The sequence below is a fragment of the Larimichthys crocea genome, chromosome XXII, assembly GCF_000972845.2.
Source record: "Larimichthys crocea isolate SSNF chromosome XXII, L_crocea_2.0, whole genome shotgun sequence".
Lineage (NCBI taxonomy): Eukaryota > Metazoa > Chordata > Actinopteri > Sciaenidae > Larimichthys > Larimichthys crocea.
Genome location: NC_040032.1, coordinates 15109127 through 15253305, shown reverse-complemented (window position 1 = coordinate 15253305; position 144179 = coordinate 15109127). Strand labels below are relative to the sequence as shown.

At 41.4% G+C, this 144179-nt stretch overlaps 8 protein-coding genes across 15 annotated transcripts in view; 6 read left to right on the top strand and 2 right to left on the bottom strand.

The window, feature by feature from the left end:
• The window catches only part of gabra3 (gamma-aminobutyric acid type A receptor subunit alpha3), an 86158-nt gene extending 73473 nt beyond the window's left edge, over positions 1-12685 (top strand). Inside the window, exons 8-11 of one of the 2 annotated variants that reach the window (XM_019259580.2) lie at positions 1906-2058; positions 4674-4879; positions 10474-10512; positions 10655-12685. In XM_019259580.2, the coding sequence (XP_019115125.1) occupies positions 1906-2058; positions 4674-4879; positions 10474-10512; positions 10655-10978 (722 nt within the window). In that variant the 3' untranslated portion in view covers positions 10979-12685. The remainder of the gene's footprint in view (positions 1-1905; positions 2059-4673; positions 4880-10473; positions 10513-10654) is intronic. The other variant, XM_010732182.3, reaches the window with a different exon arrangement.
• The window catches only part of gabrb4 (gamma-aminobutyric acid type A receptor subunit beta4), a 190779-nt gene extending 171004 nt beyond the window's left edge, over positions 1-19775 (bottom strand). The window contains exon 1 of the mRNA XM_027273251.1: positions 19665-19775. The gene's annotated coding sequence lies outside the window, so the exon portion shown is untranslated. The remainder of the gene's footprint in view (positions 1-19664) is intronic.
• A 9169-nt stretch (positions 19776-28944) lies between these two features.
• tmem164 (transmembrane protein 164) lies at positions 28945-47189 on the top strand. Its single transcript, XM_010732155.3, has 6 exons — positions 28945-29827; positions 38887-38936; positions 41531-41597; positions 42815-42893; positions 44011-44111; positions 45599-47189. Exons 1-6 carry the CDS (start codon positions 29390-29392, stop codon positions 45803-45805), a joined length of 942 nt encoding a protein of 313 aa, XP_010730457.3. The 5' UTR covers positions 28945-29389; the 3' UTR covers positions 45806-47189.
• Positions 47190-52134: 4945 nt separating this feature from the next.
• Positions 52135-67999, bottom strand: ammecr1 (AMMECR nuclear protein 1). Of its 2 annotated transcripts, XM_010732154.3 has the most exons (6): positions 66277-67994; positions 60885-60995; positions 59162-59276; positions 58970-59060; positions 58768-58864; positions 52135-57578 (listed from the first exon to the last, which is right to left on the bottom strand). In XM_010732154.3, the coding sequence occupies exons 1-6, from the start codon at positions 66786-66788 to the stop codon at positions 57464-57466; spliced, it is 1041 nt and encodes a 346-aa protein (XP_010730456.2). In that variant the 5' UTR covers positions 66789-67994; the 3' UTR covers positions 52135-57463. The 2 variants fall into 2 exon arrangements, with proteins under 2 accessions (XP_010730456.2, XP_019115107.1); XM_019259562.2 differs by lacking the exon at positions 60885-60995 and having other exon boundaries at positions 66277-67999.
• Positions 68000-73959: 5960 nt separating this feature from the next.
• Positions 73960-84635, top strand: kif4 (kinesin family member 4). Its single transcript, XM_010740148.3, has 31 exons — positions 73960-74195; positions 75863-76003; positions 76113-76227; positions 76418-76608; positions 76743-76832; positions 76917-77083; positions 77521-77615; positions 77766-77885; positions 78073-78248; positions 78359-78420; positions 78540-78672; positions 78822-78880; positions 79010-79115; positions 79270-79377; positions 79495-79677; positions 79770-79873; positions 79974-80118; positions 80267-80377; positions 80491-80574; positions 80740-80853; positions 80997-81152; positions 81267-81364; positions 81517-81646; positions 81740-81910; positions 81997-82116; positions 82220-82297; positions 82378-82479; positions 82870-83037; positions 83123-83248; positions 83631-83747; positions 83825-84635. Exons 2-31 carry the CDS (start codon positions 75881-75883, stop codon positions 84026-84028), a joined length of 3756 nt encoding a protein of 1251 aa, XP_010738450.3. The 5' UTR covers positions 73960-74195; positions 75863-75880; the 3' UTR covers positions 84029-84635.
• An 11916-nt stretch (positions 84636-96551) lies between these two features.
• On the top strand, positions 96552-106810 carry adssl (adenylosuccinate synthase, like). Of its 2 annotated transcripts, XM_010740149.3 has the most exons (13): positions 96552-96835; positions 97749-97851; positions 99063-99131; positions 99527-99577; positions 99674-99740; positions 99821-99928; positions 101400-101481; positions 102466-102592; positions 102679-102833; positions 103992-104116; positions 104230-104327; positions 105667-105816; positions 105932-106810. In XM_010740149.3, the coding sequence occupies exons 1-13, from the start codon at positions 96590-96592 to the stop codon at positions 105982-105984; spliced, it is 1434 nt and encodes a 477-aa protein (XP_010738451.3). In that variant the 5' UTR covers positions 96552-96589; the 3' UTR covers positions 105985-106810. The 2 variants fall into 2 exon arrangements, with proteins under 2 accessions (XP_010738451.3, XP_027129590.1); XM_027273789.1 differs by lacking the exons at positions 96552-96835; positions 97749-97851; positions 99063-99131; ... (1 more) ...; positions 99674-99740; positions 99821-99928 and adding exons at positions 100391-100544; positions 100646-100759.
• Positions 106811-115637: 8827 nt separating this feature from the next.
• kcnk4b (potassium channel, subfamily K, member 4b) lies at positions 115638-128577 on the top strand. 2 transcript variants are annotated; one of them, XM_010740170.3, is made up of 8 exons: positions 115638-116084; positions 117186-117315; positions 117586-117862; positions 124045-124159; positions 124263-124423; positions 124526-124712; positions 126391-126533; positions 126627-128577. In XM_010740170.3, the coding sequence occupies exons 3-8, from the start codon at positions 117674-117676 to the stop codon at positions 127233-127235; spliced, it is 1404 nt and encodes a 467-aa protein (XP_010738472.1). In that variant the 5' UTR covers positions 115638-116084; positions 117186-117315; positions 117586-117673; the 3' UTR covers positions 127236-128577. The 2 variants fall into 2 exon arrangements, with proteins under 2 accessions (XP_010738472.1, XP_019115079.1); XM_019259534.2 differs by lacking the exon at positions 115638-116084 and adding an exon at positions 116086-116156.
• A 3814-nt stretch (positions 128578-132391) lies between these two features.
• esrra (estrogen-related receptor alpha) overlaps positions 132392-144179 on the top strand; it is a 15888-nt gene continuing 4100 nt past the window's right edge. The window contains exons 1-8 of one of the 4 annotated variants that reach the window (XM_019259567.2): positions 132392-132722; positions 134193-134296; positions 138345-138430; positions 139996-140379; positions 141473-141589; positions 141701-141814; positions 143131-143298; positions 143507-143776. In XM_019259567.2, the coding sequence (XP_019115112.1) occupies positions 140001-140379; positions 141473-141589; positions 141701-141814; positions 143131-143298; positions 143507-143776 (1048 nt within the window). In that variant the 5' untranslated portion in view covers positions 132392-132722; positions 134193-134296; positions 138345-138430; positions 139996-140000. Of the gene's footprint in view, positions 132723-133730; positions 133999-134192; positions 134297-135301; positions 135448-138344; positions 138431-139995; positions 140380-141472; positions 141590-141700; positions 141815-143130; positions 143299-143506; positions 143777-144179 lie in introns of those variants that run through there. The other 3 variants (XM_010740150.3, XM_019259566.2, XM_010740151.3) reach the window with 3 other exon arrangements.

Here is a 144179-nt window from a genome sequence, read left to right as displayed (position 1 = left end):
AATAATAGAACTTGTGTAACTCTACAGAGGACACTTTCCTTGAGCCCTTCTTTATTGTTGTGCTGTTTAGTGGTTTAAAGTGAAGTCAAGTAAATTGCAGGGGGTATTTTGAAGGAACAAGATCTAACTAAAGTCTGGCTATAAAAGCACCAAAATCCAAAAGGTGGAATCGACGTGATTTCTTTCATAAACAGGTTCAAGGCTTCTGGATGTGAAAATCTAATTTCGTTCAACTTAAAACCTAATGGGTCTACACACCGAGCTGAGGGAATGCGAAGATTTGAGCCAGTTCGGCTGTGGTTAGAAAAAAAACACCTCGGGGAATGAGATGCTGTTTTTCTCATATCTTTGCAACACAGATTACAGACATGGCAATGAGAACTGGTGCTTAGGGGAACTGTGAAGTTGTCCATTTACTGCCGTCTGTGACAAAATCCAAGCTGAAGGAAATGTTCAATATCGAGGGGGTTAGAATGATGCAGGCGGACATCTACAGGAAAACGTGGCTGTTTATTTAAAAAGGTATACGGCACTGAAAGTCTAGATTTTGACAATCAAAGTTTTGGCAAGGATCAAACTTTACAGTCCAGCGTCTTTGGTGGCCCATTCCTTTAATATTGATCAAACAACTGAAGTGACGAGGGAAGTTTGTTGCTCAGCTCAAAACGATATTTTATAGATTTTACCCACAATTGACTGTCAATACTGTGTGATCTACACTAGCTCTTGCTTTTTGACAATGTCAGTTAGTCTACAAGTTTCATACCTTCATAGTTTGGTCCCCGAGTTCATACACCCACAGGATGAATTGAATAATTTACTGATCCTGTAACTTTACTAAAAAACGTGTCAAATTAACCTCCCATCAACCTCACTTGTACCACTGACAGTATAAAGAATGGACAGCGTATGCATGACCCTGCCTCTTCCGCCTCTCAACTAAACCAAAATTGGGCAAAGACATGGATCATTGGTCGAGCTGAGGCCTGGGTGCTCGAACATACCATCTGTAATAGCACCCACCTGTCATTTAAAGCAGCCATGCTGTCAATTTTGCATAACTCTAAGCCTTAATATAATTTGAACAGGTTAATTATGTAAAAATTCACCCTCAGTACAGTTGTCATGAACGGTGAAATTAGCTATAGAGACCAAAACAGTTTTTTGTACCAGGCTGTAAACATGTTTATTTCTGCTGTGAAGTTGGACATTTTAACATGGGGACTTATGGAGACTGACTTGTTCTGTAGCCAGCCTCAAGTGGACATTTGAGGAACTGCAGTTTTTGGCATTTCTGCATTAACTTCACTTCACAGTCACTGAGATTACCTAATTACCCAATTTCTCTAAACTGTAATAATGTCCAAAGAGATTTATTGACATTTTTTAAGAGAAGGAGAGACTTTTTCAGACCTCCGGTGCCTTTTTTCTATTAACATTTGTGCTTCAGCTCAAGGTTTTCCTCTGACACGTAATTATCCTCGGTTCTTCTAGTACATGAACGATAGTGCAGGTGCTGCTTTTTGCCATGACCCTGTAACTCCTTTCACAGAAAGGACAATTGGATCATCGACTCTGCACCAAAACATTTGTGTCAGAGATGTCATCTGTCATTTTGTTTGTTTCTGTGACTGTAGTGGAAACAGAATTGAGGTCATTTTTGCCAATATTTCTAAGCACACGACATCTTAGAACTGACATTTTCCATCTTTTCATTTGGCCCGCTCGTCTAAAAAGGAAGTGAAGACAATCCTATGAGCTGCTTTGATGATACAAGCCACCATGTTGTTATGTTAATAAATCGTACTTTGAATATTTCAGCTTATGTTGCTCCTAACTGGCTGTATTAATAATGATGCTCCTGTGTGTGTGTCTCTCTTTCTATGTTTCTCTCCTCTCCCTCAGGAGAATATGTAGTGATGACAACATATTTCCATTTGAAAAGGAAAATTGGCTATTTTGTGATTCAAACCTACCTCCCGTGCATCATGACTGTCATACTGTCTCAAGTCTCCTTCTGGCTAAACAGAGAATCGGTTCCTGCTCGCACTGTATTTGGTGAGTGCCATCTTGTGTTTTTTTTCTAATTGCTTTTTGAGGTATGAGGTAAGAGGAGCTAAACTTAATGTTTCAGAGCTGCATTTGTTCACGTCGACGGATGATTCAGCAAAACAAAAAAAAGAAGCAAAAAAAAGCAAAAAAGGTTCCCCTTGAAAAGTTCAAATTAACATAACGATGTACAAAACATAGCTTGGTGCATTTTAGGTTCACGTGGGCAGGAGTAATTTATTTTTCCCAAAGCTTTTATCACAGTATTGACTTTGTCCCCTACCTCTGTACACTTAAACGCTAATTAATCAAAGAGAAGTCACAGTTGTGAAGTATAAAATTGGGAGCAGTGTGGCAGGTGATGGACGAGGTGTTGCAGCTCTTGAAGAGGATGTTCGGCTGATTTGTCAACTGTATAAAAAGCCAGTCTGGTTTGAAGTGTTATTACTCACTGAGCTTAAGGTAATTTAAAAAAGAACCAGACGGAGATAATCCCACCGAAGCTGTCATGGACTCCTTTCTGAAGCCTGCAAAGTTTGCATGTGGGCTCTCTCTGGTTTCCTCCCACAGTCTAAAGACATGCACTTAATAGATTAATTGGTGACTCTAAATTGCGTGTAGGTACCCATTTGTCTCTATGTGCCCTGTGATGAGCTGCCTACTTATCTTACTTACTTAGGTTATAACCCACCTTCAATTTAAGTCGGCTGGGATAGGCTCCAGCCCTCCCGTGACCCTGATGAGGATAAGCGGGTACAGAAAATGGAAGAATGGAAGGTGTTAATGCATAATATTTAAAAAGATCTAAGCTTGCATACGCTTGGTCGTGTTATTCTCCCTTTGTGCTGTGAATAATAATAATAGATTCAATTTGTGCGTCTAGTGCTACCCATGTTAAGAACATTGTGTCCGCTTAGATCACGCCATACTCTAAAGATGAGCTGTAATGTGTCCTTCCTATTCTTCTTCCTCTTTGAGTTGTTGTTGTTGCCGTCATGCATAATCCATCAAAATGCCCCTTAACCTCTGTTTGTTTAATCATTTGTGTTTTGATTTGGAAATGAGCCACACGCGTCGTAGAATAGATGTTGAACAGTATGCAGAGCAAAGCGAGGGGGGGGCAGTTTTCATCATGTTGGCGAGAAAATAAAAGAGCTACCTATTCCCATGCATTCCCCTGAATAATCACAGGTCCTGCGGTTACACACAAACACACACAAACGCACAATCCTTGAGCGGGCATCTGAAAATCTTTTACAGTCGCACGAGGAATTCAATTTTTAAAGAACAATTTCCTTCACGCGAGGAGAGGAGGAATGATTGAAACATTTACTGTGAAGGACACGGTTCTCCAGCAGCGTTCACATCTTTCTATTTTCCACGCAGTCACATTGATCACCTGAAATAAGCATCGTTATGACAGTCATCAGCGACTGAACTGATTCATCAGGGTTTGTAGGCATTATTAAATTAAGTTTTAGAGCGTCACATCTAGATTTAATGTCCTCAAAATGTCCTTGTTAGTATGTCCTAAAATTGTCCAACAACTATTTATCAGCAACTTTGTGAGGAGTTATAAACTAATTAAATAGGAAAAACAGTTAAAACGTTGGAATATAGTCAAGTTATGCAAAACACAGAACCAGAAAATAAATCAGCCTCCGTCCTTAAATAAAGTCAGTCGTTACCTATCAATCTTTCTGTCACAAATTGTAATTTCTCAGCCGTGACTCGCTGAAATGATTTGACCTCGGCGTTCTGCGGCACAGTACTCATTTTTAGAGCCCACTGTGTATCTATTTCTCATCAGATCGGACAGCTTGGAAGAGATGAAGGGATTGCTTTTACGTGGTCGGATGGGCGACCATTATCCAACACACATTACGTTCCCTTCGCCAGCGCTGATATTATTTGTGAAGAAGGTTATACATTTGACGGATTAAATCAATCTTAGCAGATGGAGATGGCCTGTTTTTGCTTTCACGTGTGTTCGGTGCAGCCGACCTTTTGCTTATAATGGTGCGCCTGAGATTGCAAACATGTACGAAGAACAATGACATGTTTCTGTGTCTACACAAGGAAGGGCTTTTTTTTTTTTTTTTTTACAGTTTGGGTCGTATTGACAAGGTTTTTTATTTTTGGAACTTTCATAACAATCAGAAACATATTTACAAGGGCATCTATTGATGCCGCAAAAGACATACGTCAGACCGGTTTGAACATCTTTTATAATGACTCACTGCAAAGAGGAACTAGTTTCTTCTAGTTTGAACCTGCAGAACTGACCAAGAGTACTTATAAAGTTCATGCACCATTGGGATTTTCTTAGTGTTATGCATCTCTACTTTCTGATGTCACGCATATAGAGCTCTGCACCATCAAGTTTTAGCTTAAGACCAGATAATCAAGCTAAATTAGACAAGTTAAACGTGTAGCTTCTCTTACGTCACCCTAACAGAGTTATAAAGCGGCACGTGTCTTCCCGGTTTCTAAAATTCGTGAGCGGGCCTGAAAATCTACATATAATCTGACCCAGAGTGTAAAAAATTTTTTTTTTAAATGAACTTTTCTTTAACATTTTGCTCAAAAGGATCCATTTACTGATGTTTTCGTTTTATCCTCAGGGGTCACCACTGTCCTAACCATGACCACCTTGAGCATCAGTGCTAGAAACTCCCTTCCTAAGGTGGCCTATGCCACCGCCATGGACTGGTTCATGGCTGTGTGCTATGCCTTTGTCTTCTCTGCCTTGATTGAGTTTGCGACAGTCAACTACTTCACCAAGCGCAGCTGGGCATGGGATGGGAAAAAAGAGGGCATGGAAATAAGGGTGAGTGGTTCTTTTATTTATTTACTTTTTAAATAATGGATTTGATACACGCGCACCAACATTAACAATCACACAAATGCAACACAAACTTTTTTTTTTTCCTGCCAATTAAAATCCAGACCGACTGTTCCCCATCTTTTGATTTGACCCATGTTGCTCAGTGATTTTACGCTGGAGGAGCGACGAGAGCAAACTGCACTCTGGAAACACTGACAGAAAGTTCCCTCCTTAAAGCAGCCCGGAGTACTCCATAAAGACTATAAAGAGAGATTTTATTTATTCATTAACAGCCAAATGGAACAGGAACGGCAGGGCGGAACGGTGAGAGCAGAAGCCGAGGTAAACTCCCAGAGACGGTAGCCCTGATTTATGAAGGCAGCATATGTTTAAGTCTCATCTTGAAGTCAGTGTAGGCTCATCCTCCCTGGAAAAGATGACATCTTTACTCCGAGTCTGTACGTTATAGACACGCTGATTAAAAAGTGAGTGTTGTTGTTTAAAATAAATCACCCGAGGCTGACATTTTTATTTAAAAAAGCATGAAATCTAATAAATCACAGCTTACAGATTTTTAATTTGTCAATAGACCAGGCTGTTGTTTATGAGAATATAAGACGGGGAGGGGGGGTATTTGTACCTAGGTAGGAGAGTTCAAACACAGATTACTACTTTGGCACTTTGTTGATGCTTTTCACTGACGTTACGACGAAGTCACATGAATAAAACCTGTCAGGTTCCTCCTGATAACCTCAGGGCTTAAATTAACCATAATTTCTATGATGTTTTATAACTGATCACATCAAATGAAATGAAATTAGAGGCATGAGACGGTGTCAGAGCGGGCAGTGTTTCTCTTCGACGAGGCTCGTTCACTTCCAGTAATGAAAGGACCCATTGTGCTGAGAAGTAGGCTATAGAATATATGTTTGCCATCACTGTCAACGTATACATTTACACCTATGAATTAATAACAAACGCCTTTGCCCAGATGTGTTTCAGTCAAATCAGCAGATCCTTGCACCGTGTTGAGAATGTGTCAAAGAATTCAGTCTGCAGAGCCACACATGGGGTTTACAAAGTCAGTGCTGACGGCGGGGAAAAGAAACACCACCGTATATTTGCATCTCAGATGTTAGGGCAAGAAAACCTGGTTGAGATGGCGGCACAAAAACGTAGTAAAACTACATTAAAGCATGGACGTCTGGGTGTTTGTAACATTTCAAAACATGATTACTATCCTGTGGGTGAACAGTGGCTGTGAGTAAAAGTTGTTGTTATGTTGCAGCCAGTGCATAAATTGCAGGAATCCTATCAGCAACAGACACAGGAAACAGGACGAACCATATTTCTTCTGCTGCGACAGACAGTGCCAACAATTTTCTGCTACCCGTGTACAAACTGTTTGACACAATCAGTAGTGAGTGATTGACAGAAATGCATATTGCTGCCACAGAACTTTTCCGTCGGTGGGGATAATTTGCAACGTTACGTTGCGGCAGAGCGGAGTGAAGTGGAGGGCGAGGTGGTTTCTTCTCTCCGTCTCTCTCTCTCTCTCTCTCTCTCTCTCTCTTTTGATGCCTTGTCTTAATGGCAACAGCCTGGGCTGCGTTCTCGGGGGCCGTGCTGAGCATGCAGTTGTCATGATAGATAAAAAAGAATGGGGTCACAGAGGGAGACAATGAGCTCCCGTCATCACTCTACCCGCTAGGATGAGCTACTGGAAAGCAAAGGGATCAGTCTACATGTGCTTTTTTTTTAACATATTAATGTAAAATAAAACAAAAGGGGAACCTATAGGAAGGGACCCTATAAGGACGGAGTGTCTTTCAGGAGTTTGAGCTCAGTGAGTCCTTTTGAAAAACGCCGTCTCCAGTCATCAGAGGCGGAGCTCTTACCGAAACCGAACGATGACTCCATCGCCCCGAGGCTCCTTCTTTTTTAGGACTGAAATGGTGAGCCGTGGACGGTGGTTATGGAGCTTCTGAGCCATTTTCTGACTCTTTTTTTTGTGGCCTGACACTCTGTTTGACAAGCGATCTACCTAATTAGCTCTCCACTCGCCAGCTGAAGGTGTGCTTATTACAGGAATTAGCCGGTGGGGGAGTTTGGAGTTTGGAATTGAAGCCGACGTATTCTCGATACACCACAATGCGTGAATGGACACTCCGGTGTTAGATATTATGTGCTGGTTTCATCAGCGGGAAGCTGACAGTCTGACACGATAGTTTGTTAGACAAAGGCCTGTCATCAACACGACTTCTCACTTTACTGCACAACAGGGAGGTTGTGCCACAAAACTAAACTTTTCTTTGTAGCCAAGCTATGAATGCAAATACGGTGCGCTCGGATGGAAAAAACCTGAGCTGCCATTTCTAGAGGCATCTTTTTTATTACACTTTTTTGATGAGAAGTTTGTTGTTCGAGCCGGAGGTGTGGTTATGCATGATAATTTGCCTCTTGGCGAGCTTCCTCTCACTGCTCTGACGAGAAATAACCTTTGTATTACAGCAAGATGGAGTGGTTATATCTGACTAACCATCCTAAACTATGTTTGTATTGCACATTAGCAGCATCAACCCTGGATGCAGAGACTTTTAAAAAAGGGTAACTGGTATTTTTCCAACCTTATTTTCTCAGATTTTTGTGTGAAGGGATGAAAGGGGGACAGGAAGTTTTGGATTTGGTTCAACATAATCCTTGTGGGCACCTTCAAAATACATCCGCTAAAAGTGTTTTTGCCACTGACCGGCTCAGACTGTTTTAACATCTTCTGTTCCTTTAGCTTCATCCGCTGTGTCTCGCTCAAGCCGAAATCTCCGGAGAGGTGAGGTGACTTGTTGAATAAAGTCAACAGCAGAATCATGAGAGCAGTAATGCACCGTCTCAGCGAGTTTGTTGAAGTACGGGCTGAAGATGTAGTCGATTTCACCAATGTGGATGAAGCCCTTGAATCTGATAGCCGCCTTTATTTATGAGAGGAGTATACAGATAAGACTATGAATTAAAGAACGGATGATGATACAGAGGAGATTTCACAGACCAGATGCAGCGAAAGGTACAGAAATCTGTACAATCTGAGCCTGTCCGTGGCAAAAACAAGCACTTTTAATGGATGTATTTGGTGCAAGGCCCACAAGGATGACGTAGCCCGTTCACGGCTGCAAGCTGCTGCGTTCTCACTTAAAACTGGACCAAATAAAAAAAAAACATAGAAAATAAAAGGTTATTTTTTGAAGCATACCGAATGTGTTTTTTGATGTCTGGTGGAAAGCAGACAGGTTTGTTTTGTTGCCTGTTTTAGGAAGTGAGGCTGAGCGGGATAATAAGAAAATTTTAGACAAGACAAGTAAAAAGGAAAGACGATGTGTTCGGAGGAGCCGAGCATTTGCTTTGATTCGGGATTACAAAGAGTGTTTGATTAACGGTTCTCACAGGTAACCTGTAATACAACCTGCAGAGATGAGATCAAACTCAGGCCACATCTACGAGTACCGGGTTGACAGAAAAATTAGGAGCGCAAGTGCCACTAAAACTTGCACACATACATACACACACCCACAAACGGGGACATTGTGGCTCCCTAAACGGACTCTGCACCCACATGCTCTGATACTTGAGGCTATTAAATATGCCAACACCATCATCTCCAATCTTAGACAGGGACAGACTGTCACAAGGTTCGGTTACACGCTCACATGCACACGCTGAGCTCCGAAAACAGCGGGACGCAGCGGGGCTAAATTGCCCGCGGGATAGTTAATCACGCTCGTAAAAGAAATTCTGATGCAACAATTTGCAGAAGTTACAAAGACAAGGTCAACAGACGCATTGTATTCAGGGGGGTGTTTGTGCCTGCAGCTCGCCCAAATGACTTTGAGTGGTGCGTAAGAACCTTTGCCCGTAAGTAAATTATGTGCTGTGTCACATTAGGTTTACAAAAACATGCACACACACTCTATGCCACATGTGGTTTCCCCTCCAATAATTACACTATATAAATTACTGCAGAGGACAGCTCAGCTAAGCTAAGCAGCAACAGAAAATGACTTTGCTCGCCTCGCTTGTCAGGTTACCGGCCAAAGAACATCCTTAATGCCAAGGACTGAAGAGTTTAGGCCGCTATGATTAAGGTCATATGACACGTTACAGTAGTCATTGGCTTTTCCTGCTGATGTAAGCCATAGCTGTGATAGAAGAGGCTCGCGGTGGTGCTAGATGTGGAGGAATCGATATCCTTGGAAAGGATCTGATGATCCGGAGGCTATCAGTGCGACTCTTTCTCTCCCTGTACTAATTGACTTGAGATAGAGCCCTTCAGGCAGCGGCTCACCATTTCTCTGTTAAATGCAATCAACTGTCTGCGAGCTTTGTTAGCTCTCCGCGACCCTTAATGTTTTTGCCGAGGAGATTGAAGGATCATCCTCCTGCTGCTGTCCCGCTCACTCGAGGAGGAGACACTGATCACGCAGCTCTTCAATCCGGCTGCCTCGGACAGATACTCTGAAGCTTATCACGGACTTAATAACATCCTCACGATACCTACTGATGTTATTCCTCTGCTCGTCACATTTGACATTAAAAAGTGGCCTTGCTGTGCATAATAGTGACACGACGCCACCTTCCTTTTTCACATGCAAAACCTCCGTTTGAGAGCGTTTTTAGAGGAGGTGAAAGAGGGGATATTAGTTATGCTAATTAAAAATATAGAAAAGAAAATTAAATGAAGCTGGAAAAAAAAAGGAGCAAAATTAAAGCTGGGCTCTAATCAAACAGGGAACATTGTGAAACATAACACACTTTAGCTGTTCTGTAGATCTTAAAGTGGCCACAGCAGGGGATGAAAGAAAAGAAGAAAATGACCCCAGCACAGACACACACTGCACGCCACACAGGAAACTAAAACTCTGCCCGGTGATCAATCTTGGTGCCCTACTTGTTCTCTCACATTTACCGTGTGCAGAGCACTGTACTCTTTCAGCCCTGACAGGATCCTCTGGTGATGCAAGTTTAGTGCATCAATTTAGCTAAATAAAATTCGGCCTCCCCTCCGTGCGACTTCGATATGAAAGACAGCGTAATGACGAGCAGTACGAGGAAGGCGCTTTCTGCAGCCGGCTTTATCACACGCAGACTTTTTTTTTTTTGTCGTGTTTGTTTTATCGCACGCTGTTTGCCTGAAGAGGCCTGGCTGTTTTTATTGATACAGTATGTCAGGCATGTTTTCAGGCACAGTTATGTTTTGTTTGTTTTGTTTTTTTTATGCTTTGTTTCTAATCCTGCTCTGTGCTGCTACTAATAGCAGTATCAGACGCCAGGCCAGCCTGGTTCTGCAATGATGCAAACGTAGAGTTGTTCCTATATCCGCATTTTTATTAATCATTGTCGTCATGAATTTTTATCATGACTTTTTTTTTCTTCTTCTTTTTCTTCTTCTTCTGCAATCCAGATTTGTATGATGCAGATTTGAATTGACAATATTAATAGTGTTAAATGTTCAAAAGTACTTCCAGCTAGATACTGATGAATAGAGTATGTAAGTTGGGTAATTTTAATATAATTGGTAAACTTTTTTTCTTTTCTACTTTTCTTTTCAGGAACCGTTTCAGGCTAACATGGCCAGGATTAAAGATATGGTTAGGCTTTTGTTTTGTTCTTGTGTGTGTCGTGTCTCGTGGTGTTGCTTCTATTTCCTCTTTATGAGTTCAAATGGAAGTATTGTTGAGTCTGGTGCTTCGCCCCTGACGACCTTTACTTTACTGCCTTCTTCCTTTTCAGAGAAGAGAGTCCGCGACTTTGTCCAAAAAGGCTAACAACACCTTCAACATAGTCGGGACCACCTACGCCATCAACGTAGCTAAAGACCAAGGTTTAACGACCATTTCCAAGAGCGCCGCCGGAGCGTCGGCCAAACACTCCTCCTATCTCCACAGAATGGATGACCCCTACACGGAGGCCAAGAAGTCCTACAACCGTGTCAGCAAAGTGGACAAGATCTCGCGCATCATTTTCCCAGTTCTGTTCTTCATCTTCAACTTAGGCTACTGGGCCACGTATGTCAACAGAAAGCCCGCTATTATGAAGGCAAACAACCTAAACTGAATTTGACCAAATGTTAGGCTTGATCTGGTTCGTTTCGAAAAGGGTAGACAGGTTTGCAGGAGGCCAAGTCCATTACATCTTATCGAGTGTGTGTGTGCGCGCGTCTGTGTGTGTCTGTTTTTGATATTTTGCACGTCTGTATAGATGGAAGGCAAATCTTAAACATTTCAGTAGATTCACGTGTAATAGCGAAGCTTGGGAGGGAGCACATCATCATATCAGACTGTGTTTGTGTAGCATTTATTTTCTCCCCCAGTCCACACTTAGCTCTGGCCCTGATACCCCGTCCCCACGATCCCACCCCGTCCCCCCCTCTCATCGTCGTGAGTAACCAAGTGTTCCTCTGCTGTATCTTGACTTGCTTGCCGTTTCGTAGCGTAGTCAAAATTGTGTTTTCACTATGTTTTGACATGTTTGCGCTTTGCTTCTAATAAGTTAGAGCGAACATGCCTTTTGAAGTTTTCATCGTAGCTCATTATCGACGATAAGGTTGTGACACATCCATTGAGTTGACCCACATGCACGCACACGGACACACTGATGCATTTCAGAGGTAAAAAATAAAAATAAAAACATGCCATAGGAGCCATTTGTCGGTTGCTTTCCTGTGTACTCCGTTAGCTGGAGGGCGGGCAGCCTGCATAGTTCCATAGGAACATCATTAATAATCGTCACTGTCTGGCCTTCAGCTCGTGCTGAATCTCAACAGACCCAATGTAGTATCATCTGGAATTGCTTTCGCGTCCCACGGGGGCTGCCTGTACATTTTCTAGTTCAGTGGCTCTCATTGTTTTAACTGGCTGAGTATGTTCAATGATAGAGAAGCTATGTGCCTTGGTGAATACAAAAAGAAATAAAAAAAAAAAACGCGCTCACACATTTACAGCACACGTATGCACAACGATCTGTGTGTTAGTACCACATGCAAACTGGTGTCCGCGAGCGCCGTGCCCTGTGCGGCAGGCAGCCAGTGTAAAATTGGCCCATTAGCGTGGAAGGTTAACAGACCTCTGCCTCTGAAAAAAAAAAAAAAAGATGATTAAAAGGATCCAGGCGTAGTCCCGAACAATTATGCGTGTGCGTTTATGGTTTGGCTCATGAGCCGAGCAGTCAAAACAGACTACCACCATTACCTCAGACTGAAGTCGAAATCCTGAATTGCAGTTTATTATACCTTCTATCCATGCAAATGCAAATGACGCCACACGTTTTATACATTCACGTCATACCAGACACTCTTTATTTGTCGTGTTTCAGCTGGTTTTGGCTCCGTTATGATTTATCTGTAAGATTTTGATTCATGTTGTACTATTGCCCTACTTAATTGTGTAAAATATATTGGTGTCGATTTGATTGTCTACATATGCTGTACTGTTTTTGTGTTTTGAAGTAGACAACAAAAAGGCCAATATGTCACAGTCATACTGTACTTCTGTGCTAATTTTGGAGACCCTGACGCCGCTGGAGATGGCTGTGCTGCCAAATTAGTTAAAAAAGACCACTAGATTTCTTCAGCAATAAAATAAAATTGAATTATTGTGATCAAAATGAAGAGAAAACCTCTGTCAAAGTTGAAAATTAGATTTGTCTCCAGCTGTGGTGACTGTCTCCAATTTCTTTTCTTTCCGTTTGTTAAGCGACATCTGTATCTTTGTCGTGTGCTGAACTTGGTACGTGTTTATACAGATGTTTCTTTTATTTGCTGGATGCACTCTGGATATTTTTGCATTATTTTAAGTAGAGATAACCGCTGTACTTTAGACCCCGACATGCAGCAGATGTTGTCAAACTGTATCTTCAACGGTAAGCATAGGAGAATGGAGTGAACTGTGTTGTGGTGGCCTCTTTTAAAAAGGTGTGTTAATAACACGAAACATGTACAATGTATCAGTCATAGGTTAATGCATGACAATCTGTACACGTGTATGTCTGCAACCTCCGATAATGGTGTTTGTCACACTGAAATAGGGCTTAGTATCAATGTTTCTGTAGTTCATCCCAGTTACTCATCAATTACCTACTCATAACCTCGGCAACATCTGCATAAATGCACTTAAACTCCAATTATTTGTGCATATTGATGTGATGCTAATAACTTACGGCTGGCACAGAGTTCTGAAAGTGTTTTTACCCTCATTTGCTAGCACACAGATTTTAGCTTTAATTAAGTGTACCAACACACACGGTGAGGTGGCACTACATACAAGTATGGAGGTGCACGAGCACACAAACTGCAGTTCATTATCCAGGGTTGGGTCGTGTTAGCAGCAGGTCTAGCAGGGTGTTCCAGACATCCCTCTCCTCAGTAATGTATTCCTCCTAGGCGATCCCGAGGCACCCCCCCAGGCGAGATAGGCTATGTAGTCCCTGTAGGTTCTGGGTCTGCCGCAGGGTTTTCTACCAGTTGGTGGTACCTCCAAAGGAAAGTGCCCAGGAGGCATTTTAAATCAGATGCACATGCCACCTCAGCTGGCTCCTTTCCACACAAAAAGGAGTAGCAACTCTAACTCACTCCGAATGTCCGAGCTCCTTACCCTATCTCTAAAGGCTAAACTCTACCGGGACGCAGCCGATAGAGCTAATTACGGCCGTTCTAGTCGAGGTTTTAAACCCCATCGGAAGAGGGGCAAGTTAACAAAGTCTGGTGGGCGAAACGCTCCATTTCTGATGCTCCTGGTGCAGTATGGAGCCCAGCCCCCCGACCGAGGAAGCTCATTTCGGTCACTCGTGTCCTGCGGTCTCATTCTTTCAGTCACTGCCCAAGACCATAGGTGAGGGTTGGAACGTAGATGGACTTAGGAAGAGGAAAAGGGAGCTGAGCAGGGGGGGAAATGCTCTCTCAACTGTCAGTGATGTAGTTTCCACCTTGGAAAACAAATTCAAGTGACATTTTGAACTAGAGAATTGCAGGTTAAGCTTAGATTTAAGAAACTAGAGGACAATCCTGTCCTATCCTGTTTTGGATTCAAACAATAGATCGGACATTTATTATGCATTTCATTATGACATTGTTTTTCAAACTATTTGACATTGTAGAGGAAATTAAATTCATGTCTAGAGGACATATTGGTCACTTCAGCCTGAATGAATATCTCCTGGTAAACCTTTTTCATATTCGAAACAATACAGCGTTTTTTAAGACTTCCTCGTATTTTTCAGCACAACACAAACAACGACCAGACGGTCGGACTTCTGATGCTTCTTGAATCAAACATATTTCACTACTGAGGACTGCAGCGAGGCGCCGTGTCTCTTTTTCAGACGTGATTCTTATCATTTTGTCTCAAACTAACTGATTTATGATACACATCAGCTGAGGGTGTTTAAAGCCTGCTGGCTGCTGCTAATTCAGGATCTGATGACACAGAGCGCCGTAATGTTTATGCATGATTCCTCTGTGTAATGCGATCGAGGTACCGGAGGTAAGTACTTATGAGAAGCAGCAGCAGCAGCATTTGAACCGTCTTTGTGAAATAACTTGCCTCAAAGACAGTCGTCCTCTGAGTGACACCTCAGTCATAAATATCACGATGTGCTCGAGCGCCTTTGGCTAGACGACCAAAGAGACATTCACATTCGTACTTTCAGGACTGTTTACTTGTGTAAAAGATTTTAATCCCATTCTCATTTATAAAAAGGAGTTTTGTGGGTGACTCGTGAAAAATATCAATACTTATAAAATTCTTAACAGGAGAGCAATGTGCCCCTTAAATGTTAAATGACCAATATATTTATAAAGAGCTCCTTCTTTCAGATGGAGGGCATTTCTTTCACTCTTTCATCCCTGAGATCGAAAATGGTTTACCAGGAGATTTGTTGGCTGGTTTTACTCTAGCACTAACCTCCGTGAGCCAATGCAGTGGTGCCAAAAATTGCATTTTCTCAAACGGCCACTTGAAGCTGGCTCCAGAAGTGAGTCAGCCTCCATAAGACATGTTTACAGCCTGGTACAAAAAACAAGCAGATCCGCCAATGATCCACGTCTCACCCAGGAGACGAAAGAGGGCAGGACTGCCAGCTTGGCGACGGCGGCGGCCAGCACCACAGATTTTAAGCTTTAAAACAGCTCTTCGGAAACCTGTTGGTGACGTCACATATACGCCGTCCATTCTTTATACTGCCAGTGGCTTCATTCTTGAATGTAATGTATACATCGCTACACTGCATATTAATATTTAAGTCTTTGTTTTACCAGACACATCCCAGACAGGAAAGCACAGAAATGGAAAGGACATAGCACACAGGAAAAGGGCCACAGGCTGGAGCTGAACCTGGGTCACTGCAGCAAAGACTAAGGGGGTGTGCAACCACCAAGGCGCCCTCCTGATTGGTCATTTATTAGCACCTTTTTTTTTTTTATTATTCACATATCTTGTGTGTTGCAAAAGAAAAATGGGTAAAAAACACTTCCAGAGTGACAGAAGCACGAAACTCTGCAGCTGAACTTGCAGTAGAATCTGTGTCATCCAAACCGCTCAGACTGACAGACTTGAAACAAAACATGAAACGGTGAGATGATTGATCACCTTTAAAAAAAAATAAATGAATTAATTTTTAAAAAAGAGGAAGAAACTGTAATGAAACAGTAGTTTGAAGACTTAAGCATGGAGCATGTTCATGTACTGGCACCAGAGTTTGTTGCTGAGGGGATTTGATGAACACGACTCTACTGTATTGTTGCCATTTAGCTTTGGTTATGATCGTGTGCTTCATGTGGCTAATGTTTTTCCCCCTCACAGGGCCAGAGTTAACGTCAGCAGAAACATGTCATCCTATAAGATACAGTATATTAAGAGTATATTACTATAGGAATATATTTATGCTATTCAGTACAGCATTAAATAGTATATGTTTTATACGACATAACCTCTGCAGCATTGATGCAAATCTCTTGATGGGTAGAAAAGCCGTAGACAAATAGAGAAACTGAAGAAATTATTATAAACTAAATGGCAACAATTCTAAATGCTCAGAATAATGTTACCAAGTTGTGAATTTGTAGATATTGTGAAATCAATTCCAATAGTTTTTGTGAATATTGATATGTCACGTCATTTATTTTTACATCCGATTAAGTACCGCTGTCTTACAATGAGCTCTGTAACACTACGTGTTATGGCATTTTAAAAAGACGTACAGTACAGTAGAGGTAATATTCATCGAGCTACTTACAAGATCAGTACCTTGTGTGCACTTTTCTCAAACCTAACTGTGAATTAGCAGCTGTCTGCAAGCAGAGTTGTACACACTGTGTTCTCTCTCCAGCAATTTCACTGCATGTCCCTACGCATTGAGAGAGATCAAAGACTTCCCCCACAAAGTCAGGCTCCAGGAACATGGTGGACTTTGTGTTTTTGTTGGGGGAAGTTTGCTCTCCACCGTATATGCTCAGTGACTGGACTCTGTATGTTGCCCTGTCTCGTTCATGTTCTAACTGTATGAGATGTAGCGAATGGAAATGGGGATTAAAAAGGACGTTGTATTTTGTCTCGGAGTTATAAAAAAAAAAAAAAAAAGTTTTTCTTGGTCACATTCAAGCCTCAAAAAAAAAAAACTTTCAAAGTGGACCGATGTTCCTTCAGAGGCTCGTCTGAAGAAGTGTTTTTGTCTGATTCTTTGTGTCACTGCCGAGGCTGTGGTCTTTGTTTGCGGTGTTTACGCTGATTTGTTCGGGATAAAAATCAGGCAGGATAGGGTGAGGACATCCTGCGGAGGGAACAAAAACACTCAATAATATTGCTGTGAATATCTGGAAGTATCCCAGATCAGAAATGTTTATCCCTCAAGTATTTTAGGGGTCAGGATGTAAACGTTTTACTATGAAAGATGCTGTTGTTCAGTGCCCAACAGGGAGCAAATACCTGTGCTCCCACCTGAAAGCTGCTGTGGAAACATCATATAAAAAAGGTGCAAGTTAGTCAGAGAGAACATATAAACCTATTGCTGGCCAGAAGGTGCTGCAACAATTCACCCATTTGACTTCATAAATGATTTAGCAAGTAAAATGTGCAAATCCTCAAAGCTCTTCTCTATGAGAAACCTGACAAATATCCCCAGCAAGGTTTTTGCTGCATCAGTAATATCCACAATATCACCATCTAATCCTGAGATTTCTACAGCGCAACAGAGATCTAAAAATGAAGTCTGCACAGAGCAGTGAACAAAGCAGAGGGGTTTCAACGTGAACATTACGTGAGCATTTTCAACAAACAAGGTCGAGATGTCGTCAACAGAGTCTGAAGGTTGCCGCCTGGCCGTGGTCCAATCGCCACTGCCCTGTAGGTGCCTTCAGCTGCACAGGAATGGTTTTATGTCTCGAGCTAAAACGCCTCTTTTCTCAGCATGCCAGGGGATAATTAGCTCTCTAAAACCCCCTACGTGGACATATAGGGATGTTTGCTCGCTTATTGTTGCTATGATAAATGAAACAATCCATTGTACGTTCACGAGCTGTTGTTCATACAAGCTCCATGGACATATAGTGCTTTGTTTATCGGAGCTGCACCACATCTGTTCAGACAGCAGAATAAAGCCTCTGCATATTCACCATTAGTCAGTAGTTTGAGGTTATCTTCTACGGGGATAATAGCTCTGTTTGAATAACATGCAAGGTAGAAAGAGAGTACTGACAAACACATAGAAGATGGAAACATATGCATAACATAACAGGAGTAAAGAACAATATGAGGGAGAGTGTCACAAAAATAATGAGCAAAGTCAAAGAATCAGTAATAAAATGCCTGAGATCCACACAAATATGTTTTTCACAGGATGACTGCTTTCAAATGCCAGGTTTAGATTTATACAAGTCACTGTGATGTGAAGTCAGTGTTTTCTTCTAGTATAAGAAAAGAAATCCACGCGTTTACACTGACCCTCTCATTGATGTGCAAACCAAGACGAGAGGGAAGCTGATATCGGATCTCTACTTAATCCTGACAGACATGACAGATGCTTCCCCTCGGTTTTTAACCTCTCGTTAAAAGTATCCACCTTTTTTTTTTTACTACTGAGGTTTATTTGTGGGGCTGCTGACAAATTGTTTCCATCCTCTTTTGTTGCTCTTTGCAGTGAATAAAGATGCAGTCATGTGTCTGTCAGAGTTCATTAAAAAAAACATAAAGAATACCACAACCCAAAGGCGACATGTCCATGGTGTACCCCGCCTCTTGCCCAGTGCCAGCTGGGATACGCTCCAGCCCCCTGCAACCCTGATAAGGAGAAGCGTTTACAGGAAATGGCTGGGTGGATGCATGGATGGATTGCAGCCCAAAGAAGTCCCCAGTTATCATCCGGCCCACCCAAAAATCCACTCGGGGGAGTCTTCAGTCTTACAGACGTGCAGTTCTGGACGCTGCAGCCAAAAGGTGCAGAAATATATCTTAACGTTTCAGTCAGCCGACAGATTAATATGAAAGCAAAACGCAAAACGTACGAGGTTGATTCGCAGCAAGGCCCAACGCGCGGCGTCACTCTGCAGAGACAGAGTGGCAGTAATAAACTCCACCACACCAAAAATCACATTACACAACCTGATGCCAGATTATGGAGAATCCACTTAGTGCCGACGCCAGTTGTCATGTGGCCTTTACCCAACAAAGCACTTCTAAACACTGCAGAGAATAAATGGATGAACTGAGATGAATCTTAGCCAAACAACAGGCAAATGGCATCTGTGCAGTAAATAATTAAACTCACGAAAAAAAAAAATGTTGGGCAGCAGATGACCATAAGTGTGTGCGTGTGTGAGTTTAAGTTGACTTTAAGTGCAGCTGCATTATGAACTATAGAACAGAGGCTCAGCACTTTAGATGTAATTGCTGAAATTAGTAAAACATAGCCGTCACATTAAGCCATTACTTTGAAATATTCCTCTAGCGCTGAGCTGAATATGAGGAAAATGTGAACGGCCTACGCTGGGAGCCAAAAAAAAAGAGTTTCCAATGAAGGTGAGAATGATGTGAGTGAACAACGGACACATCTACATCCTGAATGCCAAAAGACGTACAGTGAGACATGTGCCAAAAGCAAAAAACGACAACAAGGTGACAGGAAAATAGCAGCAAAACAAACACAGCTCTTAACATTTGAGTATATAAATGACATGAAAGCATCATAATATATGTCATATGCCAACCAAGAGAAAGAAACACCACTAGAACTTCATTCGTGGTTAAAATTAAACGGTTTTACAGCAGAAATGACAAGAAAGCGACCACAAACAACTCTGCAGAGCAAACCACCGGAAGTCTCGGCAGCCATTTTGTAAAACATGTAAACAGACTGAAGAGGTCATAGATTCACAAACACTGTGTCTTTATTTGCATACTTCCATTCTTACACTTGCTTTTTTTTTGAGTACACGCCTAAGTTCACACTGTCAATTATGGCAAAATAAGTGTAATGTGAGTAGATTGATGGTGCAATCATAACACTGAAAATGGAGAAGCTGCTGGAGCTGAAACGGCTGCAGTGAATGCAGCAATATAACATATATGAGTTGTACATATGTTTTATATTCATATTTCAGTAGACAAATGTCGTCGCCCGGTTACAATTTGGCAGTCAGATGATGTGACTGTCATCTCAGGTGAGAGCACAACAGCCATAGAAGTACACAGTGTACTACATAGAAGTGTACGAACAGAAGTATTCAAGTAGAAACACGGTAGAAAAGTTTACCTACCTTGCTGAAGTGGAGCAGCTCCCTGCCAGACTCCCTGTGGTCCCAAACTCCAGACAATCTCCAGACAGCAGGACACACACACACAAAAAAAAAACCTTCACCTCCAGGACAACAGGTGACAGGTGCACAAAGTCACTGGTTGCAGGTGAGCTTGATGATTAATGTCTATATGATGAACAGGTAAGTGTTTGTTGCATTAACAGGACTCCAGCCAAGCATGAGGTGTTGAAAGCTCAAACAGACCGCCATTTTTTCAAAGGGTGCGTTTGATTTATTCAGCAGCAAAATAGAGTGTGTCACATGTAGCTGCTATGAGGGGTTCACTTCACATGATCCTTTTTCACTGAGGACATTTTAACTCGTCAGAGTAAAACAACACATAACAACACTGTCTTTGTTCTGTCCCAGTAAGACATGACACCTTGTATTTACCTGAGTATATCTATTTATTATTTATATTTATTTATCTTTGTTGTAACTCTCCTCCCTCCTCATGTATGACCGGTCTCACCTGTCCTTTATTAGTTCACTTGTGTCTCATCAGCTTGCCTTCACTTGTGTTTTGTTCCTTGGCTTCATTTGCCGGGTCATCACTTGTGTCTCCCAGTCCTGTTTTGTTCAGGCTTTGTGCTTCTCCCCATGTTTCTGCTCTTAGTGTATTTTTCTTTGTTGGACTTTTCTTGAATTGATAGAACCAGTTTGTTTTTGCCTGGACTTTCTTAGCCACCTTTTGTGTTCCTCATGCTGATCTGTAAGTTATTAAAGTTACTTTTTGTTCACTCACCTTCACCGTCTGCATTTGGGTTCACTTCTTAAACAAAACTGTGACACTAGATGATAAGTTTTATTTTTTTCTAAAGTATTTTTGCTGCATTTATTTGATAAAATAACTGAAGATAAACAGAGCAGCAAATAGAGAGAAGTAATACTATTAATACTCAAACTCTCCTGCATATTGACTTACTAAATACCATGTACAATGCCCTAACTACTAAAACATCATCATCAGGTCAGTGTATAAGTTATTATAAAGTTTTCTGTGATTTTATTATGTCCAACATACAAACTAATGTCTCAAGTAAAACTAGACTACAACAGCATTGTTTACTCTCACTTCTCCTCCCTCTAGGGCCTCTCCATTTTGATGACACCTTGTAATATTGGCACTTTCCAGAACCTCGGCTCAGCTCGGCGGTTCACACTGAACAAGATAGCGTGGCCCCCCCGGTGTATGCTTCTTCTTTCAGCGATTAGTTCAGGAGCTGGAGCCCTGCGGTCTGCAGGCAGACACTTTGCCTGGAGAGCTTTCTGGGGAAGGTTTTTGTAGCTTTGTTGTTAATTAGGTTGCTTGTTTTGAGTACATGTGAGAATAAAATTTGAATCCAATCATTTTAAATATTCAAATACTCTCGTTCCACAGAAATACAGAAGTGTAAAAGTGTTTGTATTTACTGGAAAAGTCATAAATATTAATCACATTGCCTTATAGGTTCACTCAACAGCAACACAAACTATTAGTGTGCTGTGCCCTCTAGTGCCTTAAGTGGTGCACAATGCATAATTAAGTACACGAGTTTGACCCATTTAGTACTCCTGCACTGACAGGGTATATACCTTGATTTGGACCTTACGGCACTACAATGTGCTTGCCAGTGTAAAAATGTAATTAAGGTTGAGATAGTTTATGTATCTTAACTGCAGTACTGTGTGTCTTCTTCATGCTGGCTTCTACAGCTGCCGCTAGATCTTACTAATGAGTCAAATGCACCTTTCATGGCTGTGATTTTTATTTGCTGCATGTCATTGCCACATCTGCACACTTCACATAAGCTGCCAAAATATATAAAAGAGCAACCATTTGTGGGCAGTTGACTGTGTCATTTTATCTTCCCGGGAAGAGATCGCTTCATAAGCGTTGATGATTCCTCGAGCGTACGAGAGCAGACTGGCTGGTCTAAACATTACGACGAGGCTATTCATCTGCCTTTCAGATGTGACGCTGCACTCTGCTGCTGGGACAAGCAAAGACCCCCGTGGCTTCAGACAGACTATGGATGACTAACAAATGGATTTGGAAATAAATAATGTTATGACTGGTAGAAAACATGGAGAAAAGTTAGGAGGAGACATGAGGCTCAATAAAACTGTACCAACATACATAGACAGACGTAAGTCTAGGAAATGCAGCTTGACTCTCCTGAAACCTCTGCAATTATTTAACATTTCTTCAACAAACGTATGAGTATCATTGACTTCTAACAGTGACTTCTACAGTGAGTACTTTTAGCTGAATATAGATTGGGTTACAAAAATCTGCCTCCTCTCAGCATGCCTGCATCTCCAGGAGTTTGGAGTCATTTCAAATTCCACCCATGATTTTCAACTTCCGCTACGCCATCGATTGGCAAATTAATATGGACTGTGTTGGCACGTTCCCGTGGCCTGTTAGCACACTTGACACTCGTGGTACATTAGATTAGCCGTGGAGTGAAATGCTGAGATGCCCTGGAGTCAGTATGGGGTACCCTCATGGAGGAAACAACTCGACAGCTGTACTTGTCCTTAGGAAGATAACCCAGTACGAGTAAGAAGGGAAAAAAGCAGAGCAGACATTTTATAGCAGTGATGAGAGAAAATGAAATGCAGCATATTGTAGGTAATGAGAAAATGGACTGATGTTGAATTTTAATAAATCCAGCCACTTGTCTGGCTTATTCGAATGGCTGCAGGATTAGATAGTAGTAAGATGAATCACATTAACGCACAGGACGAGATATGTATTGTTCTTCCCTGGTCACTGTCTGACGTTGTTGTAATGTGGTTCAGCGAGATATGCATGACTGTGCCAACTACTTCGGTTTGTTTTGTATTGCCTAAATCCTTTGTGTGCCTAAAGTCAGCCCACATCACCATCTCCAGATAGATGATACCATGACATACTTACCCATTCAACTCACTTCCTTAAAGCCCCCCCGCCCCCCTTGCATCCCCAAGGAGATGCATGGATGAGCAAGCTTATTCTCCTCGTGGGGTGTTCCCCATGCATGACTGATGTTTAGATTAATATCCTTGACTGATTCCTGCTCTGCAGCAAAGAGAGCGGCAGGCCTATCACAGCACAGCCGCCCCCTCAGGAGTCTATTGATTTTCACACCATTCTGACAAACATAAACCTCCTGGACCCACAAAATAGTTTATTTGTTGCCCATTTAGATGCCGTTTCCTCAAGCCCAGATGTCCAGATCAGCTTTATCGTTACCTCATCCACTTAGGAATTTAAATATATTCAGTGCATTTGTGCACAGCGTATCGCTTCAAACGTTTGTTTATGTGTGTGGACTCTCCGGTAGCAGCTCTAATCTTCCTGCAGTCCAAGCAGAGAGAAGATGAAATCAATATTTCATAAGCAAAACTATATAACTTTACACATCACCATGAATAAAACTCAAATCAAAGCCATAATAAGAAGCATCATGAAATAAATAGAAACAAAATCAAACCAAACAGAATTAGCACCAACGTTTCTGTTGAACTCTAATAACTATGTATTGATTAATGTATAATGTGGTCTGGCAACTGCACAGTGTTGGCTCCTAAACTCTTGTATTTGCATTGTGAAAGTGATGCCATGACAACAAAGTGCTGTTTGCAATCCTGAAATATTACTGCATGGTAAAAAGCTTAAAGAGCTTGAATCATATAGACAACTGGATTGTATTTAAGAAAGGTCTGATTTGCAAATTTAAAGCTTTGTGTGGAATGAATGCTGAAATCCACACAAGGAGAGAAAACATAGGGGATAACATCGCCCCCTGGTGACACTACCAGTACTGAGAAAAGGCTTTTAAAACAAAGCTGTATTGCAGTATGATTCAAATTCAACATGAAAACTCATTTTGCAAAGATAGTGATATTGTATGTTTGGTGTTAGGTTTCATTCCAAGTCTAGTCGAGCTTACTGTGTGCAGAACATCAAGGTACAAGTGTGATACAGGATTTTGTGCATCTCTCCTCGTCTCTGTGTGTGTGTTTGTGTCAGACATAATCCATTTTATATTTGAACAGGAGGTTGATTCAGTTGTGACAACACTCGGCTCATAATTTTTGCAGTATGGAGAGATGGAGAGTCAAACCAGCTTTGAATCCTAATGCTTTCGGGGGGTTGATTCGGAGCTTAAAATCCCGACGTGCAGCTCAAAAACTGACAATTTGCTTAAGGGCCATTTGTCTTTATTACGGATAATAACAAATCTATCGACGGTAAATGAACCAACCCAAATAATATTACAACATCGAAAGAGATGTGACACGTAGAGGCTGTAATCAAGGGTCGTCGTTGCAAAAGTGTGACAAACCACAAAAATAAAGTTAAATATTAACATATGCCTGTAAATGTGGGAGGAATATCATTTGCATAGTGTAGCACAATCAAATAAAAGTGTTTCTGACATATGTGAAAATGTTCAAAATAACAGCTTCTAGGTGGGAAGAGCTGTCAGAAACACTCATATTCATATTTCTCCACTGGCAGCGATCTGTTTCCTGACAAAAAAAACCCCACAGCCTTTAACCTTTATGAACAAACTGAATGAAGCTGTGGTGCTGTTTTTCCTCCCTGCCCAGCTGTTCTTTCTCCACCATCTTCAGCTAATTGGCCTTTTTTCCCCCCCTGCACCACCAGACCTAAAGGGTCTTGATATCACTAAGTTGCTCCTATCTGACAGTTTTTCTACTTCAAGAGTTCAGCATCTAGAGCCAGGAGACCGGCTCGCTTTTATATCCCTCAGGATCAAGTGCTGTGAGGCCAGCTGATCTTTAGCCCTCTCTCCTCTCCACATCTTGAAGCGAGTCCTGGATTTTATAGCCCGCATCGGCCTGTGAACTGACTCAGACTATTTTCCCCTACGGGATTGAGAGAACATACTGTATTACCCTTTTAAAAATGTTGAAAATTGGGTCCATTTTTATTTTCTGGGGCTGCAAGTGATGGGGAACAAGTGTGCTGAAGAGACAGTTTTCTTATCAAGTGACAGCGGGCCCTCTAGCTCCTAAATGGAGGCCGGAATCACCTCAGTAACCTTTCCCGGTTAACTATATGAATGTTTTACATCATGTCTTAAGAAATGCAATGAAAGGGGGTCACTTTTGATCCGTTAGATCAAGTCACAGCACCCAGGACTATGGTAATACATGTCCATAGAGGTAATATGAGTCATATGAGCCTAGCAGAGATAAGACTCCAATAATTAGTCATGGAGCATTTGATGTATATACGGTATATAAAGCTGTTTCATGGTGCTCTGATTGTTCATTCTGCTTTTTCAACATGTTAACTGTTTCCAGTAAGAACAAGCTCACACACCATACCTCCAAAATCATTAGTCCCCCCTCCTCCCCCAACCTCTCAGACCTCAACAGTAAAGCCATTACACGCAGAGCACAAGCAAACCCCTCGAATCATCCTTCATACCACTCCCACCCGCTCTCAGATGCAGGTCTGTAAACGGTCGCACTATGGCAGGAGTTTTGACCCTTGGGAGAAAGAATAGAACACTACATTTACTGATGACCTGTGGGACAAGGTTATCACTGAAAGGGTAAAGTCCTCTACTTCATAGGATCCTCTACACACCAAAGCACAAAATACCCAAATGTATCTAGCAGTTGTGACTGGTGTAGCCATGCCTATGTTGACCTAAGCCACATATTTTCTTCTTCATTTATTATCTGACATTCTAAAAATAGATCTTCACCAGTGTCTCTGCATTGCCATCCTCGGGGTACCTGTTGAGATCCCAAACCTAGACCCAGACATCATTGCTTTCTCTTCCCTCCTGGCACGTAGGAGGACATTATTATCGTGGAAGTCATCCGACCCTCCATTAGCATCCTCCTGGCTTAGGGACTTAATGTTTTTTCCTCAAACTTAAGAAAATAATATTCACACTAAGGTTTGGAAGAGAATTTTTTTTTGTCAGGAAGCAACCCATAATCACATATTTTGAAATTTTAAAAAGGCTTCTTCTTACTTGGTACAGTGTCCCGGGGTTTACTTTTCATGGCAAGCCTTTATTTACTTATTAATTTGTTTTATTTATATTCATTTATTTATGAATTACTTCGTCCCTTTCCAGTCTTTGTCACTGAATGTGCCTGAAAGAGCACACTATATATTATTCACCGTGCTTATTATAATTCTTACACCCTTTATTTTCGGCATGCTACTCCTCCAGCAGTTTTTGTCGCACATACACAAAAAAGGTATCAAAACGACCGGCTCGGCTATTATTTTGAACAGTCCCTTCAAAATAATAGCCCATTAAAAAAGGCAATGATGACACAGCTTGTTGTATTAATACTGAATTTGCTGAGCAGTGTCAATAATAATGTATAGGGGGCGACAAGGGAGTCAGGCACACTTTAAAATTTCTTTAGAAATGTTTCTAGTTGTGTCTTATTCTTTGTGCAACACCCCGTAACTACCATGTGCTGAGAGCTTTATGTATGGGATACGAGTGGAAAAAACATGGTTACGGTGTGGTGTTTGATGTATATGTATCTATGTATTTATGTGAGGCTGTGGCAACAAATTTTCTTGTAAGGACAATAAAGTATCTATCTATTCCATTCCCGCTCATGCTTGTGATTTATTTATGTATATATTTATTTTTAACTCATATGTTTTCCTCCTCTGTGCACTTATCAGCGTTAAGAAATCATCTTTTGATGTAAAACTTCATCATTTTCAAGGCTGCAGTCACTGATTACACACCCAGGCTAAAACCAGAATGCCATGTATTCCCTCTGTGTGCATATGAAAGCACTTCTGTCCACAATTGCAACATTTCAACACAGAGTCATTTGCACTCAGAAATGCTGGACCTGCCTTCAAACAGACCATACACCATGCTGAGTGCCACACACAACCCCAACACTAATGGAGTCATGAATCCCAATTAGTGCGGAGAGCGCATACGTCACTACCTCCTACTACTATGGAAACACAATGCCAAATGAGCGTGAGCTTACAAATTAGTTCTCTGTGGACTTTGATATTGGCAAGGATGTTTGTTGTAGTTCACTTCAATCAGAATTTGCTGCTTTTTTTCTCACACATGAAGTGATTTCAAAGGAAATATTTAGGTCCCATCAGAGTCTAAATCACACAGTCTCACTATTACTGTGGTGCTTGATCATATACATGTGATAACCAACAGTTATTTTTGGGTGTCATGCATTTGTAAGGACAAAAGACTAAACAACAAAGCGACATGTGAACCAGCTTCCACAGTTAGCAGTGTGTTTTTTTTATTACCTATTGCTCAGGTACAGGTGCTTTTGCAAAAATCACCATGGCTAATCATTAACAGCAAAATAACTAGTGATCCATTACTTTCACTTAAACATTTTTTTTTTTTACAATAACTACAATAAAACGGACAAACTTTGTCCTGCTGGCAGCTCTATGAATCAGACCAAAGATTCAGAAAATACTGCATGTTTGTGGCTAATGTTTCAGCAGATACAATAGTATAAAAGTTTAAAATCTGGCCTTGAACCTCGTACTTGAAGAAAGGCCAAAGGGTTATAAAAATTAACCAAAATTTCCTGGGCTGGAGAATAAATGCGCAGAAATCAGACATCAAAGGTCCAGTGTGTAAGATTTAAGGGCTTTATAGAATAAGTTAGAAATGTAATATAATATTCAGAACTATATTTTTAGTAGTGTATAAGCACCAGAATAAGATTTGTTTCTGTTCCCTTAGAATGAGTTTTTTTTATATCTACAGATGCTATATTTTTATATCTACCACTAGATGCCACTAAATTCTACACACCAGCCCTTTAATTTTCAAACAAACTGACAAAAACAATGATACTGCTTCAGTGGTGGTGCCAATTAAAACTGTTTCTGTGTGGAGTTTGCATGTTCTCTGGCTTTCTCCCAGTCCTACTTGGAGACTCTTGCCCGTCGGTGTGAACGTGAGTGTGAACTCTGTGATAAACTGGTGACTTGTCCAGGGTGTACTCCGCCTCTTGTCCATTGCCAGCTGGGATAGACTGACAAGACTACCACACAGCCACAGAGCTTTTTAGATACTGTACAGTAGGTTTAAGTGTGCCAACTTAATATGTGTCCTGTGTGAAGATGCATGGAGGTTTATTTCACTGTGCTCTTAGCGTGTCGTGGCAACATCAGTGGTCTGAAATAAGTGCAACTGACTGAAATACAGTATGGAAAACATTACAACGAATTCCTCTTGCTGATTATGTCCAAATTAACAGCAGATGGTATAATCCCGATCACATCACAACCAAAGAACAGCTCTGTAGCCCGGATGTTGACCTGCTAGTCGTTGGACTCCGACAATACTATCTGCTGAGAGAGATCCTGCATGTCATCATCATTGTCCTGTACATCCCTCCCTCTGCAAACCAACATCTGCCTGCAGCACCATACACACCCTCATCTTCACCCAACATGCTAACTTTTTAAAGTTGTTGCACATTATTTAACTGTAAATTTGATCTTTTATATACCTTTAATATATTGTTCTTAATAGATGGTTACTTGTTTACATATGTTTGTTTTTGTTTGTTTATATACTGAAGTATTGTAACAAAAATAATTTCCCCCTGGGTCTCTACAACTCCTCCCTCAAAATATCAAACACTCCAAGTCAAGTCCAGTAGCTATTGAACTGGCTTGTGCAATATCACAAGTGAAATCTGCCACACATGCATACTGCACTTTAACAATCAGTGTCTATTCTCTGTCCAGTCTCTCAAAGACTAAATTCTTTATAAGGTTTTTAGATTTACATACTGCATATCTCACTGTTACTTGGTTTTTATTTTACTGTCACTGGTTCTATTTAACTGTTATTTATACATGTGTATATAGCGTTTAAAATAGGATATTGTATAGGTGTATAGGGTTAAAGTTTTGTTTTCTTGCTATTGTTTTCTTACTATCTTACTTACCGTTTGGGAGCTGCAGTAACAAAAACTGCGGGGATTAATAAAGTATTTCTGATTCTGATTCTGATATATATATATATATATATATATATATATATATATATATATATATGATGAAGCTGATGCTGCGTTCACTGTCAATTTACAATTTTAAAAAAAGCCGTGCTGTCCGTGAACGCACCATCCCTGAGCATCACGTGTGGTGGGTGTCGTCCTTGTTTCAGCCTTTGGGTTACTTTATGCCCTCTGCGTTGCCTCTCAGGCAGCAAACCAAACGCTAAAAAACACGTACTACCAAGTTGTATTTATACATTCAATACAAGCGAACACCATCTATTGTTACTCTACAGTATTATATAATATATTCTTGTAGTTATTGCCACCACGCTTGCCTATGGTTGCCTGAATGCGGCGCCAATGAGATTTGAGCTCCGCCTGCGAGGCTTGGCTCGGGGGTAAATTTAGCAGCGGCTCGGTGGAGCTAGCCGCCGCTGCTCTCCGGTGTCTGTTACCCCGCGTCCTGTAACCGCTGCCCGGCCTCGGTGTGATTAAGCTGCGGGGGGACGATGCCGGTGCCAGCTTGAAATGCCCACGCTTGGTTTCCTGTGAGAGGGGTCGTGGTGAGAGTCTTGGCTGGTGGATGAGGAAGCTTGTTATTATTTTTATGTTTTTTAAAAAGGCTGGTGGATACATGTCTACCTCTCAACCGCGAGACCAACGACGAAAGGGAAAGCTCGCAGTTCATGTTTCGCCAAGAAGTCAGTGTGACGTCTTTTATTCCATCTTGTTCGTATCTTTTCCAACACGAGAAGAGGAATATGTCCAGATATAACATATACAGCCTGTTGGACTGGATCTACGGCGGGGTGGACCCGAAGTTCGAGGGCAACGGGGGCCCCGAGTGCGCCGCGTTCATCGCGCCCCAGCAGCGCATCAGCGAGAGCCTCATCATCGTGCTCGTCTCCCTGGTGGAGATCGGCGTGGCGCTGAGGAGGATCAACCTCTGCAAGGAGCTCAGGGGGGTCGGGAAAGAATGCAACAGGGCGAAGGAGGACAGTCTGGGCAAGAACCTGTTGCTGGTCGCCCTTTGCATGACTTTTGGGGTGGAGGTGGGCTTCAAGTTCGCCACCAAGACTGTGATATATCTGCTGAACCCCTGCCATGTCATAACCATGGTTCAGGTAAGGGACCGACCACACTGCACCGTTTGCACCCATGGAGACATGCCTGTGTTCATCCATGCACTGTGCAACTTTTAAAATTTCCATCCAGCTACTCACACATGTGCATGTGCTTCTTATTTGAGCTGAAATAGTACATAAACATATAAGTTATGTGTCCCAGCCCATCATAACATGCATATTAATTCAATCATAACAGAAGTTATCTCACTTTACTTTTTATCCCCTTTACCATCTCCAGGAACATGCAGGAGACAGGTTTATTTATATAGATAGATAGATAGATAGATAGATAGATAGATAGATAGATAGATAGACTTTATTTATCCCAAGCTGGGAAATTATAGTGCAGCAGCATTACACAAAGTGACAAGTGACAACATAAGAATAAAAATATACTATAAAGCAAAATATACATAATAAAATATCAAAAAAGCAATAGTAAATACGATAAAATAAGAGGTGTTGAATCCTGAACAAAACCAAAGCTGCTTGGGTGGACAAGAAGTTCTCCTGACATTTGCACATGAGCCATTCGTTTGACCTCCGTTTACTGTCTTCACATCACATTTTTTAAGCTCATAACTAATCACGGATGTATGCACGCTTACAACTCGAACGTGACTACAGGGCCAGACTGATGTGGCAACAAAATGTTACAAAACTTCTGCAATCAAATCAAGTATTTTTAAAACTTTCCTCAAGAGGCAGAAACTCTGAGCAGAACCCAGATCATGTTGAGTTCATAGAGGAAGAGAGAGACTATATATATCTATACATTTAAAATAGAGATATGACTTATAGTAGTAATAACATTGTTTTTAATGGACGTCGACCAATCCCTGATCTGGGCGTAGCCGCGATCGACGAGAACCCGCAAGCACAAAAACTCAGAGGAAGCTGGAAGAAGTTGGTAACATGCAGGATGGGACATGTCTTCAGAGAGAGAGAGAGAGCAGCGTGTCAGGAGATGTATGCATTTCATTTATATATAGCTCAAAGAGTTTGGGGGTCTAATTTTGTGTTGAAGGTGCCTCCCAGCTTTTTTTTCTCTTCAAGGTGTCCCTTCTCTATCATTGAATAAACTCCCAACCTCTGAATGAGTAACATATTTCTCTTTAATGTTTCACATTAGGGGCGCCCTCGTAGCTCACCTGGTGGAGTTGAGCGTCCCATGTACGAAGGCTCAGCCCGGGCAGCAGCGAGCCAGAGTTCGATCCTGACCTTTTGTCCTTTGCTGCATGCCGTCCCCCCTTACTCTCTCTCTTCTTTCCTCCACACTTTCCTGTCACTCTTCAGCCGCTACTATGAAATAAAGGTTCAAAAGCAGCCCCAAAATAACAATAATAGATATTTCATATTATATTTAGTGCCTAAGAATAACAGAACAACCCATAAACACAAGAACCGCAGGAAGTTTGAGATTTATTTGAACTTTTCATGCGGTTTTGTCTGTGAAATGTGAATTTTTAAGAATTATTCATACTTAATAGGCTTCTCTTTTTGAGAAATTCATTGTTTTCTGACCTCTTTGGTTGTTTAACTGTGGCTGAAGACTCTGTAAATCTGTATCTGTCAGATTTATATCTTAAATAATAATCCAAGTCTTACTCTTACACCCCCTTTTTTAAAATCAAGAAGCCCTCGCGACCCCCTTGATAGTGACCCATAGTCTGGGTTGGGACCCCCTGACTGGGAAAGTGCTGCCATCATGAAATAAGACCTGTATGCAACAGGAGCTGGGTGTCATCTGATTTGAACCCGTATACTTATGAACAGCTTTAAAGCCGCTGAGGGACCTTAATGTAGCTGAGATCGACGTAACATGATGAATAAAATGATGTGTTTGTACTTTAAGTCTGAATCGGAGGCCACCACTAGAATACACAGCGCCTGCATGTCTTCCTTTTCACGCTGACCTTCACGGTACATGATTGCACACCGCGAGGTCACGGTAAAGGGTCACCGCCTAATGCATTTTAATGTATTTGTCATACACATGAACTACGGAGAACAAGTTATATTGATGCATTGTGATTAGATTAAACGGCGGTAGCCGGACGTTGACGAATGACTCGCTGCGGCGAGGAAGCGAGCGATGATGGCCAAACGTCCTTGATGTATCGAGACCAAGGTAAAAATGATGCAGGGCACGTATCGATCCTGCCTGTTGACATGTGTGTGTGATCACGAGAGGAAAGTAAACACAGTTTCTTTATAAAAAAAAAAAAAAAAAGGAAGGAAATTTGTTGTAACGTCTCTATTGACTGTTGGAACAGGAAAGAGCAGTTTTCTCTGAGCAGGACGGCTCTGCAGGGTTTTGTTTGTTTACAGGGAACTGTCATGACATGAGGTAAATGTGTCTTAGCTCGACTGTATAAAGGCACTTTTATTAACTCCGCGTTATGATCCGAGTCATTAAAGTCGGTGGATTTGAAGCATACGGGCGCGGCACATCTTTAATCCCTGCTTTTTTTTTGTCTATGATCATCAAAACACCTCGTAAGGATTGCAAATATCCTCAGCTGGCCCTTCTTTTTTTTTTACTTGTTTATCAGCATAAAAAACATCTGGAAGTCCAGATTCATGAGTGGCTTGAATATATATAGGCTGCTGTAAAGGTGCACATTGAGATGAGCTGAGTTGATGTCACAACAGTCCTTGAGTAATCGGCACAGGTATCTACTTGGCCGGAGTGTTATTAAAAAGGATATAACCACTTGACTGTGTTGCATGGTGCAACACGTCGCTCGCCCTGCAGTCTGTTTGCTAAGTTCCAACGGATAGAGTGTGTCAATATTGTTACCGCATACTCACACAGGATACTGCTGCTTACTCCACAAGCTGTTTTGCATACTACAAACTGATATAATATCGAATGTAAAGACATTTTCTGAGCTCAGTCTAGTCCACAGCGGCGGTGTCAGTTGCAGACTTCACACACGTATCAAAACCACGGTGCAAGGTTGAAAGAGCCCCACATGAAGGTGAAGAGTTCAGCGTCTGATGACTGATGAGATGATTCTCCACATCTGACAGCGCAGACATCTGTTAGGGTTTTTTTTTTTTCTTCCATCCACATGGAACACGAGCAGTCACATTTCCACACTGACTGATCGCCGACTGATCAATTTACTGTCAGGCAGTTTCAATCGAGGTCTGAGGGATGTGACCAGGGCATGAAGGATAGATGTGATGGACACATTTAGATAAGATAAGATAAATATTGATCCAACAAACTTGTTACACCGGCTCAAAATACATAAGGTGGATACGAAAAACTAAAAGCGGGATCCTCGTTTACAAAAGGCTGAGTCCTTCCTGCAGCGACCTGGCTCTGTGGTTCATCATATTTTCCCTCCCTCTCTCTCTCTCTGCTTTCCTGTCTGTTTTCATATATTAGATTCAGCTTCATTGTCCAACTTCATTGCACAAAGTACAAGTACTAAGACAGCAAAATGCAGTCTAGCATCTAACCAGGAGTGCAGAGTATGTAGATATGTATAAAAATGGATTATGTTATAGGATATTTACAGTATTAACAGTATGCACAGATTGACATTAGTACTCTTAAGTTGTCCGCTCTCAAATGTTGAAAGCCGTCCACAGTTACCAGCAAGTCTCTGTGATGCTACACTCTCCATACTCCCTCTGTAGCCGGGTTAGTGCCATCAGCTCCTCCGTCTTATTGGGGAGAGATCTTAAGTTCGCCGTGATAACAGACGGTGGTTTGTACCGACTTTTCCTCTCATGGTGCTTAGATCCAGCTCTTCTTCTCCTCACCTCATTAGGGATCTCCACTCTCGCTCCACAGACAGTACCATGCGTAGCGCCAACAGCTGTTTTTGAGTATGACCAAGAGAGCTGTGGCTTTTTTGTTGTTGTGAAGTGAAGTGGTCACTACCGTGGCAACAGAAGTGTACAAATATTAGTTTGGGGTACAAACTATTTTGTTGGAAAGTTAGATTTAGCCTACGGGATGTTTTTTTCAGTCCAATACAACCAAACGGTGGCTAAACATGAAAGCAGTGTAACGTGGTGATGTTAGGACTCGAGTTAGGAAACAAAAATCTGATCTTCGTATACCAGGAATCAGATTTTAGATGCTCCAAGGACTGTTATTAAAGTATAATATATAATCACTACAATCACGATTCATTCAGATAGCACTCAGTCCAATGTTGCGGATGTGGATGATCCAGGATAATAACACAGGTGAACAACATTGAATTCTCAGTATTGCCCATGTGGAGTTAAAGTGACTCCCACAGGAACTCTCCAGTTGAGCTGGGAGTTTCCTTTTTAACGCATGGTGATAGGTAAGCTCCCGTCAAACTCACAACAACCCCCTTATCAACTGAACTTTCTTCCCGTGCAGATCACGCCAGGGGTCCGGTGTGACCGAACATGTTGATCATTCAAAACGGTCATAAATAAATATTGCTCCAGGCTCGAGGAAGCTCTTGAAAACAGCAGCTATGAATGGGACTTTAAAATACTGCTTGGCTGCAGCAATCAACATAAAGTCTTTGTCTTTGCTTCGAAGACTGAACGCTTGCCTTTAAATCAAAGTGCCGTGCCATTAACACATGTGCAGCAAACATTTACTATCAACACAACAGACCACGGTATCAGCATTATCTTTAAATATAGCCACATTTATCAGCTGCAGCCATAACACGCCCAACACAACAGATTGTTCAGTTTCCGCTGAAGGCTCTATATTGTAATACTTAATGACTACACTTGTAAAAAAGGAAGCACGGCCTGTCAACAATAAGTACTGTCAATCTATAAATAGGCCATTAATCTTAATAATCTTCATAATCACAGCTTGAAAGCTCATTATACAGCTACAGCTGTACTTTTAATTGGAAATTTCAGTGCCAACAATGCAGAAAATGTTTTATATTTGCGTCATACAAGCACATATTAGCTCAAATTGACCAAATAATAGCCATATGTGTGGATGTTCAGTTCCAGGCTTTTACCGGTGGTTTTTCAGTGTTTTTCTTTAGGCTGAGGCTGTTAATTTAAAACAGGAAACAGGAAAGAAGATGGCATTATGCCTCATCCTGCTGTAAGTCCAGATTTATGATTCAGCTGTAAAATTAGGTTTATTATCAGGATAAATGGACATCAGACATAATTGTGTCTTTTTTTATGCTGCAACAACAGCATCCTGGCTGGAATGAGTCTGAACTGTGATCATGTATCTGTTTACTGGAGCTGCAGAAGCTTGATCAGCACTCACGTACATGCAGGACGAAAAAGACGAGAGGTTATGATCAATGAAGATAACAGACAAATGACAGAAATTGACATATGAATCAAAATCCAGGCGTGTTAACAGCAAAGCAAGACCTACGACTATCAGGCAGTTCTAACTTAAATAAGGTTGTTTTTCACATTGGAGACTCAGGGTTGGCGGGTCGGGTCTGGTGCCAATCGTGGTCCTCCAGGTCGACGATGGTGGCCACGCCTCCTCAGGGGGGCCCAATCAGGGGAGGGCGACCACACACCTATATTTGCACACTTAGAAGGCATACGAAGTCAAGTATGAAAGTCAAGTCACCCCAGAGGCGCATCACTGGTGGCAGTAACAAGAGTGATGACGAATTTTTTTGAATGCCCATTGAAATCAATGGAACTTTTTTTAGTGAATTTCTTTTAAATTTCCAGAAACTTTGCATGGGAAGATAAGCTAGGGGATTTGGGAAATTCCAAACTTTCCATGGGAGTTGTGGAAAATAATGGAAATTGTGGTAAGATAGCATCATGCACTGTCATTTAAGTCAAGATTATGCTAAATATTTACCCCAGCAAGTTCCCTGTTAAGGGCCAACCTTCAATTTTGTAAATTCCTGTTAATTTAAACTTTCAGAATACCCGGAAATCAAATCAAGAGGAGCACTGAAACAAGAAAGCCACACGGCTTAGATTAATGGCAGTAACACAAATATCACACCCAGTGTAAAGGTAACAAGAACCCCACAGCGCCTAATGACCAGATTCAAGTTTAACCCAACCCAAGAATCCAAATGCAGTTTTAGAAGTATCAGTACACCTTATGCCTCAGACGCCGCGCTGACTTTACCAGCTCAGTTTGTTTTGCCTCCAATTGATCCAAAGCGTGTGTTGTGCACACAAACACTCTCGTTCTTGTCATTTCAAATAACGTCCTTTTAGGATTTATGCCGAAAAGTCAGCCAAATGTCGGCCAGTAATCGTCCTGCACTGTTGAACTCTTCACAGAAAGTCACCTCTTGTCAACACCAACTAATCACTAACTAATGAGTGTTAACCACGCATCCAGAGTTAGAGCGCTGTTTCCTGTTTGGCCTGTTTGATAGGACAACAATACCAAACTGTTTTAAAACCCAAATGAACCAGAAACTATTGATAAAATGTAAGTAAAGAAACAACATTGGAGTAATTAACATTTGTTGATGGTGTTTCTACGATGCAAAAACGATAAACCATATAATTTACACATCTGTAGCTACAGTTTCCCAAACCTTTCTTTTAAAACCCAGTTTGTCTTTCTGATTAAATTGATGGTCAAAATTTAGCAGTCTCAACACATTTGGACAGATTTAGCAATGATGAATCACACAGGAAACACCCTTTCTAAAGGACTGCACCCATATGACACCAACACGTGCTATAAAGTCTTAATTTAAAAACGACGAAAAGAAGAAAACAGCTATAAAATGATGTGCATGTGATGCATTACTTATGACCATACATTGTCAGAATCCTGAAACATTGCTTGGTGTTAGCGATCCAAACTTGAAGGACTTAAACTGACACTGTGCTACATTAGATCAGACAACATGTGTTCAACGTGTATCTCCTCTTCTTCTAATATATACAGCACTGGATTACAGTTAAGTAGTGCTTCTCACCTAAATAAGATCAGGGCTTCATTGGCCAGTGTCCCAAATGGGGATTAATCCTAGTTCTAAACTGAAGTGGCCCTTTGAATCAGATTAAACTAAATTGGCTTTCACACATTTTTTTAAAGTTAGTCCAAAAAGAGAAGTAACCCAACCCTGCCAGATGGTTTATTACACAGAACTTTCTGAGAAGGAGTCATATTTAAAAAGTTCAGGTCGATCACCGGCGAGCCGTAGACGGTATAAAGAATAAACGTTTCTGTGACATCACAGGTTTCTGAAGAATCGTTGTGAAGCTCAGTGTGGAAAGTAGGAACCTCAAATGTCCACTTGAGGCCGGCTACACAACGAGTTAATCTCCATAAGGTCCTATGTTAAAATGTTTACAGCCTGGTACAAAAAAACAGGCAGGTGCCATTACAGATGGCTTGTTTGAGCAACAAGGCGTCATTCAGCCCTCCTAGGTTCCACCCATGATCCACACTGAGCTCACAACAAATTTAGAAACCTGTGGGTGATGTCATGGATATGACATTGATGTTTCATACTGTCTATGATCATCAAACACGCTCAGCGTTACGGGACGGATGTAGCCCATGACACATGACTGCCAGTAGTTCCTCACGAGGACTCTAACTGGTTCGTCTAGTTCGGATATTTGCGCATAGCTCGGCAAGTCGGTTTCTCGGAAGACAGCAGTGGGCCAACATTGACACAGTGTATTTCAGTTGCACTGTAGACCGAGCCCCACCGGTCAGACAAGTCCTTGTTGACAGGAGCAACTTCCTCAGCAATTTGCATGAAATCCGTTTGTGACTGTGTCGTATTGTGTTCAGTGAAAAGTCGGTTAGAGATAACGTCCCTGCTGGAGGTCAGATTTGCATCGTTATAAACAGAAAAACATGAACACACCTCTAAGAACTGCATTCATCAACTGTCTCCATTGGCAGAAATATATTATACATTCCCCTCATGCATCAGTAATAAAGATAAAGAATCAAATCAATAATAAATAAATAATCCTTCTCAGGGATTTGCAAGGACCAAGGAAGCACACCAACAATTGATAATCATATAAAAAGCTACGTTTCATTCCTCTATAACAAATATGAACGTTAAAGAAACATCTGTTTCTCTAGAAAAGTTTTATTTAATTAATCCGACCTTGTGCTAAAAGTTTTACTTTGTTCCAGATAGTGCTACTGGTCTAAAGGAATGTAAGTTGTGCTCACAGTGCCGGTTGATATGAGGTGATGGGTGTACAGCAGATCAATCCTGAAGACATCTCCTCCCCCCCCAGCCAGTGGGTAGTTGTACAACAGATCTCAAGTAAATTGCTTTCTTGTAATGCTGTTCCCAGCCTTTGCCTTCGGGGCAAACCGAATCTTTGTCGTGTCAGAGGGTGGTTTGAACCAGTCCACGTTTGAAGAATCCCCCGAGCTCCAGTAGCACAGTGACTGAGCGTAGATGATCTGTACAACAGGGATCCATGTTGTGACTTATAAATTATTAAGCCAACGTTGATATGAATGTTTCTGACAGAGGAAACGGAGCAGTTAGAAATCTTTTGTTCTCATGTGTACTAAATACATAAACACTTGGAGCTTTTTTTGGTAAATCATTTGTGATTCTGCTGTGAATTAAACTGGACTTGTGACTTCATTGTTTTAACGAACAAACGCACATAAGTGTTGTCAACGTTAAGCTGTCGGGGGACCAGAAATGACGCAGGTCCACGTCCCTGCTGGCCTCAGACAGAAATCTGATTATTTTCCTTCCACGAAACAATGAGGCGCAGATTGTTTCAATTTAAAAACCGGCAATAAAATACATTTATGCCAATACCTGGCATCCATTTGAATCCTTTTGAAATCCAAACCTAATTGTTCGATCATCCTCCTGGGCCCCCATCTAGACTCTGCAGTTTGTTTTCTTATTTGAAGCAAGAAGCACTTTACGGTTTGCCTGCGGGGAATCTCCGTTCAAGGCTCCTGCTCTTATTATATTAATAAAAACTTGTTAAAGCAATTTGTTCATTTTCTTTACTTCCAGCGCTGCGCCGAGCCCTGGAAGCTCTCGAAGCGTTCAAGCTGTTCTCCAATGACTGAGAGTTTAATGAGATAATGCGAGTTCTCATCTCCTTTTTTTTTTCCTCAACAGATCTTCCTGCTGGCCTGCCCGCCATGTAAAACAGCGATGGTCGTATTTAGGTAAGTATTTTACCGCCGGCTCACATCTGTCTTCTGTGTTTTGTTCAGAGAAACTTCAGCAAGATGGTTCAAGTTAAGTGTTTAGCACTACAACTCGAGGTTTCTTGTGTTATTCAGTCATCCACCTCCCATTCCAACCTGCCAAAGGAGGTACCTGCCATGAATGTAATATAAAATGATTTCGCTCAAATTAAACATGGATTTTTATTTCCCTATAAAAGCATTTGATGCACTCATTGTGGTTGCTCATAGGCTTTTTAAGAGTAAATTGGGTTTTCGCCATGTTTTATTGTAATGGATTTGTTGGGGGTTTAGTCTTTCTCTCCTAAAACAAACTGCTGTGGTCTGGGATGTAAATTATTCAGGAGAACCGACAAGTGTTTTTGCCAGCGGGAACACAAAGTTGCTTGGGAATAAATACAAGCAAGGTCACTCTCTGTTGCCTTTTAGCCCATGAGAGTCGCGTAGTGAATACCGGCAGTGAGCGGTAGCAGTTTTATCGAGGCACTGTAGCTCTGTCTGACCACCAAAGTAGCCACCTAAAAATAAAATTGTGACTTTTTTCGAAGTGAAGTCTGTGGAAAACAAAATACTTTTGATACTTGTGATATTTCTCCTTCAGGTCAAGATGTTCTTTCACATTGTCTCTCCTATCTAGACTCTTCTTGTCTTCTCGTATCAGCTTACCGGACATTTCGCGGGTATTTCCCGTGAGAAACGCTTCAGTAGATCGACAGTTGTAGTTTGTGTATACCTGACATTTGATATGCACATGGAAATGAAGTGGAACCTCACGGTGTACCATAAACATAAGCAATACCTCAGATAGTTGCTGGTTTCTGCACACAACCTCTTTGTCAAATGTTACGTTTCCTGTAGGGTCGGGTTGGTTTCCAGTTTTGTCGGTCTAGTTCAGCGTACAAACAAACCATATTTGTCATTAGAGCTGTTCAAATTTAGAAACACGAGATGTAGCTCGGAGCTATTTTAAACCTTTACTGGGAAGTCTCAAGAATTCAGTCCAACCTGTAACACACAGCTTTACGGTAAGTTACTCACGAGTTCAGGAAATACATTGTTGGAAAGTTTATACATAATGACTCCATTTGATCCGCTCCCATTTGTTTGGCACTTCCTGTACGTTTTTCAAATTAAAGCCCTCTAGCATTTCTTTGAACAGAAACATTTCATTCCTTAACAAGGCTTTTATTGTGAAATATATGTAGGAATGTGTTGTGGGAAAACTTGCCACTCTAAGACATGTGTGACACCTAATGGTAAAATCTGGTGTTACCAATCCAGACCAGTCCTAATATATGAAACTGTTTTTAAAATTGTTTGCAGCCGGCCCAGTTTCCTGTGAGTGCTTCACAATAAAAGTCCTGCGTGTAGAAGCAGCAGACGTAGAAAAAGTTAGTTTGCCTTAGCAGCTCTGATAGGAGAGCGAACAGTTAACGGATGCTGATATATCACGGTGGTGGACCAACAGAAACTCCAAGTTTAAGAACATTTTATTCTCTCAAAAATAAAGGCATCAGATCACCATGATTTTCATCAGGACGCGTTAGCTCCTGTCTTTTCACACCTCATTTTTATTTTACCATTTGAGTTCATAATCTGTGCCTCCTCTTCATGCATAAATTCAGCTCAATCTTTTCAATCAGCCTCACCGAAAGTCAACAAACACACACACACACCCCCGGTACCAGCATTTGCTGGTACACAAATAGCCTCGGTTCTGCTTGTTTCAGCTCCTTTTTGTTCGCCTGGTAGACAAAGCATTACGCAAAAGATGCAAACATATACAGTTAGCTTGTGACGGCAGAATAACAGCATCGGAAACTTTGTGCAGTTTAGGATTTATACATTCAAGTCTCTACATATCTCTGGCCTTGAAGCGAAGATTGACGACGATATGACAATTTTAGTGACAGCTGGGCTCATTTGAAGTGACATTCGTACAACACTGATGTTTTCCCAGCGACCTCGGCTGTCACAACAGTTATTTTGGCTCATTTGACAGAGCGAGCTGTCAGGGGACATAGATTTAGCTCCACGCGGTGACTCTCAGACTAATCGTGGGTTAAAAGAAACATTTTCGTCGACTGAACAGACGTCACGCTCCTTCTGTCTGCAGGAGCAGACAGGTCGGCGTGTGAACCGAGGCGGAAAGCAGCCAGAAGAACAAAGTGTTAAGTGTACACTAATCGTGAATGAATAACTTTTCTGTCAGAATCGTGACGGCGGCTTCCGTGTGATTTCTTAATGGGCCGTAGAAATGTCAAGCCTCCGCGAGCGTACGCGCGGAGCGAAAGGTTGTGATTGCCTGAACCGTCGGTGAATCCTCACAATCAACAACTCCCGCCAGGAACTGACCCTGCCAACGATCTGAGACAGCTGCTGCTAACAGCGTCAGGGAGGACTCTGATTGGTTTTCAGCAACACGGAACATAATCTCCACCGCCCTACACCTGTCTCTCTGTGCTTAGATCAGCACTGACTAGATCAGGTTTGATGGAAGACGTGAAGTCTATCAGATCTTTTTTTTAAATTTGATTGGCTTATGTTGTTCTTGTCTTCCTGTGTGTTTCCAGGCTGCAGGTCCACATGTTGAACGGTGCGTTGCTGGCTTTAATGTTCCCCGTAGTCAACACTAGACTGGTAAGTACCAATCATAAGTCTTGATCTCATCTTGCGAGCTCTTGTTCTGTCTCCGAGCTTAACACGGATAAGACTTTATTGATGCCACGCTGGGGAAATTCACTTGTTACAGTGGCTTATAGCGCACAAAGTGGATAATAAAACACTCATGAATAAATAAATAAGCTCAACTGGTAGAGCGGGCTCCTCGAGACGTACAAAACGTTGAGTTCTTTCCTGTAGCGACCCAGTTCTGACTCTGGCCTGTGGTCCATGGATGTTTCCTTCGCTGTGTGTCTTCAGCTGGTTGCTCTCACGAGTTGAATTTAATACTTTCAGTCCATGTTTGCACAGAATGGATGAAAAAAGTACATAAAACAGAGCCACTCTGAGAGCCAACTTCATGGCGCCATGACAACTGTTGTTGTTCTTCGTTTTACCCCACGCCTGAATCTGAAGGATTAAACTCCAACTTGCAGAAGGACTCAAGCGGCAGAAAGCGTGAGCTTCACTGACGATGGAAGTCTGAGGGAGTCGGTTCAAATCAAAACCAACACCGCCTGCTTGAAAGGCTTCCACTTTACAGCTTCGGCCCAAACACAGTCGATACTGCACTAACTTTTTAACTCAATTAGCCTGAATAAAATCGAATTTTGACAGTTTGAACACGATCCATGTGAACATCAAACGCTCCGTGTTGCCGAACTAAAGCGTCTCCCGTAACTCCATTTCCCATATTAGATAAAGAACAAGGGGAAGTGTCACAGGACTGTTGAAGGGTTTTTCTTTTAGAGGCTGTGTGTGTGTCTTTGGTTTTCACGGCAGATGTACCCAACAGAAGCGCGAGGAATGAACATTAATCAGTTTTAACATGAAATGGAGTCAGTTTGCATCATAGCCTCATAAATCTTCTCGGAAAAAAACATGAAATTATTGAGTTAGGGTTGGTTTTATTCATTAAAACACTGATATCTGACTGTACCATTAATAAACTCTCCATTCAAAAGGACGAGGAATTACTAAAGCAGTCCTTTGTCGCCTCCTTTTCATCTCGTTATCCACATTGTGCACGTTTCTTCTCAAGGAGGCCGAGGCGTCTGCTCATCCTCAGTTAGCTGTGGCATGGTTAAATATCCAAACAATACTCGCGGTGATCTAAAAAAACACACTAATGATGTGCTCCGAGCCGTTATTCATTCATTATTTTAAAGTATTAAAATGTTTTCTTCTCTCCACAGCTACCGTTCGAGAAGGAGATCTACTACATCCAGCACTCCATGCTGTACCTGGTGCCTCTTTATCTCTTCAGGAAAGGAGGTAGGCGTCAATCTCCCCTTGACGGCCACGACGAAATATCTTTTCACCAACAATGTCAGGCTATAATGACGTGTTTGCACCTTGGACGCGTTGCCTTTTTGTTGATGACGTTCCTTTTCTTTTTCTTTGTCTGTTCAGCCTCTCAACCGCTCGTGTCATCAGTTTATTCCGTCGCTGCTTGTTGTAAAACGCTGTAATCATTTTCCACCATCTGCCGCCGATGAGCAAATGTGAATATTCTCGAAGTTGGATAGAGAGATGCTGAATGTTCAGTGTTCTCCCCAAAGGTCTTCCAAAGTTTAAAAGATTACTTTGGATGTCAGGGAGGGATCCGACTCCCCCTCTGCTGTGGGTATAACTTAAAAAAAAAAAAATGCAGCTTACCTCACCTTTTAGATCCAACCAATAGCACATTGAACTCTACTGCATTATGTAACAACATGAAGGCATGTCTGCAGAAACTAGATACTGCAGCTTTTTTCCTCCTGAAACAGCTGCCAAGGTGCCCTTTAGAGTCACTTAGTGGCAAACGCTGGAAGACAGAAGTTGCACTGAGCGGGTTCCCAGGTGTGGAAAAGTGCAAATGTGAAGGAGGAAGTTGGTGCAAAAAGAAAACGAACTGCAGTGAATGATTAAAGATGTAAAGAAGACGCCGACTGTTTTAAGATTCCAGTCCACGCGTATATGTTTAACTCGTAGAAGTCAGGTTAAAGTCAGATTTATGTCGGGTGCAGCACAGTAATCAAACCTCCGCCTGCAAGGCCCTCATTGTTCATTAGTAACTAGAGACGCACAAGAGGAAGTCTTCATTGCTCTCGTTAAACCGATACAATCGGCGCTCTCCTGATGCCCTCGCCCTGGTATTACTTTAGCAAATGCCAGCAGCAGTGAGGAAACAGGAAAAGCCCGTTTGACACCACATCCTGTTGCTGGTTTTCATCGCGGCCGCGGGGTTGTTCCATCTGTCGGCTCCACTCACAAAGCGAGGAAGTGAAATGAAAACTGGCGTTTTAAAGTGATTTAACAGGTAGCAGGAGACAAACACAATGTGCGTCCTCCCTTGTCTTTAGCCCACACAGCGATTCAGATGTTTTACAGAGTGTTTCTCTCTCCGCAGGCGTGTACAAGCCCGAGCCTCTGGGCGACATGTGGTGGGCACTGCTGTCCAACGGCCTCCTGTTCCTCTATCACTTTGTCTTTTTGCAGCTCCTCGGCCTGGTAAGGTGGAGCCCTCTGCTGGGCGTTAGGCGACGTTTCACGACACGCATGTAACACTCACACCACCACCACCAGCACCAGCACTCGACTCACTGGATCCACTCCCGGGGAGAATGATGAGTCATTTATTTAAACGTAAACACATGGAAGGCATTAAAAACAGATATTAGCTCATCGTGAGAGACCTGTGTGTAGAAGAATGGCTCAGTTTGAACATGCGGTACAGCTAATTTATGCAGCGTATACACTTTAAATAATGTATTTATATGAGAGCAAAGGTGACAGGAGACATACAGATAAATAACATATAGTGCGATTCTCTGTTATCAGTTAAAGAGCACCGAGTTTCACATTAGACACAAAGATAAGTGAGGACTTAATCACCCGTGATAAAGAGGCTTTCAGGAGGGAGAGGCATGAATAATGCATAATACCAGCATCACTACGAACAACACATACCACGAATTCTCTTCACAGATTTATCCCCTTTACTGAATCCATCTGTTTTATCGTTTTATACACGTATGTGGATTCAAGTTTGAAGTATTAAATTTGAGGCCGGTGTTAGTTATGGTCCACTGAACCTTCTGTGATCACGGCAGCTGATTACTTCAAAATTAACGTCCTGTTTTGTGACGCTATTATTCCGTACCCTCGCCGCACGCCGTACATTAGTGGGGATTAAGTCGTTGAATACTAATTTTTAGTCTTTGGGCATATTCAGAATTGCCGCAGGGTTGTGCTGAGGTGCCGTCACTGCTTAGTCTCTCAACCAAAGCTCACACAAACCAAATTAAAACTTCTCGGCGTCACTGTTTTGTAGTGTAAATTGCGAGCCACCACGGATTTAGACGCTGGGTTCATGAAATGAACAAAGCAGGAACAGGTAAGAGTATCAGTCCATGAATCCACCTGGATAGTCTCAGTTTCAGAGACCTTTCAGGCTGACTGTGGAGAGTTCGACCGGTTCAGCGTGACGTCGGGCTGTGTTGTTTTTTTTTTCCAAAAGTTGAATCCGACTCAACTACCTTTGCTCGAATTAATGGGGGGAACAAACCTGCCTTTTCGCAACAGAAGAGGCTTAATGGTGGCTTTGAAATTCTGCACAGTGGTACACGGACAAATCTGAACTATCACAACAACAAAAGCACACCCTGCATTAGCACAGAGAAACAGTGGGCACTCTCCGCAGGCCATCAGTGACTGAAAGACACTCAGTAAATCTGGAAACTGGAGAGGTTCGAGAACAGTGAACATTTTAACAAAGTCAGAGTTTACTGCAGCACAATCACACACGCAAACATCAGCGATGAAGTCATTCAACGGTCAAATCAGTTGTAGAGGATTTACAGGCTGTGAGCTCATCACACAGGCAATTTAGTGAAGTCAGCCGTGTTATTTGCCAAAACCTCATTATCCAACTGAGCTCAGCCTATTTTTCTGATTTTATACGAGCACACACTCAACCTGTTCTGTCCCCGCTCCAGGTGACCGAGGTCAACCTGAACAACATGCTGTGCCCGGCCGTGTCCGACCCCTTCTACGGGCCTTGGTACCGGGTGTGGGCGACCGGCCACCAGACCCTGCTGACACTCCTTCACGGGAAGGTCCTCACGCTCCTCTCGCAACACACGGGCTCCGTCTGCAGATACCTGCTGGACACACTCCGACTGCGCAGCAAGAAAGTCGACTAAACCTTCCCCGCACATCTGAACCGAAGAGGGCCGAACCTTTTCATCCAAAAAAAAAAATGCCTGCCCTCATCATGTTTTGTTTTTTTTTTAAAGATAATTTTAATGCATCTTTTAGGACTTAACATCTGTTTTACTGAAACAAGCGAGCATTTCAGGGCCAGTGAATCAATGTGTCATTCTTTTAGTGTCGTAGTTGGCTTGCATACATACTTGCATGCACAAACAATATAATAGGCTTTTTTTTTCTTTTTTTTAAGGCTCGTAGTTGAGCAGCGTGGAGTCGGACAGATTTAACCTTTTTTTTCAGGAATACAATCTCCAAAAAAACTACAAAAAAACATCTTCAGTGAATTTGTCTGAGGTTTCTCGAGCTCCCTTTTTTTTTTTTTTGGTAAAGTTTTAAGGACAGATAATCGGCCAACAACGTCACTACTGATCCGCAGCTGTTACACTTTCAGTTCATCATGTGATAGTTTTGTTAGATCGTATGTTAGCGGGTAAAAGCTGCCATTTTATATGTCTCACGTGCGTTTTTTGGGAAAAAGAAAAAAAAAGGATTGAGGCTGAGCTGTTGGAAAAAGTTATCGCTTGTTTTGTAGTCTTGGAAGATTTTTTTTTTTGTTTGTTTGACATGTATGACAGCCTCGTAGCGTTACGACTGAGAACTTATTTATGGCGTCTGTTTCTACTTAACCACACACATCTATTATGAAAAAAAAAAAAACATTAAGTGTATGTGGCCTCTGTTTTCTTTTTGCATTTCTGTCCCCAGCCCCTTCAGATCATTCCAGTTGCGATAATCAGGGGGACGTAAGGAGGTTTTTACGTGATGAACGAGCATCTGTGGATCTACACTGGGATGTTTTTTTACCTCTTGTCGCGGAGGTCGTGTTTTTTTTTTTGTCTGATGATATTGGACCACGTTTGATGACTTTAAAATGCATCGATTGGATGAATGTGACGTTTGCCAAGACAGAGTAGATCTTGACAAATTCTGTATATCTGGGCTGGAATCATGCATCATGACACTTGAGTAGATTTTGCTTCAAGTTATCTGACAAGGCGTCTCTGAAAACTCACTCCACTGCTATAACTGTAACGAGTCACAGTCTGGGTTTTTGTATGGGGGGAAAACAAAGGCATCAAGATGATCTGCATGAAGTCACTTTGGGTCATTCAATGACTACCCAATCAAAGGAAGTATTAACAAGAATTGATATTGGGGAATATGTCAGTCATGGTATGTATCATTTCAAGTGTGAGGGATGTGTGTATTACTGTAGCATATACTGTACTTCACTGTAAAGAAGGGATAAGAAACTTTTGTATTTCTATGGGTTTGAGTGTATGTGCTGTATTGACAATAAAAGTGATTTCAGTTGACCCAAGTGTGCATATTTAATAGTTTTTCTTTCTAGATCACTGTTTACACCGTGCACCACTTGAGAAAATATTCGTCCCTTCCACTATTTTGACAGACAAATCCAGCAGCGTAGGCCGACCCCGTTAAACCGCAGACATTTTTACGTAGGAGGTTTATTCCTATTAAGAATCCTGAGTGGAACAGTTCAAGAACCAGGCACCTCTTACAAATTACCAGTTTATATCTCATTGATTTAATCCATATGTTGGCTTTTTTTTTGCCAAGGAAAGAAGAATGATACTACTCTCATGTCTGTGTGTTCAATAAGAAACTGGAATCAGCAGCTTGGCTTAGTTTTTAAGAGACTGGAAACAGCTAAATTTACGGTTTTGAGAAGGTTTATGTGCAGGACTTTCTTTGGTAGGTGCAGTGAACTGCTGTTTTTACATCTTTTTTTATATTCCTCATAGTTTTAATAACTGTTTTGCACGAAGACACCAAGAAAAAAAACCTAGTATGTGAAAACCTACTTGGGGGAATAAAAAAGGAGTCTGATTTCTTTGCATGTTCATTTGTGAGCTCGACAGGTGTTTGTAGGCAGATTCTGTTACCTTCACACAGAGCCAAGCGAATTATTTCCAGTCTTTATGCTAAGCTAACCAGCTGCTTGCTTCATCTGCATAGTTAACAGACAGGCACGAGAGCGGCATTAATCTCCTCATTTAGCTCTCGGCAAGAAAGCAAATAAGCGAAACTTCTCAAAGTGTCGAACTATAAATACAAACGCCTTCTTCAGCACACCACAAAAACTACCGCCGGAGCCAAGTTTTCTGCCTGTGACTCATAAAAAAAAAGCTTTTTACGCTGCATGTTTGGATTCACTGCTCTCTGTAAGGCCAGACAGGGTGAAAAGCTTTAAGTGCAGCGCATCGACTGAAGTGAGCTGCAGAGAGTTTTCACAGGCCTGTAGCTCTTCATCATTACAGACAAGTCAAGAGAGGAGGTCGATCTAATTCCCGCCACTGTGGCTGTAAAGAGGCCCGAAGGTGACTGCGGATGGCGAGGAGAAATATGTTAAAATATGCTGCTCTTCTCTTCAAGTGCTTGTAGATTCACATGCGGCACAGTCAATGTAGAAAATGTTGGGTATGATGGCATCCATTTCATATGATAGGCGCCAGGCGGGTAATGGACACATTTTCAAACACGAATGGCACCTGAGACAATATAAATCCCTGGTGAAATAAAGTGAATTGAATGGAAATGCTTTTACAACACCGGTTTCAAATCGATTCACTCATCACGTATCATTTATTCAGACAGATGGAAGCCCGGAGGCAGGAAAGTAAAAAAGCTGGTTGGATTTGATCCAAACAGGGCAAAGCTGGGTTCATGTGTGGTTACACACACGCGGCAGACTGAAACCATTCGACTATTTTCAAGCACTTAGCCCTGAATATCATATAACAAGCAGCAAGGTATTTTCAGATACACCTGCCAGGACTACTCCTGACTTGGTGCTGAGCGGTTTTCTGTGGAGGAATTGGCAGAGAGGATCTTTCTTATTTCAGGACACAGCTCCACACAAGACGTGTGTGGTCGTATTTGAAGGGACCCAATAGTACACAAAAACAACCGCTGGCCTGTGCCCATTTCTATCAGTGGTTCTTACTATAAATGGTCTATTTAGCACTGACAACATCTGTTGTGTCATTTCATACATTTTAAAATACTAAAAACAAGCCATGCAAGTGTCTCTGTGTGCTATGAGCTGTACTCAGTTGCTAAACTAGTGGCAACAAGTCCTGCAATAAATCCCCCCCTTCAAAATCGCAAAGAGGTGACACCTGTCAGTACCAGGCGGTGATCTCCTTGGCTGTGAAGTGAAGCTTATTCAGGAGTGTCAAATACTGTAGTTTCTCAAACGTCCACTTGAGGCCGGCCATGTTAAAATGTCCAACTTTACAGCAGGAATAAACATGTTTACAGTCTGGTAACAGCTCTTTAGTACGGAAGCCTTAAAAGGCCATACATACATACATTTTATTCCATCCGTTTTCCTGTGATAACGAGATAATTTTCCTCCGTTTTCCCGTGATAACAAGATAATTAATTAGAAAACAAAATGATAGTCTAGTGCATTAAATCAAGTGCGCCCATATTACAGAATGTATGGCAAATGCATGTAGTCCATGATACGGAGCGAGCAAACCTATTACGCCACTGTAAAATCCCTTTGATCCATAATTTCTGACAAAGGTTTGTACACTTGATCTCAGGACTGGAGTGAGGATTAGCCAAAGTTTATCAACCTTTGTCAGAAATTATGGATCAAAGAGACTTTATGCCCTTTTCCATTCAAAATAATGAACTTTAAGGCTGAATTGCTCAAAAATGATACAGTAAATATGCTTTATACTGAGTGAGTGAACAGTCAGGATGGTCCTGGGATCAAGTGTACAAACCTTTGTCAGAAATTATGGATAAAAGGGATTTTACAGTGGTGTAATAGGAGCAAACCTATTGTCCGTATAACCAATATCATGGACTACATGCATTTGCCATACATTCTCTAATACGGGCGCACTTGATTTAGTACACTAGACTATCGTTTTGTTTTCTCGAGGTCTCAAATTAATTATCTCGTTATCACGGGAAAACGGAGGAAATGTATGTATGGCCTTTTAGGGCTTCCGTACTTCGGAAACCTGTGGGTGACATCATGGATAAAACATTCATGTTTTGTACTGTTACTAGTCAGTATGTAATACTTGGTGAACATGTGAATCAATTAAATCCTTATAACCTTCATTAACAGAGGGATTAATGCAGGACTGTTGCATTAGGTTCAACAAGGCGTAACTAGTGCACTGGTAACTGAGTGTAAATGCTAATGTCAGTAGTTCTGCAGGCATTTTATAATAAGCAAAAGTATTGGGCATGTTTAGACTTTAACCTGATGACAGTGCTAGATGAAATCGGTAAAATTCACCCTGATCATGAATGTTTGTACTACATTTCATGGCAATCCATCAAGTAGTTGTGGAGATATTTCAGTCTGGACCAGGGCGCGATCAGAGCGATATTGTCATTAATCACCAGCGTGACTAAAACATACAGACTGATCAGAATAACAGCAGCTCACCACACTGTTTAAGTCGACCAGTATTGGTGGCCAAGTACAATACACGGCCTTCGTCTCACATCAGAGTAAAAGCGCCTAAAACCAACACACGCTTTGGTCTGTGGTCATTCCAGTCTGCTGCTGCTAATGACTGGAATCTGTTACAAAAACATTAAAACTGGATAAATGTAGGGCGGCGTGCTCTCGCCTCACAGCAAGGTGGTTACTGGTTTGAATCCCCTGTCGGCTGGTCTGATCATGACTCTTTAGTTTCTTTAGTAGGGGCAAGAGAGAGGGAGTCAAATCATAGAACAGGACAATGTTCAATTGGATTTGTGGAAAACTGAAAAGTTTCTCAAAACCGTGTGTCACAAATAAACAACAAACCATTCGCATGTCTAGATACCAACAGGGATAATTGAGACAGTTTCTGAGTTGACCCTTTAAATATAATGAAGTTGTTCCAGTCCTGCTGTGCACTGATGTACCTTTTTTTTTCTTCTTCGCACAATTATATAAAGTCCCTTCAGCCGTCACACACTTTTAGGATGTTTGGACTAGCAGTAGAGCGTGCAGGACACGTGCCGTGACTGTGGCTGCAGTATCTTATAGGTGGCTTTGAATACGTAGCCTAAAAATCAAGCTATAAAACATACTTTTAAACATCTGTGGCATACAAGGGAGCTCTTAGGTCCTGGCCCTTCATGTGACAGCAGCGATATAATATTATTTAGCCTTTTTATGACACCCTGTGCTGATGAAGATCATGTGATATGAATGAACTTTATCATATTTAAAGGGTCGACATGACATCTGGTTTGGACATCAGCAGTGTGGTGTATTCTATTACAGCAGTAAAACAAATGCTGCATTTATGTAGCACTTTTTAAAAGACTGTTCACTGTTCAGTATTGTGAACTTAAAGGTATTGACCCCTAAAAATCTTGGTCTTGACTACAACACTGGTGAGTAACACTTATTGCTGCACTAATATGTCCTTGTCGCACTGTACCTAGATTGTTTCCCTTTGTTCTAAGTTGCTTTAGAGAAAAAAGTGTCTACTGTAATCTTCTGATCAGTGTGGAGGATCAACCTGCTACAAAATGCTGACACAAAATACGAGCATTAATCAACAAAGTGAGATGTGAAACTGACCAAAAAAATATAATCAGGGGCCTTTAAAAGGCTTTTTCTTGACTATAAACAAGATAATATAGACTTTAATGATCCCACAGCGGGGAAATTCACTTGTCACAGCAGCTTTAATGATCCCACAGCGGGGAAATTCACTTGTCACAGCAGCTTGTATACACAAATTACTTGAAATACATAGAAAAAAGTCATGTTGGTGTTAAAGAGTCTGACAGGAATAAAGGACCTGTGGAGGCGCTCTTTCTTACATAGTGGGAGTAGCACTTAAAGTCTGTGTAAGGTAAGAATAAATACATGTATGTGTTCTAAGAAAGTGTTATTAACCACCCAGCCAAATTTATTATTAGAAATATTGACAGGTTTTATGAAATTAGGTGTCAAAATCAGGTAAAAATTCATTCTCAGCTCCAGGACTGTGGGGGCGTGTCCACTGCTCAGGGTGGCCTCAGCGTGTCATCAAGCCGCCCTTTAAGGACCGCCCACAAAATCCTGGACTGAAAACTGGTGAAAAACAGAAACGTATTGTTCAGTCTTTCCACGTGTGTTTCAGCGGCTATTTTCCAACATATTTAATGTATTTTAAAAGAAATCTCAGAATTTCTTTTACACAGACTTTAAATGCTACCTTTGTATGTAAAAACAATACTGTGGATGTTCGTGCTGAAAGAAAATCGAATGACACATGTTCTCTTTTCAGTTGATTTTGTATTTTTTATTGAATAAATGATTTTAAAAGGTAATAACAATGTTTAAAACTACATTATCTTCACAGCCATTGCTTACATACTCAGATAACCCATCTATATATATTCTTTCAATGCTCCCCACACTTTTCTTTTGCAATTTTTTTTTCTGATTTCTTTTTTTTTAGTGTTTGTTTTTGTGTTTTTTTTTTCTCTTTTGGAGTCATACTATCATAATAAATGCCCATTTCAAGTCGCGTCACACTAACAGCAATTCAAATAGGAAAGGAGGAAGGGGGTCTAGCTCTACAAGGAAGGGATAGGGGAAGGGGGATGGATTTGAAGTTCCCAGTTCATATTTTTCCATCAACATTTTTCAAGTTACTAAAGCAGAGAGAAAAAAATAAAAACATATCCAAAAATCAAAAAAGGAAAAGAAATAAAAGTTGGTATGAGGAGTTACACCAGGCAACCCTCCCAGCCCATCAGGCCACTGCAACAGAAAAAAGTCATTTTGTACAGTGACACGTCTTCGAAGTCAGTGTCTCAAAAATTCAGAACATAGAAAACCACTAAAATAATTTTCAAACTAGATCCAAAATATTCTTTTGAAAAGAATTTATTTTGATGTACAAAAACAGTCATTTTCTTTTTTTTTATGTTATTTTTTTCAATGTTTTTTTTAATAAAAGTTTCAAACACAAGTTTATTGTAGTTCTTATTTCATTTGTCATTATCATCATTATTATTATTGATTCATTTCTTCCTTTTTTTTTCTCTTCTTTTTTTTAAACTTTTATTTTTTTTATTATTCATCTATCAGTGCGATTGTATAACCAGTGCAGCTACTGGGTCCAGAGTAAAGAAAACAGGCTTTTTTCTTCTTTAATGGCATAAAAAATAAGGAAAAATCCATCTTTTATACAAAGTATAACTGCTGGTCTTTAGGGAAAAAAACATTTATAAACCCATAAAGCTAGGAGGCACACCATGGGATTTTCATTTTTGTAAATTATAGCAATAATAATAATAATAATAATAATAATAATAATAATAATAATAATAATAATAATAATAATAAACAAAACAAGTAACAACAATTTGCAACCATTTTTAAACCATCCTTGATGCCACGTACGGCTTCATAGATAGACTCAATGAAAATTCATTGAAAAATCGGGTTGCTTAATAAGTCTAGACAGTTGAGAAATCGCACAAAAAACAAATTTAAAAAAAAAACAAACACATTTTGTCAAATTGCAGGGGTGTCTTTTGGAAGGACAGGAAGCCAGGACTTGAAGAGCAGCATTTGGGCATGGCCGCTGGCATCTTTGGTTCAGTCAAACATACGAAGGTAACACGAGCTTGAGCATTCCACGAAATATGAGTATGAACCACACACAAAGGAATGCCGAGGCTGAACTCTAACCCTGGTATGGAACCAAAACACGATCTGCTACAACAAACTACAAATGTCGTTCCATAAAATCCCATGAGGTATCAATGCTTTTTTAAAACAGTTAAATCAGTACAGATAGCAGGACTATTTTCTGCGTGCTCTACGTAAAACATTAACTCTGCGTTGCCCCCCCGCTGTAGGAGACGCTTTACCTTCAACATCAACAACAGGACCTTTTTTTTATCTCTACTCTCCAAGTCAACGACTCCCAACTTTTGTCTTTTCGGAGGTCAAACGATTCAGCAGCTAAAAAAGGAAACCGGACGACGCGTTCGGGAAATACAGCGCCGTCCAGTCTTCCAGGAGGAGAGGCGATGACGAACACTTCCACCACTACTAATACTACAACCACTGCCACCATCTACCGAACGACACGCATCACACCTTGACAAACTAGGCCATGAGGTCGGGCCACAGTGTGGGGGAGTAATCGAAGGAGGTGGGGGGAGAGAAGAGGGAAGGAAGGAAGGAAGGAAGGAGGCTACGTGTGACTTCTTGTCCTTTCAAACCTGCAGGGGTGTTGACTTGCACTGGTAGGAAACAAAAAAATAAACACCTGTTGAACAGATCTGCATATATCAAGGATAGTAAAGGTAACATGTAGGATTTTCTCTTAACATATCGCTGTTAAAGTGTATTAACGACCATTAACAGTACATTCCATAGCCCCATATGACGGGTTTGCTGCAGGGACTCTTCCTTCTTCGTTATAATGTGTACGAATATCCGTCTGTTTTTCCCATAGGGAATTGATCCCAAATAAAATCACCCACATTGGGCTTAAATGAAAGCACAGATTTTTTTTCCACGGGGCTACTGTTTGTAATCGGTGACGGTCGCGTCCTTCGGTATATTTTTTAAAAATGTGCCGTCATGACTCACTTCACAGCAATACACCACAGAGCAAATCTTACATGTAGCATCTTTTAAGTATGATATGATCAATGAGTCCGCATGACCAGTCACGAGCTGTGACCACCCCAATATGAGGTCCGATAGCACCATATTTGTCTTTTAAATCTCTTAATGGTTAATAAGAGTGTCTAAGCCATAGATCAAGCATATCATGGATAAAACCATAGGTCTCATACTCATACATACATGCAACAAAATACATTGCATGTGTATACAAAGACATATATGTAAAAGAGTATGGTCAATTTGGTTTTGCAGCAGAAAAATTCAGGTTGTGCTGTATTAAATGGACCAGGAAACGAACGCCTGACTGTTCCTCGTCTGATGTAGTGTATTTATCATAAATGCATACATTTTTACTAGAGGCATGACAGTGTTTTCCCATGGTTTGAACATTAACGGTAACACCACCACAGTGCCAGGCATTATCTGAAGAGAGAACGTGTCTGTGTGAGGGGGCTTTTGAAAAACAATGACGAGGATCGAGGACCAGCAGCTGGGTGAGACGTGAGCAAACAGGAGACTGCAGGCATACAGAAGCCCCCATATGTCTAAGAAAGTATTAGTGAGAGCATTCAAGTGAGGAATACATCATCTGAGGCCTTTCCCTACGTACACTGTGGTGTGAGGATGGGAGCCGGGACAGGGGGGAAACCATGGGACCGGGGAGGAACACTCAGAGCTTCATCTACTGGTCCATCGTTTATTAAATCATTCATTTAAGGCAACACAACTTAAATCTGGGTCATTTCGGGTTACTGTGGATGGAGTGCCAAAAGCCCTTGACATTTTGCATAAAGAAAAATAACCTGTCAGTTAGTAAAGGCTGTTACGAAGAAAGATGTTGGTCGAGTAACAAGAACCTCTCAAAAAAATTCCAGTCAGCAAAAAACTAAAAACCCAAAAATCAAACGCGGATCGACGCCGTGACGGCGATCCTTAACGGTTCAAACATTCTGGAAATTAAAAGATCCAACTAGCCTAGTGTGTGTGGATGACTCACAACAAGTTATATTTAGATGGGAGATGGCTTCTTAAGTCCTTAACAAAGCCCTGGCTTTTTTTTTTATTATTATTTATTTACTTGTAGACCTTAACTGTAAGCCACTCAGGCCCCATGCAGAGATTCTGCTCTAACTAAATTCAACTGTGTTTGCTCTAACCTAACAGCTGACAAAACAGACCACAGATCTAAAACACTTCCTGTGCCGTGGTGGACACGCAGATTTAACCGGGATCTCACTTGAACAGCAGAGTTACCGGAGGAAAAAAATAAAATAACGGTATAGTGCGGTTTCAACAACTAAATCGACTCGCCGCATCGCTGCAGCTCAGACATGCACTTTCTAAATGACACAAAAATGATGAGTTAGATCACTTCCTTTGTGCGTTAAAGTGGTGTCTTCATTCAAAATGACGGTTTTAATACATCATACTAAGTGTGGACGAGTGGACAATGGTTAGCTATAATCTGAAAAAGGCAAGACAACGTTTCCACGACGACACGGGCAATATACAAGACATCTGACGAATGACTGAAACCGCCGGGTTTGGCTGGTATTCAGTGTTGCAGCCTGAGCCCGAGGCCCGGCTGGTGTCGGTTTGCATTCAGGAGGGTTGGAGACCAAATATATTAGGAGGTTTTACCGAATGCAAACACTTGAAGCCAAACAGCAGGCGACTCTTACAAAGTGTGGAATAAAAAGAGAATATGGCTTTAAGTAGTTATAGCATGTCCCTGTCAAGTGACTCCCTGCCAGTAAACTCAGAAACCAACAGACACGGTTAATTTAAATGAATTAAACATGCACTTCTTTTGTTTTTCTTCTTCTTTTAGGGACCTGTAATACGTCTACTCCCCCTTCTCCAATGCGGGGACTGACTCGTGGCCCGTTTTTTTTTTTTTTTACAAAGATAATTAACAAATCACCTGCGATAGATATGATTATCATCAGACGAAAATGGCTTCCTCCACATTTTACCTCAAATCTTTAAAAAAGTTCAAATGAAACAAAATCGCTGTACGTTCAAGCCAAACTAAACGCGGTTCAAGGTTTTTACAGGTTCCACCACAGAACAAACACTCAGGAGGAGTTTTTTTTTTTTTTTTAACAAATAAATCCAATTTTCTAATTTACTGTACTGGTTTTCATTTTGTGGCAGACCAATATCTATATCCACACACAGAAACACACACACACGACTGTGAGCTCAAAACAATAAACACTACCAGCAAAAGGCCGGTTTATAAAGGGCATCACAATCCTACTATCTATACTTTGGAGTATACAGATCCCGATATATATATTTCCAACTACAACACTACAAGAGTTTACAAGGCTAAAACAATCTCAACAGTCAATCGTTTCATGTTTTTCCTTTTTTTTTTTTTGAGAGGAATCAGAATAGAGACGACACAGCCTTTGAGAACTGCAGTTGCCTTGCTACATGGTATACATGTCTGGATAGTAAGTTAAAGAAAAAAGGAGGGAGAACAAAAAACGAAAAGAAGACTTTTTTTATCTTAGTAAATGTAAAATCGTAGCAAAGCCTAAACAATATAAGCGCAAGACTAATCCATCGTAAGAGACTTCCTTCCATCCACAGAATCAAACACCTGATTAGGTTTGCTGAAAATACGTGAGATTAATAAAATCTAGTATTCGTTTAATTTTCAAAAATATGAATGAAGGGGGGGTTATAGATATAGGTATACATATGCTGCAAAAACTTAACCACAGGCAAAGAAATTAGAAAAGAAAAACGTGGATTTTCTTGCCATAATCAAATGATGCTTCGTTGCCACCCGTTGCCATGTCAACGTCTGGGAGACGGCCAGCATGGCAACGGAAACTATCATCATAAAATGGTACAGTAGTAGAAATAGCTAGACCAGGAGGGGGCGGGCTCTCCTGGGAAAAGGTCCGCGGAGAGGTCCAATGATTGGTCATGCGGCTCGCTGTCAGGAATAATGGTTGTAGGGTGGTAGAGGGTGCCCAATGCCATTCTGGTAGTGATGGTGCTGGCGGTGGGCGATGTACTCTGCATAACCCATTGTCATCTTCTCGCTACGGTACCTAGGATTGAGAGGAGATGTGTTATGATAATATCATAACTGTACACTGCAGTTGATTAGCACAGGTGAGTCAAGTCAAGATAGTCCTCCATGAAGTCAAAAGTGATGCTTAGGTGTTATTAATCACATATCTAGAGCTATATGTCACCTGTTCACCAGTATCTAGCCCAACAAAAAAAGTAATTTTTATTCACCAGTTATGTTGAAACTAAATCATATTTTATCCCTTTGATGTCCACTGGCTGCTCAGCTTTCTGAAGGTTGCAGCTGGACCAGACGGGTTCGAGCACAGCTTCTGAGACCAACAAGGATTAATGTTACACTACCGAGGTGATTTACAGACTTTCCAGATGGAAAGGTTGCTAAGAAACGAACCACTGACTGGCATTATCTTGGTCAGACTTACAGGTAGCCAAACTGACTCGGCCCTGGGATGCCAGAAAACCACCTCCTTAGGCTGCTGTATTCGCTGCCAAACTGGCCATTGGTGGTTTCGGAAGTTTTGTTTAGTCTCGGGCTGTGTTCGCTGGAAGGTAAACGCTGACACTAATCATAGCACTACATGCAATGCGTACCAGTGCAGGGTGTAACTTTGTAGTAAATGCCAATCATCAACATAAAATCTAATGCAGCAGAACCAGATAATGTTTCTTTTTCCACAAAACCAAACAATGCAGCTCAAACAGCATGAGTTCATTGTGGAGTTATGCAAGTAGTGGCTAATGTTGTCATAATTTATTTTCAAACTTGTAGTATTGTAGTAGTAGTAGTATTAGTAGTAGTAGTAGTAGCAGTAGTAGTATGATTATAGTATTGTATAGTGGTGTCACTTGAGTCAAATGCAGCTGACATCACTTGAGGCAAGGTATCAGATTTCACACAGCTCCCTCTAGAGGCCAAGGTGGCTTGTTACAACATTTTTCACATATGCTGTGCACTCGTCAAGAGCAGTGGAGTTCCCCTTTAAGTAACTTGAGTAGCAGAGGATATACTGAGGGCAACACTGACTTCGATCCTATATGTGATCTTACACACACCCTTTTAAAATGTCAGCTTCATAATGTTCTGTTCCAGCAACTGGCTGGCAGAATTTTAGTATCTAGTTTCTTTGTGGATGTGGATCTAAATGAAAGAACGTGGCATGTTTGTGTGTAAATGCCAAGGCATGTGGCATGTAAGTGTATTCTTACCTGGTTAACTTAATGGTCTTCCTGAAGTCATTTGTGATGGGAGCTTTGTAACCTCCCTTTCGTAGTAAGGAATCTATGGTTTGAATGTGGTCCCAACCTTGATAAAATCAGAGTATTAATTCACATCCAGCGAACCTTTACATTGTCGTCATATAAAATTATATAAAATATAAAAGCAGACGAGGCTGCAAAAAGATCTCACCTTGCTCCTTTGCAACCTCTGGTAGGTAGGTGGCGGTGCGCTTTGATCCTTTTTCATTGAAAAACTCTATCCTAATACCGTGAACACCCACCTAGAATCCAAGACAGACACGACAAAGAAAGAAACGTGTATCTTAACTCCGTGAATCACTCTATGCAAAGTCAAATGTTGTGTTCAAACCGTGCCTCTCACCTCCCAGTCAAGGTAATCACCGACGTCTTCAAAGTTGGTGAGAAGAGACACTGAGCAGAAGAGGCGAGGCAGCTCATCCCTTGTCATAGGGGGGAAGCGGCTGTCTTTAAGGGCACTGCAGACACAGGAGCACAAAGAAAATCCCATTACAAGAGGTGATTCAGAAAAAACACTTACCACAGTCAAGCATCAAGAGGCCCAGTAGTTTGATTGCATTGTGTAGATCGTGAACACAAAGCACTGCAACAACGCTTGAGGGCCGAATTTCACACGATATGTGATGAAAGATCAACAGGGACTTTCCTCTTCATGTGGACGCAGCATGGACTCTGATCGTGGCCGTTTGGGGCTGTTTAATGTTTGTGTGAGTGTTTACATGCATTTGACGTGTGAGCTGCCCTCGGGGCAAGAAATGCTAATAAAGAAGTTCTACACCGGGTATTTAAATGACGGTCCTGTTTACACTCACTCTTTACATACATGTTTACGTCATCGATATTTTAGCTCCTGCCCTCTTGCTCTCTCGTATTTATTAGAGGTGTCATGTCATGGGGTCACGTGACATTTAAATATAAAAAGGTACAGTGTGACAAGGAAAGGTTAGTGCAGCACTCACATAAAATCAAGTGCCAGTTGTAGAAGGGGGATAGATTTAGCATGTCCAGTTGTTGGTAGTGTTGGAGAGGAGGTCCTCTCTGAAGAGCGGCCCTGATCTGGTAGGAACTGGTAGGACGTTCCACCAATGAGGAACAACAGACAAGAAAAGTTTGGATTGCCCTGAGCGTACGGGTGGCAAAACCAGGCCCATGCATTGGTGGCGTGCAACGGTCGGGAGGTAACATATGTCTGTCTGAGGGCACTGGAGTAGGTGGATACAGAACCGGAGACTACTTTGTAGGCAAACATTAGTGATTTATATTTCATGCAGGCTGCTACAGGTGGCAGCGGGGTAACGTGCCCTTTTGTGTTGACTGAAGACCAGGTGCGCTGTCTCGTTCTGGATCATCTGAAAGGGTTTCATTGTCCAGGCTGGGAGGGCATTACAGTAACTGAGTAGCAAGATGATCACAGCCCGTGTCAGGAGTTGGGTAGCATATTGAGTTAGGCATGGCGTGCAACGTGATCAGAGAAGGTTAGCTGGTCATCGATCATGACTCCTAAGTTTCTCACTACCCTGGTAAGGGCAAGAGATAGTGTGTCAACTTTGATGTTGATGTCATGGAGTAAAATAGGTTTGGCTGGGAGGACTACACAAGGATTCTTTATTGTCACAACTTAACAGCTTTGAATTAATAACATCTTTACAACAGTATGTACATTACAGTTACAGTAAAGTTACACTTCATTTGTGTCACTTGATGTCAGTGCCAGGGCAGCAATGATTTCAGCATCTTTCTATGTGAACCCCCGTGTTATCTAGATGTGCCGTTTGTCTGATTTCATGCACATGTTCAGCTTCTTTTTTGCTTGTTTCTGTCATAGAAAAACTGACTTATAACTTATTTTTCAACCCCTGGACCAGCAGTCAAAGACATATGCTCTACAGTGTTACAGCACGCTACTTTAATGAAACAAAATACAAGTAAATACAGTAAGAAAGAGACATTACTTTTTGGCTGTCATGCACAGGCCAAATATCAGAGCTGGTTGCCCATGTTAGGGGGGGTCTTGTTGTTCACTTTAAATTTACAGCATTTGGCCTACAGCTAGAAAGATAACTCACCTGGTAAGGGTGTACTCCCTGAGTCCTGAGTGCAGATTCATGGCAGAAAATGTACCTATACAACCCCTCAACCGCTTGTCTCTGCCTATTTTCCACGTGACAAACAGCGGGCTGAAAAACAACAAGAGACCATGTTAAAAAGAGACTGAACTTTAATAACAGCAGATGTACATTTTCTGCAGCGTATAAAGGCAGCACACGTCACCGGTTCACTCTGCAGGCTTGTGTTCATAGCGTCTGTACACATGACTGGTTAAGCTTTATACGTTTCATTAAGTAATGTTGTAATACCAACTTTTGTACGGTGAAACCGCTTCTGCTGGAACTTCAGCACTCTGTCCCGATTCATAAGCAAATCACGTTAATGACATTGAATAACTCAATTTAATACTAGACCAAAGAGTGAGTCAGCAGAGTGTGATGATAGCACTTTAAGGAGGTATCCATTTAGGTAATGTTAATTAAATTAGGCACTTCAAAAGAACCTGTACTCAATGTGACATTGTTGCGTAGGCATCGCAGTGGATCAGAACCAGAGTTGTGCAAAACATGGGCACGAATGCTGTGCAGTATTATGCAAATAAGGACCAAGACCTTTCTACCTTTCTACACCGGAGACCTTTTTAGTCATCTGTCTAATGGTACAAATACACTTAAATCGTATCTTTTTATGCTTCGAGAGTATTTTCTTCAGTCTTCTTATCAAGTTGTGAGCGCTGTCAGAGACACTAATGAATGCAGGCCAGTACTGCAGTCACTGTGACGCTGACAGAAGAGTGCATAAGTCCTGGTTTCTAAACAGTGAATGCTAGATCTCATTTAAAGTTTTATTGGTAAAGTTAATCTGACTCAATCACATACAGCTGCAGGGCTCCAGGCTATTTTTTTTCTCCCCTTTAATATGAGAACTAGTCCAATCTTAAGATGAGCTGAGAACTGAACTGAGAAATTCAGTATGACACTCTTTACTCGTTTATTTATTTACGTTTTAATGGCTCTTTTACACCGAGTCTGGTCAATTTCTTGTCACTTTTCTCATTAAACCTGAATGTGTGTACATTAAACTGTGTGAAGAGAAAGGAAAAAAAATGAGCCGGCACCGTTTCCTCTGAAGAAATTCTCAATACCAGAACCAATACTGGTACTTCAACTTTGACACTTGTTCATACACGATATGTTTTTGTTTCATGCATAAAGACTTGAGCCAGAAGTCCTGTACTCTTTGAAGATTAAAAAGTCCAATTTTATAGATAAAAAAGAAACATACGAGACATTTCTCTTTGAACAAGTCTTAAATTTTATTTTTTAGCTTCTTCACATATTAAAAACAACTGATTTACACAATCAAGACCAAAATTTCAAAGTTCTGATTCAATGAAGTACCAGTAATTCAAATAAAAAGATTACAAAGGAACAAAACATTACAGCTACTAGGTGCAGAGAGTCTAATGAGAAACAAAGATGTGTCTAGTGGTCACAACTGTAGACTTTGATGTCTTAAAGACGTTTCACCCAGCAGTCCTTTGGCTTCGGTTTACCTTTCCTGGATCATTTACCCTCTTTTCTGCCGGTGGCCGAAGGCTGGTGTCTTCTGGTGATGTCCTCAAACGAGGAACAGAGACAAAAGTTGATGTAGAAAAGAAAAGATTGCTAGTATTCAGCATTTGGTAGCACAATGGATGAGACAGTATGCAATAACAATGCAATAACTGCTACTCCCACCATGTAAGGACACTGCTGCAGGTTCTTCATTCCAACAGCTGTCAGACTCTTTAACACCAGACTTTAATGACTTGGACATTTCTTATTTCTGAGTAATTTCTTATCCACCCTGTACATACAAGCCTGTGTAGGGTCATTAAAAGTCCAACTTATCTTATGTTTGTTAGCCAGTTATTACTTTCATATTGTAATCTCACATTTCAGTTGCTGCTTGAGCTTATAAAAGTTACGAAATTAAAAGTATCTTACAAAACACAAATCTAGCTAGCTAACATAACAGAGTCCACACAAGTAAACTACAGGAGCTATCTAAATGTATGCTAACGTACCTGCAGCAGCGCTCTCGGGCTGGCGTGGTCCAGTGGTGGTCTTCTTGCAATCAAAATGGGAAAATAAATGTTGTACAAGTAAGTGTCTTACAGCGAAACCCCACCGGGAACGTACATGTCATGCCGTTGCCGCCACGCTCAGATTTGATCATTTTTCTTAGTTTATATACGTCTAAATATGTAAATATGCTTGTGGTTCAATTGTTTCCTTTTTGGCTGCTTTTGCTGTTTTATAGGTTTGCACGAGGTGTTTTATATTGAAAATCGATGCTGTTTCTGTGCCCGACTTCCGGCCAGCTCGGGATTCTCTTTGCAGATTGACGTGGGTTGCTCGCGGTCTACGTCAAATATAGAACAGCTGGGTGGAGACCTGCTTCTGGGACGCTTCTGAACCGGACATCAGCGCTTCTGGTGGGGTTTTAAACATTGACTATAGCAACCACGACTAACTTGTGTCGCATCATGGAAATTAGTCGTGAGTCACTTCTTTTTGTAGAGGACTTGACGATTTATTAAATGCCAACATGTACGCCAGACAGCAGGTCGCCAGTCTAGACAGCAAAAACACGCCATCTCAAGGTGATTCACAATTGCGATGGGTGTGCTATTATCATAAAATAATAAAGGACAAATGGACACATCTGCTAAAAGCATGGTTGCCATTTTTAAAAATTTAGTATCATGGTCTTTAAAAATGTTTACAACATGTCTACGATCTGATGCCCTGCATTGTTTACCAAGCAGAACACTGTGTCCATGTCAAATGTTGTATTTGTTTTGAGCATTTCAGTAATTCAATCTGACAATGCCCCCAAGTGAAGAACATGCCAAGGACACCACAGACCATTAGTGTGGGTTTCTCAGACCTGTGGGAGTTTTCACATTGGTGTGCATTAGCCTACAGCATTCCTGGTCATGATTGGCTGGTCGGTTTTAGACCTTGGTTTCTCGTGACACAATCTTTGTGTTCGCCCTTTGAACAATGACAAATTTACGCTTAATTAGATCGGGGTTTCTTTCTTTGAGAGAAGTTTAAATATATTGCAAAAAATGAACTTTAAAAGTACCTGATGTGTAAAACTCACTGACTCTCTGAGCCCTTAATGAAAACTTATTGTGTCTCTGCTGAGGGAAATTACCCAGTTTAGTCTAATTCTTTGTCCCCACGAAGGCGAGATTATGCTGATGTTTTCATCCGCTATGATCAGCCAACATAACAAATGAAAGCTGAAAGCTATTACTATATTACTCATAAAGTCAGACACTCAATTTTATCAAACTTTATGAAATATATCTATAGGTAAGATTAGATCTGACAAATTTTAAGCATCACATTTGAAGTGCTCATACCTTCTTACAATGAGGCAATGATGCTGATTACAAAAGGCGACATGGTGCTTAGCGTGGGTGTTGGTACTGGGTCTCGAATGACATTTTACATTAACACACTGACAACAGATATTTGTTTTTGTTTTTTTTGCTTGTCTGGGCAAGAGTGTAGACTAAAAGGAAAGTGTGTATGGAATCAGAGACATCTGAAATGGATTTAAAAAACAACAAAAATAACAAATAAGACCTGCATTTACACGACACATGTACTTGGTTAGTCTGGCTATCCCCAAAAGGCACGGTACAGTCACCACTGTGAGGTTAGAGTCATTCTCATATTTGAATGTCTTTTGCCTGCAGTTTATTAGGGTGATTTAGAGATGGAAGTTAGTGTTATAGATTTTAAAGGATACACGTGGATGATTAAAAAGGATTTTCTTACAGAAGGTCAACATGTCAATAGCAGCAGATTTACAAGATAATACAGCCTCAAATATAATTCAGTTATTAATATTTTCATGGAGTAATAAGACAATGGGATTTTTTTGTATACATAAAGTGTGTATGAGGGATTATCTCCCATAACAGATGGCAAACACCCCCGGTGTGTTGCAACTGTTTCCATAACCATCCACAACCCTTAATGCATACAACATTATATTTTAGTGCATGCATGTTGATATCCAACACCGCTTTTTACCTTTTATCCCCCCCTAATTTTTACACTTCTTTAAAAAGACACAAAACAGCAAATCCCTCGGTTAATCTGACACTCTTGAATCAATAAGTTTCTTCGCCTGTTCACAAGTCAATACACTGGAACAGTCAGCCATTGTTGCAATTGTAAACAAAGTCTTCAGAGGCTCAAAGTGTACGTTAAACGACCGCAGAGTCACATGAGATCACATTACACGGAGGAGGAGAGATGTGTTTTTCAGCTGAGTGCGGTTTAAAGGGCAAAACATATATATACACATTTAATAACCTATATGGTTAATTTGGTCATACCACAGAAAATAGCATGTTCAGTGAATTATTTGAGTGTTTAAACTACGTGTTTGACACAGTTATTAAACACTACCTGTGTTGTTTTTCGTTACATTTAGCTGTAAGTAACGCTGAGCAAGAAGCCACCTTTTTTTTTCTTTGTTGGCTGATGCTAAACCGGCTATTCGGCTTTATTGCCGATTTGACAGCACACCTAGTCAACCAAAACCTGCTGGGAAACAACCGAACAGCACGACCTGTTGTCTGACAATCACACTTTATAGACTTTATGAACACATTCAGCATTAAATTTAAGTTACTACAGGATCATTAGTGCTCCCCTTTAGTTGCTAAGCTAACGTAGCTCCGAGCTAACAAAGCTAAGCCCGGTGTGTGGCAATTCAGAGTTCATTGAGGGCGAATTAAAAGCTTTAAAACACACTTGTCAACTTTTAACATTGTGTATTTTAATATTCTGAACAGTCTGTACGTGTTTGCAAAGCCGCTGCTGTTACAATAATTAAAATAAGCGATGTTTTCGTACCCGCTCAAGTGTGCTAGCTGGTTAGTTAGCACACAGGCTTAACTAACGGTTGGCAGGAGTTGGGCAAACTGTGTCTTAAAATGTTTTTTAACCGACTAACAACGGGCAATTTAAAAAGCGACACGGTAGATCATGAAGTGATGGGTGTTCTAGCTTTATAAAACGATATCAAATCATTCATTTTAACGTTAATGTGAGGTTAAGTGCGGTTGCGGGCCAGTACAAGGCCTCAAATTCCCCCCAACTTAAATTAAAAGCTGTGCTCGCGAGGTGGTGGAGGGTTTTCCTATTAAATTAACCGTAATTAAAATGTTGTTTCGATGTGACAGTCAGTGCTCCTGACACTGAAGCCGAAAACAGAGGTAAACCAGTCAAGTGTGCTGCAGAAAAAAATAAAGACATGAAGTGGAGGAGTACATGAGCTTTTTTTTTTTTTGTTGGCATGCAGCAGAACAACAAAAGACAAGAGAGAGATACTCACTAGGGATCGTTTGTAAACCTGGGTGTTCTCGGAGGTTGGTATCCGTACAGATGGCAATAAAGCACGTCAAAACAGAAGCAGCACATCTCCGCTGAGACAACCATTTTTCTGCCTCCACTTCCCGAACCGGGTCCCGAGCTGAGATTCGGGGAGAGGCCGGATGAAGTGTAACCGGCCGGGGCTGGAGACAGAGCGTTTGTGCCGCCGCCGCCGCCGCTACCACCACCACCACCACCGCCGCCACTACTACTACTGCTGCTGCCGCTAACGTTACCCCCGGGTCCCCCCAGGCCGTTGGCTCGGCTCACGTTCGCCGCTGCTGCTGCAATGGTCGCGGAGGAGCCAATCCCCAACTCCGAGCCACAATGTCCGGTTCCTGCCACCCCGCTTCCCGCCCCCACCCCGCCGGGACCCCCCGACCCGGGCGATCCCGACAGTTTCTGCTTCTTCACCCCGCAGCACCCGGCCGCCATCTTGGAACAATCTGCACCGACACACCGCTTCCGACCCATAACCGTCACCGCGGGAAGGGTGGGGGGGAACGCCGACCAGACGTAGAAATCCCACTGCGCTGATACGTACGACGGACAATACTCCACTTTCACTCTTTTATTTTTTTTTTGTCGGACGACGAAATAACCGATGTGGCGAGAAGACTGCAATGTCACCCTAGCGTTGCCTTTAAAAATGCGTGAATCCGCTACGCAAAATCCATAGCTGGATGTGCGTTTTTTCCATGAGTAGTCAGCCAGTCCAGCTTTTTTTTGGACCACGGTGCTCCAAAGTGGATCACCGATAACCGTCAAGTCCAAGTAGTACCACCGGCCCAAATAGTCACCACCTCCCTCTCTCTCCTTAATACTAATAATAATAATAACACACCATCCGAGGCGATCTCACTCGGTTCCCACCAGTAAACATACAAGTTTTTTTTTTTTTAGGGAGTGCACAGTCCGATCAGGCCGCAGATGACAGTAGCTAGGCGGTCCAGATGTGAAGCCGACACAGCCAGTGCGCTGTAGCCCCGCAGCACACCTCTCCAAGTGGAAGCCGGGAGCTTGAGTACGCAGGACCCATAAGCTTTTCAGCACAAATTGCGCACAATGTCTTGGGCAGCGTAGCTTCTTCTCATTGCACCAGCTGTTTTTTTTTCTTAAAATGTTTTATTTTTTATTTTTTTTTGCTACAGCCGCACGAACTTCTAATTTACAAAACAGGCCCAGCAGTATGTAGGAATTCCAGACGCAGAGTAAAATGGCATCTGACAATGCGGGGTTGGCATGGCACAAATGAAACGCGTCAGCGCCGAGCAAGTCATTTCAGTTAACGTTAGCCCACAGTTTGCACCTGCATGATGTCTGCTTACAAAAAAAAAAAAAAAAAAAAAAGAAACCCACAAAAAACAACAAAAAAAATCTCAATAACACCACCCTCGTCAGATGTAGAGCTGAAAGTTTTCAGTACAGGTTTGTTTGGAGGCTGTCATCCGTTTATGGGGATACATATAGGAGATCATTCTAGTCCGTGGACCGTGAGAAATCCTCCCGGCTCCGCACCCGTTCTCTCAGCTGCTACCATTCAGTGCTGTTCAGGGTAAAAAGCCCCTGTGATCAGTCTGTGGGCATCGGCGTCGTCGGCCACTCCGGAAGCGGATTCAGAAAATGTGTTTGCGCCGACTTGCTACACATTATGCGTAAGCTTTCTGGGAGTATCAAATGTGCAATTCAGGAGAAAATGTACGGCGCCGTGGTGGTGGTGGTGGTGGAGGAGGAGGAGGAGGTGGAGGAGGCAGACGCGCTCACGACGTTCAGACGCGTGTATGCGTGCGTGCATGAAAAAAAAAAAGTATCGGTATCCCTCAGCTATAAAAGGCATAGAGCCATGGAGAGGGGCTTTCTTTAGATTTCATACTGGAGTATACATGCTGTGCACGGAGTCTGATGTCTTTGCAGTACTCTACCAATGCTGTGCATACTGTGTCATATCTACCTCATGTATATAAAACAACCTGCTGCATAAATCATACATATTTCAGCATCCTTTGCACTCTGCACCACTGCACTGTGGTCTAATTCTTATTCTGTCTGCAAATGTTATTGTCTATTTTAATGATATATATGTTATATATAATGTATACACTGTTTATAATGTTCCTAGTTTAGATATTGTCTGTGATCAATATAAATACAACAGTATACATAATAATATATAGTCTGTATTTGTATATATAGTATATTTTATTTTGTATATAGTATATAGTATAGTAGAGAACATATTATATAGTTTTTATCTCTATTCCTAGCTCAGTTTCAGGTTTATTTGTCATGTGTACGTTAACACAGAGTCAACAATAAATGTAATGTGTTGGACAAGAGGAACAACTGGTCAGCTCAACATTAAGAGCACTAAACAGTGTCTACTTCTATTTCTTATTTATATGTATATATGCATTCATTTATTTTCACATTTCTCTATTTGTACTGTATTTTATACCTTTAAGTTATTAGGTGTTTCTAATATTTTGGCCACCCTTTTTACATATAATGCAGTAGTAAAGATATTAGATAGATAGATAGATAGATAGATAGATAGATAGATAGATAGATAGATAGATAGATAGATAGATAGATACATAGATACATAGATACATAGATACATAGATACATAGATAGATCTTCTATCTATTTCTAACATCTATTTTGTGTGTACAAGCTGCTATAACAAATGAATTCCCCCTGTGTGGGATCATTAAAGTCTATCTGATCTTATCTATACAGATATACATATTTACCTGTATGTTTTATCTGTACACAGTAGTTCAATGTTTATGTTTACCTGTTCCTGATCCTTGGCTTTCTTTGTTCCTAGTATCCTTGCTGTATTTCAGTGTATGTACATTGAGAGCAAAGTGAAACTGGAGTCATATTCCTTGTATGTGTACACATACCTGGCCAATAATAAAACTGATTCTCATTCTTTGTACTTTAAATAGTTCCCATAAAAGTAATATGTCATTAAGGTTTTATTCCAAGTGATTACGTAATCTCGTTCGTTCATGGCAGCTGGTAGAAATTCTGGTCCTCGTGGCCACGTCTTATCTGGTACGCTGAAACATTAGATAAATATAAACACTCTAATCCTGTCACAAATTTCTCAAATGTCAGACATTCTCCAAATCCACCACATTCAGTGCCCTTCCTATTTAGTCATAAATAAATGCATCAGTAAAGAGGAGCAGTGGCAATTGTCTAAATGTCACTGATTAATACACATCATGATAATGACCATGCCCTGACTCATGATGCCGGACTGAGTGTACTGGAAAACACTGAATGCCTGACGGAGTGAAATATGGCCTGGGTGGGTGGCATGGGGGCCGGATATCTTGATCTGTGGATGCTAAATAAAACATCTAGACATTGAAATTATTGAATTCACTTGAGGGTGTGTTGTTTATGGGGTTCATTCAGTCCAACACATTCAAAAATACATATTTAAAATCAACTGCGCCTACACTTTTAACTCAGTTTGAAGCTGGAAGGCTGACTATTGAGGTCAGTCTGGATTTTCCAGTTTCCTCCTGTAATACAGATTCAAGGCACAAATGACTTTGACAGTAGTTTTTCCTACTTATTTTTCAATTGGATTTATGAGAAATGTGTCTGGAAAGATATATTCAATTACAAGTCATCCTTCTTTGAGGTTTCCGGTCCAAAATAGATTTTTAAACTAAGGCAAAGCTGCATATTCTCATAACAGACCTGGTGCTAATGAAACTGATGTAAACGTCTGCAGTATTACAGTGCCAAAAACAGCACTTGTGTTTATATTAAAGTTATCTTCAGGTTAATGTGCGTTCAGTGTCCATTTACTTTATCTTTAGCCCCATTTCCTGTCAAGTGAAGGCATATATGAGTTCATCATCTGGGCCAGAGCAGTAAGCAGTAGCACCACAGACAAACCCTTCCATAAAGTGCCTCCTTACTGACTCAGCATAAGGTTTCAAAGCCTGTTTTATAATGTACAGCTAATTATTATTGGCTCTTTGTGGAACATTTTCCTGGTAACAGACCTCCAGACTAAAGTACACATCATTTTCTGGCAAATAAGTACAACAGTACAATATACTCAGAAAATTATACCCTCACATAGGATACGTAGTGGGAGTATAAAGCAGAAGAACTAGCATATATATATATATACACAGATATACAGATTCACACGTACATGTATAAGGTACGCTCAGACGAAGTAGCAAACCTGTGGCTATGAAGTGAAGCCAATGCGAAAAAGCCAAAACTTGCAGTCCCTCAAACGGCCACTTGAGGCTGGCTGCAGGACAAATAAATCTCCCAACTCCCAGATAATCTAAATATCGGCAAAGACGTGGATCATCGGCGGACTTGAGGCAAGCCAAAGACACTTAGATGCACAAGCAAGCCATCAATAACAGCACCCACCTGTCAATCAAAGTGGCCATGCTGTTAACTTTAAGGCTTGATATAATTTGAACAGGTGAGTTCTATAAAAATTCAGACTCAGTACAATTGTCATGAATGAGGAAATTAGCTATAGAGACCAGAACTGTCTTTAGGCTGTAAACATGTTTATTTCTGCTGTAAAGTTGGACATTTTAACATGGGGGTTTATGGAGACTGACATTTTATAGACAGCCTTAAGTGAGGAACTGCAATTTTTGGCACTTCCACATTGGCTTCACTTCACAGCCACGGAGGTTGCTGCTTAGTTATAAAGTAATAAAGTCTACAAATTAATCAGCTCTGATGCAGCAGTGGGAGATTTTTCAACGATAAAGTGTAGCAAAATACTCAAATTCACTCTAATTAACTGACATCCAACAGACTTAGTGATTATTACAGCTACTTTACTGCGATTGCAACTCTTTTGATCATATATTACATTTTCCTCAGCTAATGGAAAAACCCCATTATTAAGCATTTATCTCAGTAGAGCGTGAAGCCTGTATGTACAAATGGCTTAAAGCAGCTGAGCAGAGTGTATTCTCTTCAAAACCCCCATTGATGTAACCATTGGATTTTAGACAGGGGTGATGTCATTGCAATGCAATCCACCACATGCAGATTATCTGTTGAAACTACGACAGGAAAAGGAGGGAAGCAAGCTCAATTTCCTCCCATTCCAGCTACAGTATGAGAGTGGGCACTGCTCTTCAAGGTCAAGGTGGTTTTAAGTAAATCCAGTTGGCTGAGCTGAGAGCATGTTGGCATTTTAATCTTCCTGTTTAAGAAAAATTCTCACGTGCGCAATCATCATTTATGGAGAGAATAGACCGGTTTGTTCCATTCATTCGCCGTCTGTTCTATTCTTGGGTGCAGAGACTCTCTGGCATGTTGTTGTTATTAGACTTTGTGGTGGAATTTCCCGCAGCAACGGCAGCAGGACTTACTTGCCTCTGAGGCTTCGTGTACAGTAAACGACTGAGGGGGGAGATGAACAGAAAGTTTAGTAAAACTTCACAGACAATACACAATAACCACACCCTTCCTCGTTGAATAGAAATGTGGGACTGAAGGCAAAATAAGTGATATTTTTACTTCCCTGTGGTTTATAATGGCTATAGTATATCAGCAGGGGTCTGATCGATATGAATGACCTAATGATTGCTTCTCCAGTCTCCTGCTGAGAGTTCTAGATATCAAAACAATCCCATGTTTTGGCACAAAAATTGTCCATTCTCTGGAGTTTCAGGGCGCTCTGAACCCACCCTACCTTGTGTATTATTTATATCTGTGGTTTCAACTGCTCGGTAGTGGACGATAAATGATCAATACGATAGTTACACAAGCAAAGTTATTGCAACTTTTTTTGACACAATGTAGGACATGTCCATTAAATACCTCATGCTAATTCACTCGTGCTATGAAAATGACTTAATTCAACAACATCTGTCACAGGAGGGGTGGAGGCCGAGCCAGACATCTGTGTTGGAGAGGATAAGCCCTATCAGTGTTGTTGCAGCTCTCAGTGGTTACAAGGTTTATAAAGGTCATGGACGACACAGGGCCTAGCTACAACTGTTTATTCAATAAACCCTCAGATGGATAAGACAAAATCTTGCAGGAGAACCATTTTGATGTGTGAAAATCATCTTTTGGAGGAATCTCTGGAAATATCCATGCAGCTTATGCAGCACGAGTCCATGCTTTCACATCTTGCACTACAGTTCCAGCTTCAGCTCCCTCTTTCCCTGCAGAAAACCTTGTCATCACTTTATTTGGATTCAGCTGTTTTCCCCTCTGGCTCCCATTGTAATGACCTTTCTCTTCCAGCCAGAACAGAAGAGTCACTCCCCATTTTCCAGGCTGAAAACCCATCTCATCAAGAGGGATGTCATGTACCCCACTCAGCTTCCCTCCTGCTGTATCTCCCTCCTCTATTTGCACTTATTTTGAAGTGAAAAAATCTCTCCTAAGGTTTTTATTTCCTAACTTGGGCATGACTATCAGCACAATTATTCAGTCACACGCTGTTGACTGACCAGCGTGCTCACTCTCTGCTTCACACCCTTGTTTTTGTTAAGCCTAATATTGGTCATCTAGGCACTGGGGCATGTTTTCAGATCACCCTCACTGCATCCCTGTTTTCACTCTGGCATGAAACAATAGAGAAAGGTTAACTTGGTACATTTGGGGCTGATACAAACTAAAACACAGAAATACAGTTCATTTAACATGATATGTATACATAACTGTTGTAGCCATACAAAGTATTACCTGCATGAAAGAATTCTGAATCACTGGGATAAAGAGTGGGAGCCACATTGCTTACATTTCATGTGTGCACATTTTATCCATCAACCCATTTTCTGTAACCACTTATTCTCATCAGGGTCTTGTGATTATAAGATAAGATAAGATAATAATTATTATTAGGAGTAGTAGATAGATAGATAGATAGATAGATAGATAGATAGATAGATAGATAGATAGATAGATAGATAGACAGACAGACAGACAGACAGACAGACAGACACTTTATTGATCCCAAAGAGAATTCAAGCATCCAGTAGATGCAGTAAATATGTACAGAGAAATTAAACATTTAGTAGTAGTTGTAAATAATATTATACAGTCTAGACCTGGTCTGTATGGAAAGGGTCATGAGATAACTTCTGTTATGGCAGAATGTATGTTTGATGCTTTATTTTATTTTATTTTATTTTATTTTATTTTATTTTATTTTATTTGTTTATTATTGATGTATTGTATTATTAATACAAACACTATGCTTGTTCAGTATTTGTACTTGGCTGTATTCTTTTTCTTGTATTATTATTATTGTTATTATTATTGTTATTATTATTATTATTATTATTGTTGTTGTTGTTGTTGTTTATTAGCTATTTTATTTCATTTATTTTTTATTTTTTTATTTTTTTTATTTTTTTTAACACTATGCTTGTTCAGTATTTGTACTTGGCTGTATTCCCTAATTTTTTTTTGTATTATTATTATTTTTTTATTTATTATTCATTTTATTTAATTTTATTTAATTTCATTTAATTTTAATCCATTTCATTTATTCCATTCACACAAACACTATGCTTGTTCAGCATTTGCACTTGGCTGTACTTCCTCAGTTGTCCTGTGGGGGTCAGTGGCGCTGCCGGCTTGCGCGTTGACTCTGCCCTAAAACACCACGTAGAAGAAGCGTCAGGAGGCGGGGCCTGTCCGTTTGAAAGTGGCGGGCAGTCCCGACACTCAGCGGCCTGACGGCGGAGCAGCGGCTCGGTTAAACTTCATCCACTTCCCCGCAACAAGTATCAGAACATTTATCAAGTAGTGTGTCACAGTCGTGTTGTTTATCCTCAACCTGGACCGCTGGATGCAGTTTGTTCGTGACATTTTAAACGTTGTTACCGGAGGAAACGTGAGAAGGTAACGTCAACGTCTTTGCTAATAACCGCAGCTAAGTAGTTAACGGTAAAATGTCACCGACGTTAACTCGATTATCGACCGTCATCCACATTACAGACGGTTTATGATGCTTTTAATACTAAAAACTGGCAGTTTAACGGCTGTTTAACGGCTGTTGGCAGCTGTGTGTCCTTTGAAAGAAACGTTACAGCTGACTGGACTCTTAACAATACAGCCTGAAAACACATTTACATAATAACTGTAGTTTGCTGCACAGCTCAGGTTTGAACTGTCCGGGCTGAAAATGGACCTTTAGGTTCTGGTGTCATCCTCAGCTCCTCCATAATAACACCCATGGTGATTTTCCATTTCACCCACTAGAAGCCACAAAAACTGACTTGTTTTGTTCAATATTCAAACTATAAAACGTCTTTTAATGTCATGTTATCCACATTTGTAGATACTGACCATTAATGTATACATTTCTGCTTCAAGAGTAGGTTTGTTTGTTTACTTTCAGTGCTATAACCCTGGACATTATGGTAATCACTCATCAGTTTATATTGCTTTCGATGTATAAAGTAAAGTAAGTGTCCCACATGGACTTACAAGACACTACACGCATAACAAACAACTATAAAGAGTAAAAGAACAAGTAATGCCAAACAATATAACAATACAGGACAGAAATGACAGTAACGATGCACAGACTGTTCGTTTAAACACACCAAACATAAGCGACCCTCTTATGTTTAGCACAAACTGAGCATTCGTCTGTAAACAGGAATTAAAAGTACCACTGTCCTGTATATTATTACTGTATAAAAGTACTGACAAACACATGAGGTCGGTGTTTTTTACCTGGTCTGTCTCTCTGTTGATGAGATATTATTACACTATTAAACCATCATGTACCAATGATTCAATATAGTGATGTCATGGTTCAATACATTTCTAACACACCAAAAAAAGGTCGGCATTAACCATTATGGTAGGTGTTCTGTACTTATATAGTGCCTTTTCTAGTCCTCTCCTTCTTTTCTGACACATCTCATTCACACACATTGATACTCCTCATTAGTTTTAGGAGCTAACCATTCATACACACTTACACACCGATAGCGCAGCCTTCAGGAGCAATTTGGGGTTCATTATCTTGCTCGAGGACACTGTGACATGCAGACCGGAGGAGCCGGGGATCGAAACCACAGATCATCTGATTAGTGGATGAGCTGCTCTACCTCCAGGAGCTCCACTATAGAGAGATTGTAGATGGCCAGATGAAGTTGAACAGATCAGATCATCCTCAAACCAGAAGTACCTGGACTCCTTGTAGTAACAACGCATCCCATATTTGGGATCCAGCAGCTCTTTAATGATCAGGTTCATATTAAGAACACTTATCCATGTCTGAATCCTCCTCCAGTGTTCAAGCACTACATATTTGTTCACACGGCGTGTCTTTATTCACGTCTGCACTGAAGACAAATCCCTTTATCTTGATGATGGGAACCGCTGTAACTCGACATCTGCTGTTGCAGTTTAATTTTGGTTGTAGCTGACTAAAAATGAACATTTATCAAAACCTTTATCTTCTCTTCATTCAAAATATTTAATGGCGTTTTATTTTGTCGTCTTATTATTATGTAAGTCCATGGTTTCACTATGATAACCTCTTCTGTTTCAAGGTATAGGAGTCTTGCATCATGACGAACGAGGACGCTAAGGTGATCCCGGTGCGGGTTGCCTTGCGGTGTCGCCCGTTGGTACCTAAAGAAATCAATGAGGGATGTCAGTGCTGTCTCACCTTTGTGCCTGGGGAGCCACAGGTCAGGAAAATACTTTTTTTCTGTTTCAGAGTGATGTTCTGTGCAAAGTCTTAAAATCTAATGCAGCTGCACCAACCAGTATTTGTAAAAAAAAATTGCTTGTTTTCAGGTGATCGTTGGCACAGAGAAGGCGTTCACCTATGATTATGTATTCGATCCGACTGCTGAGCAAGAAGAAGTGTTCAATACGGCCGTGTCCTCCTTGTTGAATGGGCTTTTCAAAGGTAGCTATGTCTTTTTAACACAATGCTTCAGTAAGAAAATTGTTGTTTTGGTTTTACCTCTGAATCCAGAACAGTTCTGCAACAAAAGAAAACTCCTCAGTACAGACTGTGCTGATCATGAGCTGCTCTAAAATTAAAATCACCATTAAATACATTGGAAACCTCTAATTAATTGTCCTTTTTTTTATAGGTTACCATGCCACAGTTCTTGCATACGGACAGACGGGATCAGGGAAGACCTTCTCCATGGGAGGAACGTACACATCCGCTCAGGAAAACGACCCTTCAGTCGGAGTTATCCCACGAGTTATTCAACGGATCTTTAAGGAGCGAGAGAGCAGGACGGACTGTGAATTCTCTCTGGCAGTATCCTACCTGGAGGTGGGTCGGCATGTTTTTTTTTTTTTATGTCATTCAGATATTTATTGTGCTTCTCTGACATCCAGTAAATGTTGTTTCACTGCTCAGTGGCCTTTCAAAGTAATTTAGTTAAGCTTCCTTCCGTTTGATTGCAGATCTATAATGAAGATATATTGGACTTGCTGTGCGCGTCTAAAGATAAACCCTCCCTCAGCATTCGGGAAGACCCTAAAGAGGGAATTAAGGTGAGTGACTGACATGTTTACAAGAATGAACGCACACATTGATGTATTTCTTTTATGTTTAATGCGTTGTGTCCTGTTTTTTAGATTGTGGGTTTAACTGAGAAGCAGGTATTCTCCGCCTATGAGATGGTGGGTTGTCTGGAGCTCGGAAATTCAGCTCGGACTGTCGGTTCCACGGCAATGAACGCCGCTTCTTCACGCTCACATGCCATCTTCACCATCACTCTGGAGCAACGCAGAGGGACAGACAAGTCAGTTTGGGTTTTTCTCTTGTTAACCATAAAGGTCTATTTAGGCAGTCTAATGACAGAAATGTAATATAATATTCATATAAGCATGGTCACTGGTGTATAATCACCTGAAAATATTTGCACAAGCACAAACACCTCCTGTTAGAAAGTGCCACATTGCTGGATTTTGTACAAATGCAGCTGAAGCCACATTTATCCCCGTCAATGTGTGTGTGTGTAGCTTAGTACCGCCCTCAGTCACAACAACACACACAAACCTGCAGCTCTTTATACATCCACGAAGGACAAAGCCCACCTGATGACCCGTTTGGCTTTCTGTGATGTGTTTTTTAAGTAAATCACCAGAGATGCATCTGATCTGAACGGTTATACAAAGCAACATTTTGGAAACGCTTATCTTCTACAGGTTGAATATTTGTGTTTATCTTTTATTGCAGAGTCGATTCGGTTGTTTCAAAATTACACCTTGTGGATCTGGCTGGCTCAGAGAGGCAAAAGAAAACCAAAGCGGAGGGAGATCGTTTAAAGGAAGGTAAACTATGTTTTTCTTTAAACCTCTACGTACTCCTCTCCTGATGATATGTAGTCCACTGCAACATTTCCGTGTTTTGTCTTTCGTGTTGTGAAAGTGCGCTCGATAACAGCATTTCTGTGTTTTGATTCTATTCGTTTTCATCTTCAGGCATCAGCATCAATCGTGGTCTTTTGTCTTTGGGTAATGTGATCAGTGCCTTGGGGGATGAAAGCAAGAAAAATGCCTTTGTTCCTTACAGAGACTCCAAACTCACCCGTCTGCTTCAAGGTAAGCTTTGATTTTAGATGTTCAAAAGTTACTTAGTGGTCATTAAGGCAGCCTCGGATACCATCCTCATCCAAACACGAATAAATCATGGCTTTGGTATCTGTTCTGTTACCACATAATGAAGCTTTGTTTTGCTGCTCTGAACAGAATCTGCATGTGATGATTTTTTATTTGTTTGTTTCATCAGATTCTTTGGGAGGCAACAGCCACACTTTGATGATCGCGTGCATCAGTCCTGCAGACTCAAACATGGAGGAGACCATCAACACCCTGCGATACGCTGACAGAGCGCGCAAGATTAAAAACAAACCTGTCGTCAACGTTGACCCCAGAGCTGCAGAAATGAGCCGCCTGAAACAACAGGTACAGAAACTAATGTTTAGGAGAGATTAGTTTGGCCAGAGTGCGTATGATACCGCTTATTTCTTGTCTGTTTTTAAAATTTAATAAATGTTTGGATTCATGCACTTCAGGTCCAGGAGCTGCAGGTGATGCTACTTCATGCCCGTGGAGGAGTGGCTCCCGTTCTCTCTGGGTAAGACATTAATTTCCCAATAAATCAACGTCCTGCCAGGATTGTCTGTCAGATGCATCCCAGGGTGTCTATCACCCGTAACAAAAGGCCACAACAGTTACTCAGTCCCTCTGTTACAGGCCAGAGTCTGCAGAGAATGTGACTAAGCTGCTGGAAAGGATCCGCAGCCTGCAGGACGAGAACAATAAACTAAGCAGGGAGCTGAGCGAGGCGGCCGGACAAACTGCCTTTATGTTTGAGAAAATCATTATGGTGAGTCAGACAACAACATTTACTAATCCTCCCTCCAGACATTGTTACTACCCATGATTCATCTACGGTTTATCTTTTTATTGATGCCCCGTCTCTCTCATTCACTGTTCCGTCATGTTTGTCACGTTGCGTCTTGTTTTACTTTACAGACCGAACAAGCAAACGAGAAACTGCAAAGCAAACTGGAACAACTGCGGCACCACGCGGCGTAAGTTTTCAAGGGCATGAAGCCAGCAGGGCTTCAGGATGTCTGACAAAGTTTGAAGAGGACACAGAATACTTCATGACTTCAGGCATTACTTCATTAATCATCATGATTTGCCTTTTTTTATTTCAGATGTACTGTTGATCTTGAGAAGATCTTGGAGACACTGGAGGACCAGGAGTTAAAGGAGAACGTCGAGGTGATGAAGAACCTGCAAGACGTCATCTTGGAGCTCAAGGTACACAAGTTGGCTTACATTATAAATCTCCAAATGACCTCAGACTAAAATGATTCAGTTAAATATTAGTGTGACGCCACAAAGCGGGAAAAACACATTTAAATCCATCGCTGTTGATCGGATCCTGAATTTTACGGTTTGTTTGTTTTCAAAGAATGAGAGCGCAGGCATCGCCGCCTCCATCGAGGCTATGGCTGCAGGAGATGACGGACCAGAGACGTCTGGGAACGGCAGCACTAACGCAGCAGATGACTCGCCATCTGTACGTTGACAAAACACTTCACGATCTGCACAGACTGTGCACATTTTGTACACACACGTCTGTAGTAACACACACAGCTCATCTAAAGATGTTTCCCACCTCTAACACACTAAACAGGATGTTACTGGCCTCGCCGGTAAGGAGTCCCCGGAGGCTTTTACAGCCCATCATGCACTGCGGCAGGCCCAGCTCTCCAAGGAACTGATCGAGCTGAACAAAGTGTTGAGCTTGAAGGAAGCGTTTGTGAGGAAAATGTGCCAGAACGACACCCAGTTAGAGCCGATGCAGTCGGAGGACAAGGTGGGAGGATTTTGTACACATCCTCGACTCATACAGTTGTTTTTAAAATCACCTCAGTTAGTTTTAAACATCTGGGTGTTTTTGTCCTACAGAAAAACTTTCAAACTCTTCAGTCGGCGGTGGATTCACTGCAGAAAGAGAAGGAGGACCTGGTTTTGGCACTTCAGTCTGCAAAGAAGGACACCAACCAGGCTAAGTACGAACACTCCGATCTTTCTTTGTTTGTGCTTGTAGTAATATTTAAGTCACAAACTTGACTTCCTCCTTTTTATCTGACAAACTCCACCTTCTTCCAGGCTTAGCGAGCAGCGGAGGAAGAGACTGCAGGAGCTCGAGGGCCAGCTCGTCGACATGAAGAAGAAGCTTCTCGAGCAGTCCAAACTGCTGAAACTCAAAGAGTCCTCTGTGCAGAAAGTCAGCAAGCTCATGCAGGAGATACAGGTAACCAGTGATTTTCTTCTTCTCCCTACTGGTGACGTATAAACATGCACAGCGTCTTAACATCGTAGAGCATGGTGGCCAATATTTAACACTACTTGTTGCACATGTAAGCCGCAGTCGGCAAATCAGTAACATTTTGTTCTCGCAGGCTATGAAGACCCAGCGTACGCAGCTGATGAGGCAGATGAGGGAGGACTCTGACAAATTCAGACAGTGGAAGAGCAAGAAGGACCGAGAGGTGCTGCAGCTCAAGGAGAAGGCACGTGAACAATTAATTCATAAATCCACTCTTCCCTTCTAAGTCTGCTAAATCCTTTTTATCCTTACACTTATTAAACGAGGCTCACAGCTGATCTTTTGTCTGTTGTACAGGATCGAAAACGTCAGTACGAGTTGCTTAAACTCGAGAGGGATTTCCAGAAACAGGCCAGCGTTCTGCGCCGTAAAACCGAGGAGGTGAGGCCATTTGTAGTCTGTTATCTGAACCAGCTATTGAAGTGAATATTTTCCAACATTTACTCTGTAAAATAGCAAGTTTATAATTTTTTTTTAAACATGTTGAAACTGGGTGTAACTGGAAAGCAGCTTATTATAAGTTTTGTTTTTGTTTTTTCCCTACAGGCTGCAGCTGCAAACAAGCGGCTGAAAGATGCTCTCCAGAAGAGAAGTGAGGTCGCAGAGAAACGCAAAGATGCCCAAAAGAAAGGGATGGACGGGGCTGCAGCGAGAATGAAGGTAATTAACTTAATATCCTGAAAGAGTTTCTGCATATTTCTTCTATTTTTAGAATGATTAACAAACATCATAACAGTGTTGTCCAAGTGAAAGAGTCAAATAACTTTGCTTGTTCCTTTAACTGACTGTTTTTTTGTGATCAGACATGGTTTCTCAATGAAGTGGAGGTTATGGTCAGCACAGAGGAGGCCCGACGCCACCTCAACGATCTGCTGGAGGACAGAAAGGTCTTGGCTCAGGAGATCAACCACCTCAAACAGCAGATGGAGGCAGGGGAGCGACCCGCTGCCAAAATCAGGGTGAGGATACGAGAATATGCACAAAGCTGCAGCAGCGAAGTAAAAATGTTATCAGAACTGTTTTTAAAATGTTGTTAGAATCAATCGTTTGCTTTGTGGCGTCTCTCCACACAGCGTCGGACACTGATCATCTCTGAGCTGGAGACTCAGGGGGCGCTCGAAACACCTCTGACCAAACAGGTGGAGAACCTGGAAACAGAGATGGGCCTCAGGTGAGTCCGACAAAGCTGCTCAGCCTCCTTCTAATCAATGACTGAATGAAATTATTTTCAACAGCTACAGCTGCTTTTATTTCAGGTCATTGTGATGATATGAGTTAAATATTGAGAGTAGACACTGAATATATTGTGTTTTATGTCAACAGGAACGCTCAGATCGCTGACCTTCAGCAGAAAGTTCTCGTCGCAGACGGCGAGAGCCGCCTGAAACAGCGCGTAGACGGCATCACAAGCATCGTCGAAGCCAAGTACGGCCTCAAAGTCCTGATGTCCGAGGTGAGCAAAATGCGAATGCATTATTTTATATTCGTACCAGTTTGTTAGATTAGTAAGAAATAAACTAAGCATCAAAATTTCTCTTTTATTTAGCTGGTGTCGGCCAAAACAGCCAGTGCCAAGCTGGAGAGCGAACTGAACCAGGAGAAGGTGAACTCACAAGATTTAAGGAAGATGCTGGTCGACGAGAGAAACGTGATGTTGACGATGGACATGGAGCACCAGCAGCAGATGGTGGAACTCGAGCAGACGCATCAAGAGAAGGTGCTCGTAGCTTTAACTCGTGTAACCATTTCCATCAGTTTTTAGAGACGTACGTTTTATTGAATCCTCTTTATCCCTTTGCTCAGGTCCTTTACCTCCTTAACCAGCTGCAGAGCAAACCTATCTGCAGCGAGTCGGACGAAACAAAGCAGAAAGATGAGGAGAGTTTGAAGGAGAAGGAGCTTCTCCAGCGCCTCAAAGTCCAGGTTTGAAGAACCAATCGCTGACTGTGATATTTGTCTTTTGTGTCAGGAGAAGTCGTGCAGAATGATCGCAAACCGTTTAATCACCTGTGATCTGTCATTTTAGGAAGAAGAGATCGAAAAGCTGCGAGAGTTAAGCGAGCAGAACCAGAAACTGGTGGAGCAGAACGAGCAGTACAGACAGGTAACTGTGCAGTTTATTATCCTGTGCTGCATCTAATCTTCACCTCGACTCGAACCAAAAGTCTGTTCTTTCCTCGACAGAAACTCTCACTGCTTCACCTGGCGAGTGGAAAGAAAGTCCTCGTGCCGACGACAAACAATGAAAACAGCCTAGAAGACTCGTTTGAGTACATTCCTCCAAAGGTAAGTTCTTCTTCCTGCCGGTTATTTCAGCTTTTAACCTCAAAGTTGGATAGTTGAGGTTATTTTCCTGTAGCTGTTGAACATGTTTTATTCATGACCAGTAAAAGGAAACATTAGACCAAGAATTAGTGGTTGTATTGTTATTTAATGCAAAACAGACCATGCAGCTGGATTCCTGGGTTTGTAAATTAAGATGCTTCTCCGTTTCATTGTTTCTTTTTTTGGGTTTTATTATTTCAGTGACTTGCAGCACTCAGCCTTCATAGATATCATGTAGGGATGTAACAAGTTGGTTCACTAATTGACTTTACAAAGATGAAAAACAGAAGAAAGGACTTTGTTTCAAGTGTGCTGACTTTTTTTTTGTTTGTGTTCTCCGTCAACAAAAAGCCGAAAACAAAGCGCTTCACCACGGCCAAAGCATCCCAGAGCACGGCCATCAAAGTGGAAGAGCTGATCTCTCCGAGCGAGGACGAGAATGACGAGGAAGAGGAGGAGTGGTGTCCAGAGAAAGCCGAGAAGGGACGAAGAATCTCAAAGAAAACGAAAGCAACTGGGGTAAGACTGGGATCATGATTAAACCAGTAAGTGTGAGGACAAATTATGTTCACGATATTAAAACTGTCACGTTGTCTTTCTTTAGTGTGCGTGTAAAGGTCGCTGCGTCAACAAGCAGTGCAGGTGCCGCAAAGGGAAGATGACCTGTGGGGAGAACTGCCAGTGTGATCACGGGAAATGTCGAAATATGGACAAGCAGGTGCCTGCAGAGGTAAATGAGTTTATGCAAGTATCATCTTCTTTTTTAAGCAGCGCCTTGTAGTAACACATTATGAAGTTCAGCTCGTCTCTGCAGGCAGATGGGATAGATGATAGCAATAGAGAGTTAGATGGTCGTGAATTATGTTCGCGGCTGCAGAGAAAATAAAGTTCCTGTTTATAAATGTCAACACAAGCCTCTCGCCACCATCCTTCATCAACATAGCGGTCCGGACAGCTTTGCTAAATTAGTCTAAAGTCAGTGTTGAGATAATTGCGGCAATATGAGATTACAGTTGGGAACCCGAAATATGGAAAATGGCCTCAAAGATGATGAATTCTTTTATGAAAATCTAGTGCAGAACAATCAGCTTTTGTTTATTTTCTCATTTCAGGACGTGAGTCAGACAGACAGTCTTTCTACAGACTCCGGGTCTCTTCAAGAGCAGACGTCTGTCAGCCCCGACAACTCCACCTTCTTCAAGCCGCCGTCTTGTACACCAACCAAGAAGGTAAGCCAGCCCTGCTGTGTATTCTCTCTGCCACTGTAACTTTAAAGGATCATTTCTAAACTATCAAACTATTGCAGGTTCTCAAAGAAATCGGAGACATGGGACACGCCTCTGCAGACCTGAAGCTGGTCAGGAAACCTCTTTTGCCCGAGGAAGAGGAGGAGGAGGACGACTTTGAGGACAGAACAACAGTGAGCTTCCTCAAGAAGAAGAAAAGACTCCTGACGAGTTTTCAGAACAGTTTCTTCTCCGGATGCACTCCCATCAGAGAGGAGTCTTAGTCAGGACAGAGCAGGAGAGGGCTTTTATACGTTAGGTGTCCATGTCTTTTTTGTCTTTATATATGTGACTAACTGATTGTTGTGTACTGTAACTTGAACGTAGCTGTCGATTCTTTGTTTTCTGTAGAGGGGTAACAAAAGGACTGTGAATAGAAACGTTTACTGGAAGTCGCAACGAGACGATCAGGAAGCCTGTACATAGTATTGTAGTTTATCGTAGCACTAATACGTCGAATCAGTCGTCCACAGATCTCCCAGTCACGCCGTTTATATCACAACATCGTTCGGTTTTTAACTCTGCTTTTACTTTCACAGCTGAATAAAGTCTTACACCCGAATCTTGTTTTTAAAAGATTGACAAACAGTTTTTTGTTTTGTCGTCTGAACGTTTCGCGTCATCAGTCGAAGGGAATTAATTTATTTCGTTCATTAGTCCGTTAAGTTGTACTCACTTCCGTCGCTGTTCGTTTAGCTGTTGATCCCTGGAGTTGAATTAAAAATGAAGCATTGCATTGATTTTAAGATGACTGTACTGTAGCACATATTTCTTTCTCGCAAATGCTCAACAGAACAAAATAAACCATCAGATAGTCGTGGTGTTTTAATATAATGACTTCTCTTTTGTTTTGCTGCTTAAAAAGATTCATGCTGTTTCCACGAGGGCAGCAAAGCCTGAAGTTTTCATGTCAAGGTTTTGAATTGATTCAGACCTTGACTAGAATTTCACTGGATCTTATTTGCTTTGTGTTGTTCAAATCTGTTTTTGTGCTTATTTGGGTTTCAAATGCTGTGTGGGAGGTTTCCTTCAGGCGTTACTATGAGCACAGGACACACAACTGTCAACACATGATCGGTCTTCAACACTTCCACTTTGTTTTTAGTATCGGATGAATAAAACGGTGCGATTAAAATAAAACCAAGCTGTGTCTGTACGTCATTGATGGATGGGTTACGATCAGATATTCGATAGTCCCACCTTGTCAAATGCACTGACAGTATAAATACTGGACGTCGTATGCATGACGTCACCCACAGGAGCTGTTTTGAAGCTCAGAATATGTCGGCAGTCCTGTGTCATTGGATCATTGACAGACCCGAGGCAGGCTGAACGACTCCTGGGTGCTCAAACAAGTCACCTGTAACGCCACTTACCTGTCAATCAAAAATAATTATGCATAACTTTAAGCTTTAATATAATTTAAACAAATTAGTTGTATATAAATTCACCCTCAGTACAGTTGTCATAAACGTGGAAATTAGCTACAGAGACCAAAACAGTTTTTTGTACCAGGCTGTAAACAGGTTGTAAACAACACGTTTATTTCTGCTGTGAAGTTGGACATTTGAACATGGGGACTTATGGAGACTGACTCGTTCTGTAGCCAGCTTCAAGTGGACGTTTGAGGAACTGCAGTTTGGCACTTCTGCATTGGCTTCACTTCGCAACCACAGAGGTTGCCACTTGGTTAAACATTAATGATTTTTTATAGTCATTATAATGTAAAAAATTGGGAATTCCACCCTAGTGACTGATCAATATTCAATTTTTGAGGCCTATACTGACACACGAGAGATTCTTATGCTTCATAATAAAGTTCACAATACAGCAGCATCTTTGGATTTGGACTGCTGTAATAACAGAGCAACATTTTCTTACTTCCAGCTCGTCCTGAAGGTTTTCCCAGGTCTCCAAGGACAGCTGGAAGACCTACAGGTGCGGCTCGTGTTTTGGATCCACCTTTGTCTGATACCTCTATAAATGGTGCCTTTACTCCAGAGGATCACTAGGTCCAAAATCTTCTAGACAGTACAGCTCGTCCATCCACAACATACGGCGTATTGTGGGATCCGTGCTGTGAAGGAAGCAGCTGGGAATAAGAGGCTGTGATGTGTTGGCTTCTGCTATACAGAACAAGAGCCAATAAGTTCAACACGAGCACACTGTCGAATACTAGCGGCAGCTGCAAGCTGTTGAATTTTGGGTGATTTTCCAAATGATAAAAATAAGCCTGAACATTAAAGCTCCTGTGTCCTCTGTAGCAAACAACTTCAGTTCATGTGACTTTTGCTGCCTCAGAGCACAAGCAGATCATAATATCGTACCTGCGGGGGGTTGATGCAGTTTGTGGTGAATCCTAATGATTCGACGAGTGCTTTAGCTCAGAACAAAACCTCTCCACCTGGTTGCTTTTTAAAAATCACTGCCAATTCTTCTCCCCGAACATTTCCATCTGATCGACAGCAGACGACGGTGCTCTGAGCGAGGAAGGGGGGACGTGTCTGGCTGCATCCTAGGCCCGAACACAAAGCAGAGCATTGTTCGACTGAACAATTTGTTTATTGATTTTTTTTCTCTGATAAAAAAGCAAAGCAAACAAAAACAGTAAAGAATATTTTCACCAAAAAGGAATACTTGAGTGACGGGTTGCATATTGAAATGAGTCTCAGTGGAGAAAACAGGAGGAGGGGGTGGGGAGATTTCATCAGGCCTGGAGGGAAATTGGTTTTGAAGACTCCCTCCATGAATACAGAAAATATTAATTTTGTCTCAGTAACAGCATCAGATTTCTGTGACTGTGGGATAAAAAGGAAATGAGAGGTTACTTCCAGTTCGAGAGAATCACTCATCCGACCAGGAGAGCTGAGCGGGTGAGGGCTTTGTTTAGGATTTTAGAAACACTGTCTGTCAGCAACAAGGAGGTCATCCAAGAAGTGAGAATAATCCATTTTATTTCTACTATAGGAGCTTGTAGATCATAACTGAGCCTCTCTGTATCAGACTCTATCCACTCCAGTTTGACAGGTGTAAACTCTCCTCGCCCGAGAACTCAGAGGCTTCATTTTGAGGCTCAGACTTTCTCGCATTTTATGATTGCTTTTATGTGTCGGGATGAAGAAATCAAAGCTCGAGCAAAGGAATATAAAATAAGATCATATCCAACTTCAGCAGCGAGAATATCTTTCAGATCGGCAGAGATGAAGGCTCGATGGATGGAAAGGAATGTCCATAGCTTGCTGTGCAGTGAGTTTATGCATATGACATCTGAAACAGTCTCTATTTTTCTTTCTTAGCTTCGAGTTAAAAAACAATAAAACTGCTTCACATTCCTACTTTTACCTCATAACTGCCTTTGAGACAGATGTACTGTAGTATGGTTGTTTGACGATAGGGGGCAGTGCTGATGTTTGTTGTGGGTACTTGTGACATAAGATTAAGATAACTCCAGAGGAAAAGTATAGATTATGCGTGTGTAGATTATTTAAAATTAAATTAAAAAAACATCTCTTTAGATGTTTCTTGTTCTGTCTAATATGATGTACCTGTCTAATATGATCTAGGTCCCCCTTTGCTGCCAAAACAGCCCTGACCCATCGAAGCATAGACTCCACAAGACCTCTAAAGGTGGGCTGTGGTGTCTGGTTCCAAGATGTAGAAGCAGCAGATCCTTTACGTCCTGTAAGTTGCGAGGTGGAGGCCTCCATGCACCGGACTTGTTTGTCCAGTGTGTCCCACAGATGCTCGATTGGATCTCGATTGGAGATCTGGGGAATTTGGAGGTCAAGTCAACACGTTGAACTCGTTGTTGTGTCCCTTGCTTCGTGGCAGGGTGCATTATCCTGCTGAAAGATGGCACTGCCATCAGGGAATACAGTTTCCATAAACATGGTCTGCACAGGCCAGCCTTAGCTCCTTGGCTGCCCATGACCCTGCCACCTGTTCACAGCTTTTCCCTCCTTGAGCCACTTGATAGGTACTGACCACTGCAGATCGGGAACACCCCACAAGAGCGGCAGTTTTGGAGAGTTTCAGAGACCCCTGGATGCTTTGTTGAGACATTTTTTGGTTTAAAGTGGAAACCTTCGAGAAAAAAATCATAAATATCAACGTAATAATGTATATTTTCGGTTTTAGTGATTAATGCTACTTAAATTAGCTACCATACAAAGCATAGGACTTTATTTTATTTGTTTTGGTACACTGGGAATGATTTTCAAGGGTTTACTGTATTATTACATCATTAGGAATGTGTGGGTGTGGTTTGATCAGATCGATAATGATCAAACAACCCATTCAAAAATTGCTAAACCCTAATTGGCGCATGGAGGTATGACATCACATTTTCTAGCTGAGCTTCTCCCACTTCAAAGCAACAAGAAGAGACGGGGAGAGAATCACAACTGTTCATTAATCACAACAAGAAACATACGTCTTCCTTTTATTGTTATACTGCAGCTTATCTATCAAATCGTACCTGATGGTGCCAGTTTGTCTGTACGTGAACATATAAAGGATTAGTCATGTATATTCTGTGACATGACTGGATTGCTGATGACTTAATGTTAAAAAAATCAATCCAAAGGGAGAAAGAAACACTCCTGTTTGCTCTTTACGTGAGTCATCAAATATCAGAGACCTGACTGTGTGAAGTGGAAATGTGTTTGAAGCTGGAAAAGAAGTGGACATCTTTGCATTGTCACGTGTTTGACTGAAGTCATACGGTGCAATATCTTTTTTTTTTTTCTTTTCATCTCTGCTTCACAGTTAAGTTTAGACTGAAATCCTGAAAATGGAAAAGAGCAAAATGTAAAGTTAAAGATGTGCAACAGAGGAAAATAGAAGGCTTGACCTTCTCATCGAAACACATTTAAACACAATTTGTAGACACAGAACAAAATTAATGCAACAGATTGAAGCTGGAGGTTGTTTTTACATTAAGAAAATGTAACAATTTGCACATTAAAAGAACATAAACGGCCGTGATAAAGTCAATCATTTCCAAAATGAGATCAACCTCAGCTGAGATTTGAGGACTTGTGTGCGTGCGACCTTGTGCAGATAATTTCATGCTCAGCAAGATTGATGTTGTTATCTGATCTAAATTGCAGAAGAAATTATTATGACCGTAGGGCGCCGTCGATTCAAAGGAGCGAGAAACGACTTTATCTGTGTGGCAGATTAATGCTGTGCACATACTCTCTCACTAAGACACTGGACTCTGCACTCAGGCATACCAATCCCTTGAACTTCTGAGATAAGATAGACCCTAAGTTTATGAATAAAAGAGGAGGAAGACCATGTAAAAAAAAAAAAAGCTTAATTACTTAAGAAAGGTCTATGTTTCACTATATATTATGCTTTTATAACGAGTTAACTAACCCCAGTTAAAAGTTTGTACAAACTTTCACTAAAAACAATGAATATTATAGCAAGAACCACTCGGCTAAATATAGAGAATCAACAATCCATCATTACTTTAAGACATGAAGGTCAGTCAGTCTGGAAAATATCAAGAACTTTGAATGTATCTTCATGTGCAGTAAAAACCATCAAACGCTCTGATTAAAACTGGCTCTGCCTCTGGAAAGGAAGACCAAGAGTTACCTCTGCTGCAGAGGATAGGTTTATTACAGTTGACCGCTTCAGAAGTTGTCAGTTAACAGGACTTCAGAATAGAGCGGACAGAAAATGCTTCACAGACTTCAAGTAGCAGACACATCTCAACGTCAACTGTTCAAAGGAGACTGTGTGATTCAGACCTTTGAATTACTGTAAAGAAACTGAGGAAGACCAAGAAAAAGAAGAGAACTGTGCCAAAAAACAAATATAATGGTCCAAAAATTCGATTTTTGGCTTCAACTACCTTGTCTACGTGAGGCAGAGAAGGTGAAGGGATGGTATCTGCATGTGTGGTTCCCACCCTGAAGCATAGAGGAGGAGGTATGATGGCGTGGAGATGCTTCGCTGGTGACACTGTTGGCAATTTATTCAAAATTTAAGGCACACTTAACCAACAGCATTCTGCACTAAGCATCTGGTTTGAACTTAGTGGGACCATCATTTATTTTTGAACATGAAAGTAGCCCAAAACACACCTAAGAATGATGCATCACCTGGCTTCAACAGTCACCCAACCTAAACCGAATTAAGTTCCGGATGAGTTGGTGGTAGTGAGTTGCGTTAAACAGTGATTCTCTGAATGTGTTACTATAACCTGTTTTATTCTCCAGGCGTTCCTCAAACAGATAAAAGAAGTTAAAATCCATGATAGAGTAGAGTCAGATCCACAAATCGATGGTACATAAAAGTAAAATATAATATGGACTGATGGTAGAAGAACCGCAAAACTGGTGCTCTGGGGCACTTTGAGTTTTTTTAAAGAACCTTTTTTTTTTTGCTCTATGCTGATTACCTTTGCAGAAATGTGACCTGGTATTGATAAAAACAAACAAAGGGACAGTTCAAACACATTTAAACAGCTTTTTTTTTGTGGCTGTGTGTAGAAATTATTAGTGTGGCACCATTTCTAATTGTAAAAGTTAATATTCTGCAAGAACGTTTTATAGAGACCACTTGGTAATATGATTATAATTTCTATACAGTAATTAATAACTTCACATAATCACCTTTTTAAGGCAATTTACACAGTGTTGGATTTAAATTAAACAATTCAACAAATAATTCAAATTATATATTGCACCTTGAATAAACTCTGCTTTAGGTTCTAACCCGAACCTTTATTTTTAGGGGTGTTGGAGCTCCTTTAAACAAGCACAACCCAATAAACTTGAAGTTTATTAGCAGTACTTTGTTTCACATGTCATGAGTCATTTGCAGCCAGTTGTAGTTTATCATTTATTTACCATAACTTTATCTGTACTCTGTGCTAAGTTTGCTATTTTTCCTACATTATGAATAATTTCTAAGTACCAAAGTGCACTCTGCACCCTCTTAAACACACCATTCAATCAGCCTTTTATTGTGCCTTCGCTCGCTCTCGCTCCATGACTACACTCCACACGGTCTTTTGCTTCCTCGTGTTCTATTGCTTCACAGCACAGAGTTTCATATCTCCTTCTTCCAGTAATGGTGCGTAGGTGTGTGTGAGTGTGAGTGTGAGTGTGTGGGAGAAAGTCGACTGCAACAATAAATGTATATTATCAGGCTCACATGCTGTAGCTCGTGTCAGGGGAGTATCTTCCAACTCATCTTGACCGGTATGGTTGACACTAGGAGGCTTTTTTTAGAATAGAAATCTCAAGTAATGTAGAAAAGTCTGAGTTCAAGGTTTTCCATTCACACGTAAGACTCCAGAAAAGCATATCTTATAGTGTGAGTTTTTGTCCTGCAGGCCATGTGAGCTGTTGAATACATATTTTGTGCAGTGGACAAAAGAGATGTGCTTTGACGGTGGCCCTACCCTCTATGTCAGTCAGTGTGGAATCAGGATGTTGGACTGAGAGGGCAGGGCGCTGAGCCTGTTAAATATTGACTGCAAGTGTAATAATTAACCTTCCACCAACTCCTGATCTTTTAAACTGGCTGCTCTGCTTTGCTGCCATTGCTTCGTCGACATTTACATCAAAATGTGTCTCTTTCCTGCTCTCTGTCAGGCTCACCCTGTTGTGTCTTCTTCATCTGTCTTCGACTCGTCTGTTCTTTTTTTTTTTTACTTTTCTGTATTTTTTCCTCACTCTGTTGCTCTTGTTGGCCCCGGCTTGCCCTGCTGCTCTTCAAACCTTTGGCCTCGTCCTGTAAAAAGCCATGTTGCATCTAAAAGGTGAGTGCAGCTCTTGAATTGAAAATCAGAGACTGTTTTCTATTGCAGGGTTAAAGAAACGTACAAGGACAACTTGAGAAAGCTCACAAAGGTGGTCAACCGGAAAAAAAACGTAATTTTTGTGCTACATTAAAGTGTCAAAATCGTACTTATTTAATGTTGTTTGTGCTTTTATTGCTCGAAAAATGCAAATATTTGTCAGAACAGCAGCGTTTTTTGCCACAGTTATCAAATAAAACAATAATTCTAGTCATTTTCTAATTAAACTAATCAAAATGTTAGAAAATTAAACAGTAAGCGATGGATGCTTGGTCTCATTTGTCTATTCGACGGGTTAAAAACCCACCAAGTACGAACGTAGATGGTCCAACAAAGCTGCTAATCATTTAATTGTTTTATTGGTCTGTTTTTCTGTGCACAGTTTTACTACAAGGCAAGGTCTACAGAGATATTACCCTGCAAGCTGAGCAACAGCAGATGAAAAAAAAACCAAACACACAAAATGTGTTAAGGAACTGAAAAAAAATAACTCAGTGACTTTCAAACTATCGACAAACTGTGAAGCCAATCTTTTAGTAATTATGAGGACAAATGTCAGTGTGAGCAGGAAATGCAGTGCTTACAGGGTACATAGGTCAGACACACCCATATATTCACATATTGAAAAAGCTCCCTCATGTTGACAGCTACCATAAAATCTGTGTTATCTATAGAGGCCTTGGCCCTTTGGCCGTGCTGTTGGAAGAGTGCGAGCAATGATGCCGTTTACTTCAGGTAATAAAACTGGGAGGAGGAAATTGTCGGGTCAAAGTCACTCGCAAAGTGGAGACTCTCCGCGTACTAAAGCAGCTGCCTCCGAGTCTGAATCCTGAGTTAACCTCGGTGCTTTCTCTCTTTCAGGTAGCTTGACAGCAGCTCTCCCTTCTGAAGAAACTGGACTGTCGTCTCCGACTTGGAGAAGAAGCTTTTGGTGCTCGCTGGATGTAACAGCAACTCCATGTGGAAGCTGTGTCTGTTCCAGTGGAGGTGCTGTTACCTGCAGAGAGCCTCCGAACGCAACACAAAGCCTCAACTCTTTGTGTTTTTTCCTGTTTTCTTTTTTTGGTGTCACTTCATTTGATCGGGAGTCTCCATGGGGCACAAGGTGATGACCTATGAATTGACAGCCAATGATTGTAACATCTGCCTGTCAGTTCTGTAGGCCACTGCTGTGTTGGTCCCTCTGACATCTGGCTTTACGGATGAGTCTACAGTCGACAAGACAACTGTGACTTTTTTGGCTTTTATATTAATGACTTTATTATTAATTGTTTTTGAAGCATCTTTTCAGGCGAATAAAGTTTGTGGATGAGTCTGTCATTTGTCTCTTTTTCTGTGCATAAGATTAAATCAAATGTGTTTAGCAAATAGCTTAACTTGTGTATGCATAAACAAATAAAAGATTGCAGGATGTTATGCAAACATAATTACGATATATGAGTAAATACAGGATTAGTAAAGGAGTGGGAGGAAGTGCCAACGGCATTCTCGATGGCAGTTTCACCCTCATGGTAACAAGTGGATGCTGTCTTTTCGACATTTTGGAGGGGCCAAACTCAACAATAATTAGGTTATCACAACAAACTTATCATATATCTAAAAATAAATAAATAAAACTCAAAATACAAATTGTCAACATGGAAATGGACTTAATACTTGATCTTTTCATGATAAATGATGCAGCCCTTAATTGAATCCAAGGCTGCAAACGAAACCAGTGTGTTTACAAAGTCATTGTTAAACAATGATTGATGACGGCCGTCAAACTTTCACTTTTGCATTCTCTATTAATAATTCACCATTTTGAAGAATGGCACATGTTTATTGGACTCTGAAGATTACTAATTAAAACAAAATATTATCAGTGTGTTCATATGCGTCGACATTTATCGCTGTGCTTCAATCTAGCACAGCACAGGACTCAGTCAGAAACAGTAATGCTGTGTTTCTTATAATAAAGTGTATTATTCTGCTAATCTGATCAATGAACTTAAACAGAAAAGTATTGACTTAGACTAGCTAGGATCCAGGAATGTTGGGGTTATCTTTGGTCAGGATTTATGCTTTAACTCCCACATAAAACAAACTTCAAGGACTGGCATCGTCATATCCTAAAGAGCTCATAGTACCCTATTACCACACGAGAAAACTGCGATCTCAGACCTCAGGGTTCTTTATGGTATGGTATCTTATAGTAAAAACTTGCATTAACCATCATTATCATTACTGTTAGTCATATTTCTATGATAATAATAATTATAGTTATATAGTATAACTATAGTAGTGTCTCTCTCTCCCTCTCTAAACACAACCAGTTGTCCACTATGTGCTCGAGGTTTCTGCCTCTTAAAGGAAGTTTTTCCTTGCCACCGTCGCAGAGTGCTTGCTCATGGTGGGAACTGTTGAGTCTCCGTAAATCATATTGTAAAGAGCACAGCCTTGATCTACCATCTGTTATGATTTGAAGAATAAATTGAATCCAGTAAGTAACCTAATCTGAGGGGTGATAATCCCATCTAACTCCATTAAAAGCTATTGTCACCCTAGAAACATGTTGTACATATATTTCTATTGTTTTTTAGTACTTGATTTTTTATCTTCCTTATATTCTTACTACTACAACGTGACAGCAAAAACACAAATTACTTATTAAACCAAAGATTGTTGTAAAAATATAACAGTACACTGAGACAGGTGTGAAGAGTCATTAGTTGTCTGCAGTGACTCACTGTGTCAGTTTTTTTGCTCATTTACACTGGAAAAATAGTGTACAGACAAGCCTTTGCTGCCACCAGTTGATAAGACCACTGTGGTGCACACACACGTTGGCTGCAGTACTGAATCAGTGTTGGGTGTGGTCAGAAAGAAATCATATCTGAAGCTTTCAACTCACAGGGTGGGTGGAGGCTAGAGATAATGATGCACAGCTTTTCCTGCCCTATTTTAACTAAAGATTTACTTAACTACCTGTGAAATGACAACAAACCAGTTAACACACAGTGATCCAAGGCAGTGTCTTATTTGTCTAGTAGGTATAAATCACTGGATTTGGGCTGAGAGAAGTCAAATATTACTCCTGGACGTGTCAGGAGGATTAAAGCAAAGGCGGAAGTGGAGAGAAGTGATTCATGCTACATCTGTGTACTCTTTGTTTATTATTACCGCAAAATCAGTCATTTTGATCGCAAAAATCACAAAACAAATATTGTGAAATCCTGGTGGGACTGTCTAATTCTCCTTGGCCAAGCGTCAATAAATAATACTGCATAAGACATCAGAGGCTCCTGAACACTTTCTTCCCTCCTGACCTCACCATTGACCTTTGACTTCAGCAATTTCTCCACAACTTGTGCAAAACGCTGCTGCCCCTCTTTTAACCAACACCAACAGACGTGCGCATATCACTCCTGTTCTTAACTCCCTTCATTGGCTTCCTGTCCTTTATAGAATTGATTTTAAACTTTTAATGTTTGTTTTTAAAGCTCTTAACGGCCTCGCTCCTTTGTATTTATCTGATCTTTTAACTGTCCGCAATCCTGGTAGAGCTCTGAGGTCTAACGATCAACTTTTGTTGGAAGTGCCCAGGTCAACATTTAAACACTGGGGTGACCGAGCATTTTCCGTTGCTGCCCCCAGGCTCTGGAATAAGCCCCCCTGTCGAGATGCGTCTTGTTTCCGACCTGGGCCTCTTTAAATCCAGGCTAAAACCCCGCCTATTCAGGATGGCTTTTAATACCCAGTAGTATGATGACACTTTTATCTATCTCGATTTTGTTGTATTTTATTGTTTTTACTGTTCCTTTATTGTTTTTATTAATTTATTTGTTTTACTTATTGTTTACTTATTGTTCTTGTTATCACCTGCTGTAAAGCACTTTGGTACACCGAAAGGACTGTTGTAAAGGGCTGTATAAATAAAGTACATTTACATTTACATTTACAACAATTACAATCAACTCAAGTATGTCAGGAATATTTGTAAGAAAAGAATCCAGCTGCCAAATTGACAATAAAAACAAAAGGTCATATCTAGATCAGTTGTAGTTTGTGTCTGTTCTGGGCTACCTTACAAATATGGCGGTTTAAAATGTCTCAAAAATAACTCCATGGAAGAGGACCATAGACATATATACATAGACGCCGCATTGAGCGGGTTGGTCGTTGGTCGCGATACGTCACCGGCAAATGTGTGTGTGTGTGTGTACTATATGCATGTGTGTATGTTCACGTGTAACGTACACGTTAGTGCTCTTTATTTAGAAACCCTCATGTCACATCTACATTTCAGGATCTGGTTATTATAGTCACTGATTAAGTGTTAAATAAAAATATTTCAATATTTATCATCACAGTAACAGTGTTACACACAGTAGTAGCTGTAAACACTCAGCATTAGAAAAATACATACGTTGGTTTGGTGCTTACATAAGGAGTAAACATTTATAATCATCACTTTAAAAGTTACATACGTTGTTTTTGGTGCCTGTTTGTTTCCCAGATATATTAGTGTGTGTGTGAATGGGTGTATAAGAGGCATTAACTTAAAGAACTTTGTAGAAAGGCGCTTTATGAAGTTCAGTCCATTTCCTTGTATTAGTTTACGGGCAGATCTGCCACATCCAATATGGCGGCAATGCGGCGTCTATGTATATATGTCTATGAAGAGGACCCTCTTTCACTGTAGATATAAAGGGCTCATTTTTAAGACATTAAAACAATTATAACGAATTGCAATGAATAAATAATATAATAATGGTACGTCAGGACGATTTATACGCGGAACAAATTGATAATTGTGCCTAAATGTATGTATTTTGTTAACCTAAGAGAACCGTTGGTGTGTAAGTGTTAAGAAGAAACGCCGCCATCTTGTGGCGGACGACCGTTGGTGAAGCGGAGCAACGGCCAACCGTCACTTCCGCCAGAGAACGCGGTAAAAGGATTTTCCGGTAGACACAGCAGCATGGCATCAGACGGCAACATGGCTAACGTTAACGGGCGAGACACCTCCTCCTCTACCGCCACCCTGAACGGGGAGCCGGTCGTCAAGCGGCCACGGGAGAGCCCGTCGCGGGAGAATCTTCTCCGTGTCCCGAAGGAGCCGAAGAACAAAGTGACCGTTGTGCTCGGAGCCCAGTGGGGCGACGAGGGCAAGGGGAAAGTTGTTGACTTGCTCGCTATGGATGCGGATATCGTATGCAGGTGTCAGGTAAACGTCGATTTAACATCATAATTAACATTTTAATACACGCACTTTATGTAAATGTGATTAAATCAAGCGTCGTTAACGGTTAACGGACCGTTAAATATTCACGAACTGACGTCAACAACCTTGTCTGACCTCCCGGATGTTGAAGTGCTAAGTTGATGCTAATGATAAAGCTAACGTGTTTATTTATATATATTTTGTATTTATTTATCTAATAATATAGAAAAATATGTCCTCAATGCAGCACATGACCTCCACGTACTGATAACCGTGTTATGTAACCCAGACACTGACCTACCCAGCTGTTCGCCAGCTGTTCCTCCTCACATCCAGTTAAATTAGCACAAATGTTAATTATTTTTTGCTTGTAACCAAACAAGGGAAAAGTTTGACCCTGTTCTCATTGAAACACATGCTGAGTGAGTGTTTTTGTTAACTTTCCCTCAGCCCTCAGTGTGTTTTTCAGGGTTCCCACTGGTGCTTGAATTCCTTGAAAATGCTTGAATTTCAATTCAGAGTTTTCAAGGTTGTGAAAATGCTTGAAATTTGTGCGATGTCTATTTGTCACTGTTATTGCGCTATGGTAGTTACACAATACACCGCTCACAAGCTGAGAAGACAAGCCAATTCACAATTAGTTAAAAATCAAAACAGTCAATCTACCACTATATGAAATAATGCTAATTAGACCCATATTATTATGCCATACAGTGGCACCGCTGCGCTTCCCATGACCATCATGGCAAACACAACTAGTAGGCTACCTATTTAAAGGTGCTGGAAAAATGGAAAAACTGGTGCTTGAAGGTGCTTGAAAAGTGCTTGAATTTGTTCATGAAAAAGGTGTGGGAACCCTGGTTTTTGGTCACATTAACCCCACTGGAGAGTTGAATATTTCTGTTTTTCATTGCAGGGAGGCAACAACGCAGGTCACACCGTGGTGGTGGACTCGGTGGAGTACGACTTCCACCTGCTGCCCAGCGGAGTGCTCAACAAGAAGGCCGTCTCCTTCATTGGTGAGACACAGAAACTTTGGGCGGGAAGACGAAGATCATAAAACGACGAGTTTATGGCGGTTATAGGTGTGAAAAACGCAGCAGCAGACAGCCGTGTCGGTTATATAATATAGCCGAGGAAGTGACCCTGTTTTTTGTTATTGTTCGGAGTACTCGACTTTCCTGTAGCGGTACTTGGAGGAATAAATCATGCAAACACATCAAATCACAGAATACAACCAGCCTCGTGTGTGAACTGCCCACCTTGGAGAGACAAATGTTTTCTGAGGTGGTACGCAGTGTAAAAAGTTTGAGAAACACCGTGTTCAGATATATAAGTACGGTGTTTCTCGAACTTTTTATCAATCAGCTACCACCATTATGACAGAGGTTAAAATACAGCAGCGTACACGTGAAGCTTAGTGCGTGTGCTTTAACGTCTTTATTGGCACGACTGTAAGTGCCAATAAAGACGTTAAAGCACACCCTCTCGTCTAATATTGTGATTATACAACAACTACTAACTTAAATTAAACATAATCAAAATGTTTTTGTATATTTGGGGCAATTTGCATTTAAAATAAGCCAACTAACGTTCATAGAGTTCCCCAAACTGAATAAATACAGCACATATGAACACGAAACTGCCTTACTAGTTCAAGTCTTGTAGTGACTAATGTATCTAAATTTTTTTCCATGGACAGACTTAGCTGTGTGTGCTGTCACGCACGATTTGAGCATGTTCTGAATGTCTAGCTGATTTTCACTTCTCTTTATAATACTTCCCATATTTAGTGTTTTTTAACCTTTTCATTTTACCTTTTCTTACTGTCTAACAGTCACATCTAGGCTAGTTTCCAGTTTATTAGGTACACCGAGCTAAAAACTAAAACTTGGAATATTGTTGTTTGGAGTAAAGCTGATCTATAGTCGTGTTTATTCATCTTTATGCTCCGTTTGTTTCTAACATTTGAGGGTAAATGACCCTGAAGTTGAATGAACACCTCTTTAAAACTCTAAAACTGAACATTTCAAACATCATGCCGAGCACAAGGTTAAACTAAACAAACTTACTACACCATGGTTTCTTGAATTTGCGTTTACTCTTTTGAAAACAAGAAATGATGAAAGAGGAAACACAACAGGATAGCCAGTGTTTATATGAGTAAACCACAATGGAAACATTAGTAATGTGTTACTCATAAGAAAAATGTCTCCTTTTTATGTTACAGGCAACGGGGTGGTGGTACACCTGCCCGGTCTGTTTGGCGAGGCTGAAAAGAACCTGCAGAAAGGCAAAGGTAAGTTTTTCTAATGCAGTGATGGCAATAAAGGTTTTATGAAACCGTGTCACATATAAAGTACTCAAGTCTGACACCCTCTCACATCTAAAGACAGTTTTTATGACTTTGCAAAGACGTAGGATCTCTTTAGAAGGCTACAGCTAGATTCATTTTGAATTTACCATCTTGCACCTGATGGACATTTTACAGGAGGAAAAACAGCCACAGTTGTCCTTGTGCATTTCATGGGTTGCAGCAATTTCTGTCACTAATACTGTCATTTCTTTCTTGAAATGAAAGTATTAAAGTTAAAACGAAACCTGTAATGACATGCGTAGGATAGCTGAGATGTATCGAGAAGATATTCACTGCGGTGCAAACATGTAATGTGGGATTTGTTGTATCGGACGCAGGATTACAGGGATGGCAGGAGAGATTAAAGATTTCTGATCGCGCGCACATCGGTGAGTAAACAGCGTTTCCTCATTCTCACCAAGTTTGTTTTTTAAGCTTATGAGCTTATCCTCTTATTGACCGTCCCGTCTTCTGACTGCCTCTAGTGTTCAACTTCCATCAAGCCGTTGACGGCATCCAAGAGCAGCAGCGGCAGCAACAAGAAGGGAAAAAGTAAATCAAATCTTTGATATTTGCTTTGTGTTTTCAAATATTGTATCAATGTTACTGATGTTGTTTTATTTGCTCTCCAGTTTGGGAACCACAAAGAAGGGCATCGGACCTGCCTACTCCTCCAAAGCTGCTCGTAACGGTCTGCGAGTCTGTGACCTCATTGCAGATTTCAACGTTTTTAAGGACAAGTGAGTCTTTTTTCCCACCTAATTTCTTTAATTTTTTCAGTTTCTCTTCATATCACATCATCCGTGATCTAAAATGAGAGGACGTGTGAGAGACTGCTGACCTCACATTCATGTTTGGATGAAAGAACAATCAGGTCTTTTCATTCGGCTCTGGAGGGAGGCCTGAAGAGAGGGGGTGGGATTCTTTCAGTTGGATACTTGAAGCTCCATTGGTTAGTGTTTCTACCAGAAAATAACAGATTTTAAATCATTAATTTGATTATTATTATTAACTTTGATCAGATTTTGATCTACCGGTCACCTGTGAGAAGTACGTAATGCTTTTTCCCTCTGATGTCCTCTGGCTGCTCCACCTCGACTCTCTTTAGTTTACTGTCCATCAGGAAACTCTGTAAATCAAACCGCTGCCAACTGTAGCTGCTTAGTTTGTTAGCTGGGCTGTCCGGACCGTGAGCTCAGAGCACCGAGGGGAGTGTTAGTGTTCATACCACAGGGAAGATGAGGTATTCAGGTCCGGGGTGTGGGGAAATGCTGACGGAGAATGGAGCCAGAACAAGAGCTGTGCAAGCAGGCAATGTGACCGGACTCAGCAGCCTCTGTGGACCTAATGACAGAGGTAAAGAGACCAAAAAGGACGTTGATGGACAAAGCTAAGAAGAAAAACTGGACTAATAATATTAACCGGCTGCTACATCTTGTTCTGTTGCTCTTTTATAGTTTGGGGTTTATTCATGGAGCAGGTGTGTCGCTACCAGAAGAAGCACCCATTTCTTGACTGTCACATGTCGTATGCCATGAGCAGTTTCCTGACACTGCAGGTTATTCACTGATGTAAGTGCGTGTAGACTTCTGTCTATAATGTGGAAGGACAAGAAGAAGCCTAGAAGGACGTTTTGGAAATGTGCATTAGTTGAAGGACTTGCTAAAGGAAGGTGACACATCAGTTAGGGAAGTACCGGTACAAGCAGCTTCTCAGCACCTTGTTGGTTTTCAAAGTCTGAGACTAAGAGTCTGAGCTCGGAAAAAGATGCCGTCCCACTTCCGCTTAGTTTACTTGTTTCGTTTCACTAAAATCCCAGAGGCCTACGGGATCGTGGGAATGTTTTTGATGTCATGGACACTCAACAATCAAGCCAAGAGATTAAGCTAATATTGTTTTAGCTTCAGACTACACCAAATACACAAACTGCTCCACTACTTCTCCTGCATCTCTTTAAGTAAGCCACACACATGTTGGCTAATCTATGTCATGTTTTAACAGCTTATGTAACATTTGAAACTGAAACAGTTATTGCAGTGTCTATATCTTTTCCTGCCACCAGGTGGTGACACCTGTCTGTGGCACACATGTTAAACTGCTTTCATGTATATCATGTTGACAGATGAAGTTGAGCAGGGATGTTTGTGTTCAGATGAAGGCACACAGACTCATAAACAAACTCTGTCCTCCTCCTCCTCCTCCTCTTTGCAGATTTCGTATGTTGGCAGAACATTTCCAGACGATGTATCCAAACCTCAACGTCGACATTGACGGAGAGCTGGAGCAGCTCAAGGTGAGGACAGCTTATTGGCTTGGCAGCGATGCCGTGACACCAGAAGACACGTTGACCTGTCACAGTAGGAAAAGCACAGGTGTAAATAACAAAACGAATGTTGGCTGCCTCCGTCTCTGGGTCCTGGAAATGTGCATGCTGGCTTGCTGTCAATCTGGCATGGCTCACACAAGTTCACACTTAAACTATTTAATGTGGCTTCTGTTTGAAAAGCCTGAACTTTGTTCAAACAATTATTTAATCTACATTTGGGCTCATGTTTGTTAAAAATGTATAGTGCAGCTGAAGATAAAATGACATTACAGTAAACAAGATTATTTACTAGTTTCACATGATACTAGTGTGTTCCCATGGATCCTTGAAATCCTTAGACACGGATCATTGAAAGACTTTATATCTGTCCTGGACTGTCCCGACATGCAAGGTGCCAGCTGCTCATCGGTTTCAGCAGCTAACCATTCACACACTGATGCCGCAGTCTTTGGTATCTTGCCCGAGGACACTTCGACTTGCAGACCGGAGGAGCTATGGATCAAACCGCCGATTATCTAATTAGGGGACGACGTGCTCTACCTCCATGAACCACAGCCGTATCTTGTTGGTTGTTACCTCGCCATGTTTGGGAGCTAACTCATTCACACAGCAATGATAGCAGTATCCTGCAGAGATATGCAGACAGGCGGATCGAACCACAGATCATCTAATTAGACAGCTGCCCGTCCACCCCATGTAACAAGGCTGAGTCCTTACTGCAGCGGCCGGAGTTTGAATCCAACCTCATGTCCCTTTGTCTGTCTTCAGCTGTTACAATCGAGAAATAAAGACTTAAAAAGCTCAGAGAACGCTGCTGTTGCCTCTGCCTTGCAGTTTAAATGAATGACTGTACAACTGAGTTGTGATTTGTGTTTCTTGCTGAACAGTGTTCAGAGTTTTCATTATTGTAATTGTGGATTTCAAACAGCAGATTTTGTTGGTGTTTTTCAGAAAGACGCAGAGAGACTGCGTCCTCTGGTGACCGACGGCGTGTACTTCATGCACGAAGCTCTTAATGGACCCAGTAAGAAAATCCTGGTGGAGGGAGCCAACGCTGCTCTCCTGGATATCGACTTCGGTGAGTGACGCAGAGTTTGTAGGAATTAATTATGAAGACTGACGGATGTGTAGCCTCCTCGGGTTAACAGATACTCCTCTGTTCAGGGACGTATCCTTTCGTGACGTCTTCCAACTGCACCGTGGGAGGAGTGTGCACCGGCCTCGGCGTGCCTCCGTCATACGTCGGCCGAGTGTACGGCGTCGTCAAAGCTTACACCACCCGGGTGGGCGTCGGCGCTTTCCCAACAGAGCAGGATAATGTGAGTAAAGACAGATTTAGAAAAATAACCCCTGATGTTATTTGGTGATAAATATCCCGCTAATTATAGATAACAGCTGTGAAGTTGTTGGTGTCGTGATTAAAGGATCAAATTTATCACACTCGGGCGTTCACCAGCAGCTTTTTGTAATCGAGCCAACAGACTCGAGCGGGTCGAAGGAACGTGTTGAACGTGTTGTTGTTGTCAGATTATCACACTCACAACAGCCAACGTGAAGTTTTTAAGGTGGCGTGATGGAAATATGAACAACCTGCAGCTAAAAGTACTATTTCTAGTAATGTATGATATTATTAAACTTATTTCTGATAAATATTTGTGGGTGACATCACGCAAACGCCTAAAACTTTAAGCAGCTGAGGGCTGCACAGAGTTTAAAGTAATTAATGTGCTAGGCTTAGGACTACAAACAAAACACACAAGAGTCCAGTTTATCCTAGAGACATGATTTATTTCTTATGACTTTGATGGCAGCGGTGGTAAAAAATTAGTTTGCCTTTCCCTCCGGTAACACACCTGTGCCTCGTTGTACCTGTCCTGCTTCTCCTCATTCTGAAACAGCAAATATCAACTGGAAAATGAAGCTGACGTTCATCGTGATACTACCAAAACGAAAGGATTTACAGTATAATACTGAACAAGGACGCATAGTCTCACAGCTCAGCAGTCTGCAGAGAGATGGTGAATAAATCCTCTGACCCATGTGTCCGTGTTCAGCGGCTGTTAAATTTTAAAGGTACCCGGCTGTAGCTCCTCAGTAAACAGAGAAGAGGTTTGTTTAGATGAGTAGTTTATGCAGTAATGCAGCTTCTCCTCCTGTGAGCCAGACAGACAGACCTCACTGCCGTCTTCTAATTTTGAGCTATTGTGGCCTCGAGGTTACGGCGGCAGGCTTGTGGTCAGACGTAGGGTAGAGATTGCTTGGGAAAACCTTTTGTGGGGAATGTGCGGAACAAAATGTCTACCAGAGATACTTCCTTTTAACAAGACACGTTATCCAGTGACTGACAGCAGAGAAGAAGTGCGGTTGTGCCGGACAGGATGTTGCTGGAAACGGCATCAGCAGATAAATCCACACGACCTCCCCTTTAAAACAGCTCAAACGTTTTAACACCGTGCTTCTTGTTTGTCGTCTTTTAGGAGATCGGGGATCTGTTACAGTCCCGAGGGAGAGAGTTTGGCGTGACGACGGGCAGGAGGAGGCGTTGTGGTTGGCTGGACCTGATTCTGGTCAGATACGCCCACATGGTCAACGGCTTCTCCGCGTAAGGAAACATCACACTTAAGAGTATTGAGTCTGGACGTGAGCTTCATTGTGCACTCTGTCTGTCCATTATCATCAGAGCTGAACACTGACCTGTCCTTTGTTTTTTTGCAGAATTGCCTTGACGAAGCTCGATATTTTGGACACGCTGACAGAGATTAAAGTGGGCGTGGCCTATACGGTCGATGGAAAGCCTCTACCAAGTTTCCCCGGTACGACACGTGATGTTTTATGAAACTGTCAACGAGCATTAGATTGATTAAAAATCTTTAAATGAGGATTTCCTTAAAGTAAGAGGGCAGAGTTTTTAATGATTAGTTTCATTATCTGTCAATTATTTTTATAATTAAATGATTAAAACACATGAAAATAATCCAAACTGCATTTTACAAACTCAAACTTCACATCTTCAAAAAGCTCTTTCAGTGATATTAAATCTATAAATGAGAGACGGTTAATCAGAAAGTATTCAGCTCTTCAACCGTCATGACCGACCGATACAGCAGCTACGGTCAGCTCACTCATTGAACCAAACCAGAGCTGATCTGATCCTGATCCACACCGCATCTCCTAATATTTCCCGTTTGTGTTTTTGAACCCGGCCGTATTACCTCCGTTACAGCCAAACTCCACCAGTCAAATAGTGGCCGCAGTGCTGTTCTGGTCCATCCTCCCCGTGACTTCAAACCCTATCAGAAGCGTTTTGCCCACCAAAGATTGTTACCTTGCATCAGATTTATCCTGGTTCATGTGCTTCTAAATATGCAAATATGCCACGTAGTTAAATTGTTTCCATTTTGGCAGATATCAGATATGAAAATCGACCAGATTCTTAATGTGTCTGACTTCCGGCCAGCTCGAGCTGCTCTGTGCAGATCGACCTGAGCTGTTCAAAGCGTCCGTCTCAGCAGAGCCGAGCGGAGTCCTGCTTCTGAACCGGACCACCTTGTTTCCGGTGGGGTTTGAAACATTGACTGGAATGGCAACACATGATTTCGGTGTTTACTATCTTGCTGTCATATTTTATCTCACCTCATAGTTTATTTCAATTTGAAAATGTGTAATATTTTGATAGTATAATACCAGAGAGAGGTCTCGTATCTACCAGTGATGCCACAGTTTGAGAATCAGCGCTTTAGACTTCTCGTCTGACACAAACATTTTCATACCAGAAACATAATCCCTGTAAACGAAAAGAAGAGGACATCAAGAGGTTTATTACTTTACTTTTATTCAGTTGCAGGTGAATGAACGCAGCTTTTATGCTCCCTAATGTTTGATTTTATGTAGGTCAGCTTTTACTAGCGGGAAACGCCACAGCTCGGGTTTTTAAAAATCTGTTTTGCAGCATTTGTCTTCTGTAGCTCTGCTTGTACCGCCGAACCAACTTCTCGCCTCCTATGACGCTGCAGCAGCAGCTCTGTGTTTCATATAAATTTACACAAACCTAATTTTTGCGGTTGAATTATGGTTCCAGATTTGTTCCTCCGAGCCACAACAAAGACATTTAATCTCTCACTCGATGTTATCGATGTGCTTCTGTGCTTGCAGCGAACATGGACGTCTTGATGCGGGTGTCAGTGGAGTACAAGACATTGCCCGGCTGGCGCTGCAGCACCGAGGCGGCTCGGAGCTTCGAGGAGCTGCCGGCAAAGGCCCAAGATTACATTCGGTTCATCGAGGACTTCCTGGAAGTGCCAGGTCCGTTAAAACGAGGCACTTTACATTGATGAAGAGGCTGCGGCCAAACTGTGTTTTAGCTTTGCCAAAGCCGTCACTCACAGATTTCTTTTTTGTTTGTTTGTTCTCATTTCAGTGAAGTGGGTCGGAGTCGGCAAATCCCGGGAGAGCATGGTCAAACTGTACTGATCTATCTGCGGTCATTCCTCAAACAACAACAACAACAACAGCTCAGTTAATAACTTCAGGTTTCGATGGTTACCAGACGGATTCAAAATGCAAACTTATCCTAAAGGAAATACTTCACCAGCAAGGCTATTTGTGAACCTTTTAGTTGCTGCTTGTGCATCATATTTACAGTAATTCATCTATCAGATATAATTTATGCATTCCACATGATGTTTTCTATTTATTAGGGCGTTCATTTTTAAAATTCTGCTGCAAATGGACCGCTCATCCTTTAATCCATTCCACCACAAATCACAGTTTATTTTTTAACATTTGAGGCTAACTGTTAATGAATCTGTTCATTGTGTTTGTTTTTTACATATATCTGAAGAGCCATTGATGAACAGACGTAGACGCCTTCATATCAAAGGGCGGCAGATTATTTTCAGGCTTGTGAGTAAGAAGAAGAAAAATGATTGAAAGCCATTAAGCAATCAGTACGGTTGTGAACTTTTCTATCAAACGATTTTAAAACACATGGATGCATCTCATTTTGTCAAGTTTGTAACTATTTTCATGATCGTTGGACCTACATTTTTAAATCACCTTCAACACGGATAGATCGACACTAAGCAACTCGAGTTCGAGCAGATGTTTTCTCTTCATAACGATTTAAACCGACGACTTGATATTTGGGAGGTTTGTGTGTGTGTGTACAGGTAAATGTAAAGACCAATAGGAAATAATCTTTTATCTCACTTTGTGATGTTCCTACACCACTTCATCCATTTTGTCAACAAAGACTTACTCAGCTTGCGGTTACCAATAAAAGGAAACATTTACTGTTTTTAATGTTGTCTTTCTGACTTTGTTCTCTTCATCAGTGTTGTAGTCAAGACCAACTAAACCGAGACCAAGTCATGACCGAGACCAGAGCTTATCGAAACGAGACCGAGACCAGAGCGTATCGAGACGAGACCAAGACCGACCAGAGCGTATCGAGACGAGACCAAGACCAGAGCATGTCTAGACGAGACCGAGACCAGAGCGTGTCGAGACGAGACCAAGACCAGAGTGTATCGAGGCGAGACCAAGACAGACCAGAGTGTGTCGAGGCGAGACCAAGACAGACCAGAGTGTGTCGAGGCGAGACCAAGACAGACCAGAGCGTGTTGAGACAAGACTATGACCAGAGTGTATCGACAGTGTGTAGTCTACTTAGGGAGCGAATATTCACCAAAACCTGGATGTTGTTTTGCAGATGAACTCTTTTGTGATTTAAGAAAACCAGATTTTATTCCACAGTATTTAGTTGATGTCTTCTCTCAAACAAACAAAATAAATCAGACAATGCACAGGCAATCAAATGACAGTCGTCTTTGTCTGAGACTGAGACAGTAAGACTGCAGTTGATAACGAGACTGAGGCCTTTTTAAAAAAGGAACTACAACACTGCTCTTCATGTTAATACTCTACAGTCCTTGTAGGCGAACTCAAATAAAATAACCGAAGTCACATTTATGTTTTATTCATTATGAGTCGCACACATTAATTTAACAATAACTGGCTGTGTAGGAAGAACAAAATTAAATTGCTTATCAGGTCTGCACAGCTTTTGAAGCTTCTTTCAGTTTATTGTTCTGGCTTTAGGACCGATCACTGTTTGGCTTCTGTCCGCCTCGTTAAAGAGCATAACAAAGAGTGAGGACCACACAGAAACTCTTTAAGTGAACCAGAAATCCATCCTCCAGTCATAGTTTCCGCTTGGTTCGTTACTATTTGTTGTGACAACTGTCCTAACCTAAACAAACTTGTGTGACTCGTGAATGTCCAGTTGCCCCCCAGTAAACAAACCATGCTGTGTTACCGTCAGCCATCAGTGGTGAGTGTGAATGTTAGTTGTGTAACGTGAACAAGAGCGTGTCAAAGAGGGTGTCGGCAAAAGGCCGAAAAGAGGAAACCGTCTTGAGATCACCCAGCTTATAAAGGCTGACACCAATCAATCAAACGAGGTGCAAGAAGGGGCAAAGAAACAAGAGGCCGGCTGGCACGACACATGGACTTAAGGCCTCGAGCCGTCAAGATGCAGCAAGCAGCTGGTTTTATCCATAAAAGCTCTGATAAATCCGTTGTATGCAGTGAACAGCAAACATACAATGTTGGCTACTAGCTGGTGAACAGTGAAATAGTTTAAATCAACTTTATAAGTCCGAAGTTGTGATTACTGCGTCTTGTGCTGCCATCAGATGGCAGAAAAGTCGGGAAATGCAGGTTTTAAAGAAGCTACAAAACATTTTAAGGAGCTCTCCAATCGTGGATTTGGTCCAGATGTTAAGTAATAGACCTCTGTGACAGTAACTCATTTACTCGGTGGTTTTAATACACTGAGGAGAGAAACACCTCCTCATCAGAAGGCCTCCTCCAACACGCATCCATGCAGCTCCGTCTCCCACCCACCTCTCAGCCTGCAATACTTTTACTCCTCACTCTTTCTTACTTTACACCCTCCTTAGTTATGCTGACTTCCTCTCACGATTTTAAAAGCTTTTCACGACCGGGAGCGATTAGATTAAAGTATAAAGTGGATTTCTTGGCAGATCGATCAGAGGTGTAACTTCTCAGATATTCTTTCTAATGCGTTAAAGGCCTCTACACACACACCCACACAGGTGTCTTCAGATATTTATTAGAAACTCAACGCTCAGGTTCATGTCAGGCGGAGATCTGCTCGGAAATCCTGAGGAGAGACGTGTAATCAGGGGAAAGATTGAGCACCTTAAATGCACTCTGACCTTTACAGGTGAACCTGTAAACCTTTGAATGCACACGTCCGACTGTTCAGTGTTTTCAGTACTTGTACTTATGTAAAATCACAAGTGTCTGATCCATGAATCGACAGCAAAATGTTCTGGTTCAGTGACAGTTTGTATTTAAACATTCTCTTCATCGTCATGCTGTTCACATTTTGACATCATGAGACGCCAAGACGACGCCTAACAATCCAACAACAGTACCTGGTTAGTGTGAAGCTTCAAACAAGGACGTACCCAGAGGTCATCAGCAGGTTGCAATAAGTCGGCTTGTGAACAGCGTGAGACGTCGTTGTGAAGCTGTAATTGATGCTCAAGGATACATGACATTGACATTTTTGTTTATGAAATTACTATTACACGCTTCTACTTAAATACCCCTCTTTCATGATATAACATCACTGTAGCATGAACTTTTTCCATTTTCCATAAATGTAACCAGAAAGTCGAATATCCCAATATAACATTTGGGGAGTAGTGTATTAAATGGAATCTTAGACTAAAAACAAAAAATATCTTTATTTTGTCCCAGTGACACTTTTATTGACTGATGACTTTGTGTTCAGATGTTTTTGTTGTGTTCCTGTGTGTAAAAGTATGTTTGTATTCATTCATCAGCTTGACATTTACGCCATGCGGCCAGATTCAGGGCAGCAAAAGGGAAACATACAGATCATATGTGACGATATAAGTGCGCTGACATTAAACCGTCAACTAAAAATTTACTTTGTCGTCTGTTCTGTGTATTCTTGTGTCTTTGTCCGAATTCTAAAGAGGTAATTTAGCTGTTTTTACAGCTCCCTTTACTTTAGTTCAATCTACAGGTTATCAGCCATGTTATGGGAATTTTTACAAGAAAAACCCTTAAATAAGGAAGACTGGATTCAAAGTATCAAAGTTTAAGTTGAATTTATTATTCTTGTACAAGAAGGAGCTTTTAACAGTGCAACACACAAAAGGGGTTACAGAGAAAAGGCTCCTCGAGGAGCTCTAACAGTTGGTTCTTATACATTTTTTAAAATGGGCTGTCTCGGACACCTCCCCACCTGATACAGATAATATCATAACATTCCTTTTTGGTTTTCTGCTCAGTAATGAGCATTATGTTTTATATCCACATGGTACTCCTTTAGCCTGTCTCTCCAAACCATGTACTGTTGATTTATAATTATCTCTCCCTGCCAGCCTCAGTAAATCAGAGACCAACTAAGGGAAGACATGCAAAAGCACATGCACAAGACATTCAAAAGACAGGATACACACACACTATATGAATTAAAACACCTGAACCCCAGTATAATCCAATTTTTTTATAACAAGCCAACCTCAGCAGCATTTTGATTAAAAAAAAAAATTCCTTAGAACAAAAAACATCTTTTGAGTATGAGACTGGGAGAAAGTCCAGCCATGAAATAAAAACACACTCAATAGGACCAGTATGTAGGATTTAGTGGCACCTAGTAGTGTTGTCACTGTTTGCAACCCCCTCACATCTCACGCTCTCCTTGTCCAATTACAGTGCACGCCTCTTCTGGGCTACTGTAGAAACATGGTGGACTCCATGGCATCTGTAGAAAGGCTCATTCTCCAGTGATATACATAATGGTTCTTATTTTCAGGACTAGTTATGAATATTATATTCCACACTAGCCCTGTGATGAACCTCTCACCCAGTGTCAGCTAGGATAGGCTCCAGCCCCTTGCCACCCTGATAAGGATTATCAGTTGCAGAAAAAGGATGAATGGATATTCCATGATAAATCATACATACAGGACCTTTATATGACAACATTATTGTACTATTCTTTAATGATGAACACTTTGGGGCTCTATACATCACCGTGTCCTTCATTCTGCTTAAAATCTGATCTATGGTATGTGCTTTTGGATTAATATACGGATTAATGATTCACAGAAATTAAAAATATGACCTTTCATCGCTTCTCACTATGTAAACCAACCAACCTTTAAACGCATGAACCTAAAGATCATTTTATTTTACTTTTTCTTCTTTTTTTTCTTTTTGCTGCCCTAATGAATAATAATAATAATTAAAAAATATGTTTTTCTGATGTTTTTTTTTTTTTTTCTACTGTGCGCTGAAAGTGCATCTTCGGTTAAATGAGCAAAGTTGCAGACGTTGGCTAACCAATCAATTTCCAGTCCAAGAAGTCCCTGCATCATCAAAAATGGCAGAAAGTGAGCTTACAGTAGATGCAAGGAGGCTTAATTGAAAATAAAGTGCTCATAATAGCGGTGTAGTCATCATCCTCCTCCTCCCCCCTCACGTTTCTGCCGCCTGCCCCCCCCCTTTACCTCCCTCTCTTTTGTTTACCACCACCTTACTTCACTTGTAATTGTGAGCACATTTATCATCAGGTCAATCAATTTGAGACTTTTATTCAAGGGTAGCCTCTTGTCAGATGTTCATCCCTCCTCAGATCCAAAGTCTGCCTCCTGTTTTTTCACAGGCTGGAATTAATTCAACTAAACAACAATTTTTTCAAAAAAAAGGACACCTGGACTTGAGTTCATCAACCTACAAGAAGTAAGAATGCTTACACTTTCTTGTTTTCTGCATGTGTGACCAGGAACTTGTTGGATTTTGTTTTAAATGATCAGTAACTGACGATGTAGATGCCATAAATACTAATACACAAATCTAACCGTGGGTATGACCCTTGGAAAACATGCCTATTGTTATTTGTCAGAGGTATTGTAGAGGTATTAGTGGTATCTATAACTGGATGCCTCTACAAATATCAGCATGACCCTTCAGTGGAAACTATGTGGTAATGTTTGTATTTTGGAACTATTTACAATGAAGAAGCATCAGATGAGTTTTTTTCTGACTATAATTTATGCAGCAGGGAGGAAAGTTTTGTGTGAGCGATGCAAAAAAAACAACAACAGATTTTGCTTTTCTTGCAGTATTCCCCACAATGTATTCCTCAGAGCTTTCTGATTAGCAATGATCACAGCATTGTTTCCCTCTTCTGAATAAATAATCATTCCTTTATATCCATTCCTGCAAACGCTCCACGTACCGCACTGGATGATTTATGTACCCCGAGCAGTAAGACACCTGTTTCATTGCTGTTGGACTGTGTTCAGTTTCTTTTCTTTTTTTTTTGTAAGAACAGGGGAGACAGCAGCTCTCACACAGATTGAATTGAAGGAGCTAAAATGTGTTTAACAGTTTATTTGGTGAGTGCATAAAAATAAATCCAATTCTGCTGCTCAGCAAGGAGAGATCAAGTATTTGCAGGAAAAGATGAGAGAAAGATGTGTTAAGTTCTATTGCATTACGAAATACATTTACTCCTCTGACAAATGCATCTAAATACATTACAACACAGTGCACCTGTCTAATGTATTGCTTTATGGTATATTCCTGTGTACTTCTACTTAAACCCAACCACTCAACCTGCTCGGTTATTACTCGGTTTATTACACCCATCATGAGCACATCTTGAACTAATAAACATATCACAGTGTTTTAAATGTATAAGTTTAGCACATTTAAAGCAGAATGTTACATAGAAGAACAATAGATTTTTAGATTGTAAACAGTAAATAAATATTTTGCATGCTCTAATGTACCTGACGTGAGCGACTCCTTCTCTGTACCTGGCCGTACAGTTTCACTATCTGATGCACTAATTGTTTTTTAGTAAAATCACGCCCCTTTGGCTTCCTGTAAAGTGTAAAAGAAATAAATAAAATGTTGCCAAGTCATCTCACTCAGGAGGGCGTGTCAAACACTTCACCCAATCAGAGCACATCTGGCCGATCGATAGAGCAACATAGGCAGTGCGATCGATGGGTGTGTATCTAGATGTTTTGTTCGCTCATGAATTCGCTCAAAGAGCTGTGGTTGTTTTTAAGACATGTGTGAAAACTGGCATGTTCAATCAACAGAAAATAAATGTAAAACAATTAAATTTCCATAAAATTAAAACAAAAAATTGAGAAAATACATTTTGGTCGAATTTACTCATTGAATCGTGTTTGAAAAGAGAATGACCAAGCGCTGATATTGGAACTTTGACACTTTAAAACCATAGACTAGAATAAAGAGTGGACCTTGTGTCCATGACGTCACCCATAGGTGTCTGAAGAGCCATTCAAAATCCGTGGCACTGGCTGCCATGATCTTCATAATTCTGCCTCTACCACCTCCCGACTAATCTAAAAATCTTCAAAGACGTGGATCATGAATGGAGCCAAAGCTACGCTGTTAAACTTTAACCCTGAATATAATTTGTTATGTTTATTCTTACTGTGAAGGAAGTTCTCAGTGCATGTCAGTGGAGTTATGGATCAATACAAATTTTTTACCAATGTGAAGCGGAGAACATCAAGTTGGTAATGGACCGTGCTGAGATTTATGACTAATTATGAAACACCTTTTATGACGCTGTAAGTCATTAATATTTAAATAAACCAGTTTCCCTTCCTCGTTGCATCGTGATTACGTCGTGTTTTTACAAGAAGATTGAATTAAGTTTATGGACAGGAGTCAAAATAAGATATACTCTGCAGACTAAGTGGCCTATGATGATTTCATTAGCGTATGATGGATGACAGTTTGTGATTCCAGTTGGATTTTTAGACCCTAAATCGAATGTGACATTTACAGATTTATCTGCACATAGGTCCGGCTGTTACAGATGTTTGTTAACAGCTTCGAAAGACTTAACAAGAGAGTTGGAAGTGACACAGCAGAACAGCTGCACACCGTCATCACTCAACAACGTCCAACCACACTAGTAAGCTAATGGGATCACTTAGTCTGCGGCATCTTCTGTCACGATCTGCCGTGATTTCTCCACCAGTTCTTTTGTTTAGTTGGATCTTCACAATCTCTGCTGTCCGAAAATCTGCCTGGGTGCAAAATGCCACGTACAAATCCATGTTTCTCTCTCCCCACAGCTGAATTATATACAGTATTTCTGTTCTTTTAGTCTCGGTGCTGGCTGCCAGAGTAATGTGTCACAGCAATATATCAGTCCAAGCGGGTTAAGCCGAGTTATTGTTTCGAGAGCAACTTGGGCTTGGAGTTGGAACTGGTACAAGTAACAGCACAAAGTCACTATAAAAGGATTAAACATGGCATCCAGACTGTAACCATTTATATATAGTACGCGTCCACCAACAAACAGCCAGTCCCTGAGCCCATGAGTAATAATCAGTTACTTTCCACTCCTGATTAGGATGAACTTGAATGCAGAGGATCGTTTTACTGATTATTGATTGATCATCCCAACTCCCCGACCCACAGCAGCTATAGGATGAGACTCCTCATCTCCTTTGTGGTCAAGTAGTAACAACATCGATTCTGTCAGGACCAATTAAAATCAAACTTTTCTGATGCCGAGTTATTTTTCTGATTGATTGCATCGATCGGTGCATTAGCTGCTCAGTATCAAGTTTGTGTTTTTTTCCTTTAAAATACTGGTTTGGCTGGAGAAACAGAATAATATATCTGAGATGGTCGAGCAACATCTTGGGCGTTAGCTTCAATCTTAGTTTAGTCTGTTCAGCCTCCACATTTCTTTTTATAACTCTTTACGCCAGGTTGGTGTTATATTAATCTCTCTATCCTCCTCCCTCTGCCTCTCTAACTCAACCAGTCATGGTAGATGTCTGCCCACCACGAGCCGGGTGCCACCATTGCCAAGTGCTTGCTAATGGTGGGAATGTTGACTAAATAATATCTAATCTATATGGAACGTGTCATGAGACAGCTTCTGTTATGATTTGGAGCTGTATGAATACAGTCTAACTAAATTAGAGTGCCAAATACATAAAGAAAATTAATTATGCCTTAGGAATAACAAAGTCACCATTTTGGTCCTGACGACGACTGGATCGAGTGCCACAAAAGCTTGCAGAGACACATGATGAATCCTTTTTGATGATCCCCTAAACGGTATAAAGAATGGACAGCGTATCCGCAACGTTACCCACAGGTTTACAAAGCACTGTTTTGAAGATCGGAGTGTGGTTGCTCTTGTCCGTCGCCATGTTGGCCGCCATGCCTCTGCCACTCACCTTTTGCCTAATCTAAAATCGGCAAAGACGGATGGATGGATCATCGGCGTACCTGAGGCAGGTCGAATGAAGTCTGGTTGCTCTCACAAGCAATCTGCATAACTTTAGGCTTTAATATAATTCAAACAGGTGAGTTAAATAAAAATTCACCCTCAGTACAATTGTCATGAACGTAGAAATTAGCTGTAGAGACCAAAACTGTTTTTTGTACCAGGCTGTAAACATGTAAACATGGACATTTGAACATGGGGACTTATGGAAATTGACTCACTTCTAGATCCAGCCTCAAGTGGACGTTTGAGGAACTGCACCTCACTTCTAGATCCAGCCTCAAGTGGACGTTTGAGGAACTGCACTTCCATTGACTTGCCACTTGTCAGTATACCGATTTAGCTCAAAGCATGGCTGTAGACTCTTGGTGTGATTATAAGTTATGCTGAAACATGAGAATCCCTGCACTTATTCTGACTGCACTCCTGTACGATTAGACTAGCACTAGTTTAGCATAATCATCACTCAGAAGAGATGAAGTCTAATTAATTTATTAAACTCTGAAGCCAGGAATCATAAACCTGCAGCTGAAATGTCTTGACCTGGGTTGTACTTAATGATGAGAGGAACATCTGTTCACACTTCAGTCTTCTGAATCTACTTGAGAAACCTTATCCCCACCCCTGTAAACACACACACACACACACACAGACACACACACACACACACACACACACACAGACACACACACAGAAAAAGAGCAGCAGCATTTCTGTCAAGCAGCTTGTAAGGAAGATGGGATACGGAGAGCAAGAGGAGGGCGGAGGGCGGCTGAGCTGTCCTCGCCCTGCAGAGTTGACAACACCAATCGGACTTCGATGAATCTCAAACCTAGAAACATTGACAGCGTGCACAGAGATGACTGCAGCCACTGCTGCTGTGCACAGTCCAACTCTGATTCAAACTGTTTAATATGAAAAACACAGTCAAAACCTGCCTTCAGCTTCATCATCATCATCCCCAGCTTCATCTGTGCTGCTCCCTATCTCTTTAATTCGCTCTCTCACTCTCTATATAGTCAGTTTGATTGAGTATCTTTTTCTCTCTTGTGTGCTCAGCAACAGCCTCCCACCTCACCCACACCCACACCCACACACACACACACACACACACACACCTCCCAGTATGCGGCTGCCTGAACTCGTGAAACATTCTGCATGAGGCGACTGGTACTCTGGATTCTTATGATCCTTCATTTTTGAGGTAAGCTCACACGGTCTGGACTGTCTGGCGCGTTCGGTCAGTACCATACATCTTAACGGACCCTGAGGGACTGTAAGTGGTAATAAAACGGGATCACTATTGCTATGGCTCGGTTGCAGCAGCAGCACTGTTGGCACTTAATACTAGCCATATTACAATTTCCTTTTGTCTTGTGGTGTGTAATCTGTCTGGCTTTCTGTGTTACAGTCTGAGGTAGGTATCCGGCAGATAAACTGATGCTTTGGTGTGATGCTTTTTTCTTTTTTTTTTTTTTGCTGTTGGAGCAGTTTGCATATCCAAATTGGATTATTGTGTCTTTTAAATAATTCATGAGTTACCGTACAAGTGCATTGTTACTCACATGAACAGTCACATATCCATAATTGTATTTGTGCCATTTAGTTTTGCAAAAATGCATGAAATGTACGTACGATCCGGGTGTGTAAAAATTATATTTGCAGATGAGTTTTACAAACTTTTGGCTGCAGTTTGTTCAATTTCCAAAGTGGACCGACTGTAAAACTGTTTGCTGTCAACGCATGACAGTTTATTGGCCTTATTTTGGAGGCAGACCAACAAATCTGCTGACTAAAAGAAGACTGAAGCTTTTTCTTTTTATTTTAATTTTGGCTTTCAGTCCAGTGATGCAGACTGAATTGCAAGTGGCAGGCCTACTGATCCAAAATGATAAAATCCTTACCCTCTTAAATCATTTACGAAATTTCCAGAAAAACAAAGGGAGTGTCTGAGACATTGTCACAACTCCAACGCTTTGACGAGATCCGAGTATCGAGCCTTGGCTCCAGTTTTAAATGTGGATGGTTTGAGCCGACGATGACCAGGTTTCGCCGCTGGGCATCGTAACTCATCTAAGGCTTCTGCTTCTCTAACGTTTACAGAGAAAACAGTTGATATTTGCTGTGTATGGAGGTGCCATATATCTTCATCAGCTGCTGATCAGCAACACCTAAAGGAAACAAATCTACAATGAGGCATCGCTTTCTTCCACCTGCCACGCCTGATAGCGTCACCTTCTTGTTGATTGTCGCCCATCATCGAGGATTATCCTCTCTCCTGACAGCTTATGTTGTTCTTCTCTAGTGTCCCCTCCTTCAGAGTGTGAGGGGGACGGGCTCCCCAGTGGTTACGGATCCAGGGACTCCATCCTCAGGCCTGGGTCAAAGAAGGACTGGAAAAGACGAAGGCGTGAGCAACTGAGGCGGATTAGCAGGTAAGCCAGAGAGATATTATGGCTGCAGCTGTCTGTGTATCCATGACATGGATCATTTATGTGTTATCGCAACGCATGCAGTCCCTTCTGTTTTATTGGGTTTGCTGCATTCACTGTGTCAGCAGTGTGCGGTGAGGCCCGAGTCCACTTAATGCCTCATGTGCAGCTAAGAGCCACTGCTGCTGCAGGCTCACGTACAGCTGGGGTTGCTCGTCAGGCGCCCGTGGTCAGTATGAAACATTTGTGTTCATGTGGTTGTTGATGTTTCAGCTCGGGCAGCTGGGATCCAGGCCACACCAGTCCTGAGGCTGGCAAAGAGGAAGAGCATCCTTCGTTCGGACTGAGTGGAGGTGCAGCTATGCGCTGCTCCACCCTGCTCGGCATCCTCACGGGGGTGCTTCTTTACTTGGTGCTGGGAGCCGTGGTGTTTCGCGCCTTGGAGGCTCCGCTAGAGGAGAACAAGCACATAGAGCTGCAGGAAACACGGCGGGACTTCTTGATTAACTTTACATGCGTTGGCCCAGACAACCTACAGACCCTCATAGAGGTACAGCAGATCTACTTCTTATCTATGGTTTTGCTTTTAGCACCTATCAACACTGTAGTCTCATGAGGACAGCTACTCCTTCTCTCTGTCCTTACTATTTCCAGTGGGCGGGGCATCGTGGGTAGACGAACTTAAGTCTATAAATGGTCTTGAGCATATTAGAGACACACCACAAACACTTTTGTGTAGATTTTGTGTTAACTAAAGCAGTTGTTCCCACCTTTTTTTTTTTTTTTTGCTGCGGACCCCTACAAATAAATCTCTTTGTGATGCCTCATCACATGTTTTGGTATTTGACATGAGTCTCCCCTTGTTTTATCTCTCAAACTTTTCATCCCACGTACCATCACAGAAAATATCACACTCTCTCAAGTACCACTATTATGACAGCTGTTATAACACAGCTGCATAAGTTGACCTTATTTAGATATAGGAGGTTTATTCCTAATAAGATCATTTAATGCTGACTGTGAAGATGAGGTATGAGGTGCTCCTGATTCATTTTTACTTCCGATTACTCACACGCTACCTGCATAAATGTGACTACATAGCTGATATTGAAACAAATGGAAATGCAAAATCTTAAATTACATTCCTGTGATCTCAGAGTTTATTTTCATTTAATATTTTCTAGTGTTTTTTTTGTGGGATTATATGTTTTTAATTAAATGAAATATTTCATTCCAGTGCCACTACAGGGAGATCATATATCACCATCATGCATGCATAGATTTATTTTGGGAGCCACTCAAAAGAAAGCTAAACATCTCTTGTGACTGACTATAATGCTGCAGTATTCCCTTCCCTTCATTGCCATACAAATCTGAGTCTGATGTATTGATGACTCTACAGGCTGAAAAGTTACTCTTTTAACCTACTTATGTGTACTCAAAAAATCTGAAATGCCATGAAATGTTAAAATCAAATTGTCTGGACTAAAAAGTTGGCATCAAGGAGGCAAAGTGGTGCCATCAGGATAGACTGAAGAGAGATCTCAACACCCAACATATGTGGCACGTAATCCAGGACATCAAAGGGTACAAAAACAGGACCACCCCCATCATGTGTGAGATCTCCCTGCCACATGGGCTTAACACATTTAAAGTTTGCTTTGACAGAGAGAGAGAGTCAGCTGTCAAGTCTACTCTATCCCCAGAGGACTGGACACTGTCAGTATCAACAGCGGGTACTTGTTTGTGTACTACAAACATGTGCCAACCAGCTACTTGATGCTACAACATACGACATATTTACCATATCTCTGTCACAAGAGATGGTTCCCACCTGCTTCGTGACAGCCACAGTCATCCCAAGTGTCTAGACTAAACGATCACCATGTAGTACTCATCTTCATTCTGATGAAGTACTGGCTTTCACAACAGGAGGGCTGTGTAGCGGGTCATTAAAACCACCCAGAACCTCATTGGTACCGATCAAGTGGCAACTGCTTTGGCTGGGAAATTAAGCCAATGTGGTTGTGCTATAAAAACTATAAATCCTCGAACAACCACTTGAGGCTGGCTACAGAACACCTCCATAAGCGTCTATGTTAAAATGTCCAACTTCATGTTCATAAACATGTACTGTTTTGGTCTCTATATTTGCTCTCTATATATAGATAAAGGCTTAAAGTTATGTATACATAACAGCATGGACACTTTGATTGACAGGTGGGTGCTGTTACAGATGGCTTACTTGGGCAGCCAGGCCTTAGGTCCACCGATGATCCACATCTTTGCCGATTTTTAGATTAGCCAGGAGGTGGCAGAGACAGTACAGCCAACATGGAGGTGGCCAGTGCCGCATATTTTCAGCTTCAAAACAGTGCTTCGGAAACCTACGTGTGACATCACGGACACGCCATCCATTCTTTATACTGTCAGTGGCTACAGCTCATTGTTTGATGTTCCCCTGCTGGTGCTCAGCCTGCCAGTTGCTATCAATCAAACATAGACACGCCCCTCCAGAGGCTAAGAGGTTTCTGATTTTTACTCAAAGACATTTTCCCCTTCCTTACAGTCATAGAGAACAATTAAAAAAACACTAATAAATAACACATTGACATTATTCTTGTCTAATAACTGTAAATCAAATGTCACATTTTCAGATTTATCTGCACATAAGTCTCAGTGCTGTCCGTTCGTTATACTGTCATTTATACTGTCAACAGATGTGCCATTGAGAATCAGTGGTATGTAGTATCACTGAGGTGCCTGATAGCCCAAAGGATATCAAAAGACAATACCCTCCCCAACAACAGCCTGTTTACCCTGCTGCTGTCTGCCAAGCGAAACAGGAGTATCTGCTACTCATCCTCTGCACTTCCACAAATTGCATTTCGTTGTGCAACCCTGTGTTGTAGACAAATAAACAAACCTTGAACATTGATACATTTTAAAAATATATTTATATATATTTTTGAATATTAGTTTTTGAGTCTGAGTACCTACAAATTGTGCATACAAAAGTGACTCTGTCAGTGTCAGTGGTTGTTGTTATTTACATATAAACAAACCCTAAAGAGGATCTGAACCTTAGAGACTGACTACCTTCTGCAGCTAAAAATATTTTTGGCCTGTTGTCTAACAGATCTCTGCTTCAGATTTCAATTTATTAAGGACTTGATCAACTTTGACAGTACAGCGTCATCATATTCAGTCGGTTCTGTGGGTCCCAGTGGGTGACTCTTTAGATATGTATAGTGTTTGGCACTGGTCAGCGAAACAATTTGTGACCCTATATTCAACCGTGAGACAGAGAACAGGTGTGGTCCGAGCAGCTTTGTAAGAATGGGTTGAGTAAATGGGTGTGTGTGTGTGTGTGTGTGTGTGTGTGTGTGTGTGTTTGCATGAAAGCTGATCCATGCATAGGTTTGAACGTTACAAGCCCGCTTGGCAACCCGTGCTGTGATCCCGAGATGTTTGTCCTTGCTCCAGAATGAAGGCTGTAAATTACCGTTTTAGCCTGCAAAATGATCTAAAGATGGTTGACATTTGCAAAAAAAAGGTTAAAAGGGACTTACGGACACGAGACATGTTAACGGTGCGGCCTCTCGTTCATCCTGTTCTGAATAACTGAAAATAAATCATAATGACGCATGAATAGATGATTAATGTGCAACCCCAAGGTGTTCATTATTATAAAATGTTAATTCATCATTAATCATGTCTTTAAGCTGGTAAGTTCAACAAATGACCAAATTTAGCCAGTTAGCTCCAACAGCTAGCAACAGTATTCATAAAGTTGTTCTGATTTAACCAACTAGAGACACAGACACAGTAAATAAACATCTTTAACTTAACTACTGACTAGTATTACTTTAAATACTACCCTTAATGTTAGCTGTTAGCCATATTAGCCATTGATAGGTACTTCTGTATTGCTTGCCAGACACTACCTACCAGCTAACTAACTTTACGTTACGTATCAAAATAAAGAACTAATGTTTGCAGTGATAACTCTAAATAAAACTTTTAATATGCACATTATGAAAATAAAACTAAAACTAAATAGCATGTTAATACATACATCTTAAATTATTTCACAAAATACTGTTTTATTTATATATGTATGTATCACACAATTTATTTTAGGACTATTTTATATTTTTTATATTCAACTAGAACATTTAGACTCAGCCTTTTAAGGAAACTGCCTACCAAGTCATTCTTAATAAGAAAGAATCTGTTAGCTTCCACTACAGTTTTTTCCACATTATTATAATAACGTAAATATAGCCGAGCACCCGGTGATTTGATTGTATCTATTATTAGGTCATTTTATTCATGAGTGAACCAGGCAGCTGTTATAAATTCATTCTTTAGATGTTGTTCTGTTCAACAAGCAGCGTTATGGTTCGGGTTTCATTGAACCAGTGTCAACTGATGTTTCAACAGATTCAGAGTTCATTCTCACTACATCGTGTTTTCAACTTGAGTAATATGAGATGTCACAAACAACATAATGCCACTCTTGTACTGCTGACTATTGATCTTGGTGATAGTACATGATGCTATATCGTCTCAGGCTCTGGGAACTTGTTAAGGGAGTTGTATTTTCTGACATTTTATTGACTGCATGATTTGAAAAATCAGTGAACAGATTAATCAATAGCTGCAGCTTTTAAATCTATGGGTACATGTGATAACTGTAGCTGCACAGTCTGGTATATGTCAGTCAGTACAATGGCCATATAATGTGACACAGTATTGTTTTTCTGGCTTCAAATAGTTCAGACACTTCCCTGCTGTGCTAACCTTATAATTTACCCTTTGTCAAGGAATAAACATAGCCGCCACTTTTACATTTTAAGTCATTATATAGACACCAAACCGAGAGCCATCCATCCATCCATCCATCCATTCATCCATCCATCCATCCATCCATTATCTTTCATTTAACCAGGACCAGGACGTTTCAGACGTCCCTCTCCCTCCCTCTTTGCCTCAGCTCCCTCTTCCTCACAACAGTCTGGTACAGCATCTGCTTTTCTGCACCAACCCGTTTATCCATCTCACGCTCCATTTTCCTGTCACTCGTGATAAAGACCCACAAGATACTTGAACGCCTTCGTTCGGGGCAGCAACTCACTCCCAACCCGAGGCAGTAGTAGTACTAGAGCCAGTGTAATCACTATGGCTGCCACCGAGTAATAAGTAATGGATTCTTTTTTCTTTAATTTAAAAGTGTATTTTTGACCATCTGCATGCAACTTTTCACACTTTTTATAAACAATGTGTAAAACCTAATAAATGAAACACTTTTGATATGAAACATTTTCAAAGGTGAACAAATAAAATCAATGCATTTAAAAGCAATTAATGATCATAGAGAAATGTCAATAATAGTGAAGTATAACTCATTTCAAATGGGCTCTACCTATACTTGAACTGATTAGGAGCTTCAAATTATTGCACAATCAATCACTTTTCCCAATTGCATTGGCGTCAGTCCAACAGACAGCTCCAACCAGACACAGTCCTGTCTCTGTGAAACTAAGTAATAATGTCTGCAGGGACCATCACAATCACAACTTCATCATGGTCAGCTTTAAATTCAGAGTTAACAAATGTCCACAAGCACCAACCAGACACAAAACAGATAATTAGATCAGGGAATTATCCGTGCTGGCAATGGTTCGATACACCCGGGACAGAACGGAGCCGTCACAGTCGTATATCACCAGTCACTTCCTTGTCGCTGACCGCCTGCTGCTGAAACAGTGATAATGTATTGTCATTACTACAGCATTTCCAACATTATTAGAGAACCTAAAGTAATAAATAGATTGATATTTGCATGCTTGTGTGTGCCTTGAGTTCAATCTGGGGCAACTGGACTTGGTTATAGATCCAATCAAAATGATTTACCTCCAAGACCAAGAGGTTTCTTTAGTTCTAATTCGCATACACTGATAAGGAAACCCAAGTATATATCTCAAAAAAGGAAAGCCAACATTTGAAGGATGCACTTAATGTTATGGATACCTCAACTGGACCTTGGACTTTTGGGAAAGTGTCCACAAATACCATCCCTTATGTGTCCGGCATTTTTGAAAAAGGATTTTCAGTATAGAGACCTCAGACACTACCCCACAATGCTGTCCTTTCATCTCTTTCCAGGAGACTCAACAACAATTCACACTTGACCGTCATTCACACTAGACTTCAAGCGACCTTAACTACTGATGACCATCATCACAACAACAAGGAACTCTAACTAACACTAACTAATTACCAGGGTATTCCCTCCAGTTCGTCAGAACTGAAGAACCCTTTTGGATGAAAGGTGAAACGTCCTCACGGATCATCTAGTTACCATCCATTTCCTTACACTTATCCAAGGTTGAGTCGTAGAGGCAGCAGGTTTAGCAGGGTGTTCCAGATGTCCCTCTCCCCAGCCATAGATTCCAGCTTTTGCTGGGGTATCTCGAGGTGTTCCCATTTCACATAGTCTATGTAGTCCCTCCAGTGGGTTCTGTGTTTGCCCTGGGGTCTCCAACCAGTTGTACGTGCCCAGAACACCTCCAAAGTTACCCCAGATTGAACTCTTCTCTAAGAACGATGTTCATGTTTACAACTGATGGGTTCATTAACTAATTTGTAAGATTCAGCCAACTCCTGGACTTGAACCATTTCATAACCTAATCGCTAAACTCTTGCCTCTCTACTGTCCCTTCCCAGGAAGTGGTGGATGCCCTCGGTGCAGGTGTGGATCCCAGCAGCAACGTCACCTTTGTCAGCCAATGGGATCTGGCCAGTGCCTTTTTTTTCTCAGGGACAATCATCACAACCATCGGTGAGTGTCCAGTAGAACGATTTAAGACCACCAAAATAAGTTCTGATTAAATATTTGTTACTGGTATCTGTTTCATTTCTGACCATTACACCTTCTACCTCAGGTTTTGGAAACATCTCCCCCAAAACAGAATGGGGGAAGCTGTTTTGCATTTTCTACGCACTGGTGGGAATCCCGATGTTTGGTATCCTGCTCGCTGGAGTTGGAGACCATCTGGGTACTGGGCTGAGGAAAGCTGTTGCCAAAATAGAGACTCTCTTCCGGGTCAGACCTCAAACAGAGCTTTAGGTGTCTTATTTGCTTGCACTGTACATGTACTTCCCTTTATTTGTCTCATTCCAATATGTTGTCTCACCCTGCTGACAGAAATGGCGAGTTAGTCCAACCATTGTGCGAGTGATCTCAGCCGTCCTGTCCATCCTGCTAGGTTGCCTGCTCTTTGTCGCAGTGCCTATCCTGGTTTTCCGAGAGGTGGAGCAGTGGACTCTTCTGGAGTCGGCCTATTTTGTAGTTATCACTCTGACAACGGTCGGGTTTGGAGACTATGTTGCAGGTATACTGTTAATTGACCACCCACATGTCTCCTAGCGTACCCTGTGTGAACAGACTCTCTGAGGGAAATGATAAAGGAGCAACCTTTCTCAGATGGCTATACATAAATCATGATGTTTAGATACAGAAATTACATTCAAATGTGCAACTAAACATAGGTGGTGCTAAGACTCATCCCAGAACGTCACAATACCTTTCTGAGCAAAGTTACTGTCCTTCCAGTACTTGATTCCAGTAAATGTCGGTACTCAACATCTGCAAAGTCTTGTTTGTTTTAAGTAGGCTCTAGAACTAAATATTGGACATCCACTACTCCAACAACACCTCCACAGGCCATGCCTCCCTTGATGAGTCAAGAGCAGTTGTATACAAACATCCCATCCAGGTCGATCTGCACAATGTTAATTCCAAATATAAAATTAAAACTCCTTGTAAGTCTTGTAATACTTTCTGTTTAGCTTTGAGAGTCCTTTTCTACTATACTGCTGTTTGAGCCTCGAGGCGACACGCTATTCTGCACAGCTTTAAACTTTGAAACATTACAATGAGCATTTCAAAAGAAAACATACGAGGGAAAGTAAAACATTAATTGCAAAACCTTTTGTAGTTGAACCATTTCATAGTCATGAAAATACATTAGATTAAATCTGTATTCAAGAAAAGAGAAAGAGAGCAAGTTCTCCCATGTCCTGGTCCAAGAAAAATTTTGTAAAAGTAGGTTCAGGGGTTAGTAAAGTAAGTAAACATTTATCATAAAGCGTGTAAGTGATGTTTTAATGTTGCTGCCAGAACTTATTTAAGCTACTTTATATACTGTTGTGTTGTTTAATCAAGAACTTTGTGTCGTCGTTGGAAGTTAAATCACAATATAAGTAACTAAAGCTGTCAAATGTGGTTGAATAGAAAGTACAATATTGAAGCAATAGCAGAAAATAGTACCTCAAAACCATTTAGGATAAAGTACTAGTTCAGTGGTTGGTCCAGTGAGAGGTTATGTCAAAGTAAATTACTTTATCCATGAAAATCAGTAACCTCCTTAACACCAATAATACCTCATGTGTGGTGAAGTTTCCTAATCACTATTCTGGTCTCGCCCCGTCTGCATACAGAGACGAGAGTCTGGTTTATTTTTGCCCTGAGGTCACGTCAGGGCTGAACTTGAGCTAACCAGGGAGGCACATCTGAGGCCAAGGTGCATAAAGATGTATAATCAGTGCACTGATACATCCCTATTAAACATTCTTTTTTAAATCAGTGTCCTGAACCCTGCACACACCACCGATAGCTTGTCATCTTCCTTTAATACACAGATCAATATGAATGTACTCAAGACATTTCCTTGTTTGTGCAAGGCAGCTGAAGTGAAAACATAGTTTCCTTGTTAAGTACTTGTTAATATCTGACTTGCCTTTGCATATTTTTGCTTTTCCGTTGAATTTATTGATCTGTAAATGAGTTTCGGGTATGACTTAATTAGTCATCCATAAACATAACTGTCAGTTGCAATGCTCTTAGCACAGACAATTTTCATTTACCTCATAAATTATTCAGGATTTTGTTCTTCTAACAGATTAATTATTTATATTATCTCCCATCTTAAATGTTTATTTACTTCATAGAAAAGGGTGCATGGATGGATGACTTGTGTTGTGTTTACTCGTCTTTCTATTTGCTCAAAGGGGATTCTGGAAACGAGGGCAGTGACCACTGGTATAAACCTTTAGTGTGGTTCTGGATCCTCCTGGGTCTTGCCTACTTTGCATCCATCCTGACGATGATTGGTAACTGGCTTCGGGTTTTATCTAAGAAGACCAGAGCTGAGGTACTTCTTCTTCTTTCTTGTCTGCTTCATCATGTCTTTGTCTCTACCACTTCCTTTCCATCATTCTCTGGTTTCATTCCCCTCTTTTCTTAGATGGAGGAACTCCGAGCCCACGCCACCGACTGGACACAAAACATCCAGAATATGTCGGTGGATTTTCGCATTCCAGGAAAAATCGATGACCCTTTCAAACGCCGCCGAAGAAAGCGCCGCCATGGTGGTCGAAGCCATGGTCACAGCGTGTCAGCTAACGGGGAACCTGAGGGGAAAGAAGAGCAGCATGGAAGTCAATCAGCGTCTGGATCGTACTCTTCTTCTTCGTCCTCCTCTAATGAATCAGGGTCTGGAACAGAAACAGACTCTCAGGCCACTCAGACGGAGCGAGTGCCTGAAGAAAAGGAGGCCGCAGAGCCTGAAAAGAAAGAGACTCTTCCACAACCCCACCTGTCTCAGCCTCTGGACTACTTTGGGGAGAACCTTGCGTTTATTGACGAGTCTTCAGATGCACAGAGTGGCAAACTACATTTGGATCCTCTGCTGGATACAACACAATCCAAATCTTCACGCTCTCGTCAGCCCAAGAGGAGACGCCACAGGAGACCTGTTCCACAGAGAAGCCCCAAAGACAACAGCTCCGAAACTGACAAGAAGGAGCCCAACGGAAACCCAAAACCAGTTCCAGGTCTACCACTGAAGCCTTAAGATCGAAGCTGATTACAGAAACTCCACTGCTAGCACAAGTATCGACTTGAGAGATATGAGATGCGTTCATAATCTAAAAGAGGAGTTCTCAGTGTAGCAATTTATTTGTGTATATGTACCGCTTACTTACGGACACTTAAAATGAAAACACGTTGCAGAAGCCTTGTGGTTTGCATTTAATGCTCTTAGCATGCGAGTGTGTATGCCTCAATCAAAGATGATGAAGTGATTTTTATGCCAATGTTTCCATTAATTTCTGAGGAGTTACTGCTCTCTACTGGGCCAAGACAGTAATGCACTAACATGTCTCTCAACATGAGGACCTCCTGCCTTTTACTAATCCAAAGAGTGCAAGAAAGAGCAACCAAAAACCAGAAACTTTCCACAGCGGCGTGGTGCTCATGTTGAAGAGAAATTTCTTTGGTCTGAGACAGTTACTCTTGAATCCTGCCAAGAATTAAACGGGTACCAAACATGCGCTTGTACATTTTTGGTATGTAACACAACTTTTTTTAAATACTGTGTACAACCAGACCACAGTACTTGCATTTTCATCGCCAAATACATTCACCCTATTGTACTGCATATATGTAATAAAGGTTTTTTTTTATTTTATGAAGCAGCAGCAGCACTGTTTCTTAAAAGGAACAAAGCTGGGGTCAAGTATAATAAGTTAAGGGGAGCTGCATCCCAATGGGGGTTCTCCAGAGACCACAAGCTAATTACTCATCCACTGAAAAACAGAATCTGGCTACAATATGTGTCTAAAGCAGCAGTTTTTTACAGCACACAGCATACAAGGATCATCTATAGACTGGGAATATAGTGTCAGGTTTCATACCAGCTTCAATTACTCAAATATATTTGTTTTTTCTGGACGGTTTGTTCTGTAGAAAATGTTCTGCTGACAGACATTACTGAGCTAAGAAAATCTCCCTCTTGGTGGCATGGTGAACTTAGGTGCGAGAGGCAGGATACACCCTGGATAAGTCGCCAGTTCAACACAGGGCTGACAAACAACCATTCACATTCACACCTACGGGCCAATTTTACAGTCACCAATTAGCCTAACTTCATGTCTTTGGACTGTGGGAGCTGGAGTACCCGGAGAAGCTACAAAGACACAGGGAGAACATGAGAAACTCCAAACAGAAAGGTCCAGCCAAAGTTCGAATCAGGAACCTTCTTGTGAGGCAACAGTGCTAACCACTGCTCCACCATGCCGCCCACTACCTTGTATATTGATCTATTCATTTAGTGGTTACAGATCTTCAAGATTTCCAACAACAACAAAAAATTAATTGGCAAACTGGGAAGAGGAATGACTTTCTAATTTGGGGAGTTGTTTTGTAAATACTTTTGGTGTTAATAGCTGTTATATTCACGAAAAAAGTAATCATATATGTGTTTATTTTTACCTTTATTTATTTAGGGAAGTTTTACTATTTGACCTGCACAGCCACAGTCTGATATGTTGGCGGCTAAGCATCTCAACTGGAGCATTTGGGTTTAATGGCCTCGCTAACAAGCTCACGCCAACAATGTTCACAATGCAGTGCTGATGTTTAGCAGGTATGTTTACCATGCTCACCATCTTAGTTTAGCACAGTAGCAGTTCTCAAACTGTTGGGCTGAACACCCTGGTGGTGAAGTAAGTGGATGCATATGGAGTGCAACTAAAATCAAACCTTCTTCTTCTTCTTCTTTTTTTTTTTTAGTAATTTCTTGCCCAATCATTAATGATTAATAAAAATTGTGGTCTTGGGGGCATGACCTTTTTTGGCCTCTAGTGGGGTGGCACGGTGGTGATGCAGTGGTTATCACTGTCGCTTCACAACAACAAGGCTCCTGGTTCAAACCTCTTTCTGTGGACAAATGGAGGGATAGACGGTTGTGAGTATGAAGTCATAAACCAAAGTGCTGGACAAAAATATATATATTTTTCATGGCCATAGAGGAAAAGTCAGGGACTCCCAGAGTCCTTATAAGCAAATTAATACAAGGTTTAAATTTGATTCCAGGCAACATTAGTTGTTTCTAATTCCTCCAAGTTTTGTCACTTAACTGGAATACAGACCTTCAGCCAGTTTAGGTTGGTGGAGACAAGTCAGACACCCTGCAGGATTTGAATAGCATACATACATACGAGGGCTGTATAGTGCATAAATGCCCTTCAAGTTGTCAATATGGCCCTTTTAGCATGTGCTGTCGCTCCTCAGCTGATCCATGTAAGTGATACTCCACTGGAAACTCTACCTTGGTGTTCCTATTTGAAAATGGCACCAAGGACAAACATGGTGCAGCAGCAAACTGTGGCTGCGGTTCTTTTGTTGTGTGTGTTTGATTTCCTTCTTTTTTTCTTTTTTTTTTTAAATAAATGCTGATGTGTTTTAATGTCACACAAAAAATCTGAGACATAAAAAGTTAAAGCTGTTAAATTATAATCACCTCATTCCCTCTTTAAGTAAATGAATGCAGATTTTTCTCCCCTTTGAACAGCAGATGGCACACGCCGACACATTCCCTCCCTTTGACAGTCTACTCATATACATCACATTATGATACATCCAAGGTTTGTTAGGGACCATCTGAATGATTTTAAATGATTTGCAGTCTGGCTTTGTTCCACACTGGCTTTGTGTGTGTGTGTTTGTGTGTGTGTGTGTGTGTGTGTGTGTGTTTATGGTGAGTAAGCAAAATGTTTTAAAGAAGCAGAAATAAATCGGGTGAATGTTCGTCCACCCTTTTGGAAATCTGACACTTTTCTGCAGGGTATGTAAAAAGAAAAAGGCAGCGCTCTCTGGCATTGTGATCAGGAAGTCAGCAGGCTGTGATGATGTACTGTGGCAGTGGGTGACCTTTTACTGGAGGACACACACTCAGCTGCTATAACGTCATCGGTAGCGCTGCTGCAGTTCATCTAAGATGCCACTAGATGGCAAGAATTGTGTTTATAGTGCTGATGTATGCTACTCTCCTGACCTGGAATTATAATAATTTAGAAAATCCACCTTAAATTAGGCTCTAAACATTATATTTTTAAACATTTATTTAAGATTTGCACAAGAATCAGAAGTTATTTCGAGAGAAATCCTGGAGCTGCTCCATAATGGGGGCATTTTTTAATCCACAAAAGGGCTCATGCACACTCCACAGTCATCTCAGTGGCCTTAAACTCCCTGATGACATTATCAAATGTTCATATTCGTAAACACTGACCTTCCTATTTTAACATAGCACAGTACGAATCGTGTTTTAGGGTGAATTTTCCCTTCAAACCTAACATCAATGCTGTATAGCAACACAGACATTGCATGTCTTTTTGTCTTATTTTGAAAGTCTGAACACCATCAAGCTGTTTTAAATATCAATAATCCACTTTATATTCACCCTACTTCTATCAATGATTATATCAAGCTGTTTATACTATAGGTGGAGACTGTTCTCCATCAGTTGTGTTATCTATGACTCACTTGATGCAGCGCCCAACGCTATTTGCGTACCACAGCCACAATGGTTTCTTGGTATTTATCACCTGACACCTGTCTGAGGTCACGACCTGCTGTAAGGAGCACACCGGGGGTACCCCATCTGGTATTCCCGGTGTGTTTCCTACTCCTGCTTACATACCTCCAACACATCCCCCCCCAGCGACGACGCGACAGCTGTGCTTTATATCATTATAAAGCATTAAAAACTAATCATATAATCTATTAATATAGTGAGTCTAATGGATATAGCATGACCGGTTTATGCCTGTAACAGGATGATAATGCAGACTCTGCACCAGTATGATGCAGCCCCGCAGAATTGCAGTGTCTGCAGCAGAGACTCAATGACCTTGCTTCAAGGTCGCAATGACACTGCCGTCAGTTTTTCCTCTCGTGCGCGCAACACCACCACCAAAACCCGGTCCCGAGCCCGCTGCATACATGTGACCACATCACACACACACACACACGCGCGCACACACACACACTTCTGACACCGCGAGGGGAATGCAAGTGCGGCTTTAAGGATTTAAACGGAACAGACTAACTGTTATATTGGTGTGTGATTGGAGTGATAGTGATAGAGATAGTGCTACCTACATTTTCTGTCTTTATTTCCTTATTTCTTGTTCCCTTTTTTTTTTTGTTAAACATGGGTTGTCAACTCCTTTGTTACAACTTGTCTCCTCTCTGTGCCAGCTGTTACCAGGCATGCTGGACCAAGGCAGCCTATTTCGAGAAGCTACAAAGTTAGACAGAAAATAAATGGTTTTTATTTAGTTATTAAACATAAAAAGCAAACACACAGGAGATCTTTGGAAATCCTTATTATAGACTACTGTTATATATATATTTTTTAAATTAATACCCCTACAATTTGATTATTTGCCTTTCTTGACCTCCTCAGCTTGTTGTCTTCTTTGGCTTATGTCCAAATTGTGTATTCTCCAGTGAGAGATGTCACAAGACCGACAGCATGACTATATTTTCCATAGAGGTGTGACGTGAGAGACATGCAGCCCTATTGTGGCATAATCGTCATAAATTAAATGCAAACATCCTCCCTTGATATTGCATTGTGTTGTATTATAACTTAATAAAACTACAAGAGGACAAATGTACGATACATTTAAAATAGTATTTGGTGAGTTTGCATGTCCAGGACAGCTGATCTGAGCATTAAAAGTAAATAAATATACATGTATTACATTAGGATTAACCTAGACTGGGTCATATGTTTATATTTATATATTTATTTAGTTTTTTTTTTTTTTCTGCTCGAGTTGCAGGCCCTTATTAAAATGCTGATGACGCTGGTGGAGGGTGAGTACAGACGTAACGGAGACACAGCGGACGCAAATTGGTCAAAAGACACGGGACAGCGGCTACGTCACCGAGTTACGTCAAGCTGGCGTGAAAACACAGGCGCGAACCGGAAGTCTCTCAGTGCGAGCGTAACAAAATAAAACAGTGATTTGCGTTAATTCAACACGAGCGGTGAGTAATATTAGCAGTTTTATGACACGTGGTGGTATGTTTGACAGCAGTGTGTAAGAAGATGACTCCGGCGTGTTCGCTTTAGAGGGATGTTCGCGTTTAAAAAAAAGTAGAAACTTTTATTGTGAAAGGGTGTATTTTCTTAAAACCGGATGTCCCCTCGTTAAATCTTGACGCTGATGATTTAACTACAACCTCCCTCGGCTGTGCGGGGCAGCTGAAGACGAGAATCTGTTAACACCAGCCGAGCAAGACATATATAAAGGAGTGTGTGTGTGTGTGTGTGTGTATGTGTGTGTGTGAGTGAGAGAGAGAGTGTGTGGCCGGTTACCGCCTTTTTATATTACACGGTAACGTCCCGTGATGCGATGTGAGGCACCGACAGCGCCGTTAAACCGGTTAAACCGACGTTGGACTTGCCAACCGCAAAGACTTGACTGACTTCGGGTTTTTTTTATTTGAAAACAACAACAACCCTGCGATGTTTGTACATTTACCGGTAAGTCTAACGTTATATTACCGTTACATAGCGTGTCAGCTCGTTAATAATCCTAATATTAACGTATTTTGATGTCAACTGTCTTAACGGTTGCATGATGTGCATGCACGAGCACAAGTTCGCGTGGCCACGTTATTTTTTTTTTGAAGGGAGGTGGGGGGGCACGAGCTGCTGAATAAATATTAAGCAGGCCGACATTGTGTAATGATTTTAAAGCTATCACGACACTTGAACAACCTCTTTATTAATTAATCCACACGTAAATAAAACGGCTGCTGCGTGAGGTGGTTGGTTGGCTACTAGTCGCTGCAGGGAAGAAAAAAAATGACACAAACAAACAAACAAACGGTCATTTATGGAGTAAATTAAGCATGCATGACCATGTTTGATGAGGATGCATTGAAAGGGGGGGTGAATGTCCTCACATGGCTCACAGCATGCCGTCCTCACCAACTCAGAAAAAATGTAATTTAACCACCACCACCACCACCCTCCTCCTCTTGCTCCTCCACCACCACCTCCTCCTCCTCTTTCTCTATGAGTTATTCTGTCTGAACTATGAGAGACACCGAGCCTGCTGGACCAGGATTGAGGTCACTGATCTTAAAGGCATAATCCACTGTGACAATTAACCTTTCACCGGTCCGAGATCTGTAGGCAAGGTCACCCCTGGGTGCTGTTCTCGTCGTCTCCACAGTGCGCGCCGCATTTAGAGAGCCCCCACTCAAACTGAGTTTTTATGTACAGTCAGTGTAATGCATTATCAGTGTGACTAACAACTGTGATAAAAAAGACAGGGAAAAGCTGATTATGTGCTGTGATTTTATGCAGAAAGGTGTATTAAAAGATTGAGGTTCTTGCAGTTACAAGTTAAAGTCTGCTGTCATGAAGAAATAGTTCCCAGAAAAATGTGAATAAAGCATCACAGCTTTTTTTTTTAAATTCAAATCTTGTTGCTCAATTTTAATGCTGCAGTTTAGTTTAATCCACGCCACAAAGAGTAAACTCAGATTATCTCATGCAGTGCTTTCTTTAATCGTGTTTATTAAAACCTAAAGTCTCTTTTAATTATTTACAGAGAGTTATCTCCAAACTTCAGCTTATGGCCGAGCGCGAGTGAGCCAGAGACAAGGTGTTGGCTTTACTCTGTCTGTCCTTCAAGCATTCCTGTGACTGTGACCTTTGGAGTGTGTCACGCAGCATAAGGGGGAGGGTACTCGAGCAGCGTGCAGAAATCTGGATAGATACAGTGGAATATGAATCTCAGGAGGGGAAAGTCAGTGTTATTATATATACACATGAATTACCGCTTAGGAAACACATGCTATAACAGCCTTTATTAATCCTATTATGTACAACAGCTGTGGCTCTGAGACAGCATGGTTATTATAAGGGAGCTGTGACCATTAAGTGTACAGTTTAAGTGTAAATTGTGTGATGGCACTCAAAAATCTCTTGCTTACTTTGCAGGTGTCCTGAGATCTGCACACTTTAAACCGAAAGCAATAGCACTTCATCGAGCTTCCACCGGGAGTCACAAATATACAGGCTTCAAACTCCAGCTGAGCAAACAGGTAATCTGTTTTCACATCACTTTCTACGCTGATAAAGTATTATGCTGTATGCGTCCACTAGGATTATGACTAATTATTTGTGGCTCCCCTGCCTCTCGCAGTTCATTCCTGTGAGGCTGCGATGGACATTAAGCTGGCACTGATAATGTCTTATTCAGATAGACCGAAAGGGGGGGAAGGGGAAACAATAGATTTACATACAAAAAAAAATTAAGAAAGGGCGGGCTGCGAACATAAAAAGGAGGAGAGAGGACATATGTGTGTGTCCAAAGAGCAAACAAAGCATTAGTCTGAGAGGCCAGATAGATAGATACTTTATTGATCCTGAGGGAAATTCAGGCATCCAGTACCTGCAGTAAACATTAATCAAACATGCATTAAAATAAACCTATAACACAGTAAATACATTAAAGTTAACCTATGTAACATTAAACTCATGCTATATTGTCTCTCTTTATTGATCCAGAGGGGAAATACAGGCATCCAGTAGCAGCATGAGACAAACTAAACACACATTAAAATTAAGCCTTGTAAATTAAAATGTGTATAGAAATAAGAAATAGAGCTAAATAGACTAGACTGTAGAAAATGAATCAAAGTGAATCAAATGATGCTTTTATTTTGAAAGTCTTTATTTGGGGGGGTTGTTTTGCAGCCATTTTCGCATGTGCAAAATTAAATAACACCAATTAAACTTAACAGCACACACTCTGACGACCTTTGCCCCTCATTATTAGCTGAAATAAGACAACAATACGTCAATTTCTGACCCTGTCAGTGATATTTCTGCATCACGCGAGGGCAAATCGCGAGTGTACGGTCAGTGACATTCAAGCTTACGTGTAAATAAACGTGCAAATTATCAAACTGGATCCAGACTAATGTGTTTTAGCTCCACACTGTCTCCATCCATAATCATCTACCAGCTGTTAGAGAAAGCCGACTGTAGCCCGGCCCATCTCCAACACACACACACACACACACACACACACACACACACACACACACACACACACACACACACACACACTGAAGCCGACACGAGCTAGCAGTCGCTGGAAAGCAGTCTGGAAATCGGATTTTCAGTCAGACCTTTGCCATGATATCACACCGTGTGGAGACTTAAGCGCCGTACTAGTCACCGCTAACAGGTAAGATGCAGCCTAGCCCGGGTTAGAGAGACAGAAATAGACCTGAGGCCTCCGAGAAGAAGAAGAAGGAGAGAGAGAGAGAGACAGAGAGAGAGAGAGAGCTGGTCAGTCAGGATTAACGCGAGCTAACTGTTAGCACGCCTAAGCTAAAGCTGCTAACCTACAGTTAAGTGTTGTTGTTGAAGCTAATGCTAACGCTGAAACACGCTGGCACACATTGACGTCAGTTTACAGTACACACAGCACAGACAACACACGCAGCCTCAGGTGGTTTAACTCACTGTTTAACCCGCTGTGATTAAAAAACAACACAGACTTCTTTAAAAAGAAAAAAGCAGATGTGGAGCTGCTGCACATGGCACACTTGTTATCTGTTGGGGGCTCATGTACTAGTTCTCGTGTTATTGGCTGATCCATTTAGCTTGTAAACTCACTGCAAGTGAGCTAAACTTTAAACAGGCTAAGCTCACTGTGACACCCCCACTGTCCTTCTGCTGCTTGCCAAACAGTGGTACAAGCAAGCCCAGAGGGGGCAAACTCCAAAGAGACTGCCCGGCTTACCATTTATCCAGTTATCTCTAAATATGATAAAGGCACACTTGATTTGCAATGAGTGATGTCTGAAGCAAGTATTAGGTGTTGAAAAAAAAGTCTTAATCCATATTTCTTAACCATATTTCCTTTGTATTATTGTGTAAATATAAAGCATGTCTATGTTGACATCCAGGAAATGACTCAGTCTTCATAGGGAACCCAGTTTAGAAGATCTTTGACAATTTTTCCACGCACTGGCTGAAGTATTTAAGATGAGTTAAAAGACAATGTTAGTCTTAAAATCATGTTTATCTCAGAATCGTGTCCAACAAATAAAGTGTCTGGGTGTAAAATTGTCAGCGGACGCCTGTTAATTAAATAAAAGAAAATAGTGATTATATATAACATAATATTTATGCAGATTGGCATAGACAAACAGGATACAGCACAGGCTACGACTGAGCTCTTATCAATTATTATGCCATAAACACGCAGCATGCTGACTGATATTTTGTATTGAGGTGACAGACTGCATGTCATCGCTGACTTCCTCCTCTTCGTCTTCTTTACTTTTACAGACAGTTAATTAGGCCAGTAACTCACTGCAGTGTGCACAGAGCAGGAACATACATACATGTAATCTTGGTCATTGTTGGCAGGGCAGAGGGATTGGAGCATTGAACTGGCCATAAGCAATGCATTTTAAACATTGCAACACTTTGTAAATATGCTGGACGCAACTGGATTATCAACTCTTGCTGATAAACACGGTGAAATGGTTGGTAATTGCAGCGGACTGCCATGTAGAAAATGTCACAAGTCACTTAACTGGACTATTTAGGTTGCAGAGATCTTGTCTCATCATCGTCACACAGAGATCTATTAAGTTGGACACAATCGGTCAAGTGAAATTATCCGTAATGAGTTCTCAGAGACAGCGCGACTACAACTCCTGCCCATACGGAAACCCCTCATACAGTCATACATTTTATTTCCTCAGTTTTCTCGTGAAAATGCTTTAATTTCACTTGTTTTTTCGAGGTGTCGAGTTAGTTATGTCGTTATGTCGCAATAACAAATGTCATCCTGAGATAACAGGATCATTTTCTTGAGATCTCGAGGTAACAAAAGTTTGTGTTCTCGATAACTTGAAATCTCAAGAAATCAAAAGAAAAGTCTAGTGTAGTTACAAGTGAGTTGCAATTGCACTGATTTAATATACTAGACTATCCTTTTGTTTTCTCAAAATCTCGAAGTAATTACGGCATTATCTTGGGGAAAACAATGTTTCCTTATCTCGAGATCCCGTTATCCCGGGATAACATTCAATTCGATGTAATGACGCAAATAACTCAAGATCTCGAGAACATAGATGAAAATAACTTGTTACCACGAGAAAATAGAGGAAAAATGAATGTATGACCACTTAGACCGTCCGTATGTCCGTGCCCTGTTAGTCCTTTTTTCTGTGTTCTGATGTTTAAAGTTGATTTAAGAACATTTCTGTCACGTCATCTTTGTTTGGCTGTACAACATACTTGTCGTAAACACTTTATACTCCATATTTTGGGCCGGGTGGCGTAGTGGTCACTTTGCTCACTCGCCTGTTTAAGTTACTCGAGTTCGAGAAACCTCCGGAGACAGACGCCCATTTAATACTTTATATGTCAAAGTGATCAGACTGCTTTTAGGCTAATTGTTTTATTTATAATGGATGCAATGCATGATTGACATTAAAAACCCTGACAGTTGGCATTATAAGTAAGTTACTGGAAGGTCATAACCGCACACTGACTTAAGAAATTAAATCTTTCTTTTTAATTGTCATAAGCAGTTTTATTCCTCCCACGGTGTACGTACTTTGGCAGCATTTTTAATCAGTTCGATTTAATCATGTAGCCTTTCCTAACTGTACATTGTTGCAGTTTGATTTCACAATTATGGCAAGCTTGACCTCAGATAAACTGAAGAATCTTTTCATGATTTTGAGGAGTATTTGTCTGTTGTTCCGCCGTTCAAGATGAGGATGTAAGGTTTTTCTGATTTAATGATACGTGTGGTTCTGCTGAAACTATGCCACTTCCCCACTTAAGAAGTTATAGGCTCAATATATAATTTTGGACTTGGTTCATAAAGGAAGTCACGAATATTTCTGTGAGTTCCTGGATGTCTGCCACTAGCTGTAAACAAAGGCGATACATCTCCTGACGCTCCACGCAGGTCGATAGCGCTGTGTGTCCCGCGTTGTAGTCTACATCCGGCCTCTCAGACCGACACGACTCGCAGCCATTCAGCAATTCACAGACCCAAAGATACCTTCATAACTTCTGCTCTGAGTACACAAAGTGGGTGTTTCATACCAGCAGTGTCACGAGGAACAGACACCCACCTGATGCGGTGAGAGGCTTTCACAGTGTCTGCCTGCAGTCATTCGACATCTGATGTCAAGGTGAGAGCGGACATCAAGCGGCCAAGTTCTGTGGACATTAAACCAATTGCATTGCATTTTTTTCCCAAAGTGTCTTTTATGTCTTTCGCAATCTGAAACAACAATGACGTGACAGAAGTGCATCAGATTGGCCGTGCTGCTACTAGCAGAACATTACGGAGAATTACAGTCTGTCTACAGACGCTGAAATAAAGTGACTCGGAAAGCCACATCCTCAGCGTACTGTGCACACAAATCAGACTGTCTTAAAGATATGATTTCAGAAGTAAGTCTGATGTGCAAAGTCATAGTTTTGTTCATGAGCTCTGCCTCGATAGCTCTGGTTTAAGCAACATTTCTGGTTCATTATTGGCCAGTTTGATGGTCTGATCCCCGGACTGGCCGCTGCAGAGTTTCGACATCCCCTGTCGTCCCATCCATAGCTCTTATAAATGAGGGTTGACAAATCGTCGGCCTTTCCTCTCTCACTGAGAGTGGCATATTCCACTCCCCTAAGGCGACCCACACCCAAACACTTGGGACACAACTCATGGTCATTCTCAACCAAGTCACATCAGCATTGTTTAAATCACAATAGGGGTTCAAGGTAGCGGGGCTGAATGTAGGCTACCACGTGGTATTTATAGCCGGGACGGGCAGGTATCCTACACCTCGCACACATGACTCCAAAAGACCTGGACCTGTGCGGAGCGTGAGGAGACATATCCCCTTTGTGTTCAGTACGGCTGCCATTTAGAAAGAATGAGATTTCATTTCATCGCAAGCATGAAGTATTCGTCTTGGTTGCTCCTGTAATGAAATTGAGAAACCTTTGGCAGGCGGGCGGGCGGGCGGGCAGGTTGCCGCAGTACTCTCAGTGCCGTACTTGAACATAAGTTATATGTCTGGATAGGGAAGAGCGGTCACCGCTCATGAGCATAACGACCTTCATCCAGTCACCTTGGCTATTTTAATGTCTAGAAATGCCACAGACAAAGGCTGCACACCGTGGGGATGACTCGAGGAGTGTATGGTTTTATGTCAAGCATGGCCGGTTCTGGTTTGGTGAGTCTAAATTGTTTTTGGCGGCTTAAAAAGCCGAATCGAGGATAAAAGAGCATAAACCACACACACACACACGTCAACTGCTGCGAAGGACAAGGCACAGAACAAGCAGGCCTTTTATGATGTTAGTTTGCTTCTATCAAAGAAAATCGACTGATCTTAACGTAACTGGTTTGATTTCTACAGGAATAAGGCGACATTCACGCTGCCAGCCCTGTTGTTTACACTTAAACAAAGACGTGGTAGGGTCCTGTAGCCCATGATGGGACGTTACTGGCACTTTTCCACCAGATCAGACACTTGGAAGAGATTTGCAGTGACTGTTTATGAAATCTATCTACCTCTATATCAATCTCTGCTTAGATGCCTGTTGACATGTTCGTAATCTGACCTGTGCCAATTCAGCAGAAGTCAGGTTCTGTTTTTTGTTCTATCAGGAAGCATGAAGGTGGTAAAAAGACAAAGCCGTGAGGTGAAATGTCATCTGCTTTTACTCACTTTGACCTTTCTTTTCCCCGTAGAAATCATGTCTTCCAGGGAGCGTCGGTCAGACGTCTACATAAAGGCCGAACCGAGCAGTCCAGAAGGAGGCGGGGGAGGTCGGACCAGCCCTGGAGGAGCCTCCTCAGACTCCTCTCAAAGCGGAGGCGGAGGAACCAGAGGAGACGGCACTAAACGTTACTCCCCGCCACTCTACACGCCAGCTCTGCGCTGCCACTTCAAAGACGAGGGCGGCGACGGTGCGGAGGAGGGCTCCACTGGAAACGGTGCAGGGCGATGCAAGTACGCGCTGAGCACGCTGCCCAAGAGGCTGTGTTTGGTTTGTGGAGATGTGGCCTCGGGTTACCACTATGGCGTGGCATCATGCGAGGCCTGCAAAGCATTCTTCAAGAGAACCATCCAAGGTGTGTTTGCACGTTTGAAGTATTCGCATAGCAGAACAAGCAGCGACTGGTTTCATGTTTTCCTCTTGACACCTTCTGAAATGTAAGAAGTTGACAGGTTTTATGTCTGGAGTAAAATGACACCGACCGTTATTGATCATCACCTCCTAAGAAACAAATTAGCAAATCATATTTTAGAAAATTATCCGCCAAGTCAGAATATTTATGTCTTTTAGCTTCACAGGGCTAGTATTGTAGTATTTCATTAAGAAGTTTAAACAAATATAAGCGCACATATAATGAAATGCAGTGATATGCAAATCTTTTTACAGTCAAAAGACAAGATTTAACAGTCAAACTGATAAACTTTGTCATATGATTCATATCCAATCATATCAGTTTTTAATGCAGTGCTCCCTGAGGACTCGAAAGTCACGAGCATTCAATTCAGGCATCTTTTTTTCCGGCCTTGTCCCTGATATCCAGAGATATAAAGAGTGCAGTGGTAAGCACGAAGGTTCCCAGTTCGAACCACAGCTGGGACCTTTCTGTGTGGAGTTTGCATGTTCCTCCCGTGTCTGTGTGGGATCTTTCTGGGTACTCTGGCTTCCTCCCACAGTCCAAAGACATGAAATGAATTTAATAAATTGGTGACTCTAAATTGCTCGTAGGTGTGAACGCCAGTGCCTGGCGACTTCCCCAAGGTCCAGATGGATAGATTGCAGATGGTGAAATCTGCAAACCTAAATTCAAGTTGAGAAACTTTCGAATGTTGTCGGACTATTTGCAGTTTTTCACAAACTTTCACAGTCTTTCGTTGCCCCTATCCCAATTTATTTGAATGTTTTGCACACGTTGGATACAGAATGAATGTACATTTACAAAAAACACTCAAGTTTATCAGTCTGAACATTCAATATCTTGTTTTTGCATTCAACTGAATGTAGGTCGTAACGGATTTGCAAATCATTGCATTCTTTGTGTTTTTATTTATGTCACTACAACCACCCCATCTGGTTTGTTCTCTGTGTTAAACTGAAACCATGAACACTTTGCAGTTTTTGTACCGTATACTCATCTCCTGACCTCTAAATCTCTCTGTTCTTCCATGAAGGTAACATCGAATACAGCTGTCCAGCATCGAATGAGTGCGAGATCACCAAGAGGCGCAGAAAGGCTTGTCAGGCATGCCGCTTCACCAAGTGCCTCAAAGTGGGCATGCTAAAAGAGGGTGAGTTAACATTCACATTATATCTGAAGCTTCTTTGTGCTGGTATTTTAAATATTTTGTGTTGTCCTGGCATAAAAGTAAAAAAAAAAAAAATTACTTTTCACAATGTAGGAGTTCGTCTCGACAGGGTTCGAGGTGGAAGGCAGAAGTACAAAAGGCGCCCAGAAGTGGAGAATGCAACGTACCAGAGTGCCCCTCTACCGCTGACAAAGGAGAGTGAAAAAGGTGAGATGTATTTTTGTGTCCCGTCATTATTTTTTTCCACAGTTCTCGGTCTGCACGGTCTAATGCTAATAAGAAAATCAATTTGTGCAAATGAGATGAAAAGTGACTCAATAGCACTGTTTAACTATCAAATGGCAGCCAGAGCTGAAAGACTGTGGGTGGCTCATGTCGCTCATGGAAACTGACCATGCAGTCAGCCCACAGATAACCTAAATAAACTATGTGCTGTATATTGTGGCTGTCAGTAATGTTTTTGAATTGGTTGTGCTTTATTTTATTTATTTATTTTATATTTCTTGCAGCAGAAGGTGTCTCGCTGTTGCTAGGCAACACACAATCAGCTGTCGATTTGTTTGTGTGCTGCCGAACTTACACGTAACTTCCAACAGCAGCTGTGTTCAGGCAGTTAAAAGCACAATAATCACAGACAAAGAAGGCTCGGGGTGGTCGGCAGCAGTTCAGTCGGGATGTGAGCCTGAACTCGTCTGATTTGGAGGAAGAAAGACAGAGAGAGAGAGAGAGAGAGAGAGAGAGAGAGAGTGAGAGTGAGAGTTCGTCTGCTCAGAGATTGATCTTTTTTTCCGCTTTTAAACTCGAGGCGGTCAGAGTGTTCCTTCAAAAAATGCAAGCGATCTATCCAGAGATTATAAGCAATGTAGACTACCCATTGGGTTTGCTTATAGAATGGCGCCCTCTACTGCCAAAATACGGTCACTTTATCAGTCAGTACAAGAGTGAAACGCCACATCTCTGCCAATTTACAATATTTACGAATATGTGTCTGTTAAAATAAAGAAAGAGGTAACATAGAGAACCCCCTCTACTTGGTCTAAAAGCCTTCTCAGTGTAGAGTGAAAATGATGCCAGAGCGATTCGCGTGTCCAAGATTCATAAATCTTTGCATGTTATCAGCTGAGCACCTGTTTCTAATGAAACCTGCTCGATCATCATAACTAAACGTGATGCCAGTGTCTTTGTCAACATATTACAATCCACCCCAAGAAGGTTCAGGCTACATTCAGATGAAAATTTGGTGATATGTGGCAGGGAAGTTGAGCTGGATCTGACTTTTGGAAAAATCAGATCAGGCAAACCCTCCACAGTTAGCCTCAAATGTCTCTGAAACTGAGACTATCCAGCTGGATTCATGGACAAAACTCTACCTGTCTGAATGTACCCTAACACGTCTGACATTAGATGGGTCCGAAGTATCTCTGTCCTTTATCAGTGTGTGGGTATCACTGTGTCTGTGAGCGTGCACCTTGTCCATTCTTGTGCATCTTATTAATCCATTTTTTGTCTATTTTGTGACACAGGATCCTCCAACATCATCGTGTCCCACCTTCTAGTGGCAGAGCCAGAGAAGCTATTTGCCATGCCCGACCCTCTGCAGCCCGACACAGCCCAGCGCACGCTCACCACCCTTTGTGACCTTGCTGACCGTGAGCTGGTCGTCATCATTGGCTGGGCCAAACACATTCCTGGTAAGAGATGCAGAGAAGATAAAGTAGAGGAGGGACGAGAGCCAGTGATAGCAGAGATGTAATAATCCAATCTGAGGGATCAGGGAGAAACTTGCTGTGTCATATATCACTCAGGACATGAGTTCTGCACCACATGATACCAGAAATGTGAACCTATTGCCTCTACATTAAATTCCTCCGTCTCCATGTCTGTTTATCCTCCATGCAGGCTTCCTGTCACTGTCCCTAGCAGACCAGATGTCGGTGCTGCAGTCAGTGTGGCTGGAAGTGCTGGTGCTTGGTGTAGCGTACCGCTCGCTTGGCTGCGAGGACGAGGTGGTGTTCGCGGAGGATTTTGTCCTTGATGAGGAAATGTCACGTGTTGCTGGACTGACAGAGCTAAATGCAGCAATTAGTCAACTCGCTCGCCGTTTCCGTGCACTAAACGTGGACCGGGAGGAATTTGTCATGTTAAAAGCCATCGCACTCACTAACTCAGGTACTTTTTACTTGTGTAGTTGGAAAGTTATGTACACAACTAATAGTGTAAAAGTGTTAACAGTGGTACAGGTTTTTGCATCTCTTGTCATGATTAGATCACACTGAAAATACCTGATAGTGTTTACCTGAAGTGGTTTTATTGAACACATCAGGCTGTCTGGCTGCCTTTTACAGTGGAGTCATCATCACATCAGAGCGAATTATTACATTTAAATGATAATTTTATGATCATTTTCAGCTTAGTCCTGCAGTAAATTCTACCTTCATGAAGTGTTCAATCGGTTACAGAGAGCTGTTGAGTCAATGTTTCACTAACGAGGAACACACCATTAACAGATGGGTTTGAATGGTTTATTGACCAAAGATAGTGACTAAAGCTTGGATCTCCTTGGACACTGCTG

Excerpts from the sequence above, each read along its gene's own strand:
- tmem164 (XM_010732155.3), top strand. The coding sequence starts at position 29,390 with ATGTTTCGCCAAGAAGTCAGTGTGACGTCTTTTATTCCATCTTGTTCG. Across the intron at positions 41,598-42,814 it reads CCGTAGTCAACACTAGACTG|CTACCGTTCGAGAAGGAGAT; the intron begins GTAAGTACCAAT and ends TTCTCTCCACAG. Across the intron at positions 44,112-45,598 it reads TTTTGCAGCTCCTCGGCCTG|GTGACCGAGGTCAACCTGAA; the intron begins GTAAGGTGGAGC and ends TCCCCGCTCCAG.
- ammecr1 (XM_010732154.3), bottom strand. The coding sequence starts at position 66,788 with ATGGGTCGGAAGCGGTGTGTCGGTGCAGATTGTTCCAAGATGGCGGCC. Across the intron at positions 58,865-58,969 it reads AGAGGTTGCAAAGGAGCAAG|GTTGGGACCACATTCAAACC; the intron begins GTGAGATCTTTT and ends GATTTTATCAAG. Across the intron at positions 57,579-58,767 it reads AAGACCATTAAGTTAACCAG|GTACCGTAGCGAGAAGATGA; the intron begins GTAAGAATACAC and ends TCTCAATCCTAG.
- kif4 (XM_010740148.3), top strand. The coding sequence starts at position 75,881 with ATGACGAACGAGGACGCTAAGGTGATCCCGGTGCGGGTTGCCTTGCGG. Across the intron at positions 79,116-79,269 it reads ACGTCATCTTGGAGCTCAAG|AATGAGAGCGCAGGCATCGC; the intron begins GTACACAAGTTG and ends TTGTTTTCAAAG. Across the intron at positions 79,678-79,769 it reads CGATGCAGTCGGAGGACAAG|AAAAACTTTCAAACTCTTCA; the intron begins GTGGGAGGATTT and ends TTTGTCCTACAG.
- adssl (XM_010740149.3), top strand. The coding sequence starts at position 96,590 with ATGGCATCAGACGGCAACATGGCTAACGTTAACGGGCGAGACACCTCC. Across the intron at positions 99,132-99,526 it reads GAACCTGCAGAAAGGCAAAG|GATTACAGGGATGGCAGGAG; the intron begins GTAAGTTTTTCT and ends TATCGGACGCAG. Across the intron at positions 104,328-105,666 it reads GCCTCTACCAAGTTTCCCCG|CGAACATGGACGTCTTGATG; the intron begins GTACGACACGTG and ends CTGTGCTTGCAG.
- kcnk4b (XM_010740170.3), top strand. The coding sequence starts at position 117,674 with ATGCGCTGCTCCACCCTGCTCGGCATCCTCACGGGGGTGCTTCTTTAC. Across the intron at positions 117,863-124,044 it reads ACCTACAGACCCTCATAGAG|GAAGTGGTGGATGCCCTCGG; the intron begins GTACAGCAGATC and ends GTCCCTTCCCAG. Across the intron at positions 124,713-126,390 it reads GTTTGGAGACTATGTTGCAG|GGGATTCTGGAAACGAGGGC; the intron begins GTATACTGTTAA and ends ATTTGCTCAAAG.